The 128,687-nt window shown below is 33.0% G+C and overlaps 5 protein-coding genes and 1 long non-coding RNA gene across 18 annotated transcripts in view; 3 read left to right on the plus strand and 3 right to left on the minus strand.

Annotated features, from left to right (window-relative positions):
* Positions 1 to 5,582, plus strand: part of LOC119635442 — a 24,776-nt gene extending 19,194 nt beyond the window's left edge. Inside the window, exons 2-3 of the mRNA XM_038030250.1 lie at positions 4,659 to 5,407; positions 5,474 to 5,582. Of these exons, the coding sequence (XP_037886178.1) occupies positions 4,659 to 5,407; positions 5,474 to 5,582 (858 nt within the window). The remainder of the gene's footprint in view (positions 1 to 4,658; positions 5,408 to 5,473) is intronic.
* Positions 5,583 to 7,984: 2,402 nt separating this feature from the next.
* Positions 7,985 to 8,930, plus strand: LOC119635481 (probable RNA methyltransferase CG11342). Its single transcript, XM_038030294.1, has 2 exons — positions 7,985 to 8,136; positions 8,254 to 8,930. Exons 1-2 carry the CDS (start codon positions 8,015 to 8,017, stop codon positions 8,732 to 8,734), a joined length of 603 nt encoding a protein of 200 aa, XP_037886222.1. The 5' UTR covers positions 7,985 to 8,014; the 3' UTR covers positions 8,735 to 8,930.
* A 982-nt stretch (positions 8,931 to 9,912) lies between these two features.
* Positions 9,913 to 12,954, plus strand: LOC119635285 (probable cytosolic Fe-S cluster assembly factor GH10760). Of its 7 annotated transcripts, none has more exons than XM_038030023.1 (7): positions 9,913 to 10,086; positions 11,054 to 11,231; positions 11,299 to 11,391; positions 11,445 to 12,114; positions 12,180 to 12,396; positions 12,456 to 12,613; positions 12,678 to 12,954. In XM_038030023.1, the coding sequence occupies exons 2-7, from the start codon at positions 11,169 to 11,171 to the stop codon at positions 12,914 to 12,916; spliced, it is 1,440 nt and encodes a 479-aa protein (XP_037885951.1). In that variant the 5' UTR covers positions 9,913 to 10,086; positions 11,054 to 11,168; the 3' UTR covers positions 12,917 to 12,954. The 7 variants fall into 7 exon arrangements, with proteins under 7 accessions (XP_037885951.1, XP_037885955.1, XP_037885954.1 ...); XM_038030027.1 differs by having other exon boundaries at positions 9,913 to 10,082; positions 11,153 to 11,231; XM_038030026.1 differs by lacking the exon at positions 9,913 to 10,086 and having other exon boundaries at positions 10,153 to 11,091; positions 11,153 to 11,231.
* A 2,069-nt stretch (positions 12,955 to 15,023) lies between these two features.
* On the minus strand, positions 15,024 to 18,280 carry LOC119635277 (uncharacterized protein DDB_G0285291). 7 transcript variants are annotated; one of them, XM_038030002.1, is made up of 4 exons: positions 18,145 to 18,280; positions 17,620 to 17,711; positions 16,633 to 16,731; positions 15,024 to 16,507 (listed from the first exon to the last, which is right to left on the minus strand). In XM_038030002.1, exons 1-4 carry the CDS (start codon positions 18,154 to 18,156, stop codon positions 15,397 to 15,399), a joined length of 1,314 nt encoding a protein of 437 aa, XP_037885930.1. In that variant the 5' UTR covers positions 18,157 to 18,280; the 3' UTR covers positions 15,024 to 15,396. The 7 variants fall into 7 exon arrangements, with proteins under 7 accessions (XP_037885930.1, XP_037885935.1, XP_037885933.1 ...); XM_038030007.1 differs by lacking the exon at positions 18,145 to 18,280 and adding an exon at positions 17,962 to 18,053; XM_038030005.1 differs by lacking the exon at positions 18,145 to 18,280 and adding an exon at positions 17,881 to 17,939.
* Positions 18,281 to 42,464: 24,184 nt separating this feature from the next.
* LOC119635475 (zinc finger protein chinmo) lies at positions 42,465 to 59,839 on the minus strand. The gene is given in 6 exon segments (XM_038030286.1): positions 42,465 to 43,815; positions 43,911 to 44,148; positions 44,216 to 44,372; positions 44,468 to 45,249; positions 45,327 to 45,544; positions 59,207 to 59,839. Coding segments are annotated over 6 exon segments (2,493 nt in total). The 5' UTR covers positions 59,325 to 59,839; the 3' UTR covers positions 42,465 to 42,835.
* Positions 59,840 to 59,932: 93 nt separating this feature from the next.
* On the minus strand, positions 59,933 to 121,608 carry LOC119635247. Its single transcript, XR_005247040.1, has 2 exons — positions 121,127 to 121,608; positions 59,933 to 60,007 (listed from the first exon to the last, which is right to left on the minus strand). It is a non-coding gene; the product is annotated as an uncharacterized LOC119635247 (long non-coding RNA).
* Between the last annotated feature and the right edge of the window lie 7,079 nt (positions 121,609 to 128,687).

Consider the following 128,687-nt stretch of genomic DNA (forward strand, 5'->3'; position numbering starts at 1 on the left):
GTGTACCAAATGTGCAATCGTCTCTCAATTACGTTTAAATCGTCTTTAACACTCAGTTTAAATGGTTGTTTTTTTTTTTTTGAAGAAATTTTTAATCACACATTTAAAATGTAACAACAATTTAGCACGCATTACGTGTCAGTTCGAGTGTATTGTCCTGTTAAAGAGTTTAGTGATTATGCATGATGTGATGGCGATGTTAATAAACTGTTAATAGATTTCATTGACCGCTAAATTTTTGTTTTTCTTTTACACAATTAAATGATAACAGCATGTGAATGAAGAAAACAATTTTTTTTTTAATATCATCGACTTTAGATCATTAATATGAGAATCAAGTTCAAAACTTATTGCCACAAAACTGATTGCCTCATCAAGTGAAGTTATCATGGAGGGTAGTACGACATCTTGGCTACTTAGCTCAAAAGCTATGAGACATTCTGGGGACTAAAGCTTTAGAGCTTGTAATATATTGAGGAACAGTCTGCTTAGCAGTCCATTGGGATCGTGCTAAGACTACCGCATAACCAACAAGTCAAGAATTGCGACTACCAAGTCGGTATACCGAGGTTCAAAACCCAGTTAGACTATTATTTAGTTGATGTAAGTGATTGGCATAACGCTTATCGCTTATCGCTTGCCAGGTCGCGATCAATCTCTCCCCACTTCTTTCGGACCATAGCCGTGTTGCAAGCGATATGCCATATGGAAAAGAGGCGGCAGTTCGGATCAGGTTTGATGCCTTGAAAGTTAAAGATGAAATAAAACGCTTTATAGCGGCAACAGCTTAAGCCTGCACTCTAATATTTTAGCTGCAAACTTATTAGATGAAAGTGGACTGAAAAGGCACAACATATTAGACCGCTCCTTCATATAGGCCCATTACTGATACTCTTTATGTATACCCAATGCTTAAAGTCAAAAATTACATAATTAACTTTTATGTTACTTTTATGTTATTGCTTTTTTTTCTTTTTGAAAAAGTTGCGGATGCAGATGAGCCACTTTGCTACTTTAATGCATGCGGAATACGTATTCGAACATATAAATCCGAACGGTCACCTTCAAACGAAATATACAGCATTCGTGTCTGATTGTATGCAGTTGTCCGTCTTGATTCATTTCTGCCGACGCGAATCCAAACCGAGTGCGGATTACAACAAATTACCCTGTTCGCTGCTTGGCAGAGCGATTAAATGATTCAGAACGAATAAAAGACTTGGTCAACTATAATTTGTATAATGTGTACCGTTTGCCTTGATTTCCTTCCTAAGCCTATGGCTACAAATCTTTTCTGGCAAGAATTTGTACCATGTGAACCTTAAAGCACTTAGCTTAATTAACTAGAAATTAACTTAACTTCGTTTAGTTAAACAAGTCGTAATCTAACCACATGAGATTCGCTATTCCGGGCAATCTTCAAGCCGCTTAAACCTATTTGCTGATCAACCCTTCAATCCTGAAGGATGAAAGCCAGGGAGACCACTTGATGATGGATGGCCATGCCCACACATAGTTAGAAGTAATTAAATTTTATATTTTTTTTACTTTTTTGAGATTTTATGCATATTTATCGTAAGACAAATCAGACAGACCCTTTAAGACCGTTTTATACATTCTTCAAGTGAAGATGTAGTATTATCTGCCTAAACATGGGTTAATTCTGAAATGACACCACGACCTGCTGGGCGATATGGGTATCAAATAAAAGGTCTTGGGGAATAGAAAGCGAGAAGCTAAGTGCTCCAAATGAAATGTCTCGGACCTCATGACGTAGTGAACTGATTTTCTCGCTACAAGACCGTTGATATGCATATCACATACAAGGACTTGGTGAGCGGAATGCGGGAAGCTAAGTGTGTTAATCCGAAATTAATTGTTGTTGTGGACATCACAGACGTATCAAATGAAAAGAGTTGGAGAGTACAATGCGATAAAGTGTGTTAGTTATAATTTAATTATGATGTTCTTGCACATTAAAATCTTGAGTGGACCAAGCGCTTATGTGGCAAATAAAAAGTGGGAAGAAAGAGAAAAACTGTTCGATGCCATCGGTATTCATTGTCATACCGTCAGATTATGATAGAGACTTCGGTGAAACTTTTGGTTGTGGTACAATAACACAACACAAAAAGAAAAGCGTTTTAGTTTCAAGGTTTTCGCATGTCGGTGCGGTACTTCAGCAGAGACCAGGGTCCAAAGGATTGAAGTAAGAACAAGACAACTTCATATATAAACCACATATATATATATATATATATATATACCTAATGTGACCCTTTTCATGTTTCTCTTCTTACCTTCTTACCTGACAGTGGGTTCAGGGTTTCAATTGCTGCAGCATTTCGAAGCTACACAACATAAAGAGTCATTAAAGGCGGAAGAAGCAAGTTTGACTGCAGTAACTGCACAAAATGTAATCATTGGCACGCATCGAAACGAAATTGTAAAATTAAATTATTAGAACAACAGAAAGAAGAAGAAGAAAAATGCTAAACATGAGGACGGCAAGGTCGACTAGATGGGTAAGCAAGATTTGGTCCCGCCGAATATAACTTTCCTCCTGGTTTTTGATTAAGAGCGGCGATACATTCAATCCACTATACATGGAAAATTCGTATCATGCCACGTATTGAATGTGTTAAGCGAAGCATTACTACATGTTCTTGCATATTTGTTCACATAGTTTTTATTAATTATTAGAAATGAAGACTGACTACAGAAATTATCAAAACCTCCTGGTCTGCCTCCTGCTTGTACGGTGGCAGATGCTACAGGACGGGTTCTTCTCAACCACATATTTCACGAAAGCACTTCAACTTTCATAACCGAAGCCAGGGCTATCCTTCACGCTGCCAACCTTGCCCATAAAAACAAACTCAAAACCGTCATTGTTACCGACAGTTTGTCTGTATTACAAGCTACCCGGAACCCTTCGACTTCGAGATGGAGCACCATCAACAAATTAAGGAATATAATTAGTACACCCGACGGAAAAATTAAAATGTTATGGGTACAAAGTCACATCGGTTTACTGGGAAATGAGCAGGCTGATCGAGCGGCAAAGTATGCTGCTTCTGCTCGTCTAATTATGGATGATGTCATGGAAAAGTTGGATCTTCAAAGATACATTGGAAGAAAAGTTAAAGAGAAAATCACAGAAGGAAATTTACAATACCATCATCAACACTACTCTTGCATTAACCCTCAATTAACTCCACCTCTATATCCAACAAATGTTGAGAAAACCAAGATCCAAACATTTTCGAGAATTCGCCTTGGTCATACAATTGCAACTCACCAATGGATCCTGAAGAAGTCTTCTCCCCCAATCTGCTGTTGTGGACAAACTCTTACTATAAAGCACATTCTCTGCGACTGCCTCAATTTTTCCTTGGCTAGAAGTATTGCATTTGGAACGATTAACCCTTCAGCTTCAGAACAGAATATCAATTCAATATTTTACTTTATTAATACTACTAAGCTTATTATCTAATATCCATTTATTTAAATTAGAGCCGATAGCCTGTGTTGCTAGTGCTCAATGTCTTTTTTTTAGTCTAAGAATTCCATTCATTAGTCTAAAATTAAAATAATAATAATAATAATAATAATTATTATTAGAAACTTTACCGTTAAAATAATTCTTTCGTATTCTGGTCAAAAAAATAAAATGTACTGCGTTCTCATCATTGCTTAAAGTCGTTTAAACTAAAAAATTTCTTTTCTACGCATAATACAAATGTTGGGCATTGGAGCGAACAAAGTGAGTGAGAGATCTGATCAATGCCGAAAGGAAGAAGTGTTCCAAATTTTGCAAAGAACCTTCTCCAACAGCCAGCTAATGACTATAAATTCAAATTTTTAAATTGGACGACGAGAAAGAAAACAAACTAGAGAAAGGTAGAAGAAGCATTTGAAAATAAATTATGCCTCATAAATATATTAGAAATTATCTGAGATTTATGAAGAAACAATTAAAGAAAGTGCAACCAATACTATATATTACCCATACACATACGGACGCACGCATGGATTTATATATGATAAGCAATACATTTAAGTAAAGAGAGAGAAACTGAAAATGGTTGGATGATTAAGAAAATCGTGTCAGTTAACAAACACATCGAATTTCTAATGCGGTTTACATATGAGAAGCAAAACGATTAATGCGAATGCGTTAATGTAGAGGTGTGGATATGTGCAGCATATTTAATTATTGATTAGCAAAAGAAAACCAAGGTCCACAACTGAAAATAGTACTCAACTACTCAACTCAACGTATATATATATATATATATATATATATATATATATATATTTATGTAAGCAAATGATTAAAATTAATTAACCAACACAACGGCTGCACTGCAGCTTAAAGACTTATCAGTATCTCCTAAGCTAAGAGAGTTGGCTGGATGCTAAAGATGCCAAGCACGCCAATAGTTTCCATATCAATGATTTAGCTAAGCATTGCATTAAATTTTATAAAAGCCAGTTACTCGTAATAATTTCACTGCAGTTGCATTTAGAAACGTTTACAATAGTCAGTCAGTACAATAATTGCTGATCTGAGATCTGAAGGCTTCGAAGCGTGGTGGAAAAAGTGAAAAATTTCATAATAACAAAAACGTATATTTTTACATTATTGCATTAAGATGTTCAACACTAACATCAAATTGAATTTTTTACTCTTGTCGCTTTGCTTTGTGTTCAATAATTTGCAAACGGTTCATAGTTTACAAAGAAGGCATAAAGCCGTCTTCCCTTCGCTACCAACATCGCCACCATCATCGTTAATAGGTGAGCATAAGGCGCGATCAATAGTAAAATCATCTTGGCCCGGTCCCGAACTTCGTATAATACGTAAAGTTTACGATGATTGTCATAATAGAAACAATTTCATCGATTGTTTAAAACAAAAAGCGTTAAATGGTTTGACAAGAGCCATCAATCTAGACTCCATCAAAATTATGGAGGGAGTCATTTTAGAAAAACAAAATGACACTGAAAAGCAGAGCATCATTCCAGTCCTAACTGATGCCAGATCGTTTAATAGTCTGGCGCCTATAGATCAAGCTTTGATGTCAAAGCTGGATAAACTCGCGCGGACCCATTCGCTCAAAGTGGATATGAGCGTGGGCCGAGGTCACGATGACGAAGGCGGCGACGACAAAAAGGAGAAGGATAAAAGTACTGGAGTGAAATATGTAATAGCCGCCCTACTCACTGCCATGGGCATAGCGGGACCGATTGGTCTTAAAGCTCTGGCGGCTATAGCCGGCAAAGCGCTGGTCATTAGTAAAGTCGCCCTAACCATAGCCAGTATAATTGCTTTGAAAAAACTCTTCTCACACGATCACCACGAAGAGACCAGTGTTCAAGTTCATGCTGGAGATCATAATCGGTAAGCGGACAGCCTTTGTCGGTTCTCTCTTCTAAAATTCATAACTTTTGCTTATGTTTTTCACAGACGCAGTACCTATGTTATCCGCCCCTTACAGAAAACTAATTCACCGAATATTGGCATGACTGACGCACACTATGCCGATCCATATCGTTACTATTACGAATATCATTAATTAGTTTATTTTCTTCTTTATTTACCTTGTATGTATGTATGTATGTATGCTTTTATATTTAGATTTATAAGTTAATTGTGTCCTTCTTATATATAAAATCACACAAAAACAGCTAATTGACCAAAGATAAATTTAACTAAATTTTGAAAGTGTTAGTGACAAAAGAAAGCTTTGAAAGAATTTCTCGAGTTAAATCCTTCAAACGCTCCCTAACAAATCGTAAATGGAAGCGTCCTCCAACGAGTGTCATTATGAAGAAAATAAAAAGTCCATCCTATTGTTTCATTCTTCATAGCTGCGTATGGGTAGATGCTTTCGGGGATTTAGTCATCAAAGTAAAGTTGTCAAGGGAAGAAGAAGAGGGAAACTTGGTTAACTAGTTCGTAGCTGTTTGACAAGGAATAATGGCAGAACCTTAATAACAGCAAGTGTTCCAGTCATCTCGCCTCTTTTTCCGCCTTAATGTTAATTACGATTTCAGTTGCAACCAATTCATGCAATGCGGATTGCATTCGTTAATATTTATAACGACTTATCGTCTCTGCTTTATGGTATGAAGGATTTGTAAGGATTTCGAAATGGGAAATTTTCTTTAGCTAAGCTATGATGGACCTCACAAAATACATACATGCTTAACCTAAGATTATGACTCGATTTAGGCGTGCAGTCAAAACTCTCACAAAGAAACCATTAAATTACCAGCACACATGCATGCTTAAACTAAACACACAAACATACGTGATCAGATTTAGCAGTGATTGTGATCTATCCACAATTATCGGAAAACTATCTGAAGAATCATTTTAAATAGTAACATATAGACGTCGATCGATCTAAATTGTAACAAGCATACTTATCAGGGCAATCATTAAGTTAAGTACAATTAAGTTTATTTTATATATGTTTGAATGTTGAATGGCACAAAACTTTTTTCGCCTTTCAAGTTTCCTTGAGGTAAGATCATCAGCTAAACATTTTAATATTTTTTCTGCTTTTTACAAATATCGAGAATTATTAGTTTTTTTAAGATTAGAATTAAACAATCTGAAGTCAATATGAGATGTTGAATAAATACAAATATATATAAATAGAACTTGTATTCGAAAAGTAAGAATCGTGCATCAAATAATATAACATAGTAACAATAAAATTTTATAAACCTCTAGCCGATCAACAGTAGCGAGCATATTAAAGTTTTGAAAAGATCTACGAATTTCTGATCAAGTTCAAAATACCCGAATAATACAAAAAATGAACAAATATTTTGCAACAGAAGCGAAGTATTTATTTGTTAATTAGCAAAGTTTTTCATACCACTTTTGGTACACTGTATACTAAGTTTGTGAGCGCATGTATGTAGCACCCAGAAGGACTTAAGATGAAGATCCACAGTTTATTATGCCGATATAGGCAAGTCTGTCCGTCTGACCATAGGATATCTGTCTGTGTTGTGTCCCCATAGCTCCCAATTTTTTAAGTATATTGCCAAATTTTGGTAAACTGCGCTACGAACTCTGTTGGAAATTGATTGGATCGGATCATTTGCATGATGTCTCCACACATAATGAAATTATTTTATAACAGTCGTCATATGAAAAAAATTGCGTTTTTCAAAATTTCTCTATTGGAATTGTCGAGTAGTAGTATTCCGTTATACCAAAAAGATGTGAAGGAAGCTGGACTCTTTGAATTATTCTTAATTCTAAACAAATGCAGAGTACCTTTTAAACGCTTACTCTCAGATGCTTCCAAATTCTTAGTCGTTTTTTCAATAGCTGCTATGACGTTGCTGGTGTTTGCACATGAAATTATCAAGGGCAACAGTTTTCCTTCTTCTTTTGTGTGCTTCCGTGCAATAATAAGCCGTTAAGAATACTCCTAATAGCACTTAATTTTATTCTCATTCGGTTTTATTAGTAAAACTTGATATATTCTGTTGTAATTGTAGCATTGATAGTGTCATTTAATTTCGAGCAAAACATTACGTTGTAATCGCAAAAGCTGCTCTCTAGCGGTCACTTGGAAAAATACTCCATTCAGACTTGCAAATTAAGAACAAGAAAACGGAACTCTTCTCGCAGGGTTGCATTTATAATAACGCAAAAATTAGTACCAAAAACTTTGAATGAATTTGTATTAAAGTTTTTTGCTTCTGAACGTATAACAACCCAGAAACAACAAAACAAAAGCTGAAAATATAAAGAATAGCATTAAACTTAAAGAAAGGCATTAAACTTTGTTATTCTACAGAATCTGTCGCATCATTCCGTTACGGCGTTCGTCGATTTTTTTCGAAAATTATCGTTTTTTTCTATTCCCTCTCGAGATATTATTTTACCATCGCTATTATCGTAAGTGTCTGCTCAAATGTCAAGTTTTTTGTTTACGTTTATTCTTTCTTTCTTTATATTACCTATAAATATTTACTTGGAATGAAGGGACTTCCGCAGCAAGAATATCAAAATCCAGGAGCTGTGCAGTTTGGCAATTTCATTAATTATTATCAATTCAATTCGGCGGAGCAACGTCTTGGCTTACTATCTAAAAAGCATTGGTTTGTAGAAAAAGGCTGTGAGGACTCACCATATTTAGTGCTTGATGTTGGCTGTAATTCCGGTGTTTTTACACAGCTGCTAAAAAAATTTCTTACACAAGTAACAATACCTTCTAGGAATATAAAAATATATGCCGTAGACTTGGATCCTGACCTAATCAAGCGAGCCCAAGCCGATAATAACTGTGATATTGACATTGAGTTCGCCTGTTTGGATGTTATGGCTGTAAAAGATTTTACAAAAATACAAGATTATTTGGATAAATACAAGCGAAAAAAATTTGATGCTGTTTGCTGCTTCTCTATAACTATGTGGATTCATTTAAATCATGACGATACAGGACTGCAAGAGTTTCTGAGAAACTTATGTTCGCTAAGTGAACTGCTGGTCGTGGAAGCTCAACCTTGGAGATGTTATCAGACAGCCGAGAGACGGATGAAAAAGGTGAATAACAGTTTCCCTTTATTTTTAAAACTGAAATGGCGATCAAACGTGGTGGAGGAAATTGAAAAGTATCTAACAAATACCTTACAGCGTACTAAAGTATACGAATCACTGCCTACTAAGTGGAAAAGGAAAATTTGTTTCTTCAAATAAAAGCAACGCTTCGCTAAAGCGTAAGATATTGAAGTCGATATTCAGTTAGTGTGGGCATGGTTGCTCCTACTATGCTATTGGACATTAAGATTACTTTAAGTGCCTATTGCACTATTTGTCTTCTGATAAAAACTAGTGAAACTTCTAAAGACGATTGCAAATGTTTTCAAGTTATAGATTAAAGTGCGCTTTAGTTGCAGAATATTTTAGATAATTTATTTAATTTAGGATATTTAACTTTAATTGTAATAAAGTATGGGATTCAAAGAGTTTGAAACACGAAAGAGTCTTTTTTTATGGAAAATGTTTAATAATCAAAAGGAAATTTCATTTGCATCGATAGAAAATTCTTTTCACATTGGCTTATAAAAAATTAAAGTTTATTGGATACGATGTGAATTTACTGCCTTATTATCTTATTATCTCATTAAGAATTTGCTCAAACGGATTATGGGAATGCTTTCTTTTTAAAGGTAGAGACCAAGCGTTCGAATGTTACGCAAACGATCTAATTGCAGATTGATACTGAAAGTGAATTTTTTCGACTTCACTCTGCTGTGTGCTGTGTGAACAAATGCACAAATACGTTAAGACTATAGATAAAATAGTAATGTTAGGTTGTCGTAATTCTAACTTAAGCGTGGACATGTATGATGCTGGTTTCAAATAGAAATCTTTCAGTCCGAATTTGAAAAAAAAATTGAATGATTCTTCTGTTATAGAGATATGATCAATATCGATATTTTCGCGTTAGCTATTAAGAATATGCTGGGATTGAATTCATATAATCGCAGATATGAAATTTTTATAAATGGACTTAAAAGAAATGACTTTCGAGAATGATTCTATTTCTGTTCCCTTTTTTCTCTTCTGTTTCAAAAATAAATAATCATCGTAAGAAACTGAACAAAATGAGCAACATACGTAGAGTATGATTACACACTATAAAGCAAAAATGTGAAAGTCATGTGTCGCGTTCGTTGCATTTCGGGAACTCTGAAAATTTATGAAAAATTTTTATAAAATTTATAGAGAATTTGTATAAATAAAATAAATAAAATTTAAGTGACGCTGTCCTTTTTTTACTCTCCATTTTTCTTCTTCTTCTTTTTGTTTACTTATTTAATTTAACAGATATTTTGGATGTTATTTTAGAGATTGGCCGGTTTAACAGAAAATCTATTAAGAGGAAAAAGCCGCTTTAAGGAAAATGACCAATCAACATATGATTTCATTTCCTCTCCTTTACTTCTTCTGCATGACAAAATTCCTGGAATTCTTGAAACTTGGTTGTCATTTGCAAAAAAACCAACTAACTGTTCCATTGTGCAAATATAAAGAAATTTTTGTGAGTGAGTAAGCAAGTTGCAAAAAAATTAAGTTCAATGAAAATATCACAAAATGCCAAAAATAAAAATTGTTGATTGATAAAAAAATTGGACAAATTAAACGTGTGCGGATTTATGTGTATTTATTGTTATAATGTAACCGACTGCATGTGCCAGGATAATTAAATCTGTAATGCGATGGGAACACTTGCGGTCTTTGGCAGTTGTCACAACGAAGGTTTCAATTAATCTTTTCGGTATATCTCTTTCTCTCATATGAAGTTTTCCATTTACAAAAAAAACGTGGAACATAGTAAACATAGTTGTTATAAATTTTAATACAGATGTTACATACTTCGCAATCTTATCATCCATGATGGACAAAGCAATGTTTGTTCTTTAGTAAACAATGTAATTGAATCTCGGTTGAGGACTTCCACATTGAATTTGAATATAAGCTAATATCTTAAAAGTTGAGAAGTTCTAATAGCGCCGAAAACGCTACACTAGCTTAAGAAAAATAATTGATAATAAAGAAAAAAATTTCAAATAAATACAATACTGTTTGTATAAGGAAGTTCACCGTATTATTAAATATCAATCACCTGTGTTTCCCCATCTTTGTGCTAAACGAGTAATTTAATGCATTCATCCAGTCAAAATGCTCGAGATGGGTTAGCCGATTTCATGAGCATAACATTACGTATTGCTTTTCCTTATATACTTTTACAACCAAAATTATGAGCAAACATTTAGCAAAAAAAGTCGAAAATCGAAAATGAAACTTAATTAACGCCGTACATAACGCAATGGAAATTGCCGGGTTTAGTTTCTTCTTGGATGTATTCATCCATTCGCTAAGTTAATGAAAACATTGCTAACATATGTACATAATTGCAGTTCTATATAGAAACAATAAACTCATAGACATTTATTAAAAAATCGTGTTCTAAATGATCGAGCTCACTCTTTCGTTCACCTTCTTTGACAGCTGTATACTGACGCATTCTATGCGTTGTATTATTTTAAGTGATTATTAGAAAGTTATAAACAAGGAGTTAAAAGATATTAACGGAACTTATTTATCAAGGAATACCTAGAAAAAAATGTCACATTTTAGTGGAGCATTGCAATTAACTAATTTGGATGATTTCATAACACCATCTCAAGTAAGCTTTTTAATTTCATCAGTAACAATAAAAATGAATTTCTCTCCCCTTAAACCTTTCTGTGAAGGAATGCATTAAGCCTGTAATCATAGAGAAAAGTAAGTCTAAAACTGGAGCAAAGATATCTATACAGGATGACGGCTATTATGAAGAGACCGAGGTTTGTATTTTGGTTAATCCCAAAATAAATGCATAAAATATCGTTTGTTTTAGGATGGCAGCCGGAAACTGCAAAAAGTTGAAATCACTTTGCAAGATTGTTTAGCTTGTTCAGGTTGCATTACTTCTGCTGAAGGTGTGTTAATCACTCAACAAAGTCAAGAGGAGCTGCTGAAAGTTTTAAATGAAAATCAATCACTTAAGACCAATGACAAATCCTCAGATCAAGCTCGTGTGGTCGTGTTTACAATATCGCAACAACCAGTGTTAAGTCTTGCGCAAAGATATGGCTTAACAGTTGAAAACACTATCAAACATCTGTGTGGTTATTTACGGCACTTGGGAGGAGATATTATATTAAATACGAAAATAGCTGATGATTTAGCTTTGTTCGAATGTCGTCAAGAATTTATAGAACGCTTTCGTAGTAAATCTCAAGAGCAACCATTGCCTATGTTAACGTCTTCCTGTCCGGGTTGGGTTTGCTATGCCGAAAAGACGCATGGAAACTTCATTCTGCCCTATCTGTCAACTACGCGGTCTCCGCAACAGATTATGGGGGTATTGGTAAAGCAGTGGCTAGCAAAAAATTTAAAAGTGAAAGCAGAACAGATCTATCATGTTACGGTTATGCCGTGTTACGACAAAAAATTGGAAGCCTCTCGCAACGATTTCTTTAATGAAGCAGAAAATTCTAAAGACGTGGATTGTGTTATAACATCGAGTAGGTTGTTTTTCAACCTTTCCTTCTTGCCTGTTCAACAATTTTCAATTAGTTTTTCTTTCAAGTTGAAATTGAACAAATGCTCGGTTCAGAGGCTTTAGAAAAGTATCCCGCTTCGAAATTTGATAATGTCTTCGGCATCGTTGATGGCAACGGGCCTGCTGACACCATATGGGGTTATGAGTCGAGCACATCAGGCGGCTACTCCGAGCATATTTTCAAATATTCCGCAAAACATTTGTTTGATATGGACGTGGCTACGTTAGAATATAAAAACTTAAGGTTTTGAAAAAATTTTGAAATGTTTTGGGGCTTGCAATACTGTTTCTTATTTGTTGTAGGAATCCGGACTTCCGTGAAGTCGTTTTAGAAAAGGATGGAAAATGCTTGTTAAAATTTGCTATAGCGAACGGTTTTCGAAATATACAAAACTTGGTGCAAAAGCTAAAGCGAGGAAAAACACAGTACCACTTTGTCGAAGTAATGGCCTGCCCGTCAGGTAAATTTTTGGGCTGGCAAGCATTTTGATATTTAGCGCATATAAATTTCTATCATTTGTTAAGGTTGCATAAACGGTGGCGCTCAAATACGGCCTGTTTCGGGCCAAACAGCACGTGAACTCACTTCCCAGCTGGAACATTTGTATAGGCAACTGCCACAATCAAGTCCTGACAATTTTACCAACGAATCAATGTATAACGGTTTCTTTGATGGTCTTCATACGGAAAAGGCAAAAATGTTATTACATACCACTTATCATGCCGTAGAGAAGTTAAATACCGCTTTAAATATTAAGTGGTAACTTAAAAATTACAAATAAATTTCATTGTAAATATAAAACTGTTTCGATTTCTTGAAGATTTCTAATAAAGATACTAAATTTTATTAAAATATAAACCCCAACGATTGAGAGGCAACTCGGCGATGTCAATATTAATGAGATACCACATGTTACAGTATTCACTACCCCACTTATTTCAAAATTAAAACGCGTTTGCTAACTCGACGAGAATTTCAAAAAATTTAAACATACATTTCGTTGTGCTTTGCATATTATTATAAATATTATTATAGTTTTAAATTAAGTAATGGTGTAATAATTGTAAGGCGTTAAGGGAGCGTAGACATTGTGCTATCAGCTACGGAACGTAATATCATTTTAACATATTACTTCATTAAAGCTACTACGCTCCATATGTAATTTTCTTTTCTAAAGAAGAGCCGATAGGCTATGCTGCTAGTGGTTAGTTTCTTTTCTCTTAATCTAAGAAACGGTCCTCATCATGGATAGGTTCGTCGCTCAGAAAAGCTAAAAATATCAACTGGAACACCATTGCCATTTACACATATAAAATTAAAATTTTTTAAAAGCCGAGCCCTATGTCCATCTGTGCGTTACATACGTCCTCACTATCTTAATGTACCCTGTACCACAAGTGGTATACGGTATAATGAAAGAAAATGATAAGACTCGAATTACGCCACTAGTCTATGGGTGTTTTACTTCCATTTCCAATATATTTGCTTTATTACTGATATATTATATAATTCAAATGATTAGAAGACAGCATCTCCAGCTAAAACTAATTAAGAGTCATATATCAATACTTAAATTTAAAATAACTCACATGGGTTAATTACGAAATTAATGATTTATATAAATTTCATATTTGATCATTTGGATGAGGAAAAGAAAAACAGGTAAGGAATTTCATTTATGATTTGGCGGACCTTAGGTCTTAGGTCTTTGCCTTCTTAAGTAAGTGAAGGAATGTCGGGAAATTTTGAATTGTCGTCTTTTACAGATCGTAATTTATATCTTACTGTTCTGTAATAAGAATGGGAGTTTTTCCTATTTAAGTTGTGAATTGGAAGTAATTCATATCAGGATAGACATACCACGCATGCATCAGATCGCACTCATTCCCTATCTCCCTCTGGCTCTTATCTCACTTCTCTACGACCAGTACCGTGTCGTCGGTGGCACATACTAAATGCAACATTAGATATATCTTGGAATTTAAATCAGCGAAATGTTCTTCAATAGTAGAGTTTCCACCAACTTCTCCACATTAAGATGAATTTTGGCACTTAACACAAAGATCTCAGCAGTGAATTTTTATAAAACTCAGATGCCGTTAATTACTTAATTGTCGTTATTGTTGCTGTTGATTATTTCTTAAATCCAAAAATCAAGTGTGATGTGATACTTTTGTTTAATTAACTCCCGTTTCCTGAGAATTTTGTGTTTTTTTTTTTTTTTTTTAGGAAAAATGGAAGAAAACAAAGCTCAAGAACTAGTTAATGGTTGTCTTTAAAAAAAAAAAAAAAAAAAATTAAAATATGAAAACTCAATTCGGTGTTCATCGATCCTTTCCCGATAAAGTGAAAAGATGGCAATTATATAGATGGGCGGAGGCGGTTACATACCCTGATGATAATCACAAATATATCAAATCTCTCTTTGAGAAACTTGGCACCATTGGTAAATGCTCACCTAACTTGAATATTCAAGACGAAAGAATTTTGAAACTATTCATTATTTGAGACTAGACCAATGACCGTCAGTGCGGTAGAGCTTTCGACAAAGCCGACAGCCTTAGATGCTACTGTTTTAAGACGTTCGAATATATTTCTCTGGCTAAATTAATTATAATGGTAATGCTAAATCATTATCATCATTATGTGTTATGCCACAAAGATATTTTAAAGACGTTATAAATCAGTGTTCCACTAGTTCCGGACAACAAATGCTTTTTACAAATCATGAATGGATTTGAGCAGTGTTTTGCGTTTATATCGTAGCAAAATGTATGAAATGAATGAAATTTTTTAATATTTTACGGTTTTTTTTTTATTAATTTGTACACTTTTATACCCTAAATAAAATACTAACCACAAGTTTTATCTTTTTTTTTTACTATTTCTTTTAAAGTTTCAATAATGTTTAATTATTCTTTGTTTTTGTTGTAACAGTTAAAACTAAGAATTTTCTTTCGTGATTTTTTTTTTGCGCTTAAGTAAAAAAAAGAAAACTAAAATTGTGAAAATGTGAAAATATCCAATTAATGATGATCAAAAAATTTCTATGCGTGTGTTTGGGGATTGTGTGGGATTTAAATGGATTTAAAAATAAAAATCTTCGATTTCATGGGAAACTTGATTATTAACGTCCGCAACACTTAGATTGGTGACAGGCAATTCTAAATTGGCATTTGTCGGGCGGACTGGACGCGTAGCTGGCAAAGAGACTGCTGTAGTTCTTGGCCCAGACTTTGAATTTCATCCGGCGACTTCTTCGCCAGCGAAATCCAATTTTACCACATCAGCAGGCAAACACTCCTCAACATCTACTTCATTCTCTTGGGTGTTAATGCGATTTAAGGTCATGGTGACGTCAGGTCCAGATTTTAAAGCCACCGAAGTTGGTATAGCCACTGGAGTAACGGCAACAGGAGCAGCAGCCGCAACGCCAGCGGCAGCAGTAGACACGACAGTGGCATTCTTAGCATTATTGATGGCAACCGTTTTGGTGACAACCACATTATTGGCCGCCAGTATTTTGCTGGCATTGGAGACAGCAACAATTGTGGGTTGCTTTTGAATAACTACACTTTCAGACAACGTGGTCGTTACCGGCGTCGCGTTTGTAACGACAGCATTTGTTCTTGCGTTTGCATTTATATTGGCCGCCGAAGATGCTGCGGCTGCCGCTAGCAAAGCTTTCTGGGCTTGCATTTGCTGAAATTGCTGCAGCGTTACCGTGGTTGTAGTCGTCGTAGACGAGGTGGATTGAACGGCGGGTTGAACGATTTGTTGATGTTGCGATTGCACATGAGCTTGTTGCAGTTGCTGCAATTGTTGCGGTTGCAAATGCACTATCTGGGGTTGAGAAATCTGTGGCGTCATTATCCCTGCTGCCTGCACGTTGCTATTAACGACGTTACCGCCCACTTGCAAGGCATGCGAGGTTGATGCCTGTTGTATAATGATTGGTTTAGGGGACGTCTGTATAATTTGAGATTGGCTCGTTCCCGCCGCCTGATTCTGTATTGCCTGTTGAACAGGTACTAAATGTTGGACATGTTGTATATGTACTGTCTGATGCGGCTGTTGTAATGATTGCGATTGTTGCTGCTGTTGTTGTTGTTGCTGCGTTGTTTGTTGCTGAGTCGTTGTGGCGAGCGGCGTAGCACTAGTTATAATTGTTGTCGGTTGCTGTTGCTGCCTAACTATATGATGCTGCTGTTGAATTTGAGGTTGTTGTTGTTGCTGCTGTTGTAAAGGCTGTACCGTTTGTATAACATTTTGCACTTGTTGTACCGGAACTTGTTTAGCTGGTATGCCAGCGTCTTCAAAAGCCTTCTTTTTCAGCGTTTGCCTTATTTGTGAGCTGAAATGTGAAAAAACAAGTACTGTTAGGAAGATTTTTGCTTTCGTACTAGGTTGCCCTCTCGCTATATCCTGGTTATCAGAAAGAGAGGTTTCACAAAATTTCTTATTAATTAAAACACTTACACTGTTCTATTTTTGATGCTTAAACTGATTTTATTTAAATCATCTGAAAATCGTATTATGGATGCATGCAGCATATCCATTTCTTCGTCTGTCCATTTACTGCAATAAGAACGTTGCAGATATTGTTCATTCAAGTGTTGTGTTGATGACGATGGAGATAGCGAGAGAACGAAAATATTTTTTTATTCTGATTATTTTACGCATAAGCTTAATTAATTAAACATATATAGTAAAATCAAATTAAAAATTCAGATAAACAATTAATTCGCTTTAGTGCGACACTTACACACCTCAATCCAATATAGAAAAATGGCAAAAATTTTTGGTATTTATTTTGGTAATTGTACATCATATCTGTTTTAGGTTGTTTAGGTTACATGACCTGGCCTAATTAAGGGCAAATCGTGCCCAAATTTAAACTCAGCCAGCAGCCATTGGAGACGTGCTTCGCGTTTCAGCCTTCTGATTTAACTTTTGCTTTGATGACAGCTAAAAAACAGAAGACAGACGGACATATTTAAAACAACTCATTCATCTTGAATGTCCAATGCTTATTTTCAGCTTGATTAAGATGATCGCGAGCTATTTTTAAGGTGCTCACCGTTACGTCTTATGGGAAAATACTACAATATGTGGCTTAATTTATATGAGTATAAGAATAGGCCAACCATTCAGCTAGCAAAACGGCCAGTGGAAGTTCATGCATCTTTTATGTTCACTACCGCTTGTTACTGACGTTTCACTTTGGATAAACATGATCACTTTAAAGCTTGGTTTCTTTAAATTATTCCATTCTTCATATACTTTAAATAATATCTTTTTTTAGTTGATGTCAAGTTGTTTGTTTGCACATAATACTTATTTTTCCTTTCTTTCTTTTGGGCACTAACTTATCATTTCTTATACGCGTCACCAAAATTAAAAAACAAAAAAAACAAAAAAAAAAAAGAAGAAATTTAATGTTAATTTTTGTAAAATTTAACTTACTCAGCCGGTGATTCCGTACTTGGGTGCAATTGCATTGTCAAATCTCCTAAACGACTAAATGCCTGACCAGCTGCGGTGAATATTTCACCCACCTGCAAATATATATGTACAAAATAACATTTTCATATTAAATATTAAAGTTTTATTATTATTATTCTTTGCCCATTTTTGATTTGTTTCACAACCTCTTCCACTATCGACAACAAAACAAATGTCTGTCCAATTTATTATAATAATATAACAATAAAAACAATTTATCACCCTCTCCTCTCTATGTTCCTCACTCGTATATTTTGATTGTTTTTTATGGTAAAAAATACTGTTTGCAAACAAAACGCATACAAGTTTCCTCCTCCGCTGACCGCCCTAAGGAATTCAGTTTTCATCTGACACTTGCCGAGGTATACAGTGACATTGACGACGTCACTCGGTTTCCCGCAAAAAAATTTCATTCTACGTTTTCTTTCGCATTTCAATTACTCTAATGTTCACTATTTTCATTATTATCTACAGTGGAAAACTTACTTTTGAATTCATGGCAAATTTTGCGAAATTTTAAAGTCTTTAACTAAAAACTATTTGCGTGAAAATCTCTTTTATTTTGTACAGTTGTCAAAAACAGCGCGTAAATAAGCATTTATTAGCACAGCTGACGAACGAAAAGAATGAAACGTAATCGTGCGACAGGGTGTTTTACATTCTATTAAAAGTAAGAAAAGATAAATACAATATAATTTTAAATTTTAAAATTCCTTCTTATTGCACTGTAAAAATTATAATAACTATTTGTAAACCACTTTTGTGATCCGTTAGCTATTTTTGTGATATTAAAAGTCCTTTGTGACATAAATAGCGATTTTTATAAATTTTATAATTGTAACTTAATAATTATAATAGATGGCAAAGGTTGTTAATGAGATTCCGCGTATAATGTATTTCAATAATTTTATAAAAGTAGAATGTTAAATAAAATCTTAATTTAACGATAATATGTTACTTTTACTATTATAGCTCTACCATACTTTGTCTTGCTCGTCGTCTAATGGAAGGGGTAGAAGCCTATTAATAAAGTCTAAAAACTTTTATAAATATAATTTCAGAAGGTGCGTCAAATAAACCCGCCAATCTATATTGGGAAATATCTATTAAGAAACCATTATTGTATTGGATAAAGTATAAAAAAAAAGAATAAAACGTAATCATGTTTAAGCAATTAATTTAATTTGAAAAATTAAAAAATTTAAGTATTTATTTAAATCATTATACAACTAATTAACTTAATGATTAGAACATTAAAGTATTTATAATAAAGAATTTTAATCTTTATATTAATTTGAACAATAAAAAATTAAATTATAGATATACAAATATTTTTTTAATTATTTATTTAACCTTAGTTACTCTAAATAAATATAAATCGTTTTAATTAAATATTAATACATTGAAAAAAAGTATATATATATAAGTATATATACGTAATAAAATAAAAATGGTCGGATTTAATAAATTATATTTACCATTTCCTAAGAAAAGCTTATTTTTAGATCATATACAAATACAATTAATAAGAGTAAGGAAATTTACCTTATCGCATATAACCAGGGGAATTTGATTGACTGGATATAACTTTAAATATAAAAAAATAAGAGCAAGTAAAATCACTATAGTGGGACATGGCCCGCCATTATATATTCTACACTTACGATGGTTCAAAATAGGTCGTTATATGGGAAGTGGGCGAGAGGGTGGTCCGTTCTGAACTATTTTCAATACCCTTCGTCCTCGAATCAGAAAGCGCACTAGCTCAATACAACCTTGTACCACATGTTTAGGGTAGAAAAATAAACAAAAACAAGTACGAACCTTCTAGTCGGCCAAGGCCAACTATTATAATGCTGCTACAGAACAAATTTTGTCGAGAAGTTTTGAAAATTTGCAATTTTTTTTCATGTAATGCTTTTTCAAATTTACGAAATTTACGAAAGAAGATGAAAGTGGCCCGATTCTATCAAAGTACACGCCTACTTTCCCTGCTTTTTACTCATTACTCATAAACTACACCAGATATACGATAAAAATTGCTATTTTTACTCTACGAATATAGAAAAAATCAACCACGCCCGCTTGATTCCGTAGAATATGGATATTTCGTTCTCTCCTTTCTTTTTGTAGCATTTTTGAGGATAGTGGTCATGGATATACCACAAATTGATTCTACAGCTGTTTTTATTTCCAGTCTGTATACCACCCATTGATTTGTAAACATTCATACAGGTTTTTATTTCTAATCTGTATACCACCCATTGATTCTACAGCTGTTTTTATTTCTAATCTGTATACCACGCATTGATTTGTATACCACCCATTGCTCCGTAAACATTCATACAGGTTTTTATTTCTAATCTGTATTCCATCCATTGACTTAATTTACGAAAACTGCTGAAATTAAATAAAATTTATAGTTTTTTTTTTAATATTTTTTTTCTGCCTTTTTTTGATATAAAAGATTCGGCAGCATATAAGTGTAATTTTCTTACTTATTATATTTGAGAACTGCATTTGTTGTTGCCTCTCACTCTAATAAAACCATTTTTTCTTTTTCTTCTCAAAGTAACATGCGGTCGATTTATACATGCAAGCGACCTATATATATATGTTTTTAATTTTTCATAATATTGGTTCCTGTCCTGCATTCATGCATAGTTAATTTAAGGATTGATTTGATTTAATGTAATTATGAGAAGCAAAGAGCAGCAAGAGGAGGTAAATAGATAAGAATCATGAAAACCAAGACAGTGTTTGCGTATTTAAATCATAGTGCGTTAGAGAATACTTTAGCAATAGCTTAGAGAAAGTAGCCAATGGGCCGTACGCGCACTAGGGCACAACCAACTTTCCACATCTGCGTTTAATTCATAATTGGTTGGAAAGGTTGCGCAGGTAATATAAAGAAAAGCCATTCGAGGTGTTCGTTTACCGGTTCCCGGGATTGAGCTTTACTCACGTCTATTTTGAAAGTGTGGCTCACGATTGAAAGATTGCACATGTTAGTCTATTTAATAATTCATTTATTGCTACTCCTAGACACATTATCGATAAGATCCAGTAGTCTTTTTATTATTCATATTTTTACTGCTTTTATGACTTTATAGTCGTTCCATTTTTTTCACTTAAATTTTTTATTTCTTTCATGTCTTATGACCAAGGGGTCTTCTATATTCGAATTGTTTTATATCGTTTATACGCTTATAGTCAGGTACTCTTTCACACCTAGCACAACTTTTCCTACGTAATACGTTTCTGAGAACATCTGGCAATTCTGTCTGTTTCCTTATCGGCGTTTAACGCCCATAGTGCCTTATATTTAATGCAATTTACAGATGACAAACGATTTTAGAATTCGTATATTTGCCGCATCTCTTACTCGCTTCAGCCTTGATCCTTAAAGCAGGCAGAACAAAACGGACACCAAGTGTCGTAAATCATCTGTAATTAATTCAAAGTCAAGCAATGAGATCTCGATTGCGATATGGTGCTCCTTGATTCCTATTGCCTTATGAAAATACTCATATTAAAAGTTATAACCAAGTGTGAGACCAAAACGAACCAATACCTTTCGTCTTCACAGGCAATACGACTATGTAAGCTCTGTTGTTATATCCACAAATATATGCAAAATATTTACTTACCAGTGTCTAATAAATCTTATAAACAGAAATTTCCTTCTAGACTTCATAATATCGTAGTGACGACAGACAAACAAACAAATGAAGTAAAAAGAATTCTGGGGAACGATAATGCTGCGAATTTGCCGGTTACGATGTTTTTAACTTGCTTTTCTTTGCAATTAATTGGTGGCGCGTTTTCTTTTTTTATACCATACATTACTTGCGGTACAGAGATTCAGAATCATTTTTTAAATTGACCTAAGTCTGTCTGTCCGTTTATTCGCGTGTTATGTGTCCATGTCCAATTTGTGTTCAAAATTTGGTACATAGAGGTGTTTTGTTCCACGAACAAAAGCTACGAAAAATGGTTCGTATCGTTTGACTTTTTCGATCATGTAACGCCCTAGTTTGAAAAGTCTTTATATGGAATAAAATTGGAGTTTGAAAAATTTATCGATAAAAGTGGATTATGGTATTCTAAATTGATGTGAGAACTTTGCACAGCCTTAGGCCATTTTTAAACCCAATTCTCATATAACGAAAACTGAAGTTCATATGACAACAAGGTCTAAGTTCCATTGCAGCCTGATCAAAGTCAGATCATAATAGTAAGTTAAGATAAAAAATTAACTATACCGAATTTGGATCATATTTGCCTATTTTTGGACCCTACCCTGTATAGGGATTTTCACGGAAGTTTTTGTTCTGCAGGGCAGAAACATTTAAATTATGATTGACCCATAACAATAATTTGACATAAGAATTGACTATGCTAAATTTTGAACACATATCTCAATTTTTGCGTATAACCATACTCCGACCTTCATTTGGAATTTTTAATGTACAGTTCCGCAATAGTAAGTTCACATAAAAAAAGAGGACATAGTTTTTTTGTTCTATGGCAAAAATAAGAATTGCGTTAGACAATGTGGTGTAGGGTATTGAATAGTCGGACTAGACCGACTATATTTTTAATTGTTTTCTTTAGGTAAATTTATTTGATACTGTAAAGCTATAGGGCGACGTAATTGCATTAGTTATAAAATATCTGCGCGGAAGAAGAACTAAAGACTATTCGAGTAATCATTTTGCGCTGTGATTAACGAGAGTAGTCGTCAACTGCTAGCACCAGGAAATATTTGAATAACGCGAATTTTCTTATAATCCTTTCAAATGATGAGGAGGTTACTTGGAGCATGGCAATGATCGGGACGTTGTCTACGTACAGCAATCACTTATTTTGAAGATTAGTAATCTAAATCTTAGATAAACGAGGAAAGAAAATATTGAAAAATAATGAACGAATAGGAAATTGTGATCCCAGAGAGAGAGAGAGAGTTTAAAATGATAGATTTATGGTAAGGTTTAAGTCTGCCCAAGCCGGAAGTAACTTTAATGCTGTAGTGCTGAGTCGCAAGAAGACGACGCTCAGTAAGATAAAGAAAAGGTCTGATTGCGTTAAATTCTCTGGTGGTGTTTCTGGTGACATTTCCGAATTTCCCTAAAGCCTCCTTGCAGATATTTGATTATCAAACTTTGTCGTAAGGCTACGCTATGTATATATGGATGAAACATTTGGAGTTCACTCTCATTAAGATTCTATACTTACGCATCTCGTAGCATTGAATTATTTGCTGGTGTGAAAAAATGACAACACGATTTTAATATATATATGTATATTTTTTATAGCAACAAGTTTATTGAAAATTTTTTTTTCCCATCATATAATTTTTGTTTTCTCCATACACAATACCATTACGTTACGTTACGTTGACCAATTTATTTTCCACAAAATTTTTTTTTTTTTATGTTGTTTTCCTTATATGCCATATATGGTGTATGAGTTTATTAATGTGTATGTAGGCGTGTGTTTACATGTATGTAAAATGGTGATGAGTGTTAATGTTCAGACAATAAATTTTTGTTACATACATAATAATAATAATATATATATCGAAATGTCTTTGCTTTTTTTTTTTCTTTTTTTTGAATATAATTTTTTTTTTTCTTTTTAATAGTTATGATGATCGGGTTGTATGTATATAGTGTTTCATCAAAAAAAAAAAAAAAAAACAAGGAAAAACCAAAATGTAAACATAAAGTTAAAAATTTTAAAATTAACAAAGTAAAAGCATTTTATACAGAATATTAAACGAATCATTTTTTTTTTATGTTTTTTTTTTTAATAGAATTATTTCTGAGCTTTATTTTTAAAAGATTTTTCTCTATTTTTATCCATTTATTTATTAATTTTTTTTTTTTTTTTTGCTATTTTTCTTACAATCACAGCTTAATATAAAAAATTTTTTTATTTCCTTTTCTCTTTTTTAAGGAGGATTTATTATTGTTCATTTTTAAACATTTTACTATATTGCAAAACTAAATTTTACTTATTTAAAAAAAAGTAAATAAATAAATAAAATAAAAATATAATTAAATTGAATTTAAATATTAAAACAAAATTAGTTTACATTCGCTTTATAACGAATTTTATTAAATATGCCCTCCACCTAAAAAGTTTTTAGTAGCTATAGTTACGTCAGTTCGTCTATCAACTAAACTGTCGCAACAAACATAAATTCATGAGCTTACGCTGTTCAAAGATACGAAGACTTTAAAAAGAAAAACAAAACAGTCCTTAAAAATGTCGGGTTATTAAAAGGACAGTCAGTAGAAGAAAGGGATGGGAAAAAGCAAAGCGAGGGGGGTAAACGTTGTATTGCTGATATTCCTGGTCTTTACGAACTAAGCATAAAATGACTAAAACGCTAAGATGATAGGTTCTATAATTGATGTATTATTGATCATTCGGAAACTGAAGCAATGCAGGGTATAAACAATGCCAGGATTACGGTGCTTAGGTGAGTTTTACTCACCTTTTATCGTCAGCGATTAACTTGAACGCTACTTAAAATTATTTGAAACTGTGTGGGAGAGTAGTAACGCCCACAAGCTTGACTTATAATGACAGATAACCTTGGGAATTTCGCAACTGTACCTATTGAAGAAACTTAATCAAATGGCATCCATTGGTTGACGACTTATATGCAAGACGGAACTTGCGATCACAGTTTGCAAAACCATACTGCCTTCTATAGAAGCTGAGAGAATGGCTATGGTCCAAAGTCTTCTTTCTGGGCAAGGCGAGGCCTTTCTAACATCCGCAATTGGTATGATGCTCGGTGTAGTATGTCCACCGCACGATAGCCACACCCAGCAGCCAGAAACTCCGTCGCTACCATTCCGACTTATTGTGTTACGCATATTGACCCCGTGGTCCCATTGTTTGAACTTTTGGGTTGTTGCCTTTCTGCGACTTCTAGTCTTAATCACTCTTGTATAACTTTTTCCCACATGGATTTTGAAGCTAGGCACCCAACCGCACCCCTGTTTCTCTGGCCCCCCTAAACAAAATCGCAGTCTCAAGTCATAGCAGTTGATTGCTTAGTGAAGAAGAGGTCTGCAAGCAGTTGACTTTCAATACTCTCGGTGGCGTCTCCATGGTGGATTCCCGTTGCCAGGATGTTCTATAGCGAGGAGATGTGTCAATTTATTTATCTACTTATAAATCCGATCTCTAAATTCTCGTATCAACCAGAATACCATAGCGTTGTCACTAATTTTTTTGTGGACGGAAATTAAATCTTAACTGACTATCATGAAATAGTTTAAACGATACGCAAACGAATCAGCTCATGCATGGGGTAAGCACAGACTTGACGATCAATATTTCTAATTGTTGTGGTTTTTTGCTGCAAGACACACGAAGAACGATTAGTCTCCGCATCTATAAGAGACGAGCTTTTTGATGCTTAGTTTTCATCAGAACTGTGTAGGAGATGTAACACTGCCTACGACGATCCTGCTTGTCCTAAATAGACGTAGAACCTGTTTTTCTAGTCTTCAAATTTAGATCACAGAGCTAAATCTGAGCATACGATGGAAACGTGGGACGGTGGAAAGTCATCCACTGGTAGCAGTCAAGTTTAGTGTACGTATACGTTTCAGGTAGTGGGCATAAAAACTCTTTTGCGAATTTTGCGACTCAAGACCAATTTTCCCAAAGTGCCATGCTTTACAAGTTTTCATCATTTTTAGTTTCCTTATGAAATAAATATATTTTTATATAAACTTTAGTTGCTATTACGTATATGTATGCATGTAAAGGTGTTTGGTTTTTTTTTTTTTTGCTCCATTTTTTATGTATGCTTTGTGTGTGTGTGTGTGTGACATAATGTTTACAATAAATTTTAAAAATATTGCACAATTTATGGAAAAATGTAAGTATATTTTTTTGTAATTAAATTTTTTCGTTTGTTTTTATTTATATTTTTTTAGAAATTTTATTTCTATTTTCTGGATTTTTGCTTATTAATTAATACCTGAGTTGTTGTTGTTTTTTTTAAATCTTTTTTTTTTTTATTTACTTTTCTTTATTTTGGGAGAAAGAAAGAAATATTATTAATATAATATTTTTATATATATGTTCTAAAAAGGAAGGAAATGGTTTTCTTAAAAAGAAAAAAATTTTTTAGATTAAGTTTAAATGCATGTATATAAGTTTTTATGAGTCTTAAATATGCCCTGAGTTTTTCTATTAGATTATTTAAATTTTTTTTTTTTTTTTAAAGAATAATTAAAAAACAAATTGAAAGATTGAAAATGAAAAAATTAAAAAAAAAAACGAAAAAAAATTATATTTACCAACCAACATATTACCACACCTTTCTATAATTTATTTTTTTATTTATTTATTTATTTATTTTTTTTGGTTTACAATGCAGTTCAGAACATTCCTTGAAATGAAATTTATTTATTTATTTTTCATAGTGTTTGTCAATAAAATTTTGAAAATGTGTAACTCAAGTGTTTTCAGAAGACAGAAATTAAAATTATTTAATTAATTGTAGTGTAATAAAAAATAAATAATAATAACAAAATTATATATGCCATGAAGCGATTCTTAGCTATCCATCGCCTTAAGGATTTTCTTGTTCAGAAATTACAGATGAATCGGTTGAGTCTCTTTCTACTCTTATCTCGGACTTTCCTTGCTTGCAGTAGGCTTACCGAAAAGAGCTGTCCGTTACCGTTACAACAAGTGTGCGCATATTCTTTTGACGTATACATGCGATCGTGTACTCATAGTCATTGGAAAATTGATCATTTACTTCACTGTATGTTACACGTCTTTGTTGAAGGTACAGGTTCAGATAGAATATGTAGAAGATGGTTCGAAAAATTGCAAATAGGTGAGTCCGGCCTTTTTCTATAACTCACGCTCCAAAAAAAAAAAAAACACAAGATATTTTAGCTCACGTTTATCAACGTAAACTAGCAAACCTACCCGATGAACACACTCTCTATTTTTTGTTAATTGCACAGGAGATGGTGAAGAGTATATTCACCGTGAACACTTCAATAGCTTTGACAAATATTTCGGGTCGATCTCCGTTCGAAAGAAACATTTTAATTTTTGAATAATTGTGGTCGTCTTTGTCGCCTAGTTGTGCTTATTTTCATTCTTGTTATTATAATAAAACCTAGTGGACGGACGAACAGCAATAACATATACCCAATTGTCGATGAATAGAACCGTTTACACAAAAAAAAAAAAAAAAAAAAATTTTAAAAAAAAAATTAATATTTACTTGTAAAATATTTTGTTTTTTTTTAACATTTTTTATTTTTTATTTAAGTATATAAACGCGGTCACACTCATTAATGGTATTGTTTTCACAATTCACTTTAAATATCGAAAAAAAAAAATTTGTACAATTTTAATAAATTACTATTTTATCATATTTTTTTTTTCGTTTAATTTTAATGTTTTTTCTTTTCCTGAAATTTTGTACTCGTTAGATTTCCAAAAATGTTTTTTGTTTTCACTTTTTTAATATTTTTTTTTCTAATTAATTTTGTGTGCCTTGTTAAACGTAAAACTTAAATAAAAAAAATAAATACATATTTAAAACAAAAGAACTTTGAAAAAAATTTGTACTTTCTCTACAATAAATTTTTTTTGGTTTTTTTTCGTTTTTTTTTTTTTTGTTTGAATTTTGTTTTTCTATTGGTACACAACGACTTGATTTACACATTTATTAGCCTAAACATCCAAATATATATATATTTTTTTAAATATTTTTTTTCATTTTACTTTTAAAATATTTGTTAATTTTTTGTTTTTTTTTTTTTGTTCTTTCTTTTGTAAACGAAATGCGATCTTTTTAAGTGTTCTGAACTGTACGTACTCTTATGTCTAAATGAGATAAAATTTTTATTTTATTTATTTTTCGTATATTTATGTATATATGTTTAAATGTGTTATGTGAGTGTGTTGGTTTGCGACTTACACATTGTGGAAAATAAAATACAGTTAAGGTAAATGAAATGCTGAGAGGATATGCAATCTAAAGCTAAAAATTATAAATTCACGTTAAAGTGATAAGTAAAAGAAGTGTAAAATCACTTAGGTTTATTACCCCACAGTAAACCGACCGGTAAGCTAATTTTGCTTCAGGATGTACGCGAAAAATTTAGCAAATTGCATTTAGGTATTTTCTTCTTGGCGTCCATACGTCAGAAACTTGCTACTTTCGACTTGTTAAGTTAACTTAGTTTCATAGGCAATGCTTACAAGAGAGATTTCTCTCACGAAACTCATAAAAATCCCCATAATTTTAACATTTCATCAGGCCGCAGTTTATGATGCAACCATACAATTTATACCCATTGGTACTAGTATTTCCAATAAATTAACTTTGTCTCTATACTTTTCGCGTTGCTGTGGCTTTTGCTATGGGGTTTGCTATAGAACTTTTCGGAAATATATGCAAACACTATCCTAACGAGCATGTTCAGAGTGCAAATGGAGTAACGTATTACAACTGAAATGCCTACAATTAAACAACAATAAGAACGTTTTGCTGCAACATATCTTAAGCGCGTTAACTTTGATCGTAGCTGTAATGCCGACAACTCATTATAGCGAACACATTCGCTGAGCTACGGCCATCCATCTCTTCTCTCAATATCTCTTTAGCTTTCCTCACTTTTTTAAGGCAATCATCGTGTCACACGAACATTAGACATGCTCCGATCGTCCGAATTTAAGTCCGTATGTGTTGAAGTGCGGCGTATACCAACTCCTATATCGAGCTAGGCTCGGCATTGTATTATTGAAAATTGTAAAATATTTTTATACCCACGCCACTAGTTTCAAGGATCATTTCGTAGGTCTGTAATCATTTTTAGTCAATTTGTGGTCCAATGGTATATCGAGTACGCGCGGAGGTGTACAACACTCCAAAGGACCTGAAATAAGTCCCTCTTGCATCGTGTCGATTGAGTCTGCATCACTTTCTGAATCGATTAAAGCTTGTCTGTTCATCCGTCCGCCTTGTTTTTTGCGTTCAATGCACAGGTCACTATTTTCTAGATATTTTCTAGATAGAAGTTTGGTACAGGAACGTGTTTCATGATTCAAAAACGAAGGCTGTCGAAAATGGTCTGCTACGCTAATAACTGTAGCGTACGTATATCGTATGGAATGGTGCGCCGTCGCCCACTATACCCTTTTACTTGCTTTTAGCCAATTACTCTGCTTTATTCGTCCGTTGATAGTTTGAACGTAAAGACGCTCTTATTGATTTGTAAAATTCATAGAAATATATCACATACTACACGCGTCGAAAGAAATACAAATCATGAAAACATGAAAATGATTATCGTAGGCTCTTAATACGATTCATTTGCCTGAGGTCTCTATTGAAGATAATGTCTTTATACTCTCTGAAGGCTTTTTTGCGTAGTTTACTTTGGGTAGAAAAAAAACGCAAAAATATGGGAGAAAAAATTTGCAAAAAATTGAAACTAAAAGCAATTGATTTTATGTATGTAGTAGGCATCCTTTTATGTGAATAATCGGCTGTACGTGAATGGCGTCATATATAAGTGTATTGTAAAGAAAGACTTGAGAATGAAATGAAAAATGTTTTAATGTTAATTTTTTGTTTTTCTTTTCTATTTATTATAATTTTTTAATAAAATTCTTTAGCAAATGTTTTAACAAACAAAAAAAAAAAAATAATAATAAAAAAACTTATTTAACAAAAATTAAATGATTTTTAATAAAATTTAAAAACTAATAGTGTGTAAAGCATACAGTTTCATATTTGTTGTTGTTGTTTTTTTTTTCTACATGGAAAACAAATAAAATTTTAAAAATTTACAAAATATCTTTAGAAGAAAAAATAGGAAAATGTAAAAAGGATTTTTATGTTTTTACTGTTTATCGTTTAAAGTTTGGGATTAAGGATGGTGGGTAGGATATCTCTGGATGACGAGAGAGATGAAATTTTCTTGAATTTTTTTTTTTTTTTTTTTTACTTTACTTTATTCATTTATATTTCTTCCTTTCGGTTTTTTTCTTTTCGTTTTTAAAAACATTTATCGTTTGTTTTACTTCTCTCCCTTAAACCGTTGTTTTTTTCTTTTTTGCTGTTTTTGTTGTTGTTGTTTTACAAAGAAATTATTTAAAAGCCTTACAAGAGAGCCTAAATATCTATGTTTTGTATATTTTCCAAAATATTTCGTTTTCATAGCTTAACGCTTATAATATTAATTTTACATTGAATGCTTAAAATTAAAATATTTTTTATACGTATGTAATTTACTTTTATTTTTTATTTACTTATTTAATTTTTTCAACTAAAAGTGTTACGTTAATGATGTTCAAGTCAAAATTCTAAATCCTTTTAAAAGAAACAATTTTACTATTTTTTTTTTTTTTTTTTGTTTTCCTTGAAGAATAAAAATTTTGATACAAATTCATTCTTTTTCTTGTTAAGAAATTTGTATTTGGATTTTTTTTTTTTTTTTCAAAGCCAAAAGTAAGGAGCAATTTTTGTTGTGTTTTTTCTTTTTTTTCTATGGAAGGGCTTTTTGGCCATATTTTAAAGTACTTTTTATTATATATTCTTTTGTAATATTTTTCTCCTTTTACTTTTTTTTTTTTAATTATATATGTTTAAGTTAATGGGTTTTTTTTTTTTGTTTTCTCATTTGTTTTCTATAATTTTTCATTTTTCCATAAATTTTGTTTAGCTTAAATAATTTCTTTGTCTTGCATACAAACGTACATATTTGAACGTAAAGTACGCGGTTGTATAAGCAAATTAACCCTTTTCTAAGATCTGTTTTTTATACCCACCACAGCTTTAATTGAATAATGAATAATTTTGTTTGCTAATTTCAAATCTTTCCGCTTGTCGCTGCTATGCCTTCGAATTCGAATATTGGCTAAATCAGCTCTGTTATTATTAATCCACAAAAAAATTGTCTTCTTCTCTAACAAACTTCTTATGTTTTCCGCCTAGTCACCTTCTTCCCCTTTTTCTTTTTTACCTAACACTAGCTCTTTAAATTTAAAGTAAATAAAGTAATGTCGACAATAGGTCAACTTTGGAGTTGGTGTAAGAAGTGCAATGTCGACATATAGGAACATGGAAACGGAAAGGGTTAAATATGTTGGAAACCTATGGCTGTACTTGAGATGTCCAAAGAAATCTTATTGTGTGGCATCATTAAGAAATTACTTTAGATTAGTCATTGATTGCTTCTCACTGACTTCTTATTTTTAGTGCTAGTGTGGATACTCTAAGAAAAAGTTGGACAAATGTTTGTAGTACGCTTTCAGAAAGTAATTTTACAGTGACATGTTATAAGCCACTCTTTACAATGATTATAGCTATGTTAAAAGCGTACAAATTAAAAGCAAACTTTGAAATGATAAGAGAATTAGGGAAAACCAAATGATAATAATGAAGGTCAGCATGTAAAAGTGTATGGTATATAGAAACATCGATTACATCTCATCTAATCGTTGTTGTTACCCCACGAAACTTATTTAAGTAACTTTTATTGTAGACGAATTATCTATTGCCAGTTCTTAAATGTATAAAGAAGGCATTTGCGTACAGAAGGACTTATTGAAAAGCAACTGGACTTAAGAGCTACGAAGTGTTCACAAGGAGTTATTAACCTTAAGATATAGTATGACTTATTAAGTGAAGATGTAGCCTTAGGTGCTGCGATATATTCAGAACGACTTATTCTGCGAACAGCTAGCCCTAGTGCTGCAAAATGTCCAAAAGAACTTAGCAAGGCTTAAGCGATGCGAAGTGTTGCTATTTGGCCAGGAAATATGCATGAAACTCGATTAAAATAAATTAAAAGTCGAACTCAATTGACTTTTAAACTTTTGTACATAGTGAAGCCTTTATTGTTGATTTGCTCAATTTTAGAATAAAAAGAAGAAGACTATTTAGAGAGGAGTAGTTGGGTAAAGGGTTTTTAAATATTTATAAAAAAAAAATGGAAAGCTGCCAAATAAAGAGTGAAGATTTTATATTTTTTGTGGGATCAAAGTTAATGCAAAGCACCTAAAGGAGCGTAAATAGTACTCTCTTTTAGGTTACTTAGGCGGCTTTTGCGAAAAACGGGAATTCTTGATGGAATTTTTTAATTTTAAAGTAAGTAAGTGGCAGGTATTGAAAGATTCGATCTAAGCCGAATAAAATAGTTTCTTTTATGTTTCTTCATTTTTTTATATATGAATATATGTATGTTGTATTTTATGTATATTTAATGCTTACGCTTTATATTGTAATAATATTTCTGTATTATTAGATAATGTGGACTTAATGGATATATTTACGTTTTCGTTAGAATTTTTTTTTTTTTTTTTAAATTTTGCCAAATATTTACAAAAACCTATCTAAATAAAACGCTTCACCACTTTTTCTTAATTTTTGTTTTTTGTTTTCTTAATTTTCCAAAATTTTTTATACATGCCAAAAATTGTAATTTTGTTTTACGTTATTTTCCTTTAGCCTTAAATAAAATTTTACATCCAAAAGTTTTCTTTCTTTTTTCTTTATTATTAAATTTCTCGTTTGCTTTTCTTTAATAATTTAGTTAATCTAAAATGTTTGAATTTCGTTTTAATTAATGCCTAAAATATAATTTGGATAATTTTTTATTTTTGTTATTTTTTTTATATTTATAGCCAAAATGTTTTTATTTTTTATATAGTTTTTTTGTGGACTTTTTTCGTTTAGCGATTTTTTACATAAGTTTATTGTAAATATTGTTGTTTCAAGCCAAAAAGTTGTTATTGCTGTTGGTTGATTTTAGAAAAGGATTCGAATGTAAGGGATTTTTTTTTTGTTTTTTTTTTGATGTTACGATTTTTGTTTGAAAGGGTTTCGGAAATTAGATAAATAATTAAAGTATTTACATAAGAGAAAATAAAAAGAAAAACATTCTTTTTTAAATAACATTTAGGTGTTTCTTTTTTTTTTTTTTGTTCTTGTATTTGTAATAAGTCTCATCTATTGCAGTTTTGAGGTAGTTCAGTTTCTATTGCAGCAGTTTTTGTTGTTTCTTTGTTTTGTTTTGTTTTCATATAATCACTATGTACTGTATTCGATTGATTGGCTTTTTGTTAATTGTTATGTTATTGTATTATTTGTTTCTCTCTTTTCATTTTTTGTTTTCTTTTTTGTTTTTCTTAATCGCATTGTCTAAAGAAATTTCGAAAGAAATATATTAAATTTCCAGGAGCATAGGTTTACTTGTAACACAAATTGCTGAATAAACACAGAAGGGGCGCCCGATGGATATCTTACGTAAATTAACAAAAGAATTTGCGATGAGTGAACTGGGCTCACACGTCTTTTTTTTCTGGTTAGATTGATTAAAGTGGTGAAGCAGCAGCTGGAAAATTGAAATTTGATTTTTTATTTCAAATATTTCTGTCATTAAAATGTTTGCACTACTCTTCTTCTAATGCAAGCATATTGAAGTGGTATACAGTGAAAAGACAAGTTAACGTGTTGTCACGTAAGTTGTGGTGGATAATAGTTTGAAAGCTACGCTGTCCGAAAATACTGTTTACATAATTTTTATGATTTTTTTACTGAAAAAAACAAGCGTACGCAATAACATATAATGCGGGATAGACGTTAGTTACAAAGCTGCGCTGTCCGAAAATATACTTTACATATTTTTTTATGATTCTTTGAATATTGAATATTGAATATGATGCGATATAGATAATAGTTTCAAAACCACGCAGTCCAAAATAATGCTTTACATATTCGGACTATCTATACCGAAAAAAGAAGACTAGACCAATGCATATGATGCGGAATAGATAAATTAATTTGATCAAAGGCACCAACGAGTGTTTTTACATTGGCTTTGGAAAATCTCTGGACGACGTTTTTTTTCTGACCAAGTGCAGAACAAGTTAGTCGAGCTAATCAAATTAATAAGTTAGTTAAGATAATCGTGGGTGCAGTAGGTGTCTTATTTAACACAGGACCATTAAAAGAAATTTAAAACATTTAAAGTTCAGGAATTGACTTTTAAAACCATTAATTCAATCTGTGCTCCTGGAACGCAATAAAAAAAAGTTATTATATTTTGAATTATAAATGATTGAAAGTCGTATTTTAATTCATGATTAAGCTTAAAAAACAAATCTAAGACGAAAAAAAAAACTTAAAAACAAATAAAATAAAATACATTACACATGTCTGAGGTATATGAGTTCCTTTGCGCTAGTATTACAAACAAAAAATAAAATATAAGAAAAAATATCTTAAAATTATTAACAAAACAATGATTATACATTTTATATATATATATGTAAATATATATAATATATATGTATAAATATACGTCTATATATATATACATATACATATTTGTATATTAAAAAGAAATAAAAGTCTGAAAATAATTAATAAAATTTTTTCCCCCGATAACATTTCAATTTGTAAAATATTTTCATTTTTATCAAATATTTTAACGTACTTAATAATAAAAAAATTCAGACTCCAGAGAACGTAAAATATTTTATAAAAAGAAAGCTTCACAAAATGAAAAGAGTGAGACGAGGGAAAAAATTTAAAAAAAATTTTCCTTAAACAGAACAAAAAAAAAAAAGCAAAAATTAACCAAAACAACCATTAAAAATTAGGTATAGTGTGCACAGTACAGATATAAAGAGGTTCTTTAAAACTAGGCAAAATAATCAAATAATATTAAAATTTATATGTATTTATATGTATGGATTAAGGTCAAGAAAGTGAATTCGCTTAAATAATTTTTTTTCTTTTTTTTTTTTTTAAATTAAAATTGTGTAGTGACATAGCGTGGTATGGTATTGTTTTTGGGGACTTGATATTTGGATCAAAGAAAAAGAAATTACTTTTTCTAGTACCCTAAGCAGTATTATTAACTCTTAATATATGCGAAACTATGTAAGAGTGTGGATGTGTGCGAATTAAAAATTATAAAATATTCATTTTTATTTTGTTTTCTTTTTTTTCTTGCTTTTTTGCAAAGGCTTCAAAATGGAACAACTAAAGAAAGATTTACTTGAAAGAAAAAGAAAAAAACCTTTGCAGATCACAGAACAAATGGGTTAAGGGTTGTGGTACATTTTCTTTCTTAGATGTATAGTAGTAGTAGTTAATAAAGAATATAATTTCCCTGACGTTGACATCCAACTTATAGAAACATACGATACGATACAATCAAATACACTTCGGACCTGTCATCTTTTTTCAAAGAGTAAAACAAAAAAAAGTGATTAAAATTATCGTTTGATCGTCGGGCTTAAGTCATTTGAAAGCGCCACTTGGGACGCTTCAGTAATGCTGACTTTCCTGTGGAAGACGTCAATTGATTCATCAATCGTACCGAGTGCAAAAGGTTTAACGAGAAGTTTTTTGTCCGACAACCTTAATAAAATTAACGGTAGATATTGTTAGTAGACATTAACGTGTCACTCAAGAATCTCATAGGACGATATGTTTAAAAATTTACATGACTTTTAGACGGTGTCAGTCTTCCAGACAAATCATTATACTATTCGTAAGCGTTAACACGATAGATAGCAATATGTCGCCTTTAGAACTTACTGAAAGGATTATAACGATCGTAGTTGAGTATAACTCTGGCTAGCTTTTAATGTGCTCGCTAAAGACAATCTTGCGGTTGATTATAAACAAAACGCTTGCCAAAATGGCGGACCATTTACAAACTTACGACTTGAGACCAGGCTTGTTGTCACTTTCGTCATGCATCAGGAATAAATTGCTTTATTAACTACTAATGCACAACTTAAGTAGAGGTTTTTCGGCTTCAAACAGCTTGAAATTATTGAAATTATTTTCGTTTTTTTTTTTTTTGTTTGCTTTTCAAGCATTTTCTAAGACAGAGATTATTTTCTTTCGCTCTTCTTTACCCTGTATATTAATGCTTAAAAACAAAGTATACTTTATATTGCATTTAGTTTTATGTATAGAATAAGAATAAGAAAAAAATAAATTGTTAAAGTAATAGTTTTTTCGCTATATTTTTAAAATTACCGACCATATGTGTTAGCAATTAAGGGAGGGAGGGAAAAAATAAAAACATTTCCTTTATTATTTGGCTATTTCTCGCTTTCGTGTGTTTACATCGATTTTTGTTTATTTTGTAATAAAAAAGTTTGTATAACAAAAAGATTGCGTCGCCCACAAACGCTCTAATAAAGAAGGATTTGTGGCTCGATACAATTATTGTATAAAATATCATTTAACGTTTTTGTTTTTATTTATATATAATAATGTCTAATTTTACATTTTGTTTTTTTTTTTTTTCTTTTTTTTTTTAATATTAATATAATTTAACCTAAAAGATAATATTTGTTGTCATCAATTATCTTCTAATTTTGATATTTTATATTAGCATTTCTATATTATATAATAAATGTTTTTTTTTTTCTCATTTTAATTAATGCTTAGAAAAAGTGGTTTTAAGGGAAAAAGCGTAACTTATGTACATGTTTATGTTGGTTTTTTTTTTGTTTTTTCTTTTTCGTATAATTTTTATTGCTTTGTTTCCGCTTTTATGTTTAAATTTAAATTTAAACTAAAAAAAAAAAAAAAATATACAAAAATCAAATGATTATTTAAAAGCCAAAAAGTTATAATTTTGAATTTTGTTTTATTTTCATTTCATTTGAAATTTAGTTTTGGAATTGCGAACGCGCGCGAGTCCGCCATTTATGCAATTCTAAACCATTTTTGTTTGCCTTGTTGTTGTTGTTGAAAAAAGGTTTTCCAAAGGTGTGCCAAAGGGGATTTTGTTTTTTTTTTTTTTTTGATTTTTTGTATGTTTTTCTTAATTTTCGTAAAGAAAAAAAAATGTTCTTTTTTGTTCTTTTTTCCCTTATTTTTTTATGAAACAAATTTGTTTTTTAGCAAGTTTCTGCGAACGTTTTTGAATTGTTGTTGTATTGTTTTATTTGTTATTGAAATTAATTACTATTTCCTTGCTGTTGTTTTGCTTTTCATGTTTATTTTTTTAAAAATACTTTTTTTTCTCATATTTTACTTTTTATTTAATATTTTATTTTAAAAAATTTAACTACATTATTTTTTTTTTAAAAATTTTCTTTATTAATAATTAATTCATAGGCACCCAATTATCATTTTTTTTTTTTTTTTTTTTAGTGTTTACGAAAATAAATGCATTAATGGAAAGAAAGAAAGGTAAAAAAAAACATTTGGAAAATTTTGAATACCAAAATATTATGTATGTAGTTAGAGAGAAAAGTAGTAGTGAAAAACTGTAACACAACGAATCGTACAAGAAAGTCCGATTTTTCTCTGACATTAAACTTCTTCTGGACTTACGAATTACACTATCATCACTGACCTTATCTTATTACTCAAACCAAGGATTAGAGTATTTTTTTCTCATTCTTCTTACTTAAAACTCTTCCTGGCCGTACAGTCCGTAGTAGTTTCTAATACCTTGGAACGATAACCTCAGGTTAAATGTCATCTATTAGAATAGTATCTCTCGAAAGAAAGGCTCAAGTGCACTGCCAAAATAAATGAGATCAAAACGTTTATACAACTGTTCGAATCCAATAATCCATGTCTATTTTCATGCCCATATTAACTTCTGCCAGGATCGTTTAAACCAAGCTAAATAAAATATTATGTTGACACATTATAGTCGGACTCTTCCACTGAACCGAAGATTTTTGCAAGCGAAAACATACATTTCTTTTCCTACTTTAGACCGTAGTGTAGAGACTTTCTGCAACATTTTAAAGTTGAACATTACATGGTTGAGTACCAAAATGGACCACAACAGACTGACGACAATTTGTCGAAAGTTTGTCAAAAATAACCCTATTTTTTTTTGGAAGCTTTTTTTCAATATAACGAGCTTACTCCTACACTGCGGCGTTGAAAGGCTTCTCTTATCGGTATTCAGAAATCATTCCTTAAAAAGGACGATTTAAAAGCTGTGCGATTATGTGCTTTCAACATTATTTAGCTTTTAATTGCCTCTTAAAATCTGTGCTCGCTTAACTGAGCATGACCAATGAATTTCCAGCGGGTAATATTTGTGATATGTTCTACAACAAAATTTGTTTGGGCAAGTGGGCTCCGTGTGAAAATTGATAGGCGGCACAAGATATTGATATGAAGCTGTCTTGTGAAAGAATTGGGCGGTACCGGCATACTTAATCAGATTCGATATATTTGGTATTTGAATGCCAGAATGTAATAAGTGAGAAGGTCACAAAAATGAGACTCTCGGCACTATAACAATCAAATGGCTACGGCTAAAGAGCTAAAGAATTTAAAATCTATGGAATTAATGACGCGATCAACTGGATTGGCTTTCTTACACCACTGGCTCAAGCATTTCCTCTGGTCGTCGAGGTCCTTTAACAGTTGCCTAAATGCAAAGTTTCGATTTGCCTCTGGTAGGATTTGCGGAGCGATATCATCAGAGGTAAAATCATTCTCTTTAGAAACATCGTTGTTCTTCAACTTTTTCAACCTGCTACATTCGACTAGTGCCAGCTTTCTTTGCTGGTCAGCTTCGACCCGCGGCGGTCAGTGGAAATTTTTTTAAGATTTACCCGAAGCGAAGCCCACGCTTTTCAAATGCCGACGCTATCTATCGACATATCTATCGAGATCGCTCTTAACGGCTTTTTCTATGCCCTTTTTTAATTTGACATTCCCATACTACTCATGACTTTCTCAAGTTGATTTCAAATAACTGAGATTACAGCAGATTAGTAGGTACAACAAATCTATTAATGCCTACCAGTGAAGGTTGGATTGAGATTATCGCGCATTAGTTTTGCATTAGTTTATACATCTTGTATAAACATGGAATGCACTATAGAAGCTTATTATAGAATTTACAGTATGAGAACACCAATAAAATGGACGCGGAAGATACCCCTAGTAACGATGTAGATAGGGAGTCTCCAACGATTGTAGCAGAAAATGGCGGGATTCCTTTCAACTATACCTAAAAAAATTGCCACTGACAGCAGTCAAAGTCGGCCAGCAAAGAAAGCTGGAACTTGTCCAATGAAGCCGCTTTGAAAAGTAAATAATGACGATGTTTTTAAAGAAGTTGGATTTAACCCTGATGATGGGACCATAACTGCCAGTTGAGGCATAAAACAACAATGCTCTATGAATTCTTGATTGCATAGTGAGCTAGTGAGCTTGCTCTCTTAGTTACTTGGCGACTGATTACGTTATACGTCCTAATTGAGGCTATCTGCGTCATTGAGAAAACAGCTAAGAAACGCGAGAAGTCAAATGGAATCCCTAAACCTGATGAAAATGGTGCTGATGATGTGAACCTCAATCGAGCGATTCCAAGTCAGCGGAACCGTGAAGAAGGAACAGATAGGCGTCGCACCTAGAAATGTTCAAAACAATAAAGACGACAGCTCTGACGACAAGAACGATGATGAAGAAGAGAACTGCCCCGCCCGGTGAGGTAACTTTAAACATCGATCGGTCCAAGAGCTGACCAAAGCCGTCCTAGAGAACAAATTGCTACAAAAGCAATCACTAACGGCGATAGATAGCAAGGGCGGTATATGAAAACTTTCGACATGGTGAAGTCACGGCAACGCTGTTATTGGCGTCAGGATTTCCACGTAGTCTTCCCATATTCTTATATGATTTTTTGTTAGAGGCTTCACGATTCTTATCTCTAAAAAGATGAGAACGTTCCTAGCATTAATCACATAAGTGTACAGGGCAGATCAGGTCGAAATCCCAGCGGCAATAAAAGCGTTGCCGTCACTTCACCATATCAAAACGTTTCAAATAGCACCCTCACTACTGCCGCGTTGGCGGTTGACTTTGCAGCATGTATTTTGTTAGGATGACTAATCACGTCTCTTCTGCTCAGCCTGCATTGGTTTACGACTACGTTTCACTTTCAACGTAATTGCTCATTCGCGCACTTGCACTATCATCTTTCGCTTTCGAAATGTGTTTTTTCCGATTGATCGTGAGAATTACATATTTTTCAAACGCCTTTTCTTTCTTCTAACCAACATACATCTAACAAAAGGAAGACGAATGTTTAAACAAAAAAAAAAAGAAAGTATTTTTAAAAATTAATAATAATTGGATATAAGAAGATTTTTTCATTGCCAAAAGGATTAAGGAAAATATATGTATGTGTGCGTGGCCATATGTGCATGCGTGTATGTGTTTTTGTGTCTATGTGTTGTGTCTATGTGCGAAAGAAACACAGAAAATCCTGTGAAAGGGATCACAATTTGGGAAAAGCTTTCCATTCTCGTTTTTAGTATCTTTTTCATAGAGAAAAAGAGAAGTTGGAAAAACTCATCTTTTTGTTGCGACATATTTCACAGTAAATTCTTCTTATTATTAAAACGTTTTATTTTGTTGCTGTTGTTGTTGTTGTTATTGCAGGTACATGTGGTTACTATTTTATGTTAAACAGTTATTTTGTGTAAAATATAAGCAGAGTTTTATATTTCTTTTTTACTATTTTATATACTATTGTATGTGAGTAACGCGTGTGTTTCATTAGCGAGATAAGAGAAAAAGGAAGAATTTAAAACATAAGATTGGTATATTTATATAAGAAAGCAGTTAAATACATTCTTCCCAAGACGAATTTTCTATACCCACTACACCTTAAGATAAAGTGCAAATTTCGACATCTTTCTTATTTATGTGCTCACGAGCGTGTGGCAAAAAGTTTTTCAAATTTGTACATTTCGTCAATGGTTCTTTCAAGACGATTGAGACGATTCGTCTCCCTTTCCTATTATGCTGGCCTGGTACATTTGAAATGAATTGTACGCACAAAGAACAGCATTTAATCGCTCGGTGCCTCGCAGTGAAACTTGCAGCCAATTTGTAGCATATTTTTCAATGAAATTGTTTACAATTGAGATGCAAGTACGTTGAAAACGAGAAGCTCCGAGAAAGCGGAAGCCCTATATCTTAATACTCGAGTGCTATACACAAGTATAAGCAGATACATGTTTGAAGGCCAAATATATGTATTTAATAGTTTTCTCTAATCGACGTAAAAAGGGAAATTGATTAGTGGAATGATAAGAACAAACTACAGGTGACTATCCTCAAGCGAGGTACAAAGAGGTCTCCCTAGTTTTCTCCTATAATGCTCACTGTCTTTATAACGACTTATTGGAGAAAATTGCAAACCGTAGCAAGATGAACTTAAGACCTCAAGTTTTGAGGCCTAACTACTGTGCCTCATTTCTAATTTCTCTCATAATTTTGGCTTTTTATGATGACGCTGGTAGTTGGATATAAAAATTAGAAAAGACTGGAAATCATTGGGAGATGAACGGAAGACGTCAAGCTTAGAGGCTTAAAAACTGTAAAGAGGCTTCTGCTCTTTTCCCTTTTTTTTGTGATGACATTGGTAGTGGATATAAAAATTAAGGACTTCAAGCTTCGAGGCCTTTGCAGATTTCTCTTGTTATTTGAATTTTTTTCAATAATGACATTGGTTAGTGGGCATAAAAATTAGAGAAAATCAATGCAAGCTAAAGTTAACACCTCAAGGCTTAAAGGCTTCAGCTAGCTTCGTAGTTTTAACTTTTTTTTTTATAATGACACTTATGGTAATTGAAAAAAAGATGTATGCTTTCAAAATAAAAAGAAATGAGATAGAGAGAAAAAGGAGGGAGGGAGGGATAAGAGAGTAATGGAGAAGAGAGGAAGGGCTTTAAAATTATAATTTTTCTAATAATTGCTTTTTTAAAGAACTTGTACTTGTTATTTTGTATAGTTTTTTTTTTCATTTTTTGTATTGGTTTTTAATGCTTGTTTATAAAGCCAGCATTTGTAAGTTTAAACTATTTTCAGACTATTTCGTTTTTAGTTCATTTTTACTTTTTTTTTTTTTTTTTTTTTAATTATATATTTTTTTTTTTTATTTTTTTTATTTGTAAATTTTTTAAAAGAAAAACTATTGCTTTTTTTGGCTATTGTTTTTTTTTTAAGGTTTTGTGTGCGCGTATTTTGATTTTTCAGTTTCAGTTTCGTTTTAGGTACTATTGTTGCATATCATTTGAGTGATCTGAGTATAGAAAATCTATTGCAAAATAACTTTAGATGAATTTTCTTCTCTTTTTTTTTTGCTTTCGTTTAAGAAAATTAAAGAAAAAAAAAATCAAAAAAAAAAAAAATATGAATAAATTTGATTTGAAGGCAATCCAAAAACGTTCAAACTTTGTTGCTTTGTTGTTTTCTTTTCTCTTTTTTTTTTCTTTTTTTATATATACTTTTTCTTTTTAGTTTAACTATTTGAAGAAGGCTTTTATTTTCCATATGTAAATTCTTAACTTTTTTTTCTTTTTTGTTTGTGTTGTTTTGTGTAATAGGGATCTTCAATGCGCAAAGCGCTTTATAAATTGTTCCAATTTGATAGTTATTGTATAAAAAAATATTTAAAATTTTTTCTTTTTGCTTTTGGTGTTGTGTGTGATATTTTTTTTTTATCTATCTTTCTTCTTCTTATTATATTTCAATTAGCACCCTGAAAACGATTTTTCAGTCGGATTCTTTCTTTTATTCTTTTTTTTTTCTTTGAATCTGTTATTTCAATTGGTTTTTTTTTATTTTTTTGCTATCAATTTTCATTTAATTTATTATTTGATTGTTGTTACGAAAACAGATATAAAAAAAAAAAAAAAATTAGCAAAAATATTTTGATGGTTGCAATAACCACAGGAAAAACAAGAAGAAGAAGAAGGGCAAGCAATCAATCATAAAAAAAAAATTTAACCAAAGGCACAAAAAAGAAAAGAAAATAGAAAAGACAATATTTATATGATAAATGCGAGAAAGCAATGTTAATGGAATTACACAAATAACGGTATTTTATAAAAAAAAAGAAAAAGAAAAACAGACAAAAAAAAAAAATTGAATGTTTAACTGAAATGCTTTTAGGCTTTTCGTGGCATTTCATTCAAGCGTGTTGAAGCGTTTCTCCAAGAACGTCAAATAAAGTTAACACATATATTATGCAGTAATAATTATTAGTTTCGCTCGTGCAACAGCGGTTGCAACAGTAGTTTCTATGAAAAACAGTGCGCAATGTTTTCTCTCTTCTTTTCATTTGAAAAAATTTCACTTTTAATTCTCTTCTAAAGATCGTTTAGGCGGTCTTTGATGGTACGTAATTCTTTCCTCTGCAAGACGTGGCTCATTGTTTGCGTCCCTGCTACGGGTTAAATATTCTTTAATGGCAGTGTCATGTTGTTGTTGATGTTGTTGTTGTTGTCGTTCCCATTCTAATTTTTTATTTCGTTCAGCTTCTTTTTCTTCGTGCATCAATCGAGACATTGTGGCATCTAAAGGCTTCTCAGTATCATTAACGAAAGTAAAACTTTTTGATGAATTTATCGTCATTCTTTCGTCTTCCCGTTTCTCTTTGTTGTCTCTTTCCTCTTCATTAGGTTCACCTAACTTACCAACGCCAACCGTCGTCGTCTCTGATGCCAGCAATTCAGCTGATGTACCCACAGACGTTTCAGTTTCGGTACTTTCTTCAACAACATCTGTAGATATCGTCAGCTCCTCTTTACGATCAACATCCCTTTCTTCTATGGAACTTTTTCGACCTTCTGCCATTACTTGAACTTTTTTGATATTATCAACACTGTTGTCGCCGCCTTCATTGTTAGTTGTTAACTTATTAGAGGTAATTTGTGTTGTATCTGATGACGTCGAAGAAGCCGCCGCTTCGCGTCTTTGCATGCATTTTTCTAATGCCATTTTTAAAGATTTACGTTTACTCATTCGATTCGATTGTTTATGCGCACTCATAACTACTGCTGCTGCCGCTGTTGCGGCCGCATCCTATTGAGAATGATTAGCGGCCGCCGCTGCCGCAGCAGCCACTGAAGCTGGTGCAATAGTGATACCAGCACTTAAACCAATTTCTTGTTTATGTTCACGTGCAATATGACGTCTTACCGTATTGTTACGGGTAAATGTACGGGAACAGAACGGACAAGGCACCCGTATACCCTGATGTCGTTGCCGTATATGAGCTCGAAGATTCGTCTCGTAACCATACAAACGATCGCAATATATGCATTTCAGTTTTTTACCTAAAGCACAATAATTTTTCAATTTTTCGTTCATTTTGGTTTTCAGAGATAATTAAGAGAGAGCTAAACATTATTAATTAGTTCATTCCACTCACCATCTGCTGTATTCACCATACCGCTGTTTTTATTATTTAATTTGGTAGCATTCCACAGATTTAACATATCGGCTGGTGCTACTGAGGCAGCCAATGTTCCCGGTAATGTGCCATCTGGATTTTTTAGTGTTTCCAGTAAAGCTGTCGGGGTGGTTGGCGATGCATTTGCTGTGGGCGGTGCTGGCGGTGGTGAATAACTGGAATTTTCCAATTTTACTCGCAGATCTTCTGCACAATTCTAGAGAGAAAGAAAATATTCGCAATATATTTTCGAGAAAAAGAGCTTTTCCATTAACACTACTCACTTCTTCTCTGGACTCTTCCAAATCGTCATGCTCTTCATCATTAAGTGGCTCTTTCGTGCTGCCGTTATTGCGTTCAGATTTCACTGATCTGTCCATATTAACAGGTGCACTACAATTTCCAGCTACTGTAGTATTCGGACTATGATTATCGTAACGACTTTGTTTGTCATTAGCAGATATACAAAGAGCGAAAGAAAAATACTTAGTTAGTAAAATGAAGTTATTTAAAAGATTAATTTCAATATGCAATACCTCGATTGGGGCGAAGCTCTTTCAGAGTGCATAGTGTCCGCTTCGGTGGGTGCATTTGATGAAGCGCTGGACGATGGCCTATGATAGGGCGGTTTACTGATGGGACTTGGGCACTCGGATGGATTTTTTGAGCCATCCCTTAGTACACTGCCGCGTATCTCTTGTTCAGCATAAGGACTGCGAAGGGCTCTTTTGCGCAATGGCTCATATGATATTGGACGGTGGTACATGGGCGGCACGTATGAAGGCATAGTACCCATAGTTGAGCTACTACTGGGAAGCATGAGGGAATCGCATTCTTGTTTAAGGTTGCCGGTAGAGCCACCGAGATGGTGAGCGGCGCCAGCGCCGCCGTTACCCAAACCAGCGGGGGGTCCACCGACTATATTGTTACCGCCGCCCATTACTCCGGGCGGACCTGTTATAATACCACCTGTGCTAGGGCAGCGATCAGGAAGACCTAATCCAGTACCAATTCCCAAACCGCCGGGACCACTGCCACCACCACTATTGTTACCACCACCACCACCACCACCACCACCACCGCCACTACCAATACCACCACTAACAGGAACATTTAGGCTACCTGTTGCGTTATTGCCACTGCCCGCTACAAGACCTCCACCCATAACTGAACTACTTAAATTACCACAACTACTAATGCCACTGCTAATGCTACGCATACTGCGACGACCATTAGGTGATTCTAAAGCCGTCGATTCTATATGCTGCTGAGCCTGTTGAGCTGCTAAGCGACCGGTCTCTGTGGATAATCCTTTCACCTAGCAAACGGTAATAATAATAATTGCTTTTAGCTATGGCTTTTATATTTCATTATGGGCTTGTAGTTTCAAATTACCTGTAAATTTTCAGCAGATTTCAGGAAGCTATTAAGGGCCTCTTGTGATACATGCACTTCTCCTTTATACATAAATTCTAGTAAAGCGGCCATATTGTCCGAAGACGTAGCCTCTAATATGACCACGCATTGGCCATTTGTAGGCGTCGTCTCGAAGAGGTCGGCAAACTTTTTAGAGCAGGCAGCCAAAATTAATTTATGCGCTTTAAAAACCATGCCTTAAAGTAGAAAAAATTTTTCCTTTTTTAAATAAATTCGACGACATATCTTTAGGCTTCAGCAAATTATAAAATAAGAAGTATACTTTTAGATAGTAAATGTACAGGTGGTTTTCATTTATTCATACAATACCTTGGATGCTTTTGTGTTTATACATTATAATGCGAAGGAAAATACAGACAAAAACAGCAAAAAAAAAAGGAAAAAAAAAGTTATCCTTTCAAAAAGACCTTGAACCCGTAAAATCATGTCATATAAAGCGAAGGTATGTACAAGTTTATTCCTAGATGTATAAATAGATGTTTTTTAACATTATATACAACAACAATAGAGAAATGAGGCCAAGTGTATACATATATATATATATATATATATTTATTGAAAGTATATACTACAAGAGGAAAACGATTTCCTTGGTCTTGAATGTTAAGCAGAAAAATGGAACACCCTAATCACCCTCTTACGAATACATTTGAAGAATGGCGCACCAAAATCTTAACGACATCAACAACTTTTCCTTCGACGATGACGACGATGTATTATTAACAACGATGTGGGCAAACTAAACCAAGTGAAACGAGTACCGCAACCTACATACATACTTTGTCAAGTAATATTGAAGAAAAGAAAACGAAAATTATCGACATTCATTTTTGTTTGTCTCACGTTTTGAAATTTTGGTCAAATCATCATTCAAGCTGCAACAAAATTTTGCAAGAATTCTTGAACTAAATATGCTGGATATAAACTCTCCTTAAAAGGATGCGTGGGTGGGTACCTTTATGTACCTATAGTTTGAACGTAAAATCATAGCTTTCTTCTCCATCTGTGCTGCATATGCTGCGTGAAAATTTTCTATAAAATTCTTTTGTTTTGCTCTCTTTTTTACAAAGACGTCGCTCTACCGCAAATCTCATTAAAAGTTGCGCTATACTTTCTATTCCCTGCGATGGCGGTTTTTTTTTTTTTTTTTTTTTTCTATATTTCATTTATGTGGCACTTGTGGTATCTTTTCTTTACACACTTTTACGCGTGCGAGGTATATGTTTGTTTTCAGACAACAGCAACAGCAGCAGTTATGTGTAAGAAGAAGAGGAAAGAAAATGATTTAAAACTCAATATCCTCTTAGAGTTGGTTCTAAGCTTGCTACCGATTTTTTTTTAAGAACGCAAAACATGGAGGGCACATACTTTTATGGGCGTTTTTCTCCTAATTGCTTGTCGTCGAGCAATAGTTTGTTTTCCGGGCAGGTGAAGAAAACAAGACTAATGTTACAATTGTCTTCTGTGCTAAGAGAGGAGAAATAAATAACGTTTCGTGATAAATAAGTAAGCGAAAGTCTTATCGGTTTTGTGAAAAATGTTCAAGCGATACAAATCTGACAAGTCAACGGGAATGTAACTTGTTTTGGATCTAAAATTCATCCTACGATTAATGCCCTTCGATTAATACCATTTGGCTTAGGACGACGCAATGAAAGGAGACATACATCGTTGGACTTTGAAAAGATTCTTTGGGATTGAAGCATTCATTTTTGGTCAAATTTTTACAATTAAGCAAAATTATTTTTTTTAAGCTGAATCTCCTGTTTATCTTATACGTATTAAACTGTGTGGATTGGGGTAATTTGTTTCCACATTTATCAGGTATTATCTCGCGTAATGCTTATTAAACTTTCTGATTGGTTTGCCACAGTTGAGAGCATTTTCTACACTAAAATGTTTAAGACGAAAATGAATTATCAAGGATTTGCATAACACACGCAACTCGTGTTTTACACGGCCTAACAAATAACAATTAAACTTTTTTACACGAATACTTTGTTCTAGCACGAATCCCTTGCGAATTATAATTTTTATAATGTCTTATAAAGACTTATGTAACAACAAAATACAATTGGTGGAATACCATGATCAGAAGTCAATCGGTCTATGGTCAGATGCTGTAATCACAGACTTGATTTATAACAAGCATTCCATAGAGCATTAGTTGCGTTATGCCTGCATTATACTGGCGAATGTTTGCTTTCAAATATGACAAAGTCTCCAAAGCTAGTGACCTTTCTTAGCAGACCCCGATTTGATGTATCCTTAAAGAAAAAATTTTGTGAAGATTAAATCACACGGCCGGGGGGGCCAATTCGCATATCCACCTTTTTAGAAATTATCCGTTGACAGAGCTGTTCTTTCAGCAAATCGAGCGTAGTAACAGCTGTGTGGCACGTAGGACCATCCTGTAAGAACCACATGTTTTCAGCCAAACTTCGCCCTCAAAATTCGAGACTGGCATTAGCTGTGTGGCACGTAGAATCATCTTGCTATTCCCATGTCTATAATTCTACGTACGTTTTCTTCTCTCATCAGCCATCGAAAGAAATTAGTTCTATGGTTGCCGTCAAACGATAAGCCACAAAACACTACGAGTTTTTTGGAATGCAATGTCGATTCAACTCGCTTCAATAAGAACAAATTTTACGTGTTGACGGAACCACTAAGACAAAAAAAACCCTAATTCGAACTAATGTTATTCAGTTATGTAGGGTAATTTTCTTCAGAATATCATATAACTGCAATGTCTAGACTGCAAAATGAAGCACAATTCACTTGATATGCACCGTACACGCAGTCACGTTATCCTCAATATATTTTCGATTTCATAACATGTGGAATATTTCATCAAGTGCACTTGTTCGTCAAAACCAAGCTTTCATTTTTAAAAAATCAAGCATTTGCACAAAACAGGATTTAATGCCTAGAAAAACAATATCGATCAGGAGACTTTAGCTAGGAATATATGGCCGCAGGGAATATCAAATATTTACGATAAAAATAACCTGCTGCTAATAACTAATATGTCAACAACACAACCAATGGCTAAGCGGATTTCCTAACGGTATATATTTATCTTAGAGGCGATAGGTATCGAATATTCGTTTTAACACATGGAATGATATTTTTATAAAGAAACACACACGCGCAATGGAAATGCAAAACTGGAATATCTACAAAAAAAAGTACGTATGCACTTGAAACAGAATTTCTCTGCAGCTAATCTCGCCTATATTTCAAATTAAGAGAACAAAAAATAAAAAATAAAAAAAAAACATTTTCAGTATTTAGCGCGTGTACGTTTCATATGCGTTGTAGTTGTTTTGCTAGGGATCTTCAAAAATCTTAGAATTGTGCAACTTTTTCTTTTCTTTCTCATTTCTTTCACTTGTTTATTACTTTATATTTTTGTTTTCATTTTTTATTAGCACTTTAATACTTTTTTTTTTTTATCATTGTTATTTTGTTTATTTTTTTTTACTTACTCGGAAAAAAAAAAAATAATATTAAATAAAAGTTTTTAGCTTTATTTTACCATACGTATAAAAGTCTAGGCCGATTACTTGGGTTATTGCTGCAAAAAGCGGGCCTTAGTAGTAAGTTATTTTGGCCAAGGAATACATACGACAAATATAGATATTGTTTTATATCGATGGATTAAAAAGTAAAAAAAAAGAGGGGAATAAAAAATATATATGTGAACCGCTGAGAGAGGAACGTCTCGTTTCGGCTCAATATTTCTTAAATAATCTATTTTTGTGAATTTTTAATTTTCGAATGTAAGCATTTCGTGGTTTTGAAGTTTTACTGCACCCGTAAAATTCTTTTTTGATAAAAAAAGAAAAAGAAATGCCAATAAAATCATTCTTATCTAACTAAAGTTTCTTTCTATATAAAATAAATATGATTTATTTTTAACTAAGAATCTATCATTCTGCGTTTAGCGTACTAGATATAAAGGCGATGAGATTAAATTAGATTTCTACTCGTTATGAAATTATAAATACACGAGACACAAACCTTGATAATGAATTGGTTTTAAATGTGCAAGTGTTAGTGATTTTATGGCGTTGGTTTTTCATACATAAATGTTTAGCGCTTTTATTGACATATTATGCAGGACCGCCCCAAATGAATGGATTCATTCTATTTCAAATGGATTTGTGAGATGAGAAAGATGTTTTTGTATTCTGCACCTCTTACGGCGCAAGAGTATATCAACGTTTGTGCATGTGTGTACAATACTTAAAAAGGTTTGGAAATAGAAACACCGATCGATTCATCCTGTTCTTCTTCTTAAATCTGCACGTCGCAATCTTCAAGCAGTTTTGATGCAACTTGACCCACGTTCATGTTTCGGATCAGATATAAACTTGTCTGTCCGTCAGTCTTGCTTTCTGAATTCAACAAAGAGGTCGCAATTTTTAAGCTTTTCTGACGGAATTTGTTGCCCGGACGCCTTTCTGCACAAGACGACAACGAACGCTATTGAAAATGGTTTGCTCAAACAACTTTTTCGACCATGTTTTCTACTGTGAAGCTTCATTTTGGAAAATCGTCATGTGAATAACAGTATGAAGCAGAGCCGCATAGAGTATTTAATGATGATACGTCTGTTGGTCGTTTATACCGTTTTTATTTGTTTTACTTGTTAGGCGTGAACAAAATTTTAAATAAGTTTGTAGAAAATTTAAAATTTTTAAATTTTTGTCCAAAAAAAAAGGTTGATCTCAAATAACGTGCACTAGCAAATCCGTTGACGTTTCTCCTCATTTGACAAGCTGCCGTCCTTGGCATGAGTAATGAAAATTATTGTTTTTGCTTTATGTATTGTACTCTCAAAGATGATGATTTGCTCGCCAATTGGGAGCATCGTAAAGTTGAATGTCCTGTCAGCGATTTACTTTGCCATTTTAGTAAGAGTGGAAGGAAAAGATTGAAATTACATTTCTAAGCCTATCTAGCTACCCACCTGAGGTCTTCATAAAATAAATGCATTAATGTTGTTATTGTCGCACTGTATATAGAAAACACACAACATAAATGCTAAGCTTTTGCTTAACGGAAAAAAGCCATCAAGGCAATCATAAACAAAAAACATGTGTTATCATAAAAGCAAAGACGGAAGGAAAAGGAAAATTTATGGAAAAGACTCGATGAAAGACACTACTACTGCTAAGAGATTATGGAGGAAGAGTAACACGTTGTCTTACTAACAAATATATTTTTAAAAAAAAAAGTTTAAATTATTACTAACTTATTTTTATTTAGTCAAATGAATTTTATTTCGTCCCCCACCTGGGGTACAGGGGTGTGTTAAGTTTGCGTGGGCGTATGCAACAGCCAGAACGACTTGAATAAGGTCCATCTTTTATTATACCGATCGACTCAGGTCTTCTCTTTGCATCGATATAAAGCGCGTCTGTCCGCCTGACGATCTCATTATCTTGCATCTTTAGCTACAGGTCGCAATCTTTGAGATATTTTGATGAAATTTAGTACACAGAAATCTTTGGGCCCGAGAACGAATGTTATTGAAAACGGTTCAGGTTCTTCTCATAAATTACTGTGAAGTTGTAAGATATGTAAGGAAAGGTAATGAATGATGGTCCGTGTCCTCTGCAGCGTTTCACAACTTTTCTTATTCTATTTATTTATTTTTTTTTATTAAAAAGATTGTATTGTTTCACAAAGTGAAGCCTATTCTGCATGGATCCTGCATAGTTTCTGCACAATTATACACAATACTATTCCCGCTTGTTCATCTATCGGTCTGCCGACAATGGCAAACGCGATCTATGCATATAGCGATCGGCTTCTTCTAAGGGAGTATATTTTAGCGTAGATCCTTAATGCTGGGTTGACCTGCAGTCTTCGATAATAAAAAGATCTATGAATAAAAAGTTTTTGCAAAGATCTTACGGTCACGAATGTCTTGGCTTGCTCCCAGACTGCAATGTGCTTTGAAGCTATCTTCTTCTTAAGAAGCTTCATAAACCTATTACATATATACACTTCAAAGCGATAAAGTGGTAAAGCGTCATTTTTTTCATCGAAGTGCGACGCACACTTAATTAATTTGAAGAAAACTTGCAAACATTTCCATAATAAAATATCAAGAAACTTTAAAAAAGAACCGATGATTCTGAAAAATTTTCTACAGCAAAATATAACAGAAAATTGTCCCCAAAGGTTTAGCTATAAATATTTATGACAAAAACGCAAAACTTTTGCGTAAACATCAAAGCTTTTGATGGACATACACTAATTTAAACGTTTGATGATTAAGACTCGTTTCGTTTCAAGGTCTATGTAGTATGTTTACTGTCATATTTTTCAAAATATGTATTGAAATGTACTTGAGAAGGACAGGACAGATAAGTCATTTGTTGATGGTGGTACCCATGTACATAAATAAATTAACGAAAAAGCAATCCTGCCCAAGAGTCATATCAGCAAACAATACGCAAACATCGTTAGCATGTTTATATAAACATTCTTACCTTACCCATTACGGTAATCTTCTATGAACAAACTCTTACTTTATCAGTAAGCAGCAGCAGCAGCAGCTAAAGGTGGGAGAATTTTTGTTAAAAAACAAAAGAAATAACTGTGTAAGGGTGGATGGGTGGTGACCGCTAAACTTTACTATGAATCCTTCTGAAAAATAAAGAAGCGACGAGAGGTCGCATGTTGTTTGTGGCCAGGGTAAGGTGAAATATTTTTGTCTGGGGAGTCCTGTCTGCCCGGAACGAACTTGAAAAAACAATATACATATATAAATATATTTCGCTTATATTTTTAGCAGGAAAAATATATTTGTAAATAAATATAAATATAGAAAAAAATATCATGTGGTCCAGGAAGTTGTGTCGAAAAAAAGGAAGCAAAGCAGAGCAAAGCAAGACACAATCTACTTACTACCTACGCATCATAGTAAGTACGTTTACTTGTTCATTCCGCTGGCGGGAAAGTGGAGGAGAAACGCGAAGAAGAAATCGTAGAACATGTATATACCTTTTTGGCCAGCAGCCAATATGAGGAAAGGATATGAAAATAAAATCAATGCACGTACAACTATACATAATTTCAAGCGAAATTTGCGTACATAGTGCATGTCCTCTAACATATATTGTTGTTGTTGCGTAGCTAAAACGAAAGTGTTTTTGATATCTATCTATAAGGCAAAGTAAGCACCGAACTTTGGGCGAAAAAAAAAATATAAAGAATTTATCTCCATATAACCCTGAGAAAAGGTTGGAATATTTTCCGAAGTGCGTCTGGCGTTTGGATATTATAATCCAAACAACTACGTGAAATACCAAAAGGAAAAATAAAACAAAGTCCACCTTAACAATATGTGTAAAAAAAAAAGGTTTTAGAGAGAGGCACTCAATCCTATTTTACAGTTGTACGTACGTAAGTAGCCCTCAGACTCCTCCGTATATTGGTATACCTTTCGCGGCTTAAGCAATTGAATTTAAAATTCAAATACATGCGACATACAAACGCACTACTCACTCTCTTACGTACATGTTCCACGCTACTACCATACTTAACTTTAATCAATAAAGCGATTGATTTTTTACGACTTTTTTTCACTCCCTCTCTCTAACCACAATAGTAATAATAAATATTCATATGCATAAATATATATATATATATATATATATATATATGAGACGACAAAAATATTTTTTGAAATCAATCAGAGAGGAAAAAAGTATTATTTTTTATTAAAAAAAACTCTTAACCAAAATTGTAAATACACATGCATATGCGTACGCAACAATCGTCAAACAATGACCAAAAGATGTGAATCCTTTTTGTTTTTAGTGTTGGTTGGTTGCCGACATTCAAAGCATATTCGATATCTATTCACACACATTCATATACATACCTATAGAATTATTTGTTTTAAAATGGTTGGGATGTATAATTGTGGTTTTCTTTCTATATATCATGAAAAAGAAAAAACAAAAATATATAGATAAACATATATTCGCATGAGCAAATATACGCGTTTATCCATATGAATAGGTGTATATTTGCATGCATTGCTTATATTCTATGTTTTTTTTTTTTTTTTTTTTTTGATGTCCTGCCTTGGATTTTGTTTCAAGTCAGCAATGAAGCATTAAATACCAACAGCCACAATATAATCATTTCCCAGCAAACGACCAAACACGTCATATAGGGGCCAAATAAATGAATGAATGATTGAGAATTTCTAAGAGCAGTCATGAATGTTTTTTTTTTTTTTTTTTTAATATTTGTTTTATTAAAATTCATATATTTTCATTATTACAAAGTTATGTAAAAAGGATAGAAAGATAGATATATATGGAAGACGTACTCATGACACATATGTATATATTTATATGAAAATATATCATATGTAAGAAAGTAATTTTTATGATTATTTTCGTTTGTCATTTTTATATATATATATATATATATATATATATATATATATATATGTATACATGATGACGATGATGTATTTTCAATTGTTATTGGGGACCGCGCGGCTGTTATTCATTGTAACCGCGCTCTGAGATATTTTAGCATGTGATCACCTTCCGGCGATGTTGTTGTTTTTGTCATTTTTAATATAGACAAATGAACACTTCTCATAACATAATAAAAAGCAAAAAAATATAATCATGAATAAATTTCTTCCTCACATTTTTGGATATGTATTCATAAAGATATATATGTATATATATATATATATACACTTAATAACATTTGTTTTTATGTGGTGTGAAAATCTTTGAATTTGCGCAAATTTATGGTAGCATTTTATCAAATTTGCATTTTACGGACATCCGCATGCAAGGATAGCGAAATAATATAAAATAGAGACTAGCAAGAACGTCTAATAAGTATTGAGCGTTTGTTTTTGCCTGTATTCAACTTATTCTCTTTGACATATGGGAATATGTTGAATTCAGGCGACACCTCGATGCTGCCAAAGTATGGGTAAACAAATCAAATGTCTCGACTTTTTTATTTCCTAACTCTTTGTCATTCGTCATCTTTTACATTTTCTTGCTTTACTTACCGAGTTTGAAATTTAAAATCAAGAAGAATTATTGTACCAACAATTCCGGCCTACCTGCCATGTCACGTATTGGTATGTGCTTTACGTGTGAAAATGTAATGCTTTTCGATCTTAGAAGAGCCATGATCGACTATTTAGAATGCCCACCGGCTAAGGATAAATGCCTGTAGGATAGTAACGCTAATTTTTATCGTATTTTCATTCTTTAATTTTTCTTTCCTTTGGTCTGTTGGTAAAGGTACAGAACAGTCCGTTTTAGAATAAGACGATTATGAAGAATCAGCTTTCGAATAAAAGCATTTGACGTGATGGTTTATCCTAAACATAGTTCCACACATTATCGCACGTTAGTACAGGAAACACCGCCTGCAGGGACAGTGGGAAAGAATCGTGTTCCACAGACACGACATATTAGCCCTAAATGCTACGCAATAAGCCTTTAATCACTTCAGATTATAATAAAAAAAGGATTTTGTAGATTTGATGATGTTTTCGAAGGTCTCAATGATGGTTCCGAAATGATCTCGGGCACGAAGGACCGAATCTACTTAATATTAATCGAACTAAAATATTGTTCTTGGTGTCTATTTTCAATTTCTTTATTCTCAAACTGTTTGTTTTATGTGTATATTTTATAACTTATTTTCGGAAATGGAGTAGCTTGGTTCACTTGAATTAATCAGATGGGTCATTCGGTCACGGGCGAGCTGTAGCTTGACGACCTCTGATCTAGGGTAAAATGTTTAGCTTTTCAAATGTATTTCAGGCGTTGTCGTACATTGAAAACAACCTGTTTTCTTGTCGATGATAGTCACAATAAGGTTCTCTCCATGTTATCATGTCACGGAAACCACACAAAAAGCCTCTAAATGATTGCTTTATGGCTTGTAAAGTTCCTGTGATGATGGTGCTTAGAATAATGGCTTTTTTATTGTTTGGTTTTGCTAAACATGCATAAATAAATAAAATAATCTTGCAAATGTATTTTTATTCCAATTTCTTTAGACTAAGGAAATAAATTCTATGACAAAGTAAAATGAGCACATTCTTTCTTTGAAAGAATAGACGTCTAGTCTTTACAAATCCAGGCTTTACTAAAGTTAAATATTTTACTGATGCGACGAATGCACGGCATTTTTACATCCATCTAGGCAAAGGAGATATTATATGGTAACCCAGGGGATACTGTATGGTGCTGTACAGTAAAGTATGAAAATGTACTAGATGTAGGTATGCCTTAGTTCTACGATTTAGGAATATGTGATATTGATATGCCGGTAAGTTAACAATAAAAATCTGAAGCAAATTCCCTTTAAATGATTTATTACCAGATGTTGTCTATAGATCGGTAAGGCGCTGCTGAACGTCATTCAAAGCCGATCAAAAATGGGCGGGATAATAAGCCGTTTTAAAGAACTAAGAATCGAGCTTTCGGACTTGGCTGGTTACAGCAATCCAACGATTTTGAAATTATTCTTTTCTAATCCAACAAAAGAAAACACTTTTTAGACTATAGAAGGTGGCTTTCTGTGAAACCATAGTGAACGAGATATGTACACACACAATGCACATGGATTAGCTCATATGCCAAGATTGCTTTCAGCATTAACATAAAAAAAATGGTCCTTGAGCTTGTCATTTTACATTGATTTAGTAAAAAGTTCCCAGTCTAGAGCTAATCCATGTTTTGTAAGTGAAAGAAGTTACGAAAATTCTAAAAAAAGTAACAAATGAATCTTTTTGCATTGGCCTAACTTATTCTTGCGATGTCATACGATTATATCATTGAAAAAGTAAAATCGTAAGAGGCTGTCAAAATAAGCTTGGCCCGAAAGAAAGGAAAACAAGGTTGCGCTTGCTCGTATAAGACTAACTGTCATTAGCTATTAATTCTGTATTCTTAATTTTAGAAAGTGTAGAAAATTGGGTTGAAAATAAATATAGGGAAGGGTGTTTTCCCCTTTTTTACTTCGTGAACAACAATTGCTTTCAGTATTCATTTGGAGAGCATTTCTTTCCTTCATTCTTTCTTTCTGTCGTTCATGTACGCATGAAAAACCTAAACACAAGTTAAGCTTGAAATCCAGTATATAGATCTTTAGATGCCGCATTATAAGTAATCATGTGATGATATTATGTTAGCTTAGGTCAGGTTTTCTTTCATGTCTTTTTTTTTTTGTATTTGTCGCAAATTCGCTAATGTCGTGTTGATATTCCGTACGTATTGTATTTGTTCAAATTCGTGCTTTAATAACAAATTTTTTATTATAATTTAGAGAATTTGTTTTAATGACGACACTTTATAGAAAAACAACAAGTATTCCTTTAAACGTATGATAAAAGAACGAAACCCAAAGTAGCGTTACTCAGACATTCACGTAAATAAAATTAAAACATGTTTACACATATATGCTTGCTAATGTACGTACATCATCTATACAAAGTGAGGTGAAAAAGGAATTTGCAATAAAATGTTTTATATATGTATCACTTAAGAGAAGTGAGTTGAGGAGAAAGAAGAAAACTAGGACACAATATAACATATACAGAATCCAAGTAGTCTCGTAAGCAGAATTATACCATTGTTGCCAATTGTTCATGCTTAAGAACCTCATGTGCACTGCTCTCTGCTTCATTTGACTTGAATATTATTACTCGTTGGAAAAGTAAAATACTTCAAAAGCTAAGGAAGTTTTTAGGAATAAAAAAAAAAAAAAAAATCATTTAAATGTATATGACTTTACTATACGAAACCATATAACATTTATAATATATAATATGAAATTATTTCATTTGAACGAGTTTTTTGTGTTCCTTAAGACTTCTCGAAATTTCCGATCATTTTATTATATCTAGTAGTCAGAGAAGAATTTTTTTATAAAGACCTAATGAAAATCAAAATTGTCGGGAGGAGGTGGTACGTATTAGAAATGACACATATACAAATATATACCATACAAATATATACCTATACGTGTATATATATATATATTCCTAACATACATATATATGTATATGTACATATATATACTTTCATATTGCTTATACTTATATGTATTGTCTATATATATAAACATATCGATATATCTATATAATATATATACATACAGATTAGATATATATTTGAATATATACACATATAGACTATACACACTCTGTATATAATATATACGATTCTATAATATATAATTACATATAGTATGTACATGCGTTACATATAAATGCGTTTATATATTATAATACATAAGCATATGTTTATATATTGGATAAATGTATAAATGTACATACATACGTGCACATACATCTATGCAGATATTTATATACGCATAGATATATAAATATAAGCGTAAATATTATACACGTATATATCCAATATATATCTATAATATATATGTTTATACAATTCACATACATATATACTACTTATGTATATACAATACATATATATATATATATCTATATGCAATTTCCAGAAGGTTCACTCTCGTTGCCGAACTACGTTTTCAATGAATTTACATCAAGTTTTGGTCACACATTGCATCATACCTGGTTACCAGTGCAGTTAGAGCAATTCAATATATAATCGGGAATTTTTCATGAGAGTTTTATAGGAAAACCGACAGAGAAATACAATCACTCTTTTTTCACAGACTGCGTGATATTGTTCTTAAAGACTCACTTTTGAACGCAAGCAGTTCTTGTGACTATACGCTTCTCACGCCTTGAAAATGGCTGAGCGATAAATTCCAATCATCTCTAAAATTCTCGAACGGCCATAACTATTTTTTTCTTTACTTTCTATATTGCTACGGCTTCTTTCAATTGCACAAATGTCTCATAAAATTTATTTGCATTTATTTTTTTTCGTTTTATTTTTCAAATTATAAAAAGTTTAAACAAAAACTCACTACAGCTCGCAAGCAATATCTACGACTTTCTGTGAAGAAGAAACGATAAAACTGATTTGATTGAAACATTGACATGACAAACTACGAAAGGCCAAGAAAGTTAGTAGGCCGTGCGCAATGTTCTTATGTTCTATAGTACGTATAGTACAGTAGAAAAGCTTCCTTTTACACTGATTTCAATAATTCATTCTTGAAACCATTGTAAGTTACACTATTTTAGGGCACCAACACTTTAATGCTCTAAAAAATGCACTCTTCGTATAAAAAAAGCATTTTGGAGAATTTGTACGCAAGTATTTCTAATCCTTTTTTTATTTGCCGTTTTCATGAAATTTCAATTGCAGTTACGTCAGCTGCCTGTTATGATTGTATTATCTACAGTGTTGGGAATTATGAAGTAGGCCTTTGCTACTTGTCAAAATCATAATGCATTTGTATTGTGTCTGTCTTGAGCTTTCGGCTCACACATCGAATGAAACACAATTGAGAATTTTTTGTTCGACTTTGGCCGATTCCCTCCTACCCCTCTCTGTCTACCTCTCTCTCTGTGTCTCTCTATTAACCGCAACTTTTTGCACTGACCACATAGAAAAATGTTTGTTTCACTTAAACATTGCTGGACGGTTGAAGTTTTTACTCCCTTTCTTCTACTTTCTTAACAACAGAAAGCAGGCGGACAGCCGGACAGACGTAACGGCAAACATAGAGCTAAGTCGATTCAGAACTTTGCCTGATAGTTGAGAAGCATATTTTTTTTTTTTTTTTTTTGATATCACAAACTGATTGGCGAGTATGCATTTAATACATTTACATATACTTATTAAGATGAAAAAAATTTTATATTAATTCACACTTACCATCACACGATAGCGTTACATCAGCCAAGAGATCCGATTTGAATAGATTTGAGAATGTTATCGCCAAATTTGATGAATAACTATTCCATTTCAAACAAAACTGTTGTTGCGGATCCATCTTTCTTTTATTTGCGTTATTACAATTTTCTTGCCAAAAATTTTCACCAAAAATATCCAAATTCTTCAACGTCGATTATTAATTTCTTCAAAAAAGAATGAACCAAAATTTTTACAAAATTTTGAATTTTTCTCTTTAGATTTTCAGCAAACAATCCAAATGCTCCATGTGGTGTTAAATAATTTCGTTTTTCGCGAAGTTTCTATGCGATGTGAGGATTTTTATTAAAAAAAAAAAAAATTTTTTTTTCGTTTTTTTTCTTTTTATGTTAACGTTGTGGCCAAACCGTAAATTTTGAAATTTTGTGCAACTTTCTTCTTCGCGTTGTACGCTTGCGACGGTTGCTTGTCTTCAAGTTTTCCTGATAATGATGCCAAAGGGAATTTTTCTTTAAATATTTGTGTTTTTTAAGCATAAAATGCGTTTTTAGCATTTAAATGCTGATATCGTAGCCTGCTGCTATTATATTTTATGAAGCTGACGTGACGTGGGCTTGTTGTTGTTCTTGCTGTTTGCTGATGCTGATGTTTGAGAATATTTTTTCACAAAATAGGGCGAATGCTTTTTTCTTTATTTATTTATCTATTTTTTTTTTTTGTTTTTTTTTTAATATTTTTTTATTCTTAATTTTGATATATCCGTCGCCTATTTTCTCACTTATGTTGATAGTAGCGCGACAATTGCTGCAACGAAAATGACAATGGCAAGAAAAAAAAAAAATCAATCATATTTTCAATGCAAATCAGATAAGAAATTCATTTCACTTTGTGATTAAAGAAATGAAGGGTGAATTGTTTTCGAGTTTTTGAAAATTAAAAATTTAAAAAGGAAAAAAGAAGCAATAACAAAGGCGGAGAGTTTTTATAAAGCTTGAAACGAATTTATTAAACTGTAAAATATGTAAAATATGTAAAATATTTAAAAGTTTATGTGGAAAAATATATGATTTTTGAAGTAAAAGCAAATATCTTATCCTACCAAGAAGAGAGAATATATTATAGAGGGTCACGGATCATCCTTAAGTACCCGACATAAAAACTAAGGCTTTATATGAACAGTGTTCGAAAAGGTAGTCCGATTCGAACCGATCAATAACTTTCCTCTTCGACCATAACACAAAGCTGGTGGCAGAAGTTCATGGATAGTTGCAGAAATTTAAAAAAAAAAACCATTTACTTCCTCTTCTTCTATAAACCATGCGAGTCGTGTTGTAAAAAAAGTAAATAGTAGACAGCATATATAACCGATTTTCAGTGCTGGAATATACCTTGAAATTGAAGAAAATAAGTCAAATACCGAGGTAAGCTTTAAAAGACTTAAACTTATCTTATTATATCAAGGATACGCAGAGTTTAAGTTAATTGGAATCGGAAGCAAAGATTCGCACTACTTGTGGGGGATTCAAATTCTGATTTTAAGAAGACGTTAACTTGTAATAACGTGCTCAGTAACACTTTGCAACATCATATAAAAAACTAAACCATTGCACTTACCCGTGCTTCTCGTACAAGAATGCTAGTTTGCCTATTTTCATAGAGTTTTACATAAACTAACTTTGATTTTCTTATACTCACCAACTTTGCCATAGAAAGTAAGAAAATAACATTCGACTGGGAGTAGTTAAGGCAGATATCCTCATTACAACGATGAACAAAGACTAAGAGACAGAATGCTGTATACTCTAAAGTGTCTCTGCAGATGCCTTCGGGGTGTTGCAAGCGTTTCCAAAAAAAAAAAAAACATACATCTATCCTTCGATATGTTTGAAAAAAAGTCACCACAACCACTAAGACTTTATCCGTCATCCGGATTTAAGTAAAAAAAATTGCATTCTTGGCATCAACCGGTTCGGTTAATTTTCGGATTCGACCGGAGGACTTTAGTAAAAAAAAATCGAAAGACGAAAATTAAAAAATGTTTTGATACCGAAACATGCAAGAAAACTAATATAGATATTGCGGCATGTATGGATAAATCTAGTAATCGAGTAAGCTACCATTCGGATTCTGTCTAATGAACCAAAATTGCTTACATCCATCGATCTTTAAGCGATCGTTTCAAGGCGTTGGCCTTAATTGAAGCAAATAGATAGAGGAAAACATAGTCTGTTTTAATAAGAGGATAGAGCGGCCAACATGTTTAAATTAAAGCACTTTAAAAATTTAGAAAATTTAGTCTAGTATACGCGCTGTAGCTATACCCCGCAATAAGTGCATTGCGACTTTCTACGAATTATATTAAATATGATGCCTTAAGGTATTTCGAATCAATATAGTGGAAATAAAATAAAGGGTCGTAAAAAACAGTCATGGGATCATGGGATGATAAATTCATTTAAAATGCGCAAATTTCCTCATACTCCTATCTTTATAAGTGTAGGGATGATTGTATGTTTCCCTTCTTTTTATATATATATATATATATATGTTTTTAATTATGGTTTATAGTTTTATTTTTGTAAGTTTGTACGTAGCAGGGCAACGTTTGGTAATTCTATATTTATTTGATACCGTTTTCCTTAATAAATATCGATTTGTTTTTTCTTGAGCTGTTTTCTTCCTAAAAATCTTAGCGTTGAAAGAAATAAAAAAACAAGAAAAAAATCCAAAAATAAATTAAACGCAAATATTCGAAAATGAACTGAAATCGGTTGAATGCAGCTTTAAGCTTCGTAAATGTATGTGTATAAATATATATGCACGCATACATATATGTGCCTATAGAGACACACTCGGTATTTGGTTTAATTCCTAGAATTTCAAGTTCTAAACCGAAATCAAATAACTGCCGACTTAGCCTCCAGCGTTAGGTTAAAGTAGTGGAAAGAAGGCCCATAAAAAGGAAAAAGAGAAAAAAAAAAAGCACAAAATTACACATACACATACACACACACACACACACACACACACACAAAGATTAAAGCGAAGCCATCAAAATTGTAGCAGTTGCATCGTCTTCGTTTGTTGTTGCTGTTGCTTTAATTTGTTAAATAGCCTTGACAAAAACATTCTTGCCTAGAGTTTATCTCCTTCCTTTTGTACGTATATCCTATCTCGCAAGCTATATTCCGGTTAAGAGGAATTCCCAGAAACTGCAGGTGATTTTTGCAATCGTATTTACTCTCTTTAAAAGCATCAGCAAAAGAATATAGCAAAACCATGTGTCGTTTGCTATTGCGTTTCCGCGAATTTGTTTAATCGTTAGAAAAATCAACCAAAAAGAAAGATGCAAACGTAAACAAGAACACAAAAACAAAGAAGCAAAAAAAAAAAATAAAAAAACAACTACTTTTAAGCTTTAAGTAGCTTGACTTGTTTAGAAGTCATCACTTGCTTGTTATGCTTTATTCCCTTAAAACAAACGCACATTCGTTTTTATAATTTTACGTGTTCACTGAATGTGCACTATATAACGATCATCGTGATGCCTGCCTTATCGTTTCTACTGGCAACGGTTGTTTCTGGTTTTTTTCTTTCTTTCTTTTTTGTTTTTTATTTTTTTTTTTTTGTTTTTGTCGGTTCTCTGCACAAATATCGGTTAAGCTTTATTTAGAATCATAATATATACACAAACAATCCGCTAAGGAATTCCTCAGAATTTTCGCAACAATAGTCTATATATTCATACCCGTGAATGCATGTGAATATGTTTGTATGTATGTATTTATGAAATAATAGCCTTAGGGCGCAGTAGTTTTGCATTATGGTATTAAGGTTTCTCATTTCTTTGACTTTGAAGAGGGTTACGTTTTCATTTTTTTTTTTTTTTTTTTTTTTTGTTACGTTTTACTTTCTGCAAAAGAGTTTTGGTATTTAAAGTACCGTTAGATGTGGAACGCCTACAAAATGCATGCACAAACCGAAAGAAGATAAAGAGAATGTAAATAATTATACATATATATTACGTGGACTGAAACATGGCATTAGTAAGGATTGTAATGATTTAGAAGCTACTTGAAGCAAAAATTTCTCTCCCTTCCTCTCTCTCTCTCTCTGTTTCTTCTCATGTTATAGAAAATTATAGAAAATTGTTTAACACATTTATGCAAGATGTAAAGATGATCGTTGAAAGGTGCGGCAATTGTGTCTGCGAGTCATCCGAAATGGTGTCTAAGGATCGTGTCTGCTAACGTTGTCTTGGTAATCTTACGTAAAACAAATGAACAGTCGGGGTAGATAAGAATGGCTTGCGGCTTCAGACCCCAGTGTGTACTTTAGTGAATGAATAGTCAGCAAATGTACGCAACCACTAGGGTGCAGCCACTCTTCACCTCTTTCCTTACTTCTTCCTATCCAAATGAAAAAGAATAATAACTAAGCGTTTTAAATACAATTGAATCGAAATTAAAGATATATCTCTCGCACAAGTTGAAGGTGTTAAGTTGATTTTTTAACATCCAACTTTTCTACACTTTCCAACAGTCGAGGTAAGAGGATAAAAATCTCTTTCATATGACGTTATCTTATTTAAAGAAACAAAAGTCAACGCAATCAAGAGAAGCAATCTTACGTATATATATACTGCTCTTATCAATTTTTTGCCTCATTTCCTCATTCTTCAAAAATTATATTCGGCTATGGCCACACTTTAGAAACAAAAGGGAACAAAAGGAAAAACATAAAGGCCACGATAGGTAAGAAAGTCACCATTTAAAGTCTCCAGAAAAGATAAAGTTTTGATACTCAATAGCATTGGTCCCGCTTTGGCCGATTTTCTTAATTTTGGTGCAGATATTATAGGATCACGCAGGGAGTTGTATGTGAAAATTTTTAATATTTATCCATGTTTTGTTACTTTTGAAAATAGAGCTCTTTTCAGTTTATAGTGTACTTTAGGTGTGTAATCTATTAAAAGTTTTGGCCCACTACAAATATTGTTGCCAAACTTCAGCTGAAGATCTGATTTTTGCGATCAGGACAACGTTTTCAACGTACAGATGTAGAATACATATAAGCAGGAATATATATACCTTAAAGGGTTTCTAAAAGTTTCTTTCGTGTGTTGCATAACAACCCGGATTTTTATTCGGGAAGAAAAATTTCCCTTGCAACTCCTACAAGAAATATCAAAAGACTTGATTAACTTTCTTACGCATCTTGCTATGCATTTCTCCATTTCGTGCAGGTACTGTAGCATTTCCCACAGAATATACCGCCCATTCCTCGGTGATGGGTATAAAATTGAAAATTGTATGAGTTATGTCACTTGTCTTCAAAAACCGTGTTTCGGGAAAAATGCAATTACATTGTCAAGTGTCCCATGCTGCCACATCATGAAATTGCAGCCTGTAGGTTCAACGCAAGAAAACAAGATGCACAGACGAACATACAAGGTGAGATCGATTCAAAAAATGAGTGTTTATCGATCAATGTAACGAAAGATGTGTCTTATCTCAAATCATTCTGGGCGTTGCGTACGGAGGCACAAGCCTAATACACTCTCGTGTCACAAGTGTTGTAGGGTACAGCAGTTAGAAGGCGGTGAATTTATGACTTTTATTTCCCTAAGGATGCTGGGAGAAATCTGAGAATTGAAATTTTCAAACGAAACCGTTTCCATTGCTCCCCCATGAATACCTGGGACAATACCTGCACATACATTGCATCAACAATAGACGTCAATCAGCTTCTTACTTTCATTGTTTACATATTATTATAAGCGTTGGCATTTTAAATTACATTATTTTTAAAATCACATTAAATGTAATTTTATTTCGGTGATTTAATGCTTTGTTGTTTCTCTCTGCCGTCTCTTATGAAACAATAATAAGCTGGAAATGACTGTTAAAAATAAATGTTAAAACATTCAAATATATATGTATATGTAGTTTAAAAGATCCTTGAAGCCATATGGCAAAAGGACAAAAAAAAATAAAAAATAAAAAATATAAAAAAATGTGAAAAAAAGCACAAGTAAAGACTTTTACTAAAAATAAAACAAAACATCTTTACAGATGTAATTCCATCTCAAAGCACATTACAGATGTTTGAGTTGTTCGCTCGCATTTCATAAGAATAGCATACAGATTACAGGGATATGAATATTTTCCCCCTTTTAATATGCATACTTTATAAAAAACAACAACACATAATGAAAGTGTACAGTGCATATAATCGCACAGTTGAACTCTGCAGGATACATTGAGGAAACCACATGGAAAATTGCATAAAATCATATGAGAAAAATTATGCATTTTTTTGTTTTTTTTTTGTTTTTATTGATATAAAAAGAGAATCTTACGGAATATAGACAACAGACGGTTTATTACAACAGTCAATAAATATTCAATATTAAATCATATAAGAGTAAAGTAATCGTATCGCGATGTGAAATATTATAGAATTTATGCAATAGCAGAGCTTTAAGTAAACTCGTTGCGATATTTATGGCAAGTGAGGTAAATCGGGTCACCTGATTATCATTCATTTATTACATATGATAGCTGCAAAAAGTAACTGGATTTGTAGATGACACTGACACATCTGTTTATAAAGAGAAAGAAAGACAAATGACAACACTCATGTGAATGGAATCTAATAAGAAGATCAAATCGGATAATTGTAACAGAATTGATTCTACAGTTTTCTCGAATTCTCGTTATGAACTTTCTTCAATGGGGAGCATGACATTTCAGTTATTTAATGACATTTTCTTATATTTATTTTATATTTTATGTTTTAATGTTGGATTGTTTAATCTTAACGAATACCATATATTTTCTAAGAATGTAGCGATTCGTGGACTTTTCATTTTGTGATATGCAGTTAGTTGGAAAGGTAATATTTTTGGAAAAATATATTTCCCTTTAAAGCATTGAATTGACGAAGGCACGGTTCAAGAAAATAGGTTTGTTTTTTCTAACTAAACGCGTCATTGGTAGGTAGCTATTGAACGAACATTCAAAAATGTGAAGATGAAATAAATATTTGACTTTGGCATAAGTTCTTTGTGGCCAACACTGGAGGGACAAACTACGATTCGTGGCGGAGCAAAGATGTGCCAAAACGCTTGAGTAAGAAGAGCTTAAAGCTTGACTATCTATAACTTGGCAATAGGTTTTGTCCGCAGTTAGGCTAGCGGTTGCGTTGAAAAAGGTTTTATTTTCTCTCTCGTAGTTTCTTACCATGGAAGAAATACGAACTAACTGAAACAGGGCCGGCAAGGTTGCGGAATACTTAGAAACGGTAATCGCCGAGGGCAAGGAGGAAGATGTATATGTTTTGGAGAGGCTAACGCGCGGTCGTAGGGAAGAAGGCTTTGTAGTCTAACTTAAAGCATCGTGAATGTCAGGACGCCCACTCAGGCAATTACCGCAAATGCATGGCAAAGTCCATGGTTCTGAGGAAAACCTAAGTGTGATAGCGCCGCGGATACTTCGTTAGTAATGGCGGTGAGTCCTGCCTGTTGGGCTGCTAGCTATTCGAAGGGTATCGTAGTGGCTTGGGTAATCCAAAAGTGTGGGAACTATGAATTATAAGGTGCAGGCAGACCTCAAACTCTTTTCAGTTCGAGCAGTAATGGAATCCATAGCTCATAGGGACTGTCTCCCTCCTTGAATTCGGAATCATTTTTTGTATTAATTGAATCTCATCTGTCTATGTCTGCTTGATTTCCGGCCATGCATTTTTGTCTTCACGCTCCATACCGCAATATATTTTGATAGAATTTAAAATGTTTTCCCACGAGGATAGACGCTCTTGAAAATGGTCCCATTATAGCCACCTTTTTTGACAATGGTTGACCTCTGAAGCCTCCTTTCAACAAATAAATACGTCCATCCTTCGATGATGATAACACATAGGTCAACAGTTCCATAATTAGGCAAAAAAAAAACAAACGTTTTTGCTTTTGGAAAATTCTACGTTGTTGATGAACATAATCTCCTTCAAGCGTGATGTAAACAGCCCTACGCTTCTGTAAAATTTCGATGCCATTTTATAGAATGATTCGTCAAGAGCTTTAAAATAAGGCTCAGTTCCCACCATGATCTTAGAGAATCTTGTTATGAAAGGCAAGTAATGACCGCTGAAACTAGATCAGGAGGATATGACAGCTGGCGGAGCAATACGAATATCATCTCATGTAATTTTGCCAGCATAACTGATCATCAGCAACGCATAGCTGTTTTTGCTCCATTATGTGTAAACATTGTATCCATCGAGAAAACAGCTTGTGTCCATATTTTTATGCAAAATCTTACATTCACAGATTTTGATGTCTTTCGTAAGCCACCTATCTGCTGCAACTTGATTTTTGGATAATGTTTAATGTAGTTTTTTTTTTTGTTTCCTGTGTTAATCACCACTTTTAGGAGTCGACTGCGTTCAGGGCCATGGACGTTCGTACAAGCTCCTTTAAAGTCTACAAGCTATCAACAAATTGTTGTCTTCAAGCGGGAAGACTTGTCATAACACTTTTCAAGCCAATGATAAATTTGAACGGATCATTATTTCACTATAAGGGTAAGGATCGAATTGACTTCGACAATAAGGATTTTTTGTTAGGGACGATACTTATGTGGACTGGTGTATTATTGGTGTAGGATACTTAACGGTAAACTCGTAGGAGCTGTAGGGTTTTTAAGGCTTGCTCTAAACTTTTTGAACCAGTTTTCTTTTTAAGAGTAAAAGCACAGATTCTTCGAAAGGCATTAAGAAGTTTTGCAATCCTAGAAGTCAAGTAACCTTTAAAATATACGACTTTGATTTTAAATCTAAAAGTCTACAATCTTTGGTATTGTAATGTAGAAAAATTTAATTTCTATAACTGCAAAGTTTTTTTTGTTAAGGTTTTAAAAGAAAAGGTTGAATGAAAATTTTTCATCAGTTCTGCTATTTCGTGTAGAAAATACGACAAATATCAGACTATATCAGCGCGTATTACGATTTACATACACGCATAGCGGGCTTCCCTTTGTACATTTTATGAAATAAATGAAATGTGTTAGTCCATATATCAGCGTTGCTGGTTGAGTGATTTGTGAAAATCAACTTTGGTTTTTCCTTTTACTACCAAAGGATTGCTACAAATAAAATGCGTTCAAGCTAACATCATTGGATTTGTTGGCTACATAAATATATATATATATTGGGTATATATATATATATATATATATATATATATATATATATGTATGTTAGCTATTGAACTCACTTGTATACATTTACATGTACGGATGATTACTGTACACAGTGATGTTCTTCTTGCTGTTCCTGTTGCTGTTGTTGTTATTATATGAAAATGAAAATTGCATGCGGGAGTATGTAATAATATTTAGACATTTTGCGACATTTGTTTGGTTGGCATTTTTCTTTCATTCTCTAACGAGCGAAACGCTGGTCTAACATAGGCGGCAGCTTTTTGTTGTTATTGTTAGTATTTTTTTTTTTTTTCCTATTTTAGAAAAAAATTTATATTTACGGAATTGTAAGTTATGCACTTGAATGATTTTTGTGATATGTATACGTTTCTTTACGTTTCGTCTCTTCTTTTTTTTTTTTTTTGTTTTTCGTAGTAAAACACGCAGTTAACGCGCCTCCTGTCTGTCTGTCTAGCCATATATTAAGTGTGAGTGACTGTGTGACGATGTCTATCACTCAAGTGCGAGAGTGTGCTCTACTAATTCAATCCGATCTCACACTTCGCAGCCATCATCCATTCAACCAACCAATCATTCCAGCTGTGTTTGTGTAAAAAAAACATTCATCTACCTATCGATTGCAAAATGATGTTCTTTTCCAATAGTATACGAATGTTGTTAATGCCGTAGTTGCCGTTGTTGCTGCTATTGTCGTTCTTATTGGACTAAAAATATTGGCTTTTTCAATTGCGAAGGGGTACGAGTCCACGTCACAATCCTTAATTGTGTAAAACGTTTTCAGTTTTACATTTCAATCTTAATTTAGTTTTAAAATAACGTTTACGTACTATGTTAACTGAATAAGCTAAACGTACACGTAAATGTACGTGTGTACGTGTATGCACGAGACGGAATTCGAAATGAGGAGAAGCGAAAAATTCTTCTTTAAATATGAATTTAAGGACAACAAATATTTATTGTAATCATTTTCTTGTTTACGCTCATCAATGAGAGGCGTGGAGATTATTATTATTAATTAGGAATAAAAACAATGCCATTTATTTGCTCTTTCACTTCTATGAGAGTGTTAAACAAATCGAAATTTATCATTTTTTTATGGCTTGTCCACTTGGTATTGCTACAATTTTTATACATTTTATGAAAAGTTTTCTTTTGAAATTTTTTTTTTGAAAAATAACAAAATTTTAATTAAGTAAACCTTTAGTGGCGTACGGAATATTGTGAAAAATTTTCGAAGGAACTCCTTTACGTTTCTGTTGATGGCAGACACAATAAGCTGCACACATACGTACACGAATTCGAAAACAATTTTATTGTTTCGCAACAAGAATTAAAAACAAATGCCAAACATTTGGCCATTATTCCAGGCAAAGAAAATACATACACACACACACACATATATACACTTATGTGCGTGTTATATATGTAAATATATATATATATATATATGTAAAAATTGTTACATTACAGCATGTCTGTTACCTTTTTGACATTTGATTGAGATTTGTTATCGGCCGCGTATGTATCATCAATGATACATGCGTCAAAGCTAACCAATCTACCAACAACAAGAAGAACAGCGGCGACAACGACAACAACAAGGCAAAGCAAAATAAAAGTATATATATTCCGCTTTTATACATCAACTATGCCTAGCCAAGCATCCAGTCATAGATATCAAGCTCAATAATTCCTCTACATATATACATACATACATACATAAATACATACATATATATATACATTGTTCTAACGCACAAAAAACCTTCTCCTACCTTTTGCTTTTTTCTCTCTAGTCTTCTCACTCTCCTCAACTCGGTACCGTATTGTATACGAACCTGACTGTAAAGTTCAATATAATTCTTTTAACAGTTTTTCTATACACATGCATATATACGTATATGTTGTTTTTTCGTAAGACCTTTTTCCTCACTAAAATGAAGAGAAACAGGAAAAAACAACAATAACAGCGACAAACATGAAAACAGCTGTTGTTGTAATCTATAGGTTTGCATTCTCTGCTTGTGGTAGCGAAAACTCGCATGAATGACATTTCTGTACATGTGTATATGTGTTCGCTCACTTTTCTCATACATTGTGCAGAAATATACGTTTGCATAAAACAATTTTTTTGTAATTTCATTTCATTTAATATTATGTGTACCCCAGCAGATAGGCAAACATATGCGCTTACATATAGTATAAAATAAAGAAAGAAAGGTATATGAGGAGAAATATGTCTTCTATGTTGCCATACTCACACACAGGAGCAGGCGGCACGCTCACGCTCGCACACATCGCATTTAAGTAGAGAACTGATAAGCGAGCCAAACACTCGTTTTAGTTGGGTGCAAAAAAAAAAAAATATAAATAAATAAATAAAACAACAACATATCCTGTCTGTTTACGCATACACCGATAAACTCATCTACGAGTTTTTTATATTTTGTAAGGAAAAAAGAAAAGCAACGAAACTGTTATTACATGTTGCAGTTATTCATAGTTAGCCACCATAGTGTTCTCGTAAATGTAGGAAAGTATGGAAATTTTTTGCTTTTATTTTTCGGAAAGAGGAGCATATAGAATGAAAATTGTTAACTACCGGTATTTCATTAACATTTTTACGGCAAATTTTTAATTCAATAATTGAAATGAACTTTGAGTGAATGATGAAAATAGCGCTTGCTTACAGAAAAAGTGATACAGGTTCGGGAGATTGTAATTTGTTCGCTGGTTTGAAGTCTCTACATAACACATATACAAAACATATTGATCTTATGACAGTTGGGTGTGACTCTTGCGAATTTCTTCATACAATTGATCAAAAGTCATACTTCTCCGTTTTTGCTTGACGAGTCAACGGTAATCGCTAAATGAAATTCGATGCTAAAGATTTACATTCTCTCTGTTTTATCTGTGCATCTCTTAAGTAGGACAACTACGTTCCATCTACTCTCTGATCTTTGACCGATGAATATAAATAAGGTTTTATTCAAAATTGTTTTGGTTTCGAATTTAAGAAAGCGTCGTTCGTCTTTCAATAGCGTTTCCCTATCCTATACTAAGGTAAGATGTCGGTAACATGTCATTTGCTTCCTACTACACCAATCACTTGTTCTTAGCTACTATCGACGTATTTCTGAAGCTAATCGGTGAAGCTTTTAGGTGACTTGATATAAGGCAGGATTGAAGTCATGATTAAAAATTTGCTTTAAATGACAGCGAATTAAGAGTCGTACGGTTCCTTGTCGGACGAGTTGCGGAGGAACACGACAATGGATGTGACACCACACAGGTGATTATCGAGACGGTGTTAGCGTATTCAAACTTCAATACAGTTTGATCCGGAGATGTTCCTAGTATAAGTTAAAGATCATTTTCTAGGTTACTTTTGCTGGAGACAGCCAGACATACGCGAAAATTAAAATCTTTTGCACAAAATCTCGCAAACCACTTGCTAACTGTTCCATAACTTATTACTTTTTCACCACACCTCAACTTAATCATGTCAGTTGCAAATTGTCTCTTATTAAAACAGGGTAACCTGCAATGCTACAAATATTGCTTGTAGACGTCCATCTCTATACAAACAATTCAGTTGAATCTCAAGGCTTACAAACATCAAAATCAGCTCTCCTATATACCTGCAACTTCGGGAGAATTGAACGCAACAGGTAGATTTTATAAACTGACAAATTTAAAAGTAGAAAAAGTTACTTTTAGATCCATTAGATCTCTACAACATTATGGCTTTGAGTACATTTTTGTTCTTCTAAAGTTCTCTGGACGTCGTTTCAATCACCCATACTTTACAGCTCTCTGGTAGTTGTTAACTTGAAAGATATTTATATCTTATGACATATAGTCCCTGGAGTTATGTTAATTATTATTAATCACAGATCCCGATGACTTAGTACAGTAAAAATCAATAGCATCTAATGTGCTGTATATGTATGTAAAGAAGTTATTGTGTTATATATAATTAACTTTCCAGGGCGTTTCAATTGCTTATTCATTGATCATTATTATTGGTGTAATCACATGAAGGCCTGATCTTTGAAATTCAAGCAAGAGCACGTATTCCAAATTGCGGTTTTTTAGCAAAACAATTATTAGATTAGATTATATTAGATTACAATGTCTTCCATAGGTGCAATAATAGAGTGAAATAATACAAAATGTTCTTAAACAATCTGAAGGAGACGAATGGAAAATTGAAGATAAAGAGAACAAAAAATTAAAATCGAATAAATGGATTAAAAAAGAAAAATAGAACAAAAAAGAAAGAGGAACCAAGACGCTAAGTTGACTAGTATGAAAGTATACGACAGCTTCACCTCCATCCCAATACTAAGCAACTAGTTAGTCGCATTATTAGCGGCGAAGGGTAAAAGCCTTCATTTGTAAGTGTGATAAGAGCATCGCAACGCTTTAGGCAGGGAATTATAAGCTCTTATAACTCTTACCTGAAAGAATTTGGCCAAAGAGGACGCTGCTCGAGAAATGAACGGAAGGTTATTATGAACATACCTCCTCAAAAAAAAGAGATTATAAAGCTCCTTCGGTCTCTGCCGCAAGATAATGTTGTTATCATTAACATGTGCGCATATCGTACATTGTTATGATTTGTGTAATTGTCACTGCTACATAAAGGACATGTTCCTTTTGCTTATAGATTGTTTACGTCACTCCTTACACGTACGTATGTAAAAGAACGTAAATGATAGCTTATTCTGCATATGCAAAAATATTAAACTCTCAAATTGTTTAAGGACTTTACTAAACGTTCTTTTGCATATGTGTGTATATAATATTGTTATGAAATTCGCTTTTACAAAGACACAGTCCGTATCACTGGATCGTGGATGAAATACACGTCAAAGTTCTTTGATTTACAATTATATTCCTTAACAATAGGATCATTTATGTACAGTTACATTCCTTAAATGTAGGATTATTCACAATTCATTTTGGCCGTACTCTCAACTTCTATGTTCTTGCCCGACTAACTCTCCCTTCCACAAATATTCTATTTATATACATTTTTGCAAGCATGTTACTACAGCTAAATTTACGGTTTTATTTCTAATCCCAGCCTGCTTTTCCTCTAATACTTTTAATCGGCCTGCACCTGCATGACGCGTCTGAAAATGTGTACTTAGCTTTTACCTGCCTGCTTTTCCGCTAATCGTTTTCATCGGCCTGCATGAGGCACCTGCGAATGCTCATTTGGTTTTTCCTTCCTTAGGGAATTTATTATTAGGGAAAATTACTTAGCTGAAATTAAATGGTTTTGAGATTTTTGTAACAAGATGAAAGTTCTTGCTTTCGATTTATATCCAATATGAAAATATTATAATAATTAATCCTTTTCTAAGGTTATAACATTCCCCTCTTTGGTGGACACTTTGTAATCACTTCGTTGATTTCTTAAATCCAATATAACCTCAGAATATCAAGCTTACAAATGGGTATATTGATATTATTTCATATCACATATAATATAAACATATGCAGGAAATCCTCTCTCAGGACCGGAGAGTATAAAAATGCTCGCTTTAAAAATGTCATGATAACACGTTCGCTAACGTGAATGCATCACAATGATGAAATGAATGCTATAACATACAAACTTAAAACCAATTTGGTTCAATAAATCCCTATGGTCATATAAAAAACGCACTTGGCGAAGTATTGGTTAACTGATTCTTCAGGTTTTTCCATATTATTTCACTTCTTCGCTGTGTATTTACAAATTTACTTAAGGGGTCATTAAACTCGCAAATTTCTGTACGCTAGAAAGGAAACAGATTCTCTCATTGACCCTTCTTCCCATGTTTCCTCGCATATGAATGCTGTAGCATTTATATCAAGCCATTTGAAACGCTTGATCTATATATCGTTGTCGTCTATATATATCGTTGCTTACGTGCTAAGCGATAGACGCCCGTATTTAGCAAATCATATTTTCCTGCGATCAGATAGCATTTCATCGACGATTGCAATAAAAGCCATATACCTACATACATGTGGATATCATATATCTCTTCTTTTTAGAAATTCGTATCAACTTTGGAGATTTTAAATAATAACAATTATAAATATAATTTGGTATATGTATATATATATTATATACCAAAATAATTAGACCTTCAAATTGTCTGGCAAGAGTGACAAGAAAAACAATGCTGGCTAAGTTCTACTTAAAGCTGTCGGGTCACAATTATTGTAGCCAATGGACAGATAGACGGACAGTCCGAAATATTTAAATCGATTCCACTAATTATGCTAATTTAAATTGTCTGCACTCATAGAATCCGCTATTCACTTCGCGGAGATTAAGCCTTAAAATTTGTAATTTTCCTCAATGAATGACTTTTAAGCGTAAAGCATTCCATTAATGTTTAAAGAAATTTAACAGTTGCTTTAAATTAGACGAACAAAAAAATAAAAAAATATATATATATATATATATATATATATAAAAAATAAGAAAAAAAACTTTCTCCCAACTTTTTTATACACATCCTCTATAAAATACAAAAAAAAAAACAAGAAAAATAAAAGTGAACGAGAAAAATAACAGCTAATGAACTCTATAACAATGGCATTACACAGTTCGGTTAAAAAGTGAAGGAGAATAAGTGAAAATAAAAGATCTCGTTAGCAAAAGCAACAGAATGAAAAGTAAGTAAGAGAAAGTAAAAATTGTACTCTCAATGAATTTTATTGCAAGAATGCCTAAAAAACATGCAATTAAGTCGTTAATACTTCATCGATTTAATACCCAAAACCAATTTTATTTTTCTCTTTTTTTTAAATAATTTTTTTTTTTTTACAATTTGGTAAAATAACCTGGAGCAGAGGCCAGGCCAGGCGAAAATGTAGCCCTTTCTGACAAAAGGATTAAAGCATTAACGCGTGCGGACACCCAGGATGAGCTAAATCAACGAAGCTTGACGACGATGACTACGATATTGATGATTATAATGATAATGATGATGATGATGATGATGATGATGATGATGATGACAATGATATGATGGTGGCGGGCAGGTTGTTGGTTTGGTGTTAGCGTTAGTGTTGTTGTGTTAGCATTGAGTTGAGAGCGTATGTTGTTTAAAGTTTAGGTTTTATTTACTTCCTTTTAGGCCAATGTTTACAATTGTAAAAATGATACTTAAAATTCGCCATATCATCAACGTACATCAACATCAAACATTAAATAACTGTTTTGTTTGTTTATATTTCAGTTTTTGTTTTTTGTTTTTTGGTTCATCATTAGAAGGAAACGGAAATGGTTATAACAAATGCGGTATTTTCAAATATTTATTTGATTGCAGACATTTGATTAGTTTGTATGTAACGATATGCAATTTTGTTATTTAACTTAAAGACTTTTTTTTCTCGTTTGGCTCTTTCATTTCACTTATATTTGCCAGACAAACACGCACTAATGGAATATATGAAAAATTTCGGGCAAGAAGCAAATACACACCTCCATGGAAATGACAAGAGCCACCTCTCCGCAGTCAGAATGGTTATGGTTATCGAACTAATATTGCGAGTAACAGGCAAAGTTAAGAAGAATGAGCGATAAAAGCAATGTTGTTGATTAAAAACGTAAACATCAAATGCTTCTCCACTCATACAAATGGCAACAGAATTTGAGAATTTATACTTCCTTTTTGTTTTTGTTGTGTTTTTCTTGGTCTTTCATTAAACACACACACACACACAACTGTTCGCAATATGTTCGTAGTTGGTTCAAATATCTGAGAATATGAAGAGTTTGACTTTAAACAGTTCGAGCTTCTAAACTGCTATAATGAAAACATCAACTGCAACAACAACAACAATAACAACAAGAGACCTTCACATGTAATGAAATCATAACTGATTTATATTATGCAGAGGTTTTTCTTTCTTTTGGATTTTGGTTTTTTTTTTTCTTTTTGTTTTTCATCAATGAAAGTCTATCTAGGTAAAGCCTTCTTCTCTTTCCGCAGCTTCAATCGTATTTATTGTTTAAAAAGTTGTATTAATATGCACGCACATACACATATTGAACTAACGATCAAAACGGCTATTGTTTTTTTTTTCTTTTTTTTCCTATTTAGTGAACATTCGCTAAAGCTTTTTACGTTTTTTTTTCATTTGCAAGTAAATGTAGATATTTTCGCTTAGGTATGTAAAGATAAGGTGTACAGTGGCAACTGGCCTTTTGTGAATGCTTACATGCATGCATACATACATGCGTTTGTCGTCGACTGGGCATGAATGTTTTGTCAGTTATTACAGGTAGAAAAACCAATCAAGACCATCAATAAAAGGCACGTCAATCAACAGCCAGCCAGTCAGTCCTGCGAAAATCCTTTTCATATATTTCATTTCATAACCAGCAGTTTTTGAAAACAAACAGAAAGCAAACAAAAAAAAAAAAAAACCCTTTCTTTTACAAGAGATTTGATTGTTACAAATTCCCTACACAGTCATACTCGCTCTATCACGCACTTATACCGCTTTATATGTAGGCATATTCCTGCGCTTGTATATAAGTGCACGCATCTATCTTCGCACACATATGCTTGTTAAAGTTTCGTCGTTATGCCAACTTCCGTCAGAATTTTTTTTTCCACAAATGTTTGCTGGTCTCTATAGATTTTTATCAGGAGAGGTTAGGGAGGTTAACTTTCTCTATAGTTCTAGCATCTGGCCGGTATTGTTTTTATTACACTTTTTTTTCCTGAGCATATGCTTGCCATGTCAAACTGTGCGTCAATTTTTGCGTTTAAATAATATTTCCGTTTTGGAATTTTTCTTTCTCTCCTCTCCTCTCCTCATTTCTTTTGTTTATTTTTTTTTTTTTTTTATTACCGCTACAACTTTAATCATCAATCGCTTGATGTCTGCCGAATATTCATTGAAAAACTGTTAGCATATTCAAGACGTATTGAAAATTCATTGTGTAAATGGAAATATATCGTTTCAAAACTACAACTAACAAAACTTTAACGTTAGGCGCAATTAAAACTTTAACCGATTATATATGCCTAAAACCATTGGTTTTTGTGTACATGCAGATGATTTGAAACGGACTAGTGGGCCCGAGGTAAACTTGATACGAGCGAAATGCTTATCGATATTGAGAACAGAACTTTCCATTGTCTGACAACAAGAAGAAGTACATCCAATTACGAGACACCCTGTGTTTTATAAAAAATTTCATTAATTCAAAAAATTTGTAAAGCAGTGGATTGTCAGGGAAAGAGTTTCTTTTGAATTGGGTGAGAAATTGAAAAATTTTTGCCTGTTTTTCAGTTTATACCCCAAATTTTCATGTCTTGGAGAGGGCTATGTTTATGAATATATGAAGCCTCTGAAGGGTATTGTTACATATAACAACCAGAAGGAAGACTCTATTAGAATAGTATTGTTTAATAACAGGCGGCAAAAAGTTACTGAGAATGGAATATCTCTAGAAAATGAAACACAGTATAGTACCAAAAGCAACGCAAAGGTAGTCCTAAAAGCAAGTCTCCGGAAAAAAAAAAACAAAGTTCCTTGAATATTCCATACTTCGCTAGCTGTGTCGGCTTGGGAGTGGACGCAAATATCACGTAACGTGTATTGTTTTCGGTACACGACGACAAAATTTAGTAAATATCTAAATATTTTTTAGTAAATGCTTTTCTTTGGCTCATGGGAAAAAATTAAAAAAAAAAAAAATTGTTATAATTTCCTATACTCATCTCCATGCACCTGGTTATAAGCAGATATTATTGTTTTCGGTCCCCGTAACAAATTTTATAACTTTTTGCGTTTATGAGAGGAAAGGTATATATTTTTCATCTGCGGATCTATGCCCGCATATGAGTAGATGCTATCTTCACGTCATGTGTACTGTTGTCCTTTTTTGGATTTATGAGGGAAGGGATGTTCGTGTGACGTTATCGGTGCACGTGTCAAATAATGGCGTAAATCTGATTAGATCGCAATTAGTTGTAATAACAATTGATTTCTAGATCACAATATCTTACGTTAAAAAACTGAGCTGGCTATTGGAATTTTATTTTAGCGTGCACTGATAAGGGTACACCAGCCATAGACAGATATATTAATCTAATCTCATATGACGTTATATGTCAAAACGGTGCAAGACACAACACAAAATTTTTTCATCACGTTATTATGCGAAATACTTATTTGCCATCCCAATAAATGCAGTATGTAAATACAATAATGCACTTATTACAAGGGTTGTTTGGAAATTCTTAAAATTCTATTTTAACTAGATATGCCTCCTTTTCTCGCAATCAAACTCAATGGGAGTTAGAAATAGAACAATAGATAAATAAATCAAAAACAGTTTCATCACAACCGGTATTTATGAATAAACAAAACCGCATCAAACAATAACATAACTACTATTAAAATGTCTCTACAAAATCACTAACAAACAAAGGAGGTTACAACTTACAAACTACAAAAACAATATAGGAATACCTCAACCCTTTTAAATTATGCAGTAGCATAACTTTAGAGAAATAATGCATACAATATGCCTTTGGACCTATATTCGTTTCCATAAGTTGGTGAGATTGAGAAGTACACAGCACGTGCTCAATGTCAGAGTTTCGGTCGGCCTGTGAAAGTGAAAAATTCTCTTTAAGGCAATGTGAAGAGTTTTTAAGAAAATAGTTATTAATATAAAAGCACGTGAGTTAACATAACTACCCTTTGCTGGTGTTGCCATCAATGCTTGTAAATAACAATTGTTAAGAAGAGCTCTAATGAATTGTAACTTTTGTATTTCAGGCAGACGGACAGACGGTTTAATTTTAAGCAGTTACAATGAAAAACATTAATGCGCATAGGGAGCTGATAGAAGATTTAAACAAGTAGATACGATGAAATATATAAAATGGTTTAGATCTGTGTTACAGCTAAAGGTTAGGGTTGTAAATACGTTTTCATTACTACTAGTCGTAACCGAGAACAAGTGAGAAGGAGCATTAGTTGTTTCGTAAGAGATATAAATGCACATTTTGATAAGAATGAAATGCTACAACTTCTCGCCCATCTGCCCCTCTTTAAATGTTAAAAATTTCTGCATATATTTACTCTTTAATTTATGTAAATTACCCTTGAAAATGGGCTTGAACGTGGGCTTTGTGACCGAGACAGAGTGCACTTAAAACGAAGTGAAGACATTACAGTCGGGCAAGGCCGACGATGGAATGTCCTACATCACTATGCCTAGTATAATTATTCATTAATTTTCGGGGTAAAACACTATTAATTATAACTTATTTCCATGTAAAGAAAACAAGACGGGGCCCTCTGCCTGCCTGCGAACTGCTATGGTTCAAATTTACCTTCTTAAAGATTTTCTTAGTCATGATCTATTTTTGTCATAAACACTACAAATCGGACTTTGCTCCTTACTTCTAATAAAATCCTACGTAATGGTAACCGAAAGATAGACGTTCTAGGTCCAATTTTGACGCAGTTTAGTTTTGCATCAAACGACGATCAAGGATGAATTTTTGTTATAAAACAATTTAAATCTTTTTCCGTACAAAAAGTTATTTATCGTGGGAACTTTTGTAAGGGGTTGGGTCCAAAAAATAGGTTTACGTGGTCCGAATTTGATATGGTTAACGTTGAAGGTCGCAATTTTGTTCCCTTCAAAACAAAGCTTCTTATATCGAAAGGTAATAAAAATGGTCCAATTTAATCCACATGGCTCGCCCGCGCTTAGCTCGAGCATTCCATTGTACGCACAACTCTAGAGAAGAGAAGTTGATTATGAATCGATCGATGTAATAAAAGATGTGCCTATATTAAACACTTTTGGCTGTTACCCGCACACGCACAATCTTAAGGTATGTTGTACAACAAGTGAGGCAGGGTAAGGAAAATAAACTTTTGTTATAAACAACTTGGAAACTGCACTAAATACCAATCTCATACTTAAGACGGACCATATGAAATTTGCGAAAAAATGTAAAAAATGCTTCGGTCGGCCCGTAGGTCCACTAATCGCCGGAACTAGAAACTGATTGAATGGCTACGTGAATTGAAACTTCCTGAAAGCTCAGCAATCTTTACACAACTGAATATCAAATGTCGGGTGTTGATTTGCCGTCCGCCAACCACGCATGAAAAAAGATATTTTCGTGAGTTCATAGGAGAAGTTTAAATGAAAAGTTCATCTTATTTTTTGCTCACACTATTATCCTCTTGATCAATTTATGAATTTATTGAAAATTTAAGCTGGAAAACACTTGGCTTATACCTTAAACAGGCGTCCACAAATTCACGCATATTTGCTAAGGAGAAACTATTCAAAAACAAAATGCAATTTTTCTTCTTCTCCTTTTTAGTCCTTTAAAGCAGTTACCCTAAAAGCATCAATTACATTAGTTGAACTAAATTTCACTGCAAAGAATGTGGTGTGAAAAATAAATATTACTTTCCCCACGGGTCAATAATTTATATTTTATGTACATGTTACTGAAATACGAGAATATATTGGTGCCTGAAGGCAAGACAGACGCGCTAACTGAACATGCAAAAATTTCACAAAGACTTTCAAGTTCATGGTACATACATAGGAATGATCTTTTTTAATCAAAATCATTTATTAACACACTTTAAGCTTAAGATGCTATTTTTTTGTTTATGCTGAAAATCTGCTCGTTTTCAACTATTATGATTACTGTTGCACTGGAGGTGGTTGTTTATACACGCTGAAAAGTGCATAAACTGGAAACTTTTTTGCTTTCTGCTAAGTTAAGCACAGCTAGCACCGTTAGCAATGATACACATCAGGGATGTTTTCCTTGCATTTTTATTCTGTTCAATTTTTCATTTTTTGGGACACGCAATTTTAAAAACAACAAATTTTTTCTAACATAGGAATTGTTCCTGGCAAGCAGAAGAAAAATGAATGATTTTATTAAACATGAATATCAAATCACGTAAAGAAGTTATATTCGCCTTGTGGCGAATCCGGTATAACGACTACTCTAAATATCAATCATTATTGGGGCGGCAGTGCGCGAATTTCCTCGTTTATGAATTGTGTTGAGTTTTAAGGTGACTTGTGCAGCAGCTTTGAAGTTGTTGTAAAGTAATTTGACTCTTGTTGGAAAAATAATATAATACGCGTTTGTAAAGGTGTTACTGTAACTCCTCTTTTCTGTGATGATTCATTGTGCGTGCGTTTTGCCTAAGCAGATGATGTTAAACTTACCATATTCATTAACCAATCATAGGAAGAATAATACGTTCCATTGCCGATTGATATTCAGATATCATCTTCTCTCAAATTCTAATTTTTTTTTTCATCTTTTTCAAACAAGTTGAGTGTTTTTGATAATAATCGAGAGGTCACGTGTTTTTGCCCCACATGCACACATTTTTAAAAAAGTAATTGATTGATCCGTTTGCCATGCCAACAGCATCATCAAGGCCCACAATTGTTAATCGATTTTTGAGCATCGAATGTTTGATTTAATTGACGTGACTTTTATCGGTACTGAGCGCTTTTCCTCTCCAGTCGGCTTTCGGTCTTCTTTGAAATGTCTATATCACTTGTCTGCCCATCAAAGTCTCTCTGCAACTTCCTAAAAGACCTTGCATAAGCAATTCCATTTCGCAAACAAGCTTTGATGGAACTTCTTTATTCAACAAAATCGGAAAAAATACTTCTTTTGTTGTGCAAACCCAAAAAACATTAATATTTTATGACGTTTATGATGGGAAATTTGACAAAGAATTTTTACAGTAAAAAAAAATTTTTCTGATGTTCGATACATATTGATATTGGTTTTACTTTTTGAACACATTATTATGTATTTGGTTAAAGCATCCGCAACATCCGAAAAGAAACTTCAGACAGATTGCAATTCTGAAACGAAACATGTCCATTTGTTCAGCTGTTCTTCTGTCTAATGTCTACGGTATAAATAATTTCCCTGTTGTCGAAATTAAAATAACGAGCTCAAATTTGCCAAAAGCATTGAAAATTCTTTCAGCCAAGTCGGTATTGAAAACGGGTCAAATTGATCAAAAGACACTTGGTCTGTTTTTGATAGCAAAGAAATTGTTTTTTTCTTCCTCACACAACAGGAAACGTACCGGCAAAGTGTATCACACAGGACATATACATCAATAGAACACATCGGCCACAGTCGTCCAATATTAGAGAATATCGTGACTTCATTTTTCCTTTTTGTTTGGAGGGGGTTTTTATGATATAAGTGGTGGGTATTGAAGATAGATATAGACTGAGTAGAAGTTTCCTGCTTGTTGTTACCTCGATATTTCGAGGTTTCTGTCTTCTTCTTCAATCTGAGCTATCGCTATGGGTAAGTGGCATGAAGTTAATTTCATCTACAATTTAATGTTAAGCATTTGCTTAATCAATGATATTCTGTGAAAATTTTCTCTCTTTCTTTCGCATATAATTTTAGTATTTGAAGATAGATTTGGATTTATCCTGACAACTAATTGACTTTTAATTGGCATATTTGAATAGTGTAAAAAATCCAGCACGATCCGCGCAGCGAGGATTTGTTTTCAGTTTTCGAATGAATATTGTACAAATAAAACTATATATAATTCACAATAGGAAATGATCTAATTTATATATTAAATTAATTATTTTCAATTTAAAAATATTTGCAATAAATTGATGCAACAGAGAGAGAGAACAAGTTGAGACTCATAAATTAAGTCTCAGAGAGTGAATGAATTTGCAATTATTTTCATTCTCTAGCTCTTAAAATAAATTTTATATATTTACAAGCACTGTACACACGCAATAACAAAATTAAATGCAATTTAACGAGAGAGAGGATAATAAATTTTGTTTTCTCTTTTTTGCTATTGTAGGAGCAATATTTAGCAGGTTTTTGCAGTTTACGCTTGCATTTGCTTATTTTCTATATGCATTCATTCTCTCCGAATTGCATTTGCAAAGTGTAAAGCTTTCTGTGATTGGTTTAATGCATTCGTGTTTACGCAAAAACTAGCAAATTAAATTAAATCTTTTATCCGATCTTAACACGAAGTTATTATTTAATGCATTGCATTCGTTGGTTTCGGCGAACAAATTTTGCATGCAAATCAACGAACACTTACGATCTTGTTTGCGCTCTCTCTGCTTTTACTTTGCATTTTTCTTTGAGTTTTGCCTTCATTTTTTTTTGTTTCTTAAAACACTACAGTGCAGTAACTGCAGTAGTAAATACGGAGAGTGAACGAAAGAATGACATCTTAAAATACATTGAAATTGTCTTTGCAATATATTTACAAGTGAAAGAAATAATTAAATTCGTTTAAACAAAGCATTCGCATAGCAATGCATGTAGAAATTGTTAAAGTAATTAAAAAAAAAAAAAAGTTATCAATCAGTGATTAAACATGTAGTTGAATAATCGTCAGATTTCTGCATTGATGGGGTTAAATTCTTGTTAGCCTTGTCCTTCTAACTTTCTCTTCATAAAACACACGTTTAATTTTATGATAACAGGTCAGTCATGTTCATACGATAGATTCGGTATGTGCATGTGTGTGCATGTGTATGCATGGATGTGTTTATGTATGTATATACAAATCCATGCGAGGCACTCTAATAGTCATTAAACTTTTGTTATGCATTCATTTTATGCATTCATTTTGTATTCGCATGCACTTACATGGAAACTAATTAACGTTGTAAGTGTTCTGATTGTGCCGAAAGAGACTCTATTGTCTTACTGATCTTCTTTACAATACTTTTTCAAGCAAGGCGATACGGCTCGTTCAGACTTAGGGTGAAATGGCTTATGGTGAAAAACCACAGCAAGCAAAAGCTTTGTTCGTGTTGGCCAAGGGAATTTCGATGTGAAACACGTTCTGCGCATTTGTCGAAACTATGGTCAAGTTATCCACTCACTGTAATACCAAATGTGCTTCGTCATTATTAAGTACGACTATCAGGGCAGCACCGCAAATACTTCGGCGGAAACGAGGTGTGAGACCTGGCTGCTGGGTGCGACGCTTCGAGAATTACTCGCGGTAGATGTGCTCACTGAAATGCGCGATGAAAAGTGGGTCACATGCGATAACAATTTACGAAAAAGGTAGTGATTGAAAATGGGCGAAGCCTAAGCAGAAAATTAATTCTGTAAACTTACGTTCAAAAACGCTCAAGGAAATTACTTTATACAGTTTTTCGCTTAAAGATTCCAGAAATTCGACGGATATGTAGTAAAAGTTTTACTAGAAGAAATGCAAACGAGATGATGTTGAAACCGCGCCACGGTCTTTTACTTCTAACTAGAACTAAGAGAAAAGCTTTCCATATCTTTTAAACATGTTCATTCGGTTCATGCAGCATATGGGGGAATACACAAGACCGCAAAATTAAGCTAGAAAGCTCTAACTGTTCATATATGTACTCCTGGCTGAATATGAATGATGAAAGTGCAAAATGCTTGGGGTCAGCGCTAAGCTATCAAAATAATATTTTGAGTAACTTAGAAATCTGAACCATATATCATTAGATAATTTCACGATTTGACAAAATCTACGCATCCAGTTTTATTTTGAAATTAAAGTCTGAATTAATTTCATTTTTATTTTTTCTTCAATTTTTTTCCCATTTTTGTGTGTAACGAACTTGTTTTATTGCACTCTTCAAAGGCATTATATGCCTACTGTCCAAGAATAACTTTATTACATGTGCTTTGCATTCTATAAAAGAAAAAAATCGATATTTCCTTCATCACCAAGTTAGACGTATACACACATTTTAGTGGTTCCATTCGGGACTGAGTAAAATAATTTTTTCATATATAGGTGTTTGAAACTTCACTTCTATAAAATTGAATAAAGTCATGTGAATCCTTTTGAGATTAAATTAAAAATTTTCCTAAATCAAGTCAATTTCAAACCGATGTAAATGGGAAACCCTACGCTTTTCTTATAAATAAAGTAAAATGCGTAAAGTTTGTATACTTTGTTTATTTATTTGCTTTATGCAGGTCGGTGTAGAGCTTTTTGTATATACATGCACACATGTATATATAATAAAATGCGTAAGGTTTTGTTTGCTTTGTTTATTTGCTTTATGGAGGCCTAAGGGATGTACGGTAAAGTGCCTGCGTGTTGAATAAACAGCGTTCTGTGTGCAAAAATGTCATTTCATGCATGAAAGGGAGGCGTTGTTCTATTCCGTTTTGGGATTTCTTATTTTATTCATTTATATTCACTAACTACATGAGATTGTTAAAAAGAAATTTATTTTAAAGTATATAAGAAATGCATATACAAACAAACGCATGCATACACTTCTTTATTTATTTACTTATTTATTTCAATGCGTATGCGTACGTGCAAACATTCAACGTAGGCACTGGTATAACAGAGATGAAAGCAAAAGTAAATATAACCTTTTAAATATATTTAAGGAAAACTTATTGCATTTAGAACAATGGATGCAAAGTACGGAACATTTGAAAGCTGTAAGAGGAAATTCAAATTTGTAAGCACTTCGTAAGGTTGTGAGAATCAAAGTTGATGCTCATTTTGGTGTCACACTTACAGGAGGAGTTATTTCAGCCTTGTTCAGCCTATAAGTTAGCGACGACCGACTGTACTAAATGGCAAGACTAAAGTGTCCTCCTTCGAAGTTACCTGATCTAATTTCGGATGAGAGGCTTGCGAATAGCTGTCGCATTGGCGAATAGATAGGTCGGTCTTCGCGTGTTCAGATCACTTGATCGTAGCTATAGTGAATACCTAGTCAGTAAAGCCGTGACACTTACCACTAGGTTCAGGCCATGCCCTATATATTTCCCTCTTTCCCCACTTCCTTCCGGGTGTCACAGTGTTACACATGCACAAAAGTACTCTAAGTGATTTTATCAAAACACAAAATAGAATGGTCTTAAGAGGACCTCCGGTATCAGTTTGGATAGGCGAAGTCGTCTTTCCACAGTGGTAGATAACGCTTAAGCGAACGTTAAGACAGTGATCGTTGGCATTAAGTTACTGGGAAGGAGAATAGTTAATATTAGACACTGAACAAAATATATCCGTAATCTTGCCCAGAAAATTAGAAACTCACGGTACTCAAAAAATAATTCGTCTGAAAAAATGGTTTCCAAGGTGACGATAATCCTAAACGTTAAATGTAAATCTGAACCCACATAAGTAAGACAGAAGCATCAAGAAGATCCATCATACCGGTGTGGTCCCGTCAAGGGACATTTCATAAAGAGAAATGCAATATATCTTGAGAAAGAAATCCCGGCAGCCACTAGGGTAATCCCAGCAGCATACTCGTGATTTTGTTCTTTACAGTCGTCCAGTGGGAGTAAGGAAAGTGTAGAGATATGTGACAGCAAACGCGAGGCATAGTGTTATTGGCAAAATATCAGATAGTTGCTGTCGTCAGAAACTGGGCACTTCTTACAATAAAGTTGCGGCGAAATTTGAGCAAAATATATTATACTGCGCTATATATTATAGTATTAGAAACGAAGTTCATTGAAAGGCGTTGTATTTGTACCCAAGCATAAGGCAACTAAAAGTTCTTTAAACGTGGTCGGCAGACGTAAGCTTCACCTAAAGATGGGCTTAATCGATTTAACAGCCGAGCACTTACTCATGTAGACTACAAAGACTTCTTCTTCTTCTTCTTGTTTGAAATAATTTACGTTATCCCAACAGGAACACCATAAACTTTCATATGTCACTGTCCGCAAGATGAATGGAATACACATTTTCATATGTGAGCGCAAATATTTAGGTATTTTACGTCTCTTTTTGTTGTTTATAGTTATATAGTTAAATATGAGAAGGATTTTCATATGAAATATCCACTGCACCACCAAACTTCGAGCGCATGGCTACAATGGTTTCATTCGTCTACACATATGGATTTTCCATCAAAAACCTTAGCTCAGCGTAAACCAAAACATATACGTCATCTATTAATCAATAGAGCAGAAATTTTTAATGAACAGCAACCCATTGTTGTCATAGAAGCATATTACAAACGAAATTAATAAATACTTTAAGACTTTGTCCGAATTGTCGTTAGTGTGTTTCTTCTATGCTTGCGTATCAATTTTGTTTACAATATAAAATAATAACAATAAAATACTATGCAAAATGCAAGAAGAGGAAGAGAAAACGTATTTATAAAATTATTACAAAAAGTTGCAACACATGATTGATTATTAATGGGATATAATGTAAATAATTGAAAAATAAATTTTTCAGCTTAGAATGTTTGCTCAATTCTGGCATATTGTGGACCATAAAATTCTCATCTTTCTCGAGAAAACGATGCTTAGCTATAATATAACGAGAGTAATAAAAATCCCGTTCTCGATTACATTAATACAGTTATTATATGTAATGAAATATTTAATTTCTCTATTATTATTATTATTATTACGATTTATTTAGACCAACGAAACAAGTTCTAGGACTAAAAAATGGGATGAGCACAAGCAGCCAAAACTACTAGCGTTTTTTTTTTAAGGTAGGTTAGATACCCTTATTCTATGGTGACGCACGATGCAAATACATCCGTTGCGCTTAGTGCTTTATTGTATTGCATGCTTGCTTTTCGTAACAATATTTTCTATTATTATTATTAGAGGTTATAATTATTTTAACTACCAGAAATTGTAAATGTTCATCATATTGCCGGGAATGAAGATAATTAACACTTTAGCCATATGTTCGAGCAACGGTATTATTATAGATGTAAATAATGAATGTTTTACTCAGCTTGTCCTGTTTAAAGTATTGTAAGAGGATTTCTGAACAGTGGGTTGCGAGCTATTGCCATCTTTACTTTTATTATGCAGAACTTTATGTATTGATTGAGTGAAAGTAATGAGTTCTAGATTGTAAGCAGGCTTTACGTACCTTCAGGAGGTCATTTATAAAGCAAGCATTAACCCTATTCTGATTAAGATTAAGAGAAATAACTTTTAAAAAGTAGGATATGTAATTGGCTTTCCGTCACAAATTTACTTCTGAATTTGTTTGCTCATTTTCTCCATACAATATAATATAAGGGAAAGTGAAGAGTCACGCAAAAAAATGTATTTGCCTTTAGGGGGAGATAAGAGCTTAAAGATTGGAAATCTTATAAAATTCGAGATACATTATGTAATTTAATATAACAATGATACTAATTACAGTTTATATAACATTGTCTTCGCATTTTTGGGCGATTTATAAGATCTTCAAAAATCAACGTAGATAAAAAATCATAAATGCTTTTAAAAATAAAAGAAATAAGATAGTCATGGTTAAGCAGAAGCTTCATTACCCCGCATCTCCAGCAAATATAGAAAAATTTTGTGGGCGATCAGTACGATTTCTTCCTGATTGTTTTACAGATCGATACAGTACTCTTCCCTATAAACCCCAAGTATATATAATTTTCTTACTTGTTACTTTTATAATTATATTGCAGCAGTTGTAGCACTATTTGTTTTTATTGTACCCCTGACCGAAGGATGCGGGGTATATTCATTTAGCCAACACGTTTGCGTGAGAGAGAGAGAGCATTGCAGGCGCAAGCAAGAGCTTGGTAACCAGTAACGGTGACCAAATTCAGTTAATTTTCGAATGGTACTCAGACATTAAGATTGGATCTTTGGTCGAATAGAACCCCCAAGTCCTCGAAAGAATCTATGTGATGTGTAGTCACAAAATGTTTTTTCGGTTAGCTCGAAAGTTGCCTCTGTAAGTCATGGCTGAGTTATTGTTTCTTTTTATCTGCTTCGGAATCTTATTTTTTTTGATTTTTTTTTTTTTTCTTTGGGGATGTGATCCTCAGTATTGATGCAAAGCAATAGCGTTTGTTTTCTTCATCTTTGGAATGGGAAGCGACGATCGACAATTAAATGCACCCTTTGCCCTCCTACGTCGACTATGTGACGACATTGTATGCCTCACACCACTATGTCGGCATAGAGTCGACACTATATGTTTTTGGAATTATTTATTAACAGTTATTGATGAGTTCAAAAAAAAGGAGAAAGAATATTACTCTAATAGAGTATTATTTTTATAATACTATACTTGATACGTTTCAATAATAACCAGAAATTGGTTGACAAGATTATAGTAATTTTATCATTTAGCAAAAATTTAAAAAAAAAGAAGTAAAATTTGTTTCGAAGCATAAATAAATAAAGTTTCATTTAAAAAAAAATTGAGAAACACAATCCACTCACACCTACTCTCTAAACAAATGTGCTCAATAATAAAACAAATAATGCTGTTACCACCTTCAAGCGGTCTGTATACGTACGTGTGCAGTAAAAATACTGCGCCACGCATCGTCATCGTATAAATGCAAAAAAAAAAAAATCACATACAATACACCATATTGCTCCGTTACCTCATTCAGTCGCATAACTCTATAACGAATTGAATACATGCATACGCAGACGCCATTTATACAAATACATTTAAGCGAGCATGTGGAGAAGATATTTTTTCAGTTAGTATAGAGAGAATTGCACAAAAGGTTCCTCTTTTAACTGTTTGTTTATTTTAAGATCAGAGTGATATAAGTATGTCATACACACAAACGCGCGTACAGCATCGAAGAGCATATATTAGGTGCTCCAATATATATCGAGGCGCAATGCTAAACTTCAACCAAATCTTACGGCATCTATGTAATGATTATATGAATAAAACGAAATCTGGATTTCGGGAGGTTTCAATATATGAACATTAGAAAATTTTGAATTCACTTTAAGTAGTTGGATTGCACTGTCATTGACCTATTGAAAACACGAAAGTGGGGCGCGGCTCAACAGTAAATGTTCTACATAACTTCATTTAGTATAGTTATTCCTATAACGACGTTTCAAAGTAAGGTTTTATATGGGTAGTGCTCGAGAAAGTGGTCCGATCCATACCGTTTACAACAGCCTTCGTCTCTCGACCAAAACATATCTGCGTACTTTATTTACTCAATGCATTTTAAAAAATTACGATCTGTAGGTTGAACACAAGGAAAAACACAGAGGGACCGAGGGACGGAAAAGAAAATAACTTCGAATCGATCGGTCTAATAAAAGATGGGTCTATCTCACGTGCTTCCGGGTGTTCGATACATCCACACAAACTTCATACTTCACACTTCATGCACCACAAATGGCGTAGGATACAAAAAAGAAATGAAATTCTTTTTATTTATCCAAAATCTAAACATTAATTATAATTCTAGTCAAAGCTTTCCTTGATGTTTTCGTATTTTCTCTCAAACTCAAACCTGCTTTCCAGCTAAATCAATGAGCGCATGCGTTATTTGCTCATGTGTTAAAAAAAAGCAAAAAAAAAGAAAAGAATTTCGGTTACTGTTTGTTGCTGCTTGTTTACCCTTTTTTTTTTACTTTTTCTCTTTACCTATTTATTTATTTATTTATTTATTTTTATTTATTTTTTTTTGTTTTGAGCAAATTCTAAATGCTAAAACAAGGTCAAATGCAGTTATTATTTGTATTTTGTTTTGCTTTCTGGCAATTGCTGCTTCTGCTCATTTTTTTTTCTTGTTTTCATGTTCATCCCACTCCTCTCTTCTTCTCACTCGTTTTCAACTTTTCTTTTATTCTTATATTTAATGCTTCGATCGAAAAATACATGTGCACGACGAATATCTTTAACTATGCGTTCAATGTGATTTATTTTTTCCGTTCCGTTTATTTTTTTTTTTCGTTTTCCAACAACAAATGCCCATGCAATCGAGATCGTGGACTGTAAATAAAATTTTTGTGTAGATCGGTTGTAAAGCAATTTAAAAGCTGTTATGTTATCTTGCACGCGCAAGCTTTCTTTTCAAGGACAGTTGCATTTGTTTTTAGTTGATGGTCGATTTTAAGTTTTTTATTTTTATTATTTTGTTTATTTAGCTTCTTTTTTATTTTAAAGATGACGATGTTGATGCGCTGTAGTCGCTGCTTATCTCTTTCTCAATATTCTCACTTTTGCTTTTTTTCTCTCTTTTTTCTGGAAGAGTTAAGCAATTAAAAAAAAAAAAAAAACGAAATTGTCGGAGTTCATTTTCTTAGTTGCGAAACCTAAAATGCTGTTCGATCTATGAATTCAAAGATGAATTTGTATTCAATTGGCTTCTACGACGACTGCATAAAAAGTTCTTCTGATTGTTACTTCCTTTCAAAACAATTGATTTTCATCACTTAAAACATATTTCATTACTCAGGAAAATATGTTTTTATATATAAACCCCTATGACCAAGCTAAGATGCCTCTTGTGCTTGTGCGGTGGAGATGGTTAGAAAGAAATGGGAAGGAAAAGATAAAGAATGGCCGCAACCCCGGATGCGTCAACGCGATCGATGCATCGACCGAGTGCTCAATAGGGCTGCGACGATACACCGCTCTTAGCTAAAGTACGAAAAAGAGGACAGAGTTAGAAATATAAATTTAAGAGTTAGAAATTGAAAAATTGCACGCTTTCGGACGTCCGTATTTTTCTTGCCTAAGCAAACCTACAACGATTGTACTCTGAGAAGTTACATTTTTAATTTGATCGTAATTCATATATTCGTTCGCTTTATTCGTTCGGTTCTCACTCCAACGCATTCATATATGGGTTGACGCTATCTTGATTAACGAACTCAATAGTTTTTAGAAAATCTATTTGTATGTGTGTAAGAGAATATGGAAATTTCTCTTGCTACTACTGTTCTTGTACTGTAGAGTTTTATAAATATTTAAAAATTGGTTATTTACTGGTTAACTCCAGTTGCCATCCTTAGTTAAAAAAAAAATATTTCTAATAGTAACAATAATAATAATAACACAAAAGCCTAAATGACAGACTTGTGGAATTTGGGACACTCGCTTGCAGTCAATATTATTTATGACATTTATAAATGAACATATGCGCACGTCTGCGCTTACTGTCTATTTTTTTATTTTTTTTAAATTTTTTGTCTATGAATTTGTTGAGTTTATTTCCACACCCAAGCATGCATATGCATGTACCCAAGTGAGACGTCGTTGATGAACGAGGCTTTTTTACATCCATTACCGAAAAGCAAGTTATACCTGTTTCGTCATGGCGTTTATAACCGCTAGAAATATTCAACAGTTAAGACACCCTGCGTTTTTAATCAGTCTAGAATTCTTTACGAAGTTAGTGATATTTTTCCTTCGCCCATTATTTGGGACTTGAATGATTAAGAAAATGGAAAAATGAGAAAAAATTTAGAAAAAAAATATCAAAAATTAAAATTTTAAAATAGTTTAAGTACTTTAACAAATATTTTCACATCACACAGGAGATAACATTAAACTAAAAATTTTGCAGATGTACATGTGTTAAGTGTCAAAAGTTGGCGTAAGTCAAAAGCTCTCACTCAATAAAGTTGTAAATACGCACCAACCCAGATTCAAGTAAAGCGAACCGCAATAAGATTTGAATGCGAGTAGGTCGGCTTCTTCATTACTTGCCTATCCAATAACCTGCTAAAGTAAAGCGGCTTTCAAAGCAGCTATCAATTTTTTGTTTTGTTTTTAGAGTATGTTTGCTATACGAATAGGACAACGAAGGGGAAAGTTTGATCCATACCTAAACACTCCTACCTGGTCGTCCAATTCGCTTAGAGAGGGCCCTCTAAGTGATATAGAATTATCTTACATGCTGCGCGTCGGAAGCTTTCACTCGCATATAGCTCAAGTGAGCCTAGGGGCTTCGCTTAATTATATCTTTGCCAGAGATGCCGGTAAAAGACAAAGCACTCTACACATGTGCCCAGAGTACTGGCTGAAAACGGATTGTAAGTAAAAATGTAAAGGAATACCACGACGTTTGGTAATGACTGTCACTTTCCGGATTAGTTCTGGATGGTTGTTTGTGTTTGAAATGGTGTTTTAGCTGCAAAAACTTTATTATTTAATCATGAAGTAGGATATCGTTATACAATCAAATTTTTTTTTTTTTTTTCTTGTTTATCAAACTTTGATTTTAGTAATGGCAGGTTTACGTTCGCGTACCATAAGCCGAGAATTGATCCCGTAAGTTAAGGAAGACGTTAAGGAAAATATTGAATCTATACAAGAAAGCGGGATTCAACCCAATCGGTATATGGCTTCTTGAAGGAATTGTACAGTGTTGGATGTTTTTGGAATGTGATATCAAACGGATGAGGCGTGCCCTGTGGTTGAAAATGATTCTCCATAGCGGGAATTTCTTACCGAAAATGCTGATTATATACGCAACGCTCCTAATATTAATAATTTATGACCCGTTATGTGGTAAACGTTTGTAAAAATTGTGTTTGCTGACCAAGCCGCTTACAAACAATAACACTTAAGTGCCTAACGATATAATAAATGTCTGATATATGTTCCAAAAGCTTGTTTAGCGTTTCTTTCTTGAATTCCCTTGAAATATTTCAAGTGACAAGAAGGCAATGCTAAAACTTTTATATGCCTGCCCGCTGCATTTCAATGTTATTTTATGAATTTTTAATTAATTGTTCAAGTAAATTGAAATTTTAATTGATTAACAATTTAATGAATAGCTTTTTTTGAAAATAATTGAGTATTAAAGACAAGTTATGCTTAAATATGAAAGTCAAGCATAATATTCATAGAAAATATTTGTAAACAAAAAAACAAAAGCATCTCTCTCTCTCTCTCTCTCTCTCTCTCTTGCTCACTCTCCCGCTCTCACTCTTACTTTAGTTTTCTCTTTCTAAAGGACAAATAGAGCAACAAAATATTTTACTTAAATAACTTAAACGAAGAATTGAATCCAAACAAAAAAAAAAAAAAAAAACAGAAACTATTATTAAATAAAAATATTAAAGAAAAAACAAAAACAGAAACTTATTCAAATGTATTTTAGTGATTATCTCATTTTAAAATATTTTTTTTACTTTCATTTGTGCAGTCAATGTTGAGTTTTTTTTTCTTTTGGTTTTCGCTTTTCCCCTAATTTGTTGTCTGTCATCGCATTGACTGCAAAGCATTTATTTGTGTATTTGTATTCACTGCAAGCAGTGTAGGTCTGACTTTTTTTAAACTCGTTAAATGCCTGCGCTTATGTATTTTGAGTAAATAACGAATAAACACTGTTTGCTACTTATCGCTGCCGTTGTTTTACGAGTTGGGAGACAAAGCGCATTTTTCGTAACATTAGTTTGCAGTTAAAAAACCATAATTTTTTGTTTGTTTATTTATGACTTCGGTCATAATGTAATGTATACTACACGACTATATAAAAATATTATTGTTATTCATATTTCCTAATAACAATTGATAGACGATACTGAAATTTGTTTATTAAATATTATAAAATAAAACAAAGAGATTTCTACAAATTTTTATAGAAAAATCCAAGTAAAAACTCTCTGGCGGGCCACGGTTTACTATTAAGTACCCTACACCACCCTACAGCAGTTAATATAACGACTGTTCAAAATCTGGCGCTTTATGGGAAGCATTCAAAAGAGGGGCCCGACTCCAGCCATTCTCAATAGCCGCCGGTCGTTGTGGGCGTATCCTATTTCCATCGAAAGGTCGTAAAAATACTGGCCTGTAGGATGCGCATAAGGAAGTAAAACGGACAGACAGATAGACAGACAAGCCTAGATCGTCATCATACAAGGTCTATCTCAGTTCTTCTAGATCTTGCATCAGAATCAGCACACACTTAATATACCCTTGTACCAAAGGTGCTGTAGGCTGTAAAAAGAAAAATCCAAAAACGTAATACTGTTTTATGAGTAAGCACCGGTGTTGTGCGTTATTGAATCTTAAATATCTTCTGCTTCAAGTTTATCTACGAATATTGTGTTTAACTTTCATATCATTAATGAGTAAACTGGATTTGCACTGCGCCTGCTTTAAATACCTCATCTAATCGGATTCTACACAGACCATACTCAATATTGAAACAACATACATAGGTGCCTGAGTTTCTATTTGAATCTTCACAAAATTTGCAAATATTAAAGAGAAGCAAAATAAGCGAAATCAGAAATGAAGAACAAAAGGAATTGTGGATTAAACATTTCTCCTAACTTTGTTTCTTTATAAATGTTACAAATTGAAACAGTTTACACACGTAGGTCACCATTCATATTTTCAGCCTACTAACGAAAGAACACCAACTTGTGATTTATGATTGCTTTATTGCACACACGTTTACATATGTTCGACGCATTTACTATTGCTTTCTCTCCATTTTGCCGGCAATACCTATAAAACATGTTTTTTGAGCGTATTAGTGGTTTCTTCTCGTTGTAAAAGGACATTTTTCTTCAGCTTCGATATCGAGCCGTTGAGTGCAAATGACCCATTAATTCGATTTTTTGATTGTTTAAAAAATCGGTTGTTAGACGAGATATGTGACTATTGCTACACGAACAGTTTTTCAGCAAAAACAAGCAAGCATGAGTTTCGAAGTCTTGCGAAGAACTGTTGGCGGGTTTAGTTATCCTGAAACGCCAATAGACTCGGTTGGTGTTCTCTTTTCGGTTCAAGCGGAACGTTTTTTTGAAGCACATTGCCATAGCATTTCTTAAACATTCGCTTGCATCGGTCGACAAATGCATATTTTTGGGATTTTGCCAAATCACATCAGATTCGAGAAGAAAAGCACTTGCCCTTTTGGCTAAACGGTCGTGCAATATTTTCTATACGCTGATGGAACTAACGTCTAAAGTTGTCCCAGGCTCAAAATGTGTCACATCTAGATTTTTCTTTATCACAACATGAATGCTTCCGTGCATAATAACTAATTTTGAACAACCTTGACGGCTTTTACGGCCACGACTTAATCGGTCCTTCACCGCAGCAAGGAATGATGCTTCATTGTTAAAAGTGGAAGTAAGTTGATCGACGTGCCCTTATTTTCGCACGGAAGCCTTCACGAGTCGATTTCATTTTTTCATTGAGATATAATTTTCTAGGGTATAATAACATACATGGCGCTCAAATGAAAAAATTTCCTGACGAAAGTTACGGTCGAAATTTCAAATGATTTCTAACAACACCTAATGCGTATATTAATTTTTACCAATTTTTTCTAAAGTTTGATTTTAAAAATAGTGTAAAATTAAGAAAGTGAAGGGAAAACAGTGTGCACATACAGGTGCACATTCTTATTAAGCGAGATTAACGAAATAAATTTAATCAGGTCTGTGTTTATTGAAAACACTATTTCAAGCAACTCAGCTGGCTGCTATACATCGCGGATTGTTTCAAATAATCATAGCTGTCACTATCGAATGCTAGCAATATCGTCTGACGCATTGGAGCCGAAGAACCAGATATGAATGGTGTTAGTGTGGTTAAGACAGGTCTGTGGAAGGCATCAGTGTGGATATGATAGGTTTGTAGAAGGTGTTAGTAGTCAGTTTACGTTCCCCATTCGTATAGGCGCTCCCGTAGAAAGCATGTTTTTAGACGGAAGCAAGGCGTAATTGTTTGCCTTAAATAAATGAGGAATTGTGCTCCATAACGTGCTGTAAGGTAAGGCTAATCGTAGATAAACAACACACTATAGTGTTATTTCTTTTCTTATTTTAAAGGCTATAAAATTTGTACAGTTCCTTTCATCGTAGCAAGGACTTTTTATACGAAGAAATAGTTAACAGTTTGTAAGAAAATTGATAAATAAAAGTCCATCCATTTGTAAATATGAAATATATTAAGACATAATATAAATGAAAGAATGAATAAACAATAATTTCTTAATATAATTTTAAGGCTTTTTCTTGCGAAGGTATACAGAAAACGATAAAACATATAAATGAAGAATGGTGAAGGGAGAAATGATAAAATTCATTATTGAAATCTCAGATACCCCAAACATTTACATATATACATAAAAATACGGATGTATAGATATGTGCACGCAGATATAATGTATTGTTCAATGTACACACGTATATATTCTGTGTTTATTGTAATTTTCTTATGTGTGGCAACTTTACGGCTTTCAAGTTCAAGTTCAAGATAAAAATGTTATTGTATATCGTATATATCGTATATATATATATATATATTATATATAGTAAAATAAAAATGTACAACAAACAATACGATTTAATTTCAAGATTTTAATTTACATTTCACTCCTTGGCTATTGTTGTTCCTGTTGTTATTCTGTATACTTTATTGCTTATATACACACATTATATATATACACACAGAATGTGCATTCATAATAAATGAATGCATATGGAAATTTAAATAAATTCAAAATTTTTTTATACATATATACATATGAAGAAAGAAGTATAAAAAAAAAAAAAATTATTATAAAATTTATTGTTATTCAAATTCATAACTGCATACATGCTTAAGCTAATTTATAAGCACATACATGCAGACACGATTGTGTTAGCACACAAGACGCTACAGTATACATGTATATCAGTTTTTTAATATGCCTTAAGAATTTTTTTTCTTTTCTTTTTGTTTTGCTTGTCGTCGACAATATTTTTAGTCTCCTGCCGGTTTTTCGGTTAAAAAATTTATTTTGGCGCAAAAGTTTTCTTTATAAAGCATTCTACACGAAACTTTGTAATTATGACGCATCTAACAACATGCAATTTATTGCAAACATTGCTCGCTTACGCTTCTCGTCTGTTCTTCTTTATGTTATCTTAGGATGTACTGGTGAGTTTGTCTGTTTCCGCGTTTTTCTTTCCTTTCATTTTTCATTCTTACGACATTGTTGAACGGCGCGAAAAAAAATTTCACTTTTTTTTTTTTTTTTTTTTTTTTTTTTTTTTTTTAATACAAACAGTCAACATGTCAAGATAGATTAGACAAATAAAACGGACGAACAGACGTATAAACAAAAGTGAAGGTTGTCTTTGGAATCTATCGTGTCCCCTTCGGTGGAATTTCATTTGTGGGAGGATGACGCTCGGATTGTAAAGCAAATCTTAAGAAGAATAAATATTTGCACGAAATTGAAAGCAAAAAAAAAAAAAAAAAAAAAGAGATAAAAAAAGCAGTAGAAAAGCATTTATTTGTTATTATGGCTGTAAAAAGCTAAAGGGGTTGCATGTATAATAAAAATCCTAACGCGGTAATGTTTTTATTTCCATATTTTAATAAGCTTAGCGCACTGAACATTAAATGAGATTTCTCCTTTTTTTTCTCTCTCTACCTCTCTCTATGTCTTCTTTTGAAAACACTTTCGAAGATAAAAATTAACGTAAAATTCTTTATTTCTCGATATAAAAGGCCGGAAGGATTTATAATTTTTTCCTTAATGAAGATGCTTTAGAATTTTATTTTGGATAGATAGGCCGCCCCATGAAGTAACTCTGTAAGAAAAGAAGCCTCCTGCAGGAAGCCTTCTCCAACTTTCTGTTCACTACAGCAATTTAGATGTGTGAGCGAGTTTAACTTTGGTGCTGATTGCTTTTCGCTAAGAATTCTTTCTTGTATTATTAGTAAATTAGTTAGTAAAATAAGTGGCTCTACTGATAGACGGTTTTTGGCCAATAACTCGAGGGGATTTCCCCAACACATGTGACACAGCGAGAGGTTAGGAAAGAGAAAGAACGAGAGATTGTGACCGCCAAACAGATAAATGTGGTGGCTGTAAAAACTGAACCCTGACAAGCGCTACGTATAAGTATATTACACTGTACTGAGGTTTGAATTCGTGGTCATTGACTTGGCTGTCGCGATTCTTATCTACTCGACTGAGCGGCAAAGATCGAGGATGGCTTTAAATTTTTTTTATCCCTTCCCCTCTCTATCGGGCCAAGGTTTTATCCATAACTACAGAAACAACGTACAATCAATAAAAGAAAATAAGTAAATTTGTAGTTGGTACGATTTAGCATAAGGGTGCCAAATATTGTTTAGTGCATCAAAAGAATGGAACTTCGTTCTACTTTGCGATTCAACCTCAGAGCTTAATGAACGTTACAGATCCGCTTAAATAAACCCACTAATAAACTTGCCTTGGAGAATCGACGGAAGGAACGGAACTTCACTAGGCTTGGCAATCCAACATCAGGTCCTAGTGGACATTGAGAGATTGCTTTCTTTTGTGAAAGCAACAACAGTAATAAAGATTGTGTTTTTACCGGCTTTCTGCCTTACTTTAGCGTCAACAAGAAAGAGAACCCTTCTAGTTAACTTTGATCATAAGCAAAGTACAAAGTTTATAGTAAATAGTTTTTTAAAATATTGCTACGCCTAAAGCGCTGAAAAGTAACCTTGGATGTAAGGCTAAAACCATGACATTACAGCAATGAATATCCCTCAGAAGTCAGCAGCAAAGAAAAAGTAAACGACAAACAACATTTTAAGCTTAGGATATCGAAATCGAACATAAGTCCGAGCAATTAGTTATGCAAATAGTTACAAACAAAGTGTGGCCTAAATATGTGAACTCGGCATTCACGAGTGTTGTCCCCTCGGTTAGGCAACAGCCCAAGTAAGTTATCTACATTCTCGACAGCTAAGTAGAAGAAACTTATCCCCAACATCTGAAATATGAAATCATCTTCAAATCAAACTATGCGCTTCAATAAATTTGACCTTTAACGTTCGATCCTCGACTTTCCCAAGGTAAAGGCAAAGGAATATAGGACTCGTTTAAAAAGTTTGGGTATTATTATTATTACAATTCACTTAGTTGGGGAAATAAGTATTAAGATTAGCACTCGGCTTTATTAAAAACTGTACCGCACTTGAGAGTTGAATCCACGACCATTGAGCTGGCTTAGGTAGAATCTTACGCTTACTCAGGGGAGGGAAATTTTCTTAAATGAAAGGCGAATGATTATTATCAATGCATCATACCCTTACGTAAGAATGTTATGCAATGATATCGCAATAGAGCGTAAGAAGCTAAATTCACAAAAAAAAAAAAAAATAAAAAAAATTCATTCAATTACACAAAGTGTTGTAGCTAAGTGTAAGATCGTATTGTAAAGCGAAGTTAAAAAAAGACATTAAGCCTTAAGATTGGAATTTTTTTCAAGAAGCTGACAACCTCTTCATTAAAATATCAAAAATTAAATTGTGCCAACAAAGACAAAACTCACACACCCGCGCATACACCAAAACTTTCCACAAAAATTCGTCTCAGACTTGAATTTTTTTTTTGTTTTTTTTTAAATTTTCATAATAAAAGCTCTCGACTTAATGGTTAGGTAGGAGAGTTAAACAAATTTTTCAATTATTCAATTATATTTTAAATTAAAAATGGAAAGAAAACGAATTCATTTAAGCGAATGCTGACCATTGTTTCTTATTTTGTCCAAAAAAAAAAAAAAGAAGCAAATAAACAAAAAAAAAGAAAGAACGAAAAGGCTTACAAGCGCACAAAAGACAACAATACAAACAATGGCAAACAGAGAAGAAGGCAAAAAGGTAATGGAAACTTTTAATTGCAATTTCTAGCAAAGCTAAAAAACATATTTTCAAGTGCAATAAAACAGCAAAAAAACAAACTCTAACCTAACGTCGAGGCCTGTCTCGGTTCTTTTTGCTTAAACAAAAAAATGTTTTAAAACAAAAAAAAAATTATTTAAATTTGTGAAAAAACAACATTTCTGCATAAAAAGCCATACGACAAAGTTAAAATAGAAATTGCAAGCAAATTACCAACACTCTCACCAATCGAAATAACCCAACAAACCGTAAGAACGAAAACCACTTTAACTCGAGAACTTGAAAGTTGGTGGTGGCGTTGATGTAAAAGAAAAAAAAAAATAAAAAAAAAAATAAAAAAAGAGAAAAAGCAATAGTATGTCGTTAGATGTGCATAAATTGAAAAATGTATGATAATAAAAATTTACTAGAATATCTACTAAGCTGCATGCAAACGCATACACACAAGCGCACGTATTTAGTAAATGTTGCAAAACTACAAAATTTACTACGTACACAGCCTGTGTATAGTAAAGCAACTGAAATTTTCTTCATTTCCTTTGCTATCAGAGATTTTTTTTCCATTTTTCGCCCGCTCTCCCACCTCCCTCCCTTGTGAAGCATATCGTACAAAATTGGAAAATACAAACAACAGTACAATGATGACGTTTTCTTTTTTTTTGTTTTATTTTGTTTTTCGTTTTCTTTATTTTTCTACTTCTAACCCAGACATGGGAATATACAAATTTACACTACCTTTGCATATGCAAGTGCCATAATATATAGTAAGGTAGTAGTAGTTAGTTGGGTGAGTACGTTTGTGCTATTTTTCTTCCTTTTTTTTTTTTTTTGTTTTTTTTTGAGTTTTTGTTTGTACACTGGCATAGAATGAATTTTCAATTCTATGCACTTGTGTGCTCCAAAAAGCATACATAAGTCTTAAAACATATAGTTATGGAAAAAATTCCGCCTCGCAGAATCTTGGAATACGGAGGAGGCAGGCAGGTAGATTGTTGAAGAATGAAAGTACAAGCGAGCAAAAAGGCAAAAATCAATGGTACAACAAACAAATTCATTTAAATAGAACGTTAAGGTCTATAGCTAACTGTGCATATAACAGCAATAGCAGTCGCAACAGCAACAGCAGCAGCAGCAGCAGCAGCAGCAGCAGTAGTAATAGCAACAGCAACAGCAATAGCAACAACAGCGAAAAGCGGAAGCATTGCAGAGAGTGTAGATTGTAAAACAAACATAAGCGCATCTAAAATAACCGACAACGAATCAACCTTTTTTTTTTCTTCTTTTTATGAGGATTCAGACAAATAGTGAAATAGACAAACAGGCGGACTGCCTAACTAGATAAGTGACAAACTGCGCCGTGCATCTGCACACAACGAGCAACATCATTATTATCAACGACACCACAAGCAGACCTCAATGTGTCTGTGTGAGTGTGTGAATGTGTCTAGTTATGTCGTCGTCATCGTTCTCATCATTATCATCGTCATCCCTTAAGCCGTAAGAATGGGGCTCGCTTGCACGTAAAATATAGCACGTGAATAGTACTACAGCGGCAACAACAACAACATGAACAACAACGACAACTGCTTTAACAATTCATAGTACGGAACGAAAGTTCGCAAATAGCATCGAGTATTGGTCGCTCGATGAGCATGGTGCTAGTGATGGTAGTGGTGATGGTCGTGGTGGTGGCGACGGCAATGGAAAGATTACAACACGAATAAATAAATGTATGCAAGGCAACCCCAACATTAACACATAAAAAAAAAGGAACAAAAAAAAAAAAATAGGAAGAAAACTTTATACATACATATATATATATATATACATATATATATATATAAAACTGCAGACAATAAAATGCGCCACAACTTGCACATACAAAAACAAATATACATATGGGTATACACGCACACGCGCATATGCATATATATGTATAAACGTGTATATGTGTGGCTATATGAAGGCAGGAGAATAGCACAATGTGCAAACATAATAAAGAATTTTTCGAATGGCAAGGGGAAAAACCAGGAAGCGCAACAGCAGCAACGGTAACGACGACAGCAAAAGCAGAAAAAACTTTCACTTTTGCATGCCAAGGCAGCCAGGATAGCAGTTACAGAAGCAAGCGGCAGGCTGGCCGGCTGAATGCTGTGTTTCATATATTTAAGCAACAGCAAGTAAGCAAGCAAGCAAGCTAGCAAGCAAGCAGGAAGGCAGGCAGGCGAGCGTAATATTCACAAACAATTTTAGCGACAGACAGGCTACTTGTTTTCAATAAAATATTGGAGTATACTATGCACAGACGGACACATACAAGTATACACCACGTTAGTTAACTGCTAATGCATGCAATTGGGGTTGTATAACGGTATACACTTATGGTTCGTACGTGTTTGTATACGAACGTACGTAATGGCATAAAATCAGTATTTTCCTTTTATTTCTTTGAATTTTTTTTTTTTTTTTTTGTGTTATATATATATTTATATATGTATAGTTAGTTAACTATGACTTATCACAGACATAGTGCAATGCGCCAAACTCTATTTTGTATATCTGAGACATGACATACAAAAATGAAAAGCACGCACGGAAACACATACGCCCATCGTTATCATACAATTACGTTGAAACTAAGTATATTTGTTGTCATATTTTGAAGAAATGTGGCAACCTTGCCTGGAATGATATGCACTCTTTCTTTCTTTCTTTCTCCCTCTCTCTCTTCGCCTCTTCCTTTGGCTATCCCTTTTCCGCTCGTTATCTAGTCCATCGTATGCAATTTTATTATATCTGCTTAAAAATAAATTTCCAAAAAATAAAATCATATAAAATTCCGTTAAAAAACACAGCCAGTCGAGTCAGCCAGACAAAAACAAATACATTGAATGCAGTAAAAAACAACATCAACAAAACATTTCGTGTTTTCTACTGCATTCAAAAAAAAACAAAAAAGAAATAGTATGCAAATCTACCCATAGGATATGAATAGGAGAACGAATGCTAAAAAAAAAAAAAAAAAAGATGAAAACGTTTAGAAAGATATCGTCATATGTGTATTTGTTTTGAAAATGCAGTTTTTGAAAAGGTTGCAGTTAGTTCATGTTACAACGGAATAAAGGAGCGTAATATGAGTGTTATAGTATATATAATCAGTGCAGTGGGCAAAGGCTCACCTTTAAGTACCTTGCACCACCCTACATTTACATTCATACAACGAGCTTTCCCAATAAGGCGCTATATGAGAAGAAGTCGAAAAATTCCGAAAGATTGGTTCAATTCAAACCATTTTTAATAGCCAAAGTACATCGGTGTATCAAATTTCATCAGAATATCCCAAAAATTCCCGCTCTTAGGTTGAACGCAAGAAAACGGCGGACAGAGGGACAAAAAAGCTTAAATGGATTTAAAAAGTGATTTTAAATCGACCGATATAATAAAATGACTTTCTATCTCAAGTCCTTTTGGTAGCTGCTGCATACATCTATACAAACTTAATACACTCATATGCCATAAGTGGTGCGGGGTGAAAAAAAAGTGAAAATTAAAAGTAGGCAAAGGATTGCGAATAACAACTCAATGGTCGCGGGTTCACATATTATTTTCAGTAAGGGCGAGCGTATGATCTAAGTTATCGGCCAGTCTTCAAATTCATACTTTGTAAACTTATTTATAAAACTTACTGACAATAAAAAAACACATATATAAAAATATATAAAAAAATATGTATGAAAATAAAAATATATATCAAAAGTTTTATTATTATTATTACAAAGTCATATATAGATTGTCCAACGAGTTTAGCGAATGAAAATTTTCAGATAGATGATTGATAACGATTTGGGGCAATATTTTCTGTTTAGTCTTATTAGTCCTACGCACAATAATGCGTGAGGAAGATTTTAATCCGAGACGATTACACCTTATCAGCATCTGTGGGTTTGAAGGGGAATCGCAGTTCATGAATCGCTTAAATCTAGCCTGACTTTCACTGCCTACTTTCAGCAAGTAATGCAATCGAAGCTTACAGTTGAAATAACAAAATTCGTCAATAGGAAAGGGCTTGTCTTGCATTACGGCAATGTCAAGCAATGCACATCTTTAATGGCTCGGCAAATGTTGACGCATAGCTGACGTTGTTTCGATTTCTGCTGAACACTCTTAATGGTGTAAAACTGTCTTCTAAATAAACCTGTAAAGGTCGTCTAGAAATACCGGAAGTTCTACATTGAAGGCACTATGATTTTTACAGAAAAATTACTAAAGGCTCTCCAGCGAAATGGCGATAGAAAAATAACCAAAGGCTCTCTGTTGCAATTGGCTTAATTAATCACCATTTGACCCCACACTACTTGTGATATAAGATAAATTAAGTTCGCGCGGATGTATTTAACACATAGAAGAACGTACGATAAACCCATTTTTGTTTTGTACCAGTCAATATCGTGAGAGTTCGCATATTTAGCAACAAGGAAGGGACAAGGATAGCCAGATGTAGCGAATGGCATAGACCATAGGCTGAAAATATACGCCACCTATTAAGTTCGCATCAATTCCTACAAAAGGAAAACTTCGTCCATATTTAGGGATCTACACCGGCATCTCTATTTACCACGTAAGCGAAAAAGTGTCGATTAACGAATTTTCAAAGGAGCTTTAGGCAAGTGACCCTTCAGAGTTTATAAAGAACCGATGGTACGTCGCCTAAATCAAGGGTAGTGAAGGAACGAAATCTTTAACTTTTTAGAATTGTAATTTGCATATCAGCCGCGAAATTGTCAGCGAGGCCCGTATTCTATCGCGCTCCACGGAGTGGATCAAAGCGAAGGAAAATTGGGGGAAATAGTGTTTCTAGTCGTTCTCTCAACTCTATTTAGCTGAATGGAAAATACGCCACCAAAGAATAACTCTCAGTGCGGTTTTTTTATACTTGGACGCATTACTGTTCGACTTTCAAGGAATATTCTCCTATATATTCATGCATTCACTCAAGAGAACAACTACTAGGAAAACACCACAAATTATAAATACAGGCAGCAGGCAACGGGGTACAGAGCTATGCTTTGTATCGGTAAAAAATTCACCGAAAATGTAAAAAGACTGAGCACTTTTTCATTTGCAAATATAAAAGTAAATTAATTCCACTGTTAACTTTGGTGACAAAAAGAACAGAATTAAATTTTGCAAAATTACTTTCTTTTCTGACTACGACTTTAAGAGCCAAGTGAAACCATGAAATTGAATTGTTACTTTGAAGTGCACCCGGGTTGTTGTAGGTTGCAAAAAAAAAAAAACAAAAAAAAAAGGAACGCTAAATTAATGAGTTCACAGGTTCGTGAAGTGAACTGAATTGAACTGAAATTATTTTGTGAGTAAAAAAAAAAAAAAAAAAAAAAATTATTTTTAATTTTATTCTTCTTTGCTCTGCAACGTCTCTCGCGTTCTTTCAATTATACGTGAAGCCTTAAGCGTTTCGAATTCTGTCCGCTTTTCTTTTGCTTCCCCTTAATGTTCCTACTAAAGTGCATTTTACGATGGTAAAAAAAAAATAAAGAGAAGCATGCACAGCACACTACCACTGCATACATATTCATAACCAGTATTATTACGTATAAATTCACTTCTATTCGTTTCAAAGCGTTTTGGTGGAGTGTAACTTACTTGAAATATTGAAATTGCGTCCTATTATATGTATATACATATACGTGTGTGTGTGTGTGTGTGTGTGTGCGGTACTGTTGCACTTCTCTCACAATCTGTGTGATGATGATGATGATGATGCCGAACAGTATGTTACCCTTTCTCAGTTTACTTTTAGCTGCTTTGTGGGTTTTTAATTTCATGACATTTATTTTTTTTTTTTTTTGTTTTATTGCTGTTGCTGTTGCTCTTGCTCTTGTTTATTTCTATTTTTTTTTTTTTTAATTATTATAAAAAAAAAGAACAGAAACGTTTTTGTTTTTTCCTTAAAATCTTTGAAGTGCACTTGAAATTATTTGACTTGTAATGAAGAGTAGAGGAGTACGTTGCATTGAATGTTATTTTGGGTTTTTTTTTACTTGAAAAATACCACAGAAACCTTGCGTCGCTTGATGCTTTTTTTTTTTGATTTTATTCTTTTCACTTATGGTTGGTTTACATATTGCGACAATTACCATCGAAAATGCTTTTTATGTGTTAAATTTTCATAAAATTGTAAGTACGTGTTTTGTTTCAATTGTCAGCAAAAAAAAAAAATAAATAAAACAAAGCTAATTATATACTAAAGTTAATATAATTTAATATCATTCATTGTGCGGTACATTTTTTATCTTCTCTATGGCAATCAACTTAAGCGGCGTAAGGCAATGAAAAATTTCTATTTAAATAGGCGCTGCAAAGAAAAAGGCCAGCGTTGGATATCTCTTAGCGAAGGGTGAATATAAAACTGAAAATAAAAACATATATATGTCTTTATGTGTATACGTTTGAATTAAAAAATTACTTAAGCCTTTCCGCAGTCGCAGTTATCAAAAGGCTCTTGTCGCCTTCTAACGATCTTTATTAAAACCTTTAAACATTCGAAATATGTCTTAATGTGTTTCCTAGCTGTGTAGACTCTTGTGAACCCGAAGATGTCTGCTGAATTACAAATTTTATCCTTCAGCGCCATATGTCTTTCTTAGGTTATATCAAGCAATTTCATCGGTCCTCTTAGCTTGCTCTTATTATCAGTCGTTCTAATTCTCAAGTTTTCTGAATGATTTCATTTTATTTTCTGATACTTTTTGATATGTAAACAATTTCAATACAAATATCAGAAGAACTTTGTACAGACCGCCGCTTTTACTCAGCAGCATTTGTTCTTATACTTAGTTGCTCGCCTCTCTTGTTTAAAGCTTTTATTTGGATTCTGTATATTTAAAGGAAAAGTTTAGGAATTTTGTATTCGTCACTGAGGTTCGTTTTTTTCTCAATCAAATCAAATTTTCCCTACAAAGTCGAAAGAACAATCTGTTTGCAACATTTCAACTTTTAAACAATTTTTTTTTGATTTGCAGTAATGGGGAAGTGGGTATCTAAAATTCTCTAAGCGTAGTAGCAGCTATATCGCCAATTAATCCTCAAAGCAAAAGCAAAAGAATCATGTTCACTATGATCTGATACTACCAGGTATGTAAATATGAAACCGGAATAATAAAATTGTCAATAAACGATTCCATTATTACTTGCAGAGGACACAAATATGTCTGAAATTTTGTTTTTTTTTTATAGCAATAAACAGTTGTAATATCTACACATCGTAATGAAAAAGTGTTTTCTCTAACAACGAAGGCTCTGAATGTTATTCCAAATAGAGAGCATCCCTCCCGCAGCAACACGATAGAAAAGCTTCTTAGCGTCGCTCCCTAATTGAAGTAAAAGGTGTATCTGTTTTGTGATTTTTAGTTAATAGGCAGACCCAGGCTTACCATATAGGTCAACTGTGAGAGTCGACCGCTTTGGCGGAAAGGCAATATTCTAGTGTGCCTTCTACTCTTAGCTGTCAGTCTATTAAAAAAAGAAGTTAATCGATTTAAATCTTTTAATCCTGTTCAAAAGACGAGAGAAATGTCAAAAAACGCAAGACAAGATATTCGTCCATCCATCTATATAGTAAAACCGGCTAGCCTTATATTTGAAGGACTCAATTGGGAAGTGCTAGCCTATGCAGTTTATTCACCAAACTGGATTCCTTCTAATTATCACTTGGCTGCTTCGATGGGATATGCATTTGCTGAGCAACGCTTTCGTTCCTTACGAAAATGTTTAAAAATGGTTCGATGACTGCTTTGTCTCAAAACAGGAAACGTATCACTAAATCATCTAAAAGTTATCAGACAGGGAAAACCTATAGCCAGCGATGGACAATACTTTGAATAGAATCTCATTTCCTCATTTTCATCCTCCTCTTTTATATGTACATCAGTAATATGCACTTTATAGGCTTTCTATTGTGTTTTTTTACTTTTTACATATGAAACGCCAGAATTAGCAGAGTCTTTTCGACTTTGCTTTGGCAGTAAATAAGTCTTTTTTCTCAATTTGAAATCCATTCTAAGGAAACTGTAATCAATTACAAACTCTAAGGCAAAGCAAAATTAATACGAATTTGAAGAATGGTTAGTTAATGAAAATCCGTAATCCGCAGTGGTAAAGGAAATTCGACAAAAGTGAAAAAGTAATGACATTCGTTAGCAAGGGCTTTTTAAGAGTGGATAGAGAATTTGCTTATAACACCGTGAATCCTACTGCAATTTGTAAAGATTTGATGGGTTTGTATTACTAACTCATCAAATGTGATTCGTTTTCTAGATTTTTCTTTTTAATTTTGTTGGTGTGTTGTTGGTTTTGCCTACGTGTCCTAACTCGAAGCAAGGCGTGGTTTTGAACAGACATTTGTATAGTTTTTTTTTTCTTTTTATATTGATTGAGCCTTGTTTTCTATTCATGACGGATATGTTATTTTTCTTTTTTTGGTTATGAAAAAAAAAAAAAAAAAATCTTTATATTTATTTTTTTTTCTTCTTTTTTTGATTAAGAATTTTCTGCATTAACTGCAACTTCAAATTGCAAACACGCCCAATAGATTGCAGTAGGAAAAAGAAAAAAATCGTACAAAGAAATAAACCGTATATAAAATTATATGCAGCTACAACTAAATACATACATATGTACCTGCATATATACAAAATTCATTTATGCATATATGGGAAACATTCATGTATATAGCTCGGTAAAAAAAAAAAGGAAAAACAATAACAACAACAAATGTTACTTCATAATCAATGTACACATATATGTATGTGTATACTGCTGGAATGAGTACAACATACTGCATCGAATACGGACACACATACATAAGGTGTAAGTATTAAGCTTTGCAATGTGAAATGAAAACTTTTTTATGCATACGTAGCACAGAGCCATGTATGCAATCATTTTCATACTTACATACATAGGGATGAGTTAGAAAAAACAAATACACCCAGGCATTATTTGAAAATATAACCCCTTTAAATATACACTTATGTATATATAAATATATACTATATATATACTTTTATACACACACACACACACACACACACACACAATCATCTAACGGAGACAAAATAACTGACAGAAAAGGCCAGACCACAGTGGCATGCTGTAGGAAACATTGCATAGCATATATGGACAAGTGCTTAGTCCGTTTTTACCCATATACCTTAAACTCATATTTTTAATTTCTTTCTTTCTCTCTCACTTTTTAGTGTATAACTGATGGCTTTTTGTTAGCAATAGCCACCTCATACATTGTACCTAATGCATATGAATACATATACAATACATTTATATTTGTACATATATATATATATATATATATATAGATGTATATATATATGATTTTAGATATGCATGTAGACTTGCATATCTAAAAACAAAACTTTTTTCTATATTAGCTTAAAATGAAAGTAGAAAAACATTTTAAGAGAAAAAACTAAAAACTAACTAAACTACGTACATATACTATTGAAAATATCCACAGTATGCATGAAACGGAAGTTGACTTCTATAAAACAGGAAATCACCAAAATACATATACATATTCATACATAGATATATACGAAAAACTATTATAACATTCAGATTGCATATATGCATAGACTAATGCCTACAAAACGAAACCAGTACAAGCAAAAAAAGGGTAAAAAAGGAGGGTAAGCAAAAACTTCATCAGCAGTTCTAGCAATAGAAACAAATGGAATCATATGTTGTGCAATATAATTGCATAAAATACATCAGTTTTTGTTTTTAACCAGTTATACCCTTCGCCATCTCACCACCTACTCCTACTCCACCTACTCCTCCTCTTCTCCCCATCCTCTTATATCATCCATATTAACCCATCAGTATCATCATCATCATCAACCAGGCTAGAGCAGACTATTGGTCGAGTTTGGTAAATGCTTTTTATCCGCTCTGTTTGTTGAACGATGATGGAAAAATTTTAAAACAAATTAAAAAACTAAAATAGAAAAATCTAAAACTATATATATATATATTGCATATTTCCACCAGCAATTCTAAATGGCTTTTTATATATATATATATTTTTTTCATTCCCTATTGTATATTTATATGTGTAGTATGAAAACGTATCGAGTTACAGAGGCGTCACAGACTATAAAACAAACTATTGCAATAAAACACATCCAAATAAATGGCAATATTTAATCTATGGATGAAAACATAAAATAAATGTTAAAAAAAAATAAATAAAAAATAAAAAAAATTAAATTAAAACAAAGTACTCATATTCGAAATGCATTTTTGCCATGCATACGATTCAAAATACAAAAATAAGGGTGAATGGATGGATAGGAGGAAAGAACAAATAAATTTTGAAACAATTGCAGGACATGTGTGCCATCTCGCTCATAACTTGTTAGAAACAGTGCAATCTAAATAGAAAATAGCGAGGGTGAAGTGAACCATTTATTGTGTACATCAGCAAGTAAAAATAATAGGGAAGAATAAAGTTTGACGCGTAAATACCCTACATCACTTAAGCTAATAAAATTCCTTATTGAGTTTAACGTTCATGTACTCAAAACTGCAACTTGTTTCTAGGCAAGCAGTATGAGATTTCCATGACAATCCCTCTGTGGGATGGTATTCTATAAATAGATTTATGTAGTTTACACTTATTACAATTAATTGTTATATGAAATTATCATTAGGGAGCAATTATCGCCATAAAATATTGAAAATAGTAAAACTTGCTGCCATGCAAAAGTCTATGTGACCCTTAGTGGATCACTAACATTTACTATGGCCAGACAACTATTCCTTGGTAATTTTTCTCGAGAACTTATGAAATCTTTTATACAATGTCTTTTTATAGCTTTCACCAACTATGCTAAAAGGACCTACTAAGTTTGTGCGGATGTATGCAATGTTCGGAAGGACTTAAAATAGACTAAACGTTTACTATATCGACCAATTCAGAATCACTTTCTGAATCGATTTCAACCTTCGCTCAGAACCTGCCACTGGCGTGTTCTGAGCGAAGGACGTGCGCTATTGAAAACGCTTCGTATCAGACCACTTTTTCCGACCATTTTACATATAATGCCCTACTTTGAAAAGTCATAATTTGTAGTGTGGTGTAGGGTATTTAATAGTGTGCCGTGGCCCACTAGTGTTGTTACTTGTTTCTCATTTCAAAATGGTTTTTGAAACGTTGAAATTCACTTTAAACTTTCTTCTATAATAGGTTAAATCTTTGATTTTGACGTTTCTCTACATAAAATAACGGTTTTAGTATTGTCGAGCTATTCAGCGTATACAGACGCTAATCATGGATGGATTGATTTAAAGAAATCTACTGCCGAAGCCCATCAATACAAACAACAGAAGTGTAAGCTGATGCTACTCTGCGATAGCTTTCTAAAAGCTAGAACCAGTTGACCTATCAGTTTACGAAGTTTACGTGCGTTGGCAAAGATCCAAAAGCAGGGAATATGGATACCATGAGAATTGACCGAAAATCCTATTTCCAAAATTGCGGTTTCATTACTTGCCAGGCACAGAAAGGACAATTTTCTGTGGCGTATTGTGACCGGTGATGAAATGTGGATCTACCGCGACAATACCAGACGCAAAAAGTCAAGGGGTTAGAAGCGGAATATTCATGGCCACAAACTTTTCCTGCGCCTATGGTAGGGTGAAGGACGTGTAGTATATTAAAAAAACCCTAAAACGGAGTGAAATGTCTACCGACGTCATATGAACCCAATAAACGGCGTATTATGCTTTCAACACAACAACGCCATGTTGCCAGAAAGGTGGGAGAAAGTTGTAGAAAATAATGGAAAGTATTTTGGTTGGTGCCTGTATTGCATCATTTTTTCCAAATGAATGATTTTCTCAAGTTAAAAAATGATCAACATACATGCAAGCAACTAATATCTCTAAGTCAACTTTGAAAATACACTTTATTCGTTTCGTTTATGATTTGCCAAAATAGTCGGGCCGTTTATCGGGTGTCGGGGTTACATCAGGTAATCCTACATTTGATTGAAATGAAGATGAATGCTTAGCTTAAAAGGCATTTATTTTTGAATGTTATTTTATGGATCAATAATTTTACTTTCTTTGTTAGAAAACTCGGATACTTCTTTCAAAAATCAGAGTTTCGAAATGAGAAATTAACATAAGTACCCATAATAAAAATGCTCTTTACTAAGTTTTCAATAGCTCGATTCTTTGGTCGGAATCTCACGTCATTGAAAATGCAGAATATAATTAAAAATATGTTGAGCTCTTCGGTACCTAAGTATAGTATTTCAATCATGATCGACTGCCTTCACAATATTGTCCTCGTTCTTTGCACGAAAAAGCCCTTTGCACTTCTTAACTCAATGATAAATGTATTAAACGTGTGGAGGAAGTGTGCCTTCAGAAGCCGGTCTTAAACGACTTGCTTCCACATCAGAAGATTGCTTGTTCAGATCACTTCGAGATCATCAATATGTGGAGATCATATATAATAAACTATATATTCACACTTGTATTCCGAAGGAGCATTTCATTCATCATTCGATCGGCAACAAATTTATTTTTGTCATAAGATTTTTGACGAATAAATATGATATATGTTATCGAGAGGCGATTCTGTTTCTCCCCCTTCCATCTGATAGGCTCTTTGCTATTTTCTCTATCTCACTGTTGCCCTTATGCATGGTATCGTGTTTATAGCAGGGAGAAAAAAAGTATCGTGAAAGTTCTCCAACTTCTTCTTCGTCTTCTTCTTCTACGGACTATAAAAGATCTTTAAATTTTTTTACACAAATTTCCACAAAAGTTTCTAATTACTGAAGGTTTTGCGACGTTTGCGCGCCCACAATTTGTAAAAATGTGGCCATTAAAAAAAACACACACAGACATACAAATTACGAACTATTTATGACTCTCTTTCATGTTCGAAGAATGTTAAAGCAAGCACGAAAGCTCCGGCATGCAAACCTGTAGAAGATAAATAGGTGGTTGAAGCAATATTGAAAAAATGATTTGAAAATGTTCGTAACCTTTAATGATGTATACGTTTTGGGCAAGATGATTTGTAATCTGATAGTTTACGATCTTACATAACTCATCAAAAAGAGCTTCACGAATAATCGTACGATTTGGCTTAAGCTGCCTGCCTTAGCTTAAAAATAAAAAAATGATGAGAAAAAATGACAAGAAAAATCCCTTAACGTCGTAGTATGGCTTCGTTATAAAATCAGATATTTTGAAGACATAAATTTTTAGGTAAGCAACAATCAGCTGTACCTACGACACTATAAAGAGTTTGCTCAATATTCCCCACATACGCACACGTGCTTTATTATGCTGCTTGCGCACCTTTTTTTTTTCTTCTTTAAATAAAAGTTTTTTTTCACAATCTTTTTTCTTTTGGAAATTCTTTACATGATTTTATCTCTTTATCATAGTGCGTACATTGTGTAAGTATACGCATCCACATATGCCTTCAAGGTTTTCTTTCTTTTCACTTTGTAAATGTTTACTAATATAATTTGCGCTAATGCTGTTGTTGTTTTTTTTTTTTTTTAAATCATAGGCGCATTTCAGTTTCCCATTTGCTCTCTTTTTCTCCGCCTATGCACTATCGCGGTCTACTCAAGTTTCCGTCTCTTGTGCTGCTATTTTTAATTTCTTACCTCCCTGCCCCCTATGTACCAATTTAGATTGTGGTGTCGATGGTATACCAATGTGTGGCATAAATGTTTGTTTCTTTTATCATAATTGGTAGGCCTCGGTCAATAAATTTTTGTGAATACGTTCAAGTTCGTCTATAATAAATTGGTTTTTATTGTACACACACACACACACGCACACACACACGCACACACACACGAATATATCTTTGATTGTCATATGATTAATGTATAAATTTGTGAAAAGAGAGTTCATCAATCCATGTGTTATCTACTTCCGAATTAATTTTGCGCTCGAGAAAGAGAACTATGAGAACTATAGGAATACACTGCTCGCTTTTGCATTCTATACGATTATATAATAAGAGTATATTAAGAAGTAGATTAAAGGGGGTCCACTCGATCGAGTGTCATTTAAAAAAAAAAAAGAGAAACAAAGACTGGGTAACAATCGGTAACAAAGCAGTATTTTCGCCTCTCAACTAAATGTGAAAAATTTGAATGGAACGAGATTATTGTGTTGTTGCTTTCCTTACTATTTTGATGAGTACCAAGTCAGTCTTTGCGGGTGAGGGTTCAAATATCAAATGGGGTAGAGTTAGCTCTGGTCGTAGTTATAGTGAGCACTGGGTTGGTGAAGGCGTAACACTTACCAATCGCGTACGCACCCACTAGGCTATGGCTAACACCTTCTTATCCCTCTTCTCACTTCTTTCCGACCGTTATCGCGTTACACGACTAGACGACGTTCCCTGAGTGAATCATCAAAGAAAAGGAAAACTATTGTGGCTTCACATTGAAACTTATTTCGCCAAAATTTTTAACTCATTTCTTTATTTTTGCTACTCTTACTTGTACAAGTAAGTCAAGTTCTTATTGGCTACATGGTATAGTTTATGTGTTCAAGTGCTGTCGAGTATTGAATGGTCGACTTTACTCAACTGCAATTTCATAACTTACTTTCTTTTCGAAATAGTATACGTAAAAGGCCTCATAACGCTCAAGAGGCTTCCTTGACTATACATATTTACCATTTTAGTTAAGATGAAGTTCAAATAGAAAATGATAGAAATAGAATAGAATTCTATTATCCTAAAGAGCGCGTAGCTCAATTTACTAACTTGATCGAGAACTGTAGACTTAGAAAAGCTGCTCTGCGCACTTACGCACAACTTACACATGTTTTCAAAATCCAGCTAACTCTTTAATATTCTGTAAATAGGTCAATAAGACATTTTACTCACCAGAAGATGTCAACCGTTCCTCTTTAAGACAGTTTCAATGGTTGCAGTTACCAGTGCGTACATTTTCAATTAGTTTGTTACAAGGTCACGAAAAGTTGAGGTAGAAACTCGAAACTTTCGCATTAAAATCAGGTTTGGAAACTTTTGGCCAACATAACTTGAATAACATAAACAAATACTTTTGGGGAACACACATGAAAAAATGACCGCTTCGCTTTCGTAGTTGTGGGGAGCATTGTTCTTATATCAACATTAGAATAGTGATAATAATTAATGAATTATTCATAATACAAGGTCAACGTAATTATACTCAACTCATGATACTTTATTTTCCGTTTGAAAATGTTTAATTAGAGCAAAGTTCCCCTATTTTAAGCACTTATGTTTATTTTCCAAGAAAAATTTCCAAAAATACTTGCCGACGAGTCAAGAGCAAAGTAATTACGAAAACTATTTTTCCCTTAACTCTAATCGGACCTCGCGTTTTTATAAGACATCACATCACGATGTGCGTCATAGATTCAATCCCGCATCTTGGGCAGGAAGCTGTCAATCGACACAATATGTGCGCCAGAGGTGCATTAAGAGACTTTGCCTACCATCTCAGAACAGTCGTCGCAGTTTCACATTTGATAATATCTTTGCAAACTAAGGACACAGTGTGTGTAACACGGTGTTTTGGTGCAATAGTCACAATAAGATCGCAGAATCACATTTGACGATTTCTTTACGACTTATTAACGGAAGCAAAGAGAACAATTTTTTGTAAATGCAATTAAAAAATAGTTCAAGAATTTTAGTTCAACGTTTAAATGAGCCTCAATGATTTGGATCATATCGATATTTTTCTCTATAGCCTGGCTTTGCAATGTATGCATCGATTTTTATTCCAACGTCTATTACGCGTTACTCTAATAAATATATTTTTGTTTTCCGCCTACTATGGGCACATCAAACTTGATGTGAGCAATTGTTGTGAGCGCTCACGCAACCGATAATAGACAGACCGATAGATGGACCAACGCATGGAAAGGCCAGCGTATATATGGATGGGTGTACAGATAAACGAACGGACCAGCGGATGGACGACCATAGGAGGGATTCAGCTAAATCAAAATCAAAAATCTTACACTGATCAGGTATATGCAAGGCGGTGTTTGAGATGCCAGTTTTGAGTTAATAACTACAAATGGAAACACAAATTTAATATACCTCAGCCGATAGGTGAGAAACTAATATGAAACGTACTCACGTGAATAGATGACATTAACATAGCAATAGACCACAAAAGGTATATAAAACTTCAAGCAACCCTTCAGCTACAATAAGAAACGAAAAAAAGAACTGCTTAAAAAACAAGTGTGCGTATGCACAATAAATTTAGAAAGCAAAAAAAATAAATAAATAAAACAGAGGAAGATAGATGTCATGCCATATATGTATGTGTATATATATATATATGACAATTCGATTTCTTAATTACGAGTATCGATAGTTTCAAGCCCACACTCTCAAAACGCGGAGGAAAGAGTATCGTCTATCGTTAACTACGCATTGCATGCGTGTTAATGAGTTCAAATAGAGTGGAAGGCGACTGCATTTAATGAAATGCCTAAATACTCATACTCGTATGTATTTGCCGCTAAAAGACAACTTACTCAACATATAAACAATAATAAGCGCGAGCAATAACTAACAAGAGCAGCAACAACAAAAACAATAATGACAAATCAACTAATAATACTTTAAAATTCAATAGAAATGATTATAGAAAAGTATAAAAAAAAAAAAAAATAAAAATATATATATATATATATATGTACATATACATAAAAAAAGCAAAACAAATAAATAAATAAATAAAATAACAAAAAACATGAAAACTAGGTCAACGACGCAGTAACAAAACACACACCAACAATGTCATGCAAACATATTTTCAGTTGCTTTTTATGTTATGAGGAAATAGAAAAATAAATGAAAAGCCCTTATGAAGAGAACAGAAGAAATATAAAGTAAAATCAAATAAAAAAAAAAAAAAAAACCACCGAAATGTACGCAACTTTCTTATATTTCGTACATAATATATGTATAAAATATATATATATATAAACACGATTTGTGTATAGTTTTTCGTTTTGCTTATGCATTTTTTTCGTGCCGCATTTCATTCTTTCAGTCTTTTTATTGTTATTAACTTAACGTATGCTCAAAGAAAGAAAAGAAAACCTCATTTTTTTTTCTTAAAGACAAAAACTGTGTCTTTGCACATACAAGCAAATATGTTTAAACTCGAATTGTTTTCTTTTTTTTTGCTTTATTACTTTTCAAGAATTCTTTTCATACTTTCGCATACACACATAGCCGCAAGTCCAACTTGTCATTTTCTAACTGTGTAATAAGTGTTTTTACTTAGTCCAATACTAAAGCAATCAAGATCGCTTTGAAGAAAGGTCTCTCAAGAGTTTTATTAGTTGTTTTTGTACTCAGAGGCCGGTTTACAGTTCCAGATGTCGAGTATGTTAGCCAAGAAGGATTTTATGGTCGAAAGACCTTTCATGCGAGAGTAAGAAAAATGCATAGTTGAATCTCTGCGCTTGTTACAGCGGAACCACTCACTCGATAAAGCAAATCTTTCTGAACCCGACCTGCTTGCAACAGATAAAAATCGAAAAGCAATAAAATGCCTTGAACATTGTAAAAACGTACAATGGTGAAATTTTTGAAATATTTTCCCAAATGTTTCCTTTCCATTCGTAACAAATACCATTCAAATTCCACTTTTTTTTTTTTGTTTTTCTATGAACAATCATTCAAGGGATACTCGCTTATTCGTGAAGCATTGCGAAGGAGTGGGAAAAAAATTGTAGAAGAAACATGTAACGGCCGCGGTCTAGCGGTGTGGTTTGCTCAATCGGTATGCACATAAATAATAAATTTTACTCTGAATACAATAACGAAGTAAGCTTTTTAAGTTGAACTTGTGAAGTTTAAAGTTTCCAAAGGAATATGGATCCATCTACAGGCAAATAATAGTCAACAATATATTTAATAACTGTTTTTTTTTTTTTTTTTTTTAATAAGATAGCTAAGATTATTTTCTAAGAGAAAACAAATTATTTTGTATTAATATTTACATTTAAGTCAGAAGTATTCAATCGAGAGGACGCGTACCTTTATAAAGATCAAAATTTGCGTCGAATCCTGAAACGCGAAATATTGGAAATAGAGGACAAGGCTCCTAAACTTCTCCTTAGCGCAAATAAAACTAAACTATAGCGTAGGCCATAGCTCACCACTAATGCACATAAGCACTTGTCAAAATAATGCCTTATATAGGAAGCGGTCGAAAATCATCCGGCCGGTCCAGAGCTTTGTCAGTAACATTCGTCCTTGGATCAAAACACATCATCATCACACAAATTTCATCAAAATATCTCAGTACTTGCAGCCTGAACGTCAAACACGAGTGAACGAGACAAGCACAGGAGTTGAGGCTCGCGAGAAATCGACAAGAAAGAAGAACCGAAAAGCAAGTAGAAACATTGTAGCAGGACACGGCCACAATTTTGCTTAATGCAGATATTCATAAAATGATTTTTTCAATACAGGTCAATGTACCATACTTCATAAAAATATCTCAATACTTGAACACAAGCGAACGGGACAGACAGACAGACGAACAAGCTTAAATCAATTCTTCCCCCAAAAATATCAAAAATGGAATGGATGGAGCTAGAAACGGGTATCAATTTTGTCGAGCGTTCGTTTAACTTATTTCCTTCCTTCGTTCTTTCCTTTTCTTGCTTGTAATAATAATATGCATAATAATATAATAAAGAATTTACTTTAAGCTCTCTAATCTTTTGTAATATCCCTCTGTGGAAAAGAGCAAAATCAACACCCATTATTTTATCTGGAGAAAGCCATTGTTTAATCGAGAAAATACTGGTAAAATCAATCCATAAAAACAGGGGTATTAAGGATATTAACTAAAGATATTAAAATATCTCAAAACAGTATTTTGACCGATATACGCTTTCTGTGTAGTTTTTTAAAGAAACTTGATTTTTTCTAGTTCTATACGGGAATTTCTGCTTAAAAACTCGGCTAACATTATCGTCTTCAATCTTCATCTAACGAAACAGAGTTCGTTAGATTATTCATAGTATTGCGTACAAAAAAATTGAAATTTCCCAAAAGAAGAAAAGAAAACATTAGCGAACTTTTCACCAATTTGCGTTCATTTTATACTTTATCTATAGCTGCACGGAACGTACACACTGACATACTGCCGAGCTCAGCGATTACACGCTTCCTAAACTTATGGTTTCAGAAAACATATATATATTGAACTTTATTATCGTATATGACAAGTAAAAACACTATAGTGACACACGACCCACCACCATTACGCTTAATTCAGTTATTCATATAATCAATTTGCAAAATACGGCATTATCAATCTAAACCGTTTTCAATAGCTTTCCATGCTTGGATGGAAAACATATCGATGCAATAATTTTCTTCAAAATATCCCAAAAATTGTTAACAACCTTTAGGTTTAACAAAAGAAAAGATCACGCACAGACATAGAGATTCAGAAAATGACACTGAATTGACAGGTGCAAAAGTCCCTCTGGGTGTTACATACACACTCCTTTACGGCAAATGTTTCTCCTCATGCGGAAATGCTTCTAAGATAATTCACTGCGGGAACTGGATAGATGAGTTCAAATGAGTTTGGAAGAAGTTTCTTAAGCCTAAGAGCGATTAAACTGATGAGTAAATCTGTCTTCAAACTCCTTGCACCTTGTTGAAATTGCTTACCTTCCACCCTAATAGTTTGATGAAGATAATTTTCCTTAATAAAGAAAAGCAAAATATTAAAGGATATAAAGCAGGATAGAACGGACAAAAAAACCAAAGAATTCGATTTAAAGGAATACAATTTCTATAGGGGAATTGTGTGTAGAAAGGAAACGTTCGTTTTGAACCTCAAATTTTGGTTACTGAAAGTAATACAACAAAACTCGAAAAGTTGGTAGTTGTAGGTAGACCGTAAGAAAGCATGTTAGGTAGACTGACGACAGGCGGACAGACGTGCTCAGAATCACTTTCTCTAACGATCGATATGATGAAAGATGAACGTATATCAAGTCCTTTTGGCAGTTGGATATATTCACACTAACTATGCATACCTTTGTGTCGTCGCAAGTGGTGTAGAGAATACTAATAATAGAAAAACTTACTGTAAACCAGCAATTGTATGCAACTTACCTTTCTCTGATGTTTGATTGAAGAAAGCTTTTCTTCTCTTTTTGTTTTTGTGTTCAAAAAGACTTTTTTTGCTCCTACTTTGCTTTGATGATTCACACAATGGATTATTATTATTATGTTTTTGATGACTTTTTCCTTTTGCTTTATAAAAAAGTTTTTTTTTTTGTTTAATTTACTGTTTGTTTTTTTTTTTTTTTTTTTGTTTATTTTTATTTAGATCGAAACGAAATTTTTATGCAAACTAACACACATATACTCATTAATGCAATATAACCAGATTTGTATTATATTTTGCTGCTTTTGTTGCTGCTGTTGTTGCTTGTTGTTCATCAATATTCCGGTGTTGAATGTGTTGCCTGCTTTAAGTCCAAACCAATAATTTTGAAAATAGTTCCCAATATTTGAGTTCTGTTCTGTGTCCAAATTTTTTTTTTTTTTGTTTTATTTTCTTATATAATTTCTACTAAATTTTTGTTTAATATATTATTAATTTATATAAATGTTGTTTGTTTTGTTTTTTTTTTTATTCTTTGATCAAATTAAAACATTTAGTTTTTTTGTTTTATTTTTAAATTATTTTTGTTTTTTTTTTTTTTTTTTGTTATGTAATTTACATTTTTTGCTTTCAAAAATTTAAAATTACATTTTAAAACTACATTTAAAAATTATATAAATTTTTTTTCCTTTCTTTCGTAGTTAATATGATGATAATTATAATGATTTATTTAATAATTATACGAGTTTTGAGGCGAATTTGAAATTTAAAAATGGAATTATTTTGAGAATTTTTCTTTATATTAATTTTTAAGCCAAAAATGTTTATTATTTTTTTTTTTTTTCAATTCTTACACTTATTTTTGTTTTGTGTTTATTATGTCAAAAAGTTTTCAAGCCAAAAATGAGTTTTCAATTTTGTTTTTTAATTTTTTTCTTCTTGTTATTCCTCTCTCTGTTTCTTCTATTAATTTTAATTAAGCCAATTAATTTTTCGAGAATTTTTTATCTTTTCTTAAATTTTGTTGAATTTTTATGCCAAAATAATTTTTTTTTTTTTTTTTTTGTTTTGTTCTTTTTCACATAGTTTTTATTTCTAAGTTTCACATGACAACGTCTTTAGGCTTTTGTTTATTTAAAACATCTTCTTGTCCAATTATGATTGGTATTGTTGTTGATGCATGTGATATGATCGTTGGTGGCGTTGTTGCATTTCTATGATGCATTTCATGCCTTGCCGTTGACATTTTATGCTGCTTTAAGTGCTTTGCGATAATTGACGGATTATCTGGAAATAAAAAGAAATTACACAAAGAAAATCTCGTTAAGAAACTTCAATTTTTATGTTGATTTTTAGCTAATAATAAAATATTCCCTATGCTCCCTCCTAACGCAAAATCTAATGCATCTGTTGTTGAAATAAATTCCTTATCATAATTAGCATGGAAGGGTAGATGACTTTACTTTTTATGTCTGTCTACTTAGAGTCTACCTTTTCTTAAATGGTCCTTAAATGTTTGCAAAATCTTTTTTGAAATTTCTATAGTAATTACAGAATGCTACAAATCTTCTAACTTCGTTTGCATTCTTTGGTTGGAGATAGCTGTTGTTTAGGGCGCAATGAGTGAAAGTGATTTTTAGTCAACAAGTGAAAAGAAATGTTGTACAAAACAACGAAGACACTTCGATAGTATGCGTTGCGACTTAAGGTGGAGAAAATCGCCTATATTTGTGTCATCTCTTTCCTTCACACCACACTTGGCGCTTAAGATAACGCTATAAACTATTATTAGGGTCGTAGTGTTTACAGCGGATCATGCCTTGCATAATACTATTGAACATTCAAGAACGAATGCTCTATTCATCATACAGTTAAGCCTTGAACATATTGTATGAATTTGCATCGTGCATGAGGAAAAATGTTTTTGTACCCTATCCCACCTTTGGTACAAGGATATGCATGCAAGCTTGCTCGTCCGTCTCTTGGTCTTATCCGCTTGTGTTTAAGCTACAGATCGCTTTGATGACATTGAGTTCACCAACATGTTCTGATCCGGGGACGAACTCTATTGAATAGTTCGGATTTGCGACCACTTCCCATATAACAACTTATTTTGAAAGTTCGTATTAAATGAAGTGCTGTAGGGTATTTTAATGCCGGCCGTATCTCGCTATAGCGTCTTAGTAGTTTTTGTATATTTTTGTACAATGCAACCGTTCTCATAGCTTTAATTTATAATTTTAACTATCAAAGCAAACGCTAGACGTAGCAAAAGCCATCGAAGCTTCAACATATCAAAAGAATTAGGACAAATATGTAGAGGTTTTAGTAGATAAAATGGGGGACATTTCGCAAAAAACCTTTGGCCTTAAGAAGAGCATATCCCCCAACTCATTTATCCGACAATTGGAACTAATTCATACTTCTTGTAGATCCAGTTAGGAAAGAGTAAAGGAATTAATTTTAGTCCTTAGACAAATTTCGGACACTCACTACCTGAGCCTTCAAAACAAAAAAAAAAAAAAAAAGTTCACGTAATTAAAATTTAAATTTTCATCAAAAAAATTTTCTTAATTATGAATTAACTTTTACGAAAACGAAGTTGAATTTACTTCTTAGACCCACTTAAACGAAAGCGCGTAAGGTAGAAATTCCGGCTGGCAATTTTCACAATAAATGAACTTATCACGCGGGCCCGTAAAGTCATACAAAGTACAATATTTGCATAACCGTTTTTCTCGATACAAAGCCAAATCAAATGTATTATGCATTATAACTGCGGCACATACATACGTCAACACTTTGCCTTTTTAAGTCTTTCTGTATAAAGTCCTTAATTTTTTTTCTTCTTCCTCTTCTTCTTCTTGTTCTTCTTGTCTTTTAATAACAATAATAAATGAAGCGGTTTTTTCTAATAATAATTCACAAAACATATCATTCTTCACTCGTTTAGTTATGGATTTTTTAAAAATTGCTGCTGCATTTCTAATTTTTCCCTATATACGTATGTATACATGAACAACAAAACACTGAGTCAAATGCAAATGCATGTATGCATCATTTTGAAGTAGGGTTCTATTCTATTGCTTGCAACATTACAAAATGGGTGGTTGCGGTGGTTTTTCCATGATTATGCAGATTGCAGTTTTATAACGCAAAGTTTACTCTCACACACTCACACTATGCCACAGGTACACTGGAACACGGAACGTTTCATGTTTGCATTATTAAATGTATACATAAATGCAATAGCATGCACACACACACACACACAAGCAGCCCTGCATATATATAGGAAAGGATTGAGTAATAATGTCACAGGCGTTTAATGAGAAGAAGTTCAGAAATGATAGAAAGAAACAAACACACAACAACAATAACAATAAATAAATAAAAAGAAAAGACTGCATGCGGCTTTTATTTTTCTTCCTTTTTATCGCTCCGTCTAATATAACAAACAGTGTATGAGAGATAATATGAATGAAGAGAGACGAGGAGAGAGAGTGAGAGAGAGAGATTAGGTGTTTGAGTAGAACTTTGTATAAATATTGTAAACGGTGTATGAAGAAGAGTTCTTAGAAAATGAGGGTTGAATTTTTTCTTTTTTTTTCTCTTACTCTTTTAGTTGTAGTAGTGGTTATATTTTTTTTATTTTTTTTTTTTTTTGGTTCCTGCTTTTTATTCTTAATCTTTTCGCAGTGTGGTTTTTAATAAAAACTTGATTTTTGTTTATTATTAAAAAAAAATATATATATTCTTAAAGATTTGCTTCTTTTGTGGCTGCCTCTGCCAGTCTACACATAGAAGCTTTTGGCAATATTACTACGTGTGACAGGATTTTTTCTTTATTATTTATGGTGTGTTCTTGTGTGTTTGCAGTAATGCAGGAAAACAAATAAGAAAAGCACTAGGAAAAAAAAAATTGTGCGCTAAAAGTACTTTAATTTCCCAGAGTTCTTTAGAAAATTACACTAAAAACTTTTTCAAAAAAAAAAAAAGAACGACAACAACAAATCTTGACAGATGAAAGGACTTTTTTTTAAAGAAAAAAAAAAAATTTTTTTTTTAATTCAATACTAATTTAATAAATTATTTTTTGTTCTAACATTTGCGCTCAAACTTTGTAGACACTTCATAAGCAATAAAAAGTATTCTTTCAATCAAATATTAATTAAAAATTTACCGCTTGGTTAGCTTGTTGCTTACTTCCTGTTAATAATTTTTAAGCCTCTTTAGAAACAATATACAAATTTTTTCTTTTCTTTTCTTTTGTTTTTTTGTTTTGTCGTCAGATTGTAATGTTTATCCGCATTAGCTTTTTTTACGCACTTTTAGAAAAGTTTTCTTTGGAATTTTTTTTTATAAATTTTTTTTTCATTTTTTTTCTTTTTCTCTTTTCGTCTTTATTTTGATTTGAATTTGAATTTAGTTTTTCTTTATTTATTTATTTTTATTTCTGTAAATTTTATTTTTTTTTGCTTTCTAACTTTATTATTATTATTGCGCTTTGCTTTTTTTTTTGAATTTTTTATATAAAAAATGAAAACTTAAGAAAACGTTACGACGTGACATGTAGTGCACACACTGCGACGAGCGAGCGAGCACCTCCGAAACCTAGGTCCGAATAGACAAAATTTTGTGAATTGCTGGCCACCACCAAAAAACCACTGTGCTTTTGCTTTTAAGCAACACAACGCGCTGCCACAAATAAATAAATACACTAAGGCACTCAGTTGCGCAGTAGCAATAAACGCACACAAACGCATTTATAATTCATGCAATATGTCTCTAAACACATGTGTATGCATATATATATATATATATATATATATATATATATATGTGTATATGCATGTGTTGATGCGCTCAGAATTCTTATTGTAAAATCATCTCACTATAAAAGAGCGTACAATGAAGCAACAAAACACAATCGCATTCAAAAAGTTTACACTACAGCCAAACAGCCACAGCAGCAACTTGCAGAGGCCGAAGGAGAGTATATACATATGTATGTATATATATGTTTCATATAAGTTGCGTTAAAAGCGTGAGAGCGCAGTAAGCGCAATTTATGTTTTCTATTAGCAGCATTTGCACAGAACAACTACTAACTAACTGCAAATCGGTTTCTATAGAAAAAAATATAAAAAAAATGCCCAACGCACACTCAAGAAACCGAAAGCAGAATGCAAAAACAATAAAAAAAAAAAAAACTTACTCTCTTATGTGTTGACTCAGACCAAATTTATAACAAACAACACAAACAGAAAAAGATATGTTTAACTATATATATATATATATATATATATATGTAGATATATAGATATATATACTTCTGACATGTCGATTCATTTTTCAAAAACTGAGTAAATTATACTGACTTCCTTGAAACTTTAGCGATTTTGATGCAATTTAAAGACTAAAGACTTTTTCAGGTCCCTCTGTGTCCCTTATTATAAACAAACAAATTGAAAATTCTAATTTTTTATATTTATAAAATTATTCGTGAATAAACATATATAAACGATTATCAGTTTTGACATGTTTGCCTTTTAGTATCAAAATTTTTCATCTACGATAGTTGTTGCATTAGCGAAATGCGGACCTATAAATAAATCTTGTAACTCCCATGATTACGCTTTAAGGCAATTTTCGTTTTCATTACTCTTATTACTTTTTCCCCAAATCAAGAGACTTCACTTTTTAATAAAAAAAAAAAAAAAAAATGACGCATTAAAGTAATAAACTTCGTATCAAAGAAACGTTCCCAACCTTTACAGTTCATGTTCACTTCACAAAAGCGTGAGAAAACTAAAGAACCGCGACCTTGGCCCAAATATATTAATACAAGCGTTTTTCATAAGTACTTTAATTCTTACTAAGGCATACTTTAAATTAAACCTAGTAAATATGTTTGATTTGATTAATAAAAATAAGAACATGAATCTATCCAGCAAAGTGTTAAAGCTTTCACTTCAAATAACTCCGCCCGTAGATCATTCGCAACGAAAGAGCGTTCCGTTTTCTTTAAGGAACTCAATGCAATGTTCTTTTTCTAAACTATTACGCTCGCTAGCTCTGAAAAATGTCTCTCCTAATTCTTAAGCAATTTTCTTAGTTTCTTTCATATCTTCGTGAACCGCTCGAATTTTTCCACAGCATTATCTGTCTTCATTGCAATTCTACCACGGAAATTTTGCGGAGCACTGGTTCGAATTTTATGTGAGACGTGCAGTTGTTCGCTTATTAGGGTCACTGCAATAATAGTAAGCTAACGGAAGTCCCTTTGCTTACTTTGCTTAGACAGATTTTAACATTTTTTAATATTTTATATATATAGCTATAAATAAGTGCTCAGCCAATAAAGGCCACACATCCACTAGACTACGGCTACCTTCCTATATCCTTTCCCTTTCTTGAATGCATTCTGGCCGTCACCGTGCTACGTGATTAGGTTAGAAAAGAAAACAAAAGAAAAATTGAACAAACAATGCATATACATATATCGTATACACAATATATATTTAATTGATAGATAAGATCAATTAGAAGACGAATACTATAAGCAAAAGCACAATATTTGAAATAACACGCCCATTAGGGGACAAACAAAGATCACGCATAGGCGCTTAAACAAAAATTACTAATTTCGGTATTGAGACTATAAAAAGTATTATAACCAATTTTAAAGCATAATCACGTTCTCACTATGCTTTCAATGTTCACACAATCCGCTGGTATTTTGCTTGTATGACACAGATATGAGTGACTCCTCTGAAGATTATTATCTTTCTTTGATATATTGCAATTACTTTCTGACAAGTAAAGGAAAAGGCGTTAAATAATATATCTATCCGACTAGTAAATAGTCTCCGGAGAACGTTATACTTTTCTTGTATACTACTTTTCTGACAAAAGTTGTTGTGCATCTTCAGATTCATACGTAAGCGGAGAAGTCATCTTTTCTAGACAAACCAAATACGAGCATAAAATGAAAAGTGACTAATATTTTCCACAAATTTCATTATCCGAACACCTACAGATTTCAGTAAACAGATATCGAAGTGAGTTATATGCTCGTTATCGGTAATTTCCTCACGAACCTTTTTCATTTATTCGGACAAATTTTTAGCAACGTTTTACTCGATATCTAGTGTGCCTGCATTTTTTCCAATTATGCACATCCATTAAATAAATAAGGGTGTAAACAATTCGTTTAACGCTATAATAATTTATTTTATGCAAAGCCTACTCAATGGCTGAGTCGCACAATCTCGCTGTTACTTTAACGCTTTTATAACTTTAATTGATGATTTTTACTCTCTTCAATCTCTGTGTAAATCTTTCTGCATGACGCTCAGTTTTCTCAATTTAATCCAATTGGAATTTTAGCTTTCTGCCCAAAAATATATGAATTGTGTTTTATGAAGCATTTGCATTTTGCAGTATTAAACGAATTTCATTAGAATTACTTTGCGTAGCTTTGGGTGCATATATATGTACATATATACAGATATAAATATATATATATACAAATATATTACTATGTGTATATATATATATATA

The sequence above is a fragment of the Glossina fuscipes genome, unplaced genomic scaffold (assembly GCF_014805625.2).
Source record: "Glossina fuscipes isolate IAEA_lab_2018 unplaced genomic scaffold, Yale_Gfus_2 26, whole genome shotgun sequence".
NCBI classification, from domain to species: domain Eukaryota; kingdom Metazoa; phylum Arthropoda; class Insecta; order Diptera; family Glossinidae; genus Glossina; species Glossina fuscipes.

What these genes read in the sequence shown, in the direction of transcription:
- LOC119635481 (XM_038030294.1), top strand. Translation starts at nt 8,015, where the DNA reads ATGAAGGGACTTCCGCAGCAAGAATATCAAAATCCAGGAGCTGTGCAG. An exon ending in TTACTATCTAAAAAGCATTG is followed by an intron (nt 8,137 to 8,253) that starts GTTTGTAGAAAA and finishes AATACCTTCTAG; the next exon opens with GAATATAAAAATATATGCCG.
- LOC119635277 (XM_038030002.1), bottom strand. An exon ending in AGTACGGAATCACCGGCTGA is followed by an intron (nt 16,732 to 17,619) that starts GTAAGTTAAATT and finishes TTCTTATTGCAG; the next exon opens with TAAATGGACAGACGAAGAAA. An exon ending in AGCATCAAAAATAGAACAGT is followed by an intron (nt 16,508 to 16,632) that starts GTAAGTGTTTTA and finishes TTCACATTTCAG; the next exon opens with CTCACAAATAAGGCAAACGC.
- LOC119635285 (XM_038030023.1), top strand. Translation starts at nt 11,169, where the DNA reads ATGTCACATTTTAGTGGAGCATTGCAATTAACTAATTTGGATGATTTC. An exon ending in ATTTCATAACACCATCTCAA is followed by an intron (nt 11,232 to 11,298) that starts GTAAGCTTTTTA and finishes CTTTCTGTGAAG; the next exon opens with GAATGCATTAAGCCTGTAAT. An exon ending in GGATTGTGTTATAACATCGA is followed by an intron (nt 12,115 to 12,179) that starts GTAGGTTGTTTT and finishes TTTTCTTTCAAG; the next exon opens with TTGAAATTGAACAAATGCTC.